Source organism: Cibotium barometz, chromosome 36 (assembly GCF_041138505.1).
Source record: "Cibotium barometz isolate CiBa-2024 chromosome 36, ASM4113850v1, whole genome shotgun sequence".
Taxonomy (NCBI): Eukaryota; Viridiplantae; Streptophyta; class Polypodiopsida; order Cyatheales; family Cibotiaceae; genus Cibotium; species Cibotium barometz.
Genome location: NC_141081.1, coordinates 18,026,335 through 18,170,513, shown reverse-complemented (window position 1 = coordinate 18,170,513; position 144,179 = coordinate 18,026,335). Strand labels below are relative to the sequence as shown.

General features: G+C 42.2%; 2 protein-coding genes across 6 annotated transcripts; both read left to right on the top strand.

Moving 5' to 3' along the window:
- Window positions 1-23,376: 23,376 nt before the first annotated feature.
- Window positions 23,377-24,322, top strand: LOC147617563 (photosystem I reaction center subunit II, chloroplastic-like). The gene has a single exon (XM_086775842.1). The coding sequence runs from the start codon at window positions 23,583-23,585 to the stop codon at window positions 24,180-24,182; it is 600 nt and encodes a 199-aa protein (XP_086631968.1). The 5' UTR covers window positions 23,377-23,582; the 3' UTR covers window positions 24,183-24,322.
- Window positions 24,323-53,289: 28,967 nt separating this feature from the next.
- On the top strand, window positions 53,290-127,943 carry LOC147617562 (uncharacterized). 5 transcript variants are annotated; one of them, XM_086775837.1, is made up of 20 exons: window positions 53,290-53,457; window positions 53,539-53,673; window positions 53,859-54,264; window positions 54,443-54,559; window positions 54,697-54,859; window positions 56,287-56,418; window positions 56,533-56,757; window positions 81,925-82,349; window positions 82,625-82,811; window positions 103,763-103,893; window positions 103,984-104,035; window positions 110,520-110,714; window positions 110,849-111,100; window positions 122,704-122,844; window positions 122,958-123,104; window positions 123,222-123,353; window positions 123,452-123,551; window positions 126,147-126,871; window positions 127,008-127,101; window positions 127,345-127,943. In XM_086775837.1, the coding sequence occupies exons 3-19, from the start codon at window positions 53,906-53,908 to the stop codon at window positions 127,080-127,082; spliced, it is 3,558 nt and encodes a 1,185-aa protein (XP_086631963.1). In that variant the 5' UTR covers window positions 53,290-53,457; window positions 53,539-53,673; window positions 53,859-53,905; the 3' UTR covers window positions 127,083-127,101; window positions 127,345-127,943. The 5 variants fall into 5 exon arrangements, with proteins under 5 accessions (XP_086631963.1, XP_086631964.1, XP_086631967.1 ...); XM_086775838.1 differs by lacking the exon at window positions 127,345-127,943 and adding an exon at window positions 127,194-127,300; XM_086775840.1 differs by having other exon boundaries at window positions 53,324-53,457; window positions 54,439-54,559.
- Window positions 127,944-144,179: the final 16,236 nt, after the last annotated feature.

The window sequence follows — 144,179 nt, the reverse complement described above, 5'->3', positions numbered from 1 at the left end:
AATAGCATCACGGCAACTCTTACCAACACTATTATGCTCATACACTGACACCATCTCATCCAACTCATCACAGCCACTTGGATGGACATACATGCCACCTATCTCTAAAGATTTAGCATTAACTGCAACAACACCCTCACTAACCTCTTCAAAGAAGGAAACATCAATTTCATCAAGGAATGTTCTAACAAAACATGGAGAAACATCACCTAACTCTGTTTGACCACACACATCATCCTGAACAGCCCACTGATTTCCCTATCACCTCTAGAACACACTCAAATATCTTCTCTACAATGCCACCATCTACCATATTTCTGTCAACTTTCTTAGACAGCATGTTAACATTCAGCTCTACAACCTCATGGATATTAGGACATAGGCCTTCTACTTCCGCTCTTCCAACAAACTTTGACCCAAGTCTACTTCATCATCTGATCCATCAGTAGGCTCTATAACACAAGCATCATCATTCTTACTCTCAATGTTTGATGACCAAAGCACCAACCTGACTCTCCTCCTCACATACTACTGTCACCATGTTTACATCACCAATCTGACCACCCTGGAGTTGCATTTGACTACAATCAACTCCAAGCATCTCCAACATAGCCATATTCATAATTCCCACCTATATTGAATCAACTCATGAACTTGGGCTAGTTACATAGCCTTCTTGATGGGACACTCTACCACCCACAGCGAGGTCCCTTTATAGTGATAGCACTTTAGTGGCATATGGGATCCTAAGGTGTTGATGTCACTCCCCTTATTTGATTGCACTACTATGGCTATATATGTAGGGTAGATACTATCTCTATCTTGAAAATAGTGACTTAGGATTTGACTTGGGGGACTTTGAGCCTCTAGTGGTTCTAGGTAGTTTAGCATCTCCCCCCATTTCCTCTTCCTTCCTCTCATGTATTTTTGTGAGGTTTAATTGGTTTATGGGGGATATCACTATAAGAATGGGTGGTTGTTGTGGCGATATTGAAGGTGGCATGGGTGATTTTGAACTCTTAGAACTCTCCTTTAAGGCACATAATGCCCCAAGTGAGATGCATTGGCAAGCATGGGTCTTTGCCAGCTTGCAAGTGGAGCCTAAAAAGATTGGTGTTAGTTAGGTGTTAACCCATTTCTAGGATTAACAAGAGCTACTACTGTTATCTTACATCAAGGAGTTACGGTAGACATACCAAAAGGTCATACATTTAAGATATGAAGCAACGGTGTCCAAATCTACAACTTGGACAGGCGACAATGGTCCGAGACAGAATACTTACAGACAAGAGCATGTGGTAGCAAGTTAGGATGAAGTCCCAAGTGATGTACTTCAAGGATATATTATGAGAGTAGTCATTGTAATAGCATTAGGCCTCTTATGAGCTTAAAGTGCCCGGTCGATCACAGTTTAAGTGAGTGTGAACACTTATGGCCATGTATATAAGTGAAAATCTCTCATAATAAAAAGAACTCTTCCCCTGCACAATTGAGTGTGGCTCTTGCTAATCTCTCTCTAATGCGTGCTGGTGAGTATATGTGAGTGAAGTAAGGTGAGAGGAGGGACGAGTGCACATAGTGCAACGCGGCGGGATGAACATACGCGGGAGGCTATGCTAGAATTACTACTCAAGGAGTGGTGGAGCTTGGAGACCTCAAGGGTCACGAGCTCGGCCATCGAAAAGATCCCCACAATAATTGTGGTTCCAGGTAATCTTCTTGTTGGATGTGTTTGGACAAGGGCTTGGGCGAGCCATAACATTTTTGGTGCCGCTGTTGGGAAACCATTCCTTGGCTTTTTTTGTCGTATTTCTCTAATCTACGCATTACCCATTGTCTTTAGTAATGGTTTACCATGAAAAAGATGTGGTTTTGATAGTGATTTGTGTGATATGTGGTGAGGAATAGCTCTCTTTTTTTGTTTTGTAAAGAATGTTTTTTTGCTTAATTTTTAGCCTAAATCATTGTTTTTGTTGTTGTTAATTTGGTTTTTAATATTCCTATGGGCTTACACATAGAGTGTATTAGGCTTTGTTTACTTCCATTGCTTTTAGTGATTTTTAGCTCTCCTTTTTAGTTTAACATAGAGTGAAATTTGTTAATTTTTGCTTAATTTTCGTGTTTTTTGCTATATTTGTTTACAAAAGTGTGTTAGCAATCAATTAGGGTAACTTAATCTCTTAAAAAATTTCTCAAAAATATTTAAAAACTCTTGGAATTGATTAATCTTCACTAACAAACTAGTTTTTCTCGTTTAGGAGTGATTAATCCATTCTAAGAGGTTAAAAAATAAATATGTTGTTTGGAGTCCATTTCAATCATGGAAGAGGTCAAAATTAGTACTTTTGAGTATTTTAAGAGTATCCAGATGCATCAAAATGCCTAATTGCATCAATTTCTTCATTAATTGGAGGAATTTTGCTCTCTTTTGCTTATTTTTTCATAAAGAGAAGAGACTAAAATTAAGAGTTTAATTAATCTCTAATTATGGATTAATTTACACATTAGTTGATGCACATAGCTTAGCAATTTCATGCCATATCCAATGATGTGCTCAATGGTGTGAATTAATTAGTGATTAGTGGTTAATTAGAGTCCTTCATTAGTCCAAAAGGAGAAAAGATTAGTGAAAGAGTTAATCTTTAATTACATTTTTAAATGCCCATATCTTCCCAATTTAAAATTCAAAAAATATTCCCTCCACATAAGAAAACTTGAATTTCCCTCTCAACTCCCAAAAAAAAAAATCTACCTCACACAAGCTACTTCATAGCATGAGATAGCCTCTACTTCACAACGTGAGATAGGTCCGTGAAGTAGCCCCCCCAAAAAAAACTACCTCACGCGAGCTACTTCACAGCGTAAGACGTAAGATAGCCTCTACTTCACAACGTGAGATAGGTCCGTGAAGTAGCCCCCCCAAAAAAAAACTACCTCACGCGAGCTACTTCACAGCGTAAGACGTAAGATAGCCTCTACTTCACAACGTGAGATAGGTCCATGAGATAGCATGAGATAGCCTCTACTTCACAACGTGAGATAGGTCCGTGAAGTAGCCCCCCCAAAAAAAACTACCTCACGCGAGCTACTTCACAGCGTAAGACGTAAGATAGCCTCTACTTCATGGTGTGAGATAGGTCCGTGAAGTTAAATTCTACGTCACACGAGCTACTTCACGGCATGAGATAGCCTCTACTTCATGGTGTGAGATAGGTCTGTGAAGTTTTTTTTAAAAACCTACTCACACGAGCTACTTCACAGCATGAGATAGGTCCGTGAAGTTTATTAAAAAAAAGAGTAAAAAATAGCCCTGTTTGGAGGCCCGAATCTCCTAAACCGTGAGGCCGATGAACACATTCTACTGCTCATCGAAAAGCCCTACTCGAGCTCTCCGAAATTGGTCTTGAGCGTTCAAGGGCAAAATCCATCATTTTGGCCTCCAAGCAACAGCTTCAAAATTCGACCCAAAAATCGAGGCAAAAACAGGTTTAAAAGCGGTCGCCCGAAATAGCCCGAAAAAGATCGCGTACCATATTCAGGCTACTTTTTGAGTGTCTAAACGAAAAAATCATGAAAAAGTAAAAAAAATAAAGTTATAATACTCCAAAAATACTACAACTCTCTCATACAGCTTTTTTCCACAAAAAAGAAAAAAAATTTGAAAAAAAAACTTCATCTTGAGACAATGATGGAAAATAGGTTTCGAGGCCTCCTCTTCCATCTGGGATGCTACTAGCATGCTTTTGTTTTCGAAAAAGTTCATCCTAAGGGCATTCATATGCGCTTTTTGAGACCTCGTCTTCCATCTGAGACACCAATGGCATGCACTTTTTTTTTGGAAAAATATCTCTAAGAGGTCGTTCACGTGCGTTTTGCGCCTAAGCAAATTAAGGCAAACGAACCCTCGTTTGACCTAGAGAAATGTGCGCCGCCTCTTGAGGCTATAACGGGCTGTAAGAAAACCTAAAAAGCAAAAAAAAAAACAATCAAGATTACCCAAGGCGATTTTCTTTAATGCAACCTGTCTCACAAAGTATAGCTCTTAACATCTTGAGTGAGCAAAATGGAAAATTGTCCACGGTACCCTTGAATGTGCTTACATGCTTGCAAGCCAAGGCACGAGAAATAGTAAAAAAGAATACAAAAGAACACACCTCAAAATGGGTAGAAGATCATGTTTTCAAACAAAAACCAAAAGAGGATGCAAAACCTTCTAAACCAAAAAAAAAAACAAGGGCCAACAAACTATCGAAACAAAGGTTGAAATAAAGGACAAAGAAAAGGAGCCTATGTAGGACCTACCCCAAAGGAGCCGAAAGCTACACATGATGCGAATGCATCCACCTCAAAGGCTACCCCTAAAACCACAAAACCCACATGTGCGACACATGATATAAAAGCCCGAAAGAAAGTTCGTTCTCATTACATTGGTAAACATAATGAAAACTTGACGATCCAAGGAAAGTCAGAAGATGAAACTAGTTCTAGTACATCACTTAGTGAGAGGAAAAAACAAGTTCTGACTCATCACTTAGTGTCCCTCATAGTCCAATCAAGAAACTAGAACCAGCCCATCCACCCCAAATTGAAAATCTTGATTACATGACATATAAGGAATGTAAAAAGCAAGATCGAGAGAGCATGCTTAGCATTGTTGAAAACAGGATCACCGGTTGTGATTGAACCCCATAATGTCAAACCTAAAAAAGTAACAAAAATATAAAAACCGGAGGAGTATCGCTTCCCCTCTCAAGAGGAAGATGTAATCTCTACATAAATGAACTCATCAAGCCAAGAAGAGTCATCAGAGGACAATTGCACAAATAATGCAATTGAACAAGCACATGAGGAATTCGATGAATCCCTTACAAAATTTAAGTAGTCTCTCAAATCCTCATTTGGAGGAGTGCTCTTCTGTCATGGTGGTGAAACTAGCATAGCTTCAGCCCTTGCACCTTTAAAGGCTAACCATGAGTTGTACCAAGATCTCAAGAGCTACATAGAACAAGACTACAAGGATTCGCAAGTTTCCAAAGAGACCTTAGTTAAAGTGGTCAGTGGACCCAAGGTACCATTGTGCACAATGGGCACTCTTGAAAGAACTGAGAGCCAAGAAGAGAATAAAAGTGAATGGGAATATGAAACCGAAACAGGAATAGAATATGAAACAAAAACTGAACTTCCATGGTTCCACTTGAGGATTCTATCATGGTATGGTTAGATTTCCCTATGGGAAATAAAGTTAAGTGCAAACGCGCATTGATTAGTCCTCGAGCAAGCCATAACCTCATGACAATAGACACTTGGGTATCGTTGGGCCAACCTAAAATCATCCCTAAAGGAATTTTTCTTGCGATAGATGCCAATGGAGAAACTTTTGAAGTTCCAAGTTGCTTTAGCTATGCTATCAAACAATCAGTCAAATTGTGAAATTTAAATTCCATGCAACCCTAGATTCCCTTGAATATGATGTTATCCTTGGTGAAACTTGGGTACATGACTCATGGTATTCAATTGACAAATCCATGCAAAGAGTCACCTTGAACACTCCCACAAGCATTGTGAAATTGCTCTTATTACAGGAGGAAGAGACCTTGGAGGAGATGGAACTCCCAACATATCTTACTCATAATATCCTACTAAGGGTTATAATTGGATTTCAACTTTACAATAAATTCAACACAATCCAAGCACAGATTTATCCTCGGAAAGCACAATCTCATGATCCTCAAGTTATGGGATTTATTAGGTCAACCAACACTAAAAGCTCATCCAAAGAAAATTCCATTCACAAAAGACATGAACATGCCATGTTCGGGGTACTTTGAACAAACAATCTATATAGAATCTAACCTCCTTACTTGCAAGTTTTTTCTAATTGAGTATGTGTTGGAAGTAGATTTGATCTTCAATGGGGCATGAATGGACTATTACTACCCAAGCACCACTGTGCTTTACTAGTGATAGGGTCATCACGATGGTCAACGACACAAAGTTAATGATACCATACTACAAGGAAGCAGCTCCAACACTGAAGGGTCTATATGATGCTGAGCGCAAAAAGCTACAAGCCTCTTACTTGAAAGCATCTCTAGTCAAAGACCTACCATCTATGTTAATGGCCAACTCCAACAAAGCATCTACCCCTTCAACTCCATCCTCACCAACAAAGTCCAATGCCAAAACCTCGCAATCAATAGCTATTCTTGAAGAAGTCTCCCAAGCGCAACCATCTACCTCTAAAAAGGAACTAAAAGAAAAAGCCTCAACCTCGACAACTCCTCATCGACCAACCTCACCAAAGGAGAAAGCTGCATGCTCAAAAGCCTCAACATCAGTAGGCCACCAATCCACAAAGAGACTCAACTCTCATCCATCAACAATGCCCATGAGTCTCAAACCTGCAACCTTAGTGCCAACCAATGTGAAGGAGGATAATAAATCTTCCACTTCATTCAAAAAGAAAACTCCACCACAAGAGCTAAAATCAAGGTATCTTAATGGTTTCAAAATGTGGGTGGAAAAGCAGCTACTTGTAGCTCAAGGCTACTACGAAGGTGCCAATCCAATTCGGGTGCCTTGACAATCAAAGCCTCTTCCTCAACACAAAACTCAAAGGACAACGAAGAATAAAAGTACTCTACAACGTCGTCCCAAATCCTACACAAGTTCCTCAAAGAAGTCTGGCCACTTAACAAGTGTGGATACCAAAAAGATTATTACAGGCTCAAGGGTACTACTAAGGTAATACCAAAGCCTGGATTCCCAAGTGCATCAAGAAGTCACCTAAGTCTACACAAAGAAAGAAACCTTAGCACCAAAAGCATCAGCCCAATTCATAATGTTCATCAAAGGGGTGCATGTGCACGTGCTTCAAGAACAAGGATATTATGCTGGAAATCCCATCACACATTTGCTCTAAGATTGAACAAAGTGAAGAGAGCCTCACCACCACTTCAATTCCAAGAACTTCACCTAAAGTTTGACAAGAATGGAGGCCCAAGCAACACCAATCAAGCCACTCAACCCCTCTCGTGCATACAACACATACACAAGAGCCTGCGTGTTTAGTTAACACCAATGGGCAACCAACCAGAAGCTGTACCTACTGCCTCGACAACACTTGAGCCACAAATTCAAGAATCAATCCCCATATCTACAACAACGGAGACTTATGAGCGCATCAAGGAAAAACTCACAATGCTCTTTTCACCCCTCTAGATGAGAAGCATGAGTGCAGAAGCTACGTGTGGCAGACATAAGAACCTATTCTCTCAAAAAGAAGAGTAGCCACAAGAACCTGTTGCTCACAAGGTAACAAAAAAAAAAAAGGAGTTTAAAAAAAAGATAAAGATAAAGATTAAAATACGAGTCACACAAATGGCCTACCTAAAAATGGTAGAATATCGCAAGAAACTCCCAACGATCTTCCATAGCCAATACATTTTTGTTAAGCTTATAGCTTACTATTCTTTTGGCTAGTTAATGTAGCAGCTACTCCATGAGTACATATCCATACTCATGCACTTGAGAACATTGGCACACCAAAGCCTCATCAATAACTTTCAAGGTACATCTTTGGATGGGGGGTGTCATGGTGGGTTTCAAAAGCCTGGTCAATGGTACAATCCATCGCTTGAAATTTTCCTTCGAATTTCAAACCTCTCCAAACAAAAACTAGAGTCTTCACCCACAACACATTGATCTCTATTCCTTAGTGAAGATGTCTTTGATAAACTCACATTTCATGCCTCGCCAATAAGTGGTTACTTCGACAAGCAGCAGCTCAATAGTCTATTTGACTCATTTCATATACTTCAAGTATATCTACTTCATAGAACACTTAAATATACATAAAAGCATAAAAAGCACATGGGATGAAGCATGCAAGAATAGGTCCTACACTCAACAACATTTGACAAGAATCCTGCCACAAAAAGGAACATCATCGAAGGCTAAATTCTTCAAGTGATGAATGTCACTTCAATGAATCAGATGAGGAACTGAGAATCACAATCTCAATCTGATGATTTTGTCTACATTCCTCTGGATCCTTTTCTCTTCTCCACCATTGTTAACATCTCTTAGTTTCCCAACTAATACAAATAACATGTAACTCTACTTATGATTGCCAAAAACAAAGTGAGAAAAAAATATACCCACAAAAAAATACTCACAAAAATCTAAAAATGCAATCACTAAATAAAAATCCACACCCCACTTAGGAATGCCCACTAATCACTAACCTTTTCATTTAATAACTAGCCTTTCTCATTCCTTTCGGAGGAACAAGGACCATTGAATGTCACTCAACATCAAAAGCCATCAACAAAGCTTGTTAATTCTCCCCACACAAAGGTCTTCAATGTGGCATATCCTCCTAGGGGTGATATGGCAGAGCATGTAAAAACACATAGATGGAAACCTAGATACCTATGGGAGAATACATTGAAACTCTGTAGAGGTACCTTTAATATAAAATTCAACTTCAAGATTATGGCCATAGTAATGGTGGTTGCTACGAATGGTGGCAAGGGGTGGGTGGTATAATGAGGTTCACATCTCCCAAGCCATGACATTATGGCTAGCCTCTGTGTTAGCCATGCAGCTAGGTGACCTAGAGTAACTCTAGCTTAAGTTGAGTAGGTTCTCCACCATTGGTTTTGTTTTGAATGTATTGAGCATAAAATAGGGATGTGATTTTAGCACTATGCAATTGTGTAAACCTTGTCCCAATCTTCTATGAAAGAGTTTCCATGGTTGCCCTAAAACACGAATCCAATCCTCAAAATTAGAAGGTAGCTTTGGGAGGGGCTTATATTCTTGGTCCTCATCTTCACCATCCAACATATTGTTATAATCCCTACATATATCAGTCCAAACAATTGTGTCACACTCATTGGCAAGAATGGGATGAGCCTATTATATATAAATGTGATTGGTTTTCCAATCATGAACCAACCTTGCGTCTCTCAAACAAGAATCATGGTGTATGATCCTCTTCTCTAAAAATTTAAAAATCCATTGCCATGATTATGGTGGAACCTTAGCCTATAGATCTTAATCTTTGTATCATGAAGGATACCTAAAGGTTTAGGTGTGTTTCCTTAGTAAGCTTGACAATGAGGCTTGTGCCTATAAGTGATGGGCTACACCAGGTCTCCCAACAATCCTTGGTGATTATGCTAACACCAAACACCACCATCCGAGATTGTAGAGACCCTTATGCCTTCATAAATGATAGGTAATGCAATGTTTATTTCATCGCTTTCAAAGTAATGTCCCAACTTGTTCATTTTATCCTAGGTATGGAAGAGGAGCTCTTAATGTGGCATGGCTCATCCTCGTTCTCTTTAATTTCAGGTGTGTGTGCTCTTAGGTTCCCAGTCATCCAGTCAGATAACTATCTCAAAGTTGAGAATTTCCTTGTAAAAAGAGAACTTATCTAGAGTCAAACTTTTGACAATAAGAAGGACGTGAGGCCATCCAATATTTGTGCTCATTTGTATTGTATTCACTCGAAGGTGTGCTTTGGACCTACTAATGTGTAGGGTATGTATAATGATCCTTCCCTAGTAGGCGGGTGCCTATGATGGGGTTGAAATGAAATTGTTACCTTACACATTAGAGAAATTATTGTGGTGACTTTCACCTCCCACCGAGTCCTCCATTCACCTCTCATTGAGTCCTCCATTCACCTCTCATTGAGTCCTCCTTCACTACGTTTAGTTATACAGAACCTAGTTGGATTGGTTCCAATGTTAGAGGCTCTAGAATTGGCTCCTCTTAAAAATGTTCATGCATTTGATTATACAGAACTTGGTTGGATTGGTTCCAAAGGTAAAGGCTCCAAAATTGGCTCCTCTTAAAAATGGTCATGCATTTAGATGGCCTTTGGCATGCTTTGAGGTTTACTCTGAGGTTCTATAATTTGACTCTAAAATAGGGTTGGGATATGAGGTTCTCTTACTAATTTTAAAATCAACTCTAAGCTAGGGTATAAGATATGAGGTTCCCTTACTGATTCTATGATTAATTTTGTAATATGATTCAGTCTTCATGTTCATCAACCTTCGACCTTTGGCACACTTTGAGGGTTGCTCTAAGGTTCTATGGTTCAACCTTCTTGTTCATCAACCTACAACCTTTAGCACACTTTGAGGTTCGCTATGAGGTTCTATGGTTGACTCTAAAATAGGATATAAGATATGAGTCTCCCTTATATTGGTTCTATGATTGACTCTTTAATAGGGTATAGGATATGCTTTGGTAAGATTAATGGCTCATATTTGACCACTTACATATACTAGCTTTAGTTTAGCCTTACAAGCCCTTGAGCTTGTTTCATTCACTCTTTCTCTAGCACGAGGTTGGGGTTCTCTTTTATTTTTTTTGGAAGGTTTACGTAGTAAACGGTTCCTCCTCTTTGGAGGAAAGATCTTGTTTGAGTGGGAGGTCACCTATTATCTCCAACAAGGGAGGCAGCTTCAGAGCTATCTCCAAACCACTTTCAATGATGATGATATCATTGCCCTTAACAACAGATCATGTGTTACATTTTTGTGTGCTCTTTGAGGTTATCTTCTTTTCGTTTAGGTCCTTTAGCCTTTTTTTAAGGGCTACTGTGGCCCATGGGGCTTGTGTCTCAGGCTCTTTGGCTATTGGATTTGAGGTTAAAGCTTGGGATTTCTACTTCTTTGCTACCTAGGATGCTTCCTTGACAAGACGTGTGATGCCATTTAAAGGGACTGTATGAATAAGTCCTCCTTATATTCTTAACAAGTTAAGTCTCACCAAAGTGGCTAATGTTCCTACCATTGGGGGTATCATCAATTGAAAGCATGTTTAAGTCCACACTTGTAACACGTGACTCCATATGGAATGAGATTGAGGTTCGACATTGGGGGTATCATCAATTGAAAGCATGTTTAAGTCCACACTTGTAACACGTGACTCCATATGGAATGAGATTGAGGTTCGACATTGGATTCGAGGATGAATTTGGGGTACTTGGTGACTCTAGAGATAAGGACACTCAACAATTACAATGGAAACATTAAAGATGTGGCCCATAAGATATGTTATTAAAGTCTCTTGCCCTTTGTTACACACTGAAGCTTCAAACAAGGAGGCATAGTCAATGGATGGGCATTGCTTTGGATATCCATATGAATCATACTTATAGGTCTCTTATTTTAAACACTCAGAGCCCACTTACAAAGTTACGAGTACTATTGTACCAGCATGGTTCGAGGAAGATCCAATTAGGATGGTAGTACCAGAGGTGGGTATGGCATTTATAAGATTTTTATAAATGGCCACTAGACTATGCACCAGTTGAGAGACATTTTGGCATGACAATAGGGCTAGTTGCTTTGGCACTAGTAGGAGCATAGGTTGTGGTGCCAAATTTCCCTAGTACTAAGAATGGATTGTATCATGGTTCCCATAAGCACAATACTATTGTTGTCTAGGCCTTAGTAGTAGCAAACACTCCATGCTTGTATGGTTTTGATTGGAAAATTACACATAGATTACACACACCAACCATATCTCTTCATGACAATAAATGTGGGTGTCCCTCTTGAGAAATTTGATGGAATCTACCCTGGGGGCTTGCCCTTAGGGTTAGCCCTGCCCCACTACTAGCCTAATGGTTGAGTAGATTTTCCACCAACTTGTCCATGCTCATGTTCTTGTGCCTAGGATTCTAATTGGTTTTGGTTGGGCACCCTTAGCCGTTGAGGCTTTGGATGATGCATCCTCTATCTCTTAGTTCATGTGGACAAGTTTTTCATCCTTAGCTTAAGAGGTGTATTACCTCATAGTAACACTCATCAATGATGTAGTGTCTAGACCTAAGAACATGAATCCTTTTTCTCTTGAAATCAATTTCATAAATGTGAGAAGTTGTCTAGTTTTTGGCATGGGCTACATGTCATGTGGAGATACTTGGTTCTAGCAAAGTAGCCCCACATTATTTTACCCTCCTCTTGCTTGAGGTTATGGATGTACTAGGGATCCATTTGGTTCCACTGAGTAAGAATCACACAATGAATGTGTGTCTTATGATATTGTATTTAGCCTTTTAGAGATTTAAACCACTATCCTTGTTTACCAAAGGCAAAGTCCAAATGAACAGGTCTTGGTGGGATCATCAATTCTTCCCATGGCCTTGCAAAATTGATCAAACTTTGCTAACTAATGAATGGGATCTCCAGTTCCATCAAATTTGGTTAGGATCTTTGAGATGTTGACTCGCTTTGTTTTGCCCAATTTTGAGCCTTTAGGTATTATGTTTATGGACAAACCCCCTTACCATTTCAAACACCATTCTTAAGAATGTATATTCACATGGGATCATGAAAGATAAGGGAGTGATTACCCTATGTTTTTAGGGTTAGGTATTTCTTATCCCATGGGGTTGGGTTTTGTAGTTTCTAATGGAACTCCTATGTTAGCCTAACTTTGAGGCTATAGGCTCACTTTATGAATGCCCTTGTGGATCCCTTTATTTTGAGGTGGTCTCGGACATTGGCTCTTTATCCTCCCCACCCACTATGTTACATGTTCCTCATCCAGGTGAAAAAGGACTCGAACTTGGACAACATGTCCAAAGCATAAGCCAAATCCCATCGCGTGATCTAATCACCTTTATACCCAAGAAGTATCACAACTCTTTGCCCAAATCTTTCATTGCAAACCACGAGCTATTTAGTTGGATTGGTGTCAATTAGTTCATGTAAGTCAAACTACCTACTATATGCACCTGTATATAGTAGGGTCCTCTAAGAGAGTCCTCTAAGGGATCACTTGTATTTGTAAACAACTGTAAGAATACACAACAGAGGAAGCTAGATCAACATAATACAAAGCACTGAATTGCATAAAGAATTGGAGTGTAAACAATATTATAGCTTGCAAGTCCGATTATCACACAACAACACTATCGCTCCCTTTTGAGAAACACCCATATCTCCTAAGATCCTCCTCAACTAGACCGCTTTATATGAAGCAAAACATGTTGCCTTTTGTACTCAGTCTCTATAGACGAAAGTGTCACTATAGGCTACTTCTTATTGATCCAAGTTGTAATTCCAGACCTAATAAGAAGATACTAAACTCAAAATTCATTTCCTACTATCACAATCTCCTACCCAATGAGTCACAAAATTGAGTCAATGAATTATCTGATTTGTAAGTGATGCTATACCCAACGGTATCTTCGATGTATTTCAACACCCACATTCCTAACTTCTAATGGTTATCTCAAGGCTGATTTGAGAACCTACTAAATGACATCCACTATAAAGCTCATGATAGGCCGTGTATTATGCATAGGAAGATCAAACTCCCCACCAAATTCTTGTACTTCTTCATATCCACCCACTGGGTGGAGAAGCATCTTCAATAGAAACCTTTGCATCAATGGATGTAACCCACTTGCACTTAGCCCATGCCAAATTCCTTTAGAATTTCTCTTGCATATTTTTACTGATGATGAGAAATAAAGATTCCATCTAACTGTTGCTAGACCTCTTTCCCCAAACAAAAATGCATAAGCCCAAGGTCTGTCATATCAAACTCTAAACTGAACATCTCCTTCTGTGTGTCTGTCGGATCTTCTCTTCATGTTTACCCATTATAATAATGAGGTCATCCACATATAGGACACTGATCATGTACCTTCCCTGCTTAGAGAAAATATATAAATTTGCATCTGATGAGCACTTGCAAGATTAATACTTACAAAGAAAGCATCTATCTAGCACTGTTGGTACCATGCTCGAGGGTCCTATTAGCCCATACAATGCCTTCTAGAATCTGTGCACTTTGTTTCTTAATCAGGTATCTCAAACCCGAGTGGTTGTGTCACATAAACCTCATCCTTGAGATGGCCATTCATAAATGTTGACTTCACATCCATTTGTAATACTGGCCACTTTCCATAAGTAAGTAAGTACCATGTGTGAGGGGCCTGTTTTAGCATGTATAATGCCTTTCGATACACTTTGTTTTCTAAATCGGTATCTCAAACCCGGGTGGCTGTGCCCCACATAAACCTCCTCCTTGAGATGGCCATTTAGAAATGCTAGCTTTACATCTATTTGCAATACTCTCCACTTTCCATGAGTGGCTAAGGCAAGTACCATATGAATAGTGGGGCAAATCTTGTTGTGGGGGGCTCCTAAAAGTTGAATCCTTCGACCCATGAAAAACCCTTCACCCGCAAGCCTTACATTGTATTTATCCAATGTATCATCAGACTTGTACTTGGCCTTCCAAACCCACTTGGTGACAATAACCTTTTGTTTTGTAGGACGATCCACAAGATCCTAAGTGTGGTTTCTCAAAATTGAGTTAAACTTTGACTCCATAGCCCGCCTCCATGATAATGTGAGCAGAGGCCCTCTTCTACTCCTCTATTCTCTTGAATATGTGAATAGCTGTTTTCGCTAGCTCTTTTGTGATTTCCAATAGAGCTTTTCCATCCAAGAGCTACTTCTCCCATTTAGGATGTGGCCCCTTATACGGTGTTGTAGGCCTCTCTTATTCATCATCTAAATAATCCACCTCTTGTGGAGTTAGTATTATCTCACTAGTTGCGTCTATTGAGCTACTGCTTCGTTGAAGGATAGTGTGGACGGTGCCCTCTCCCCCACTTAATGAGGTTGTTCCTTGAACACCACATCATGTGATTGGAAATTATCTTCTTTGCCTTGGGATCATATAATTGATAACCCTTTGACTCCATAATGTACCCTAAGAAGATAGAATTTCTACTCTTGGAATCCCACCATCACTCACAGCACATGTGGCAATAAATGAACAAGCTGCTAATCTCTTATACTTGTCTAACTTATAAACTCCATGGCTTAGAGTACCAATATTACATTGATGTCTCCATCACATTGATGTCTTTAATACTTGTCTAACTTGTAAAGCCATGGCTTAGAGTACCGATATCACATTGATGTCTCCATCACTCTGATTATGAGCTGTACACTTGTCATCAACAAATCTGATCACTAGGCTTACCCTAGCAATGGTAGAGACCAATATCAAGTTCCTTTTATACATGTAAGCTGATCCTTGTGAGGAACTCATCCATTAAATCTCCCTTATTCATATGCTCAAACTCTAACTGCTTCTGCAAGTAGGCCACTCATTCCTCATTGGTAAAGCATAGTAAGCACATCCTAAGCTTGCTTGATAATTTTACATGAGAGGATATGAGGAATAATTATCTTCTTCACATAGAGTGCCACTGATACATGTGCTTTTTCATCCATCCCATCCCACCTGGCTTTTTTCCCCGTTGGGAGGTGTCAAGGTAGATGATGCCATAGTTACATCAGAACTAGTGTCACTATCCAAAGTACCTATACTATCAAGTTCTAGCAAGATAAGGCGTTTCTCAATTCTAATGATGATATTTCAAAACCCTTTGGGTAACCAATACATGATGTATCATATATGACCAACATGTAGTCTCTCCCATCAAGTTTATCCTTAGCAAAAAGCATCCCAAATACATCATTGCCTACCATTTTAACCTACAAATAACTAATCTCTCTAACATAAAATGAAAATATCCCAACTACCTTATAGGTACTACTATTAAAGCCCACTAAATACGATTGAGATGGATACCAATAGATCATTGCTGATAACAAAGGAAACCTACAAAGTGTATAAAAAGGGTAGAGTGTAGAGTGTGGAATTGATACATAGTAAGAATGCAAAAAGCAATGATAATGTTGACGAGACTATTAAAGCTATTGATGATGAGCTTGAAGATGTAATGTGTGTCAAAGATGATGATGGTCATGTCTCTTGATGAGATTGAAGATGTGATGTCAAAGATGACTGGCCCTGCCTACACACTAAATACTCTTGCAATGTAGGAAACCCAAAATTGAATAAAGACAGTTCAAATTGATACTCCCGCCGCCGCAAGATGTATGTAGAAACCTTATAACATATGAACGAGCCTCAGAACGTCGGCCGAAATGCCTTGAAACACACAAAAATGACATTAGCATAGTTAGTATCACACTATTTCTTCTCCAAGAGGATAGCTTAATTTGAGATAATCAAAAGAGCAGCTCAAGGTGTGAAGATAACATGGGGGTGAGAGCTAAGAGAACCTGCTTTGATACCAATTCTTGGAGTGGAGAGATCAAGGTCGCAACACACACATAGATGTATAGCAAGCAAATAGAAATAGATAGAAGAAGCACAACACTCAAACTAGACTGATGAGAATGAGTGAAGTACAAGTGAAGTGACATGATAAGGTCACTTACACACACTCATAAGAGTGTGTACATACACTCGAGGGAAAAAACCTAAAGAGGCAAAAAGTGCCCCAACCCATCCATTATTAGCCTACATCCACATATCACTACGATATAGATGGCTATAATTACCAAGGACTATTTTAAGTGTAAAGATAAGCTCTTTATCATGATTTTTGGAACTCTCACCAAATGTGTGTCGTGAAATGAGAGGCTTTAAAATTTTCCAAACTAGCATGGTTGGATATGTCACTAGTGGTTAACAGGCTATATGGCATCCACTTTGGTTTACGAGAGTTATGGTATAGTTATAATGGTAGATCATATAGTTGGGTTCACACTTGTTTGTTTGAGTAGTAGAGTACTTTCCCTTAAAGTATGTATTATTATCTTTATGTTATGGTTATAGAGAAGCAAAGAAGAAAGGAGAAAATTCAATCGTCCATCTCTCTCGTGTGCTTTTCTACACTTGTATGTGTGTGAAGAAGTTTTGTTGGAAGGAGCTCAAGCTCACCCCCTTCCCCGCATTCTTGTGTGTGTGAAGAAGTTTTGTTGGAAGGAGCTCAAGCTCACCCCCTCCCCCGCATTCTTGTGTGTGTGAAGAAGTTTTCTTGCAAACAAGGAGCTCAAGCCATCTACTCTCTCTTGTGTGTATGTGTGAAGAAATTTTCTTGCAAAAGGAGCTCAAGCCATCTATGCTCTCTTTGTGTATGTGTGAAGAAATTTTCTTGCAAGGAGCTCAAGCCATCTACTCTCTCTTGTGTATGTGTGAAGAAATTTGCTTGCAAGGGAGCTCAAGCTCACCCTCTCCCCCGCACTCTTCTCATGGTATTAGAGTACTAAATTTTGTAATGAACTTAAGAGGTAAGCAAAGGAAGTGGTACACAGGTAAGGCTAACTCCATCTCTTTCCCGTTGATTCAAAAGCAAATCTCTATAGGTGGCTGCTAGTCAAAGAACATCGAGAATAGGCACAACAAGAGGGGTGTAAGTGTCAATAGTGATAATTTTTTATTGTAGAATGTTTCTGTGCATGTTTCGCATAGACTATTATGTTAGTGGGTTAATTTGAAGTGCCTACATAGATTTTAAAGTTTGCACATGTTTGGAAGATGTATACTGATGTGATTTATTCACATAAAGTGGCTATAATAACAAGTTTACAATACCACTGTATGTATCTGTGTCAGCATATAGATTATTGGAGATTACAAGATTATTGTGAGTGTAGAAGTTACTTCAAGTTCTATTTAGCCTACATAATACATAACTATGTCAAACAGGTTGCACCTTCATGTCAAACTTGGTCTCCCACTCTCATTTTTCCCACCCTGCCCTATCTAACATGCCTAAAATAGCTACCTCCCTCTCTCTTTTTTACCACCCTACCTCGTCTAATTTATCAAACTAGCCCAACCTCAATCTCTCTCTCTCTCTCTCTCTCTCTCTCTCTCTCTCTCTCTCTCTCTCTCTTACAAAGTGCTCACATTGATCTAATGAGATAAGGTGACATGTTTCATATGGATGCGTTTAGCTCGGCTAGGCTCCTAGATATCACACGTTGCAATGTGTTATTTCTTGCTAGAGATGTATATGCCTATGTATGTGATTTTTTTACATGACGTATAGTCACTCGAGATATCCTCCTTGTTTGGAGTGTCAATAGGGAGATACCCACTTGTTGGGCGACTTCAATGCACAAAGAGCCAAGATGGAGGTGCTTATGTATGATTTTTATGCTGACCTAGTTATGCCTAATTATGCTTGCATACGTAGAGACCCTATGGAGCTAGGGCTACAAAAATCATGATAGGACGTAGAGACATCACTAGCCATGGCAAGTTATGCTTGCAAATGTAGAGAACCTATGGAGCTAGTTCTGCCTAGTTATGCTTACAAACATAGAGACTAGGGCTATGACAATCATCACAAGACCCTAAAGAAGACATCATTAGCTATGGAAAGAGTTTCATGAAAATGGGAGGCATGTATGAGCTGCTAATCTAACAATAGGGTGCCCTTTGGTACAGCACGAACTACTTCTCATACAGGGCGGCTTTAGCACCATGGATTACTTGATGGGGTCTTTTGCTCTTATACGCCATATCAAGGACTTCACTATCCACCACCTCCCATTAAGGCAGATCATGCTTACCTAGACCTCACCATATCGTCCCCCCTTGACACACCCCATATCTCCCCACGTTCACCTTCACCCGCATTCACTTTCACCCCATGACCTTGACTCATCCTATTGTAATCACTTATACTACCATATCATCACTCTCAGCCATCATAGTACCTCTATTCTCTACATGAGTGTGCCCAAGCTAGCATCCCACAAACCCTTTACTCCATTACCATTATGTGTATCACAACCTTGATCAAAATGGGTGGTGTGATGATGAGTGTAGAGTCACACCTAGCTTCACTTCCTACATGAAAGCATGAAAGATTTCTACGCGTGAACTTCAAAATTTGTTTTTGAGTTTCATTACCACACTATAATAGTCAATCTAACTCGACAAGTAATAAGTAATAAATAATAAAGAAACATTGAGCTGCACCATCTTCTTGAAATATTTTTACTGTTATTTTAGCGACATTTTGTTGGCAGTGGTGTACATTACCATAGTTCACCTGCCAACGGACTTGTAGTGGTCTCATATGTAAACGGACTCATCGTGAGTCATCAATCTTTTATTTTTGTAATAATGGGTAGTACCTAGATGGTCGGAGATGGACAAAAAGGTAGTGTATATGATAGAAGCATAGAGAGAGAGAGAGAGAGAGAGAGAGAGAGAGAGAGAGAGAGAGAGAGAGAGAGAGAGAGAGAGAGAGAGAGAGAAAGAGAGAGGAAATTATACTAAGCAGTGTGGCATGTTGCTATGTTATTAATGAGTTAAGTCTTATAAGGAGGAGGTCTTGACTAATGGTGATAACTATCTACTAATATTGCCTTACTAATAGTAGGAAGTGGAAGCTAGACTATGTATCTTGGAGCTGACTGTTGTCTTTCACTTAATGGATCTAGCCTCTCTCTGCACATTGTGTGATGCTTCGAGTGTAACTATGCATATCATGTGTGATTTACTTTAGTGTTGTTGAGATTTCCAATTTGCATTGTTGTAAGCATGTAAGTGAATATCATAAATCATGCAACCAATTCTTTCTTGCATTATCATAAGCATGTAAGCATGTAAGTGAATATCATAAATCATGCAACCAATTCTTTCTTGCATTATTAAAAATGCTAGGCACTCCTTACTCTTGTACAGACCCATTATGTGGATAGTACCTCATCTACACTAATCTCCTATGCATCGCTTGCCTAGGGAAGCAAAGATAAGGGTTTTTTGGGACTTGGACCTTTTATGCTGTGTGTGTGTGTGTGTGTGTGGGGGGGGGGAGAGAGAGAGAGAGAGAGAGAGAGAGAGAGAGAGAGAGAGAGAGAGAGAGAGCGAGAGAGAGAGAGAGAGAGAGAGAGAGAGAGAGAGAGTTTAATATGCTTTGCCCACTTATGGTGCTGTGGGCACATATATACAACTTAGCTTAGGAGATCTGGCTAGGTGGTTCAGAACCACTTAAAAATGTCCAGACATAAACACTTTAGTGATCATTATGGGGAATGAGCATTGCGAACTTACACGGCTAGGAATTTAGGAAGCATTGGAGATTTAGAAGGGCTAGGAGACTAGAAGAGACCTAGATAGGAAGGTCAAAGATGAGAAAGAGTGATCTAGCCATGTCTTGGGAGGAAGGAGTGCGATTACTTCATCATGATAAGAGTTGTAGTTTAATGAGTAATCTCTAGCGAAGCTATGCACAACATGGAGGATGCATGGAAAATGGTACACTCATCTAGATCAATGTGTTACCAATGCATGTAGCCAAGACCATTCGAAAATGGCGGTGAGCTACATCACACAAATTAGCTCTAGAGAGAAGACTTGCAACAACAGTAGGAGTAGCAAAACAACAACACAACAACAAGCTATGATCGAAATAGAGCTCCACGATCAAGAGGAAGAAATTTAAAAAGATTAAGAATTTCAAGAAGGACAAGGTAATGGTAGAAATTGCTAGAGTTGCAAGATATAAGGAAAGAAGACTAAAGAGAAACCATACAATCTCAAACAGTAGTAATGTCACTGAAATAACCAAAGTTCAAAAGTGAAGAATGATGAAGATTCGGATGCCACACCGAAGCTCCAATAGCTCAAAAGATAGAACGCTTTTGCAACAACACTCAGTGGTGGTAAAGCAACAATGAATTGGTATGTATAATATGGTTTGGATAACTTCTAGAATACTTTCTTGAAGAGGTTCTAGAAGAATACTTTCTTGAAGGGGTTCTAGAAGGACAAGATAACCATAAAGAAGCTATAATGTCTAACCCAAAAGAAGAGGCCCAATTAAAGACTATGCAATTACGTTTAGAGCACTCCTAATGAGATCACATCAAGCCAATAGAACCACAATAGCTACTTTGAGCCAAAGGTTTGTTAGAGTATTACAGATAATGCTCTAGATAGTTGTGGCCTCGTCTAACTTGGAAACTCTCACATTTGAGCAAGTGGTCATAGGAGTTATGAGAGCAGAAAGAATCTTGAGAAAAAGAAAGAAAGAGCCTAAGAAGAAGAAGAAGAAGAAGTCCAAAAAAGGAAAAGAGAAGGAAGATAAGTCTTTGATATTTGACACTCCAACTCTAGTTTAGATGCCGATGAAGAGCAAAAGCCCTGCAAGAAGAAAGGTAAAAGTGTACCCCAAAATAATCATCCATATGGAAGAGGAGGTGGAAGGTTTGGTCAAAGAGGAACAGGATTGACCTCAAAAGATTTTTGTGGGTTGATGTGGCTACACCTTTGTATTGGTTGACTGTGAAAGACACAGTCAAGCAATACTAGTCAGAAGGGTATTAGGAAGTGTTCTAAAATCTAAAGAAAATGATGTCTTCCATATCTATACTTCAGCAGCCCCAACTTTGACTTAATATTCCATGTCTTTATGGATGCTTTAGATGTGGAAATAGAAAGTGCCCTAATGTAGGGGAGTTACAAGAAGAATGGTTTCGACTAGTATACTATGCAAGGAGAGGGCCATTACTCCACCACAGAAAAAGAATCATTAGGGAACGATCTACTCCATTAAAGAGTTCAGCGCCAAGGAAGTGTGGCATATAAGTAGTTGGCTATTAAGGGAGCTAGATAATTATCCCATCAGTGTACAGATAAAAATAGTGCAGGTGTGGAGTGGAGGCATGAAGCATGAAGAACAAGTACAGATGCCATTGCCACATCTCAGACCATCTACACCTATCTCAAACCCAACAATCCAAGTCACAACAGTAAGGTTTTCGAAAACAACTGACATGGACTAGGCCTAAGGGGCCATAAGCTACTTACAAAAGTGCATGACAGAGGGACCAAGAGAGATTAAAAGGCTACAAACAAACCTAAAAGAGAAGGAAATGGCATATGTCTAGTGCAACACAAAGCATTGCAGGATGTCTGAAATCCTTCCATGAAGAGGTGAAAAAGCTGAAGGGAGAAGTGACTCATCACAAGGAACTATGATTGTAGGCCTGCAAGAGGCAAACAAAGGGATGGAAAGAGAAGTGGAGGTGTTGAAAGGCATCGTGTCCAAGATTAGGAAGGACTAAAGATGAAACTTGCTTTGGACATAACCCCCTGAAAGCACAGAGGCCAAAATGAACTAGATACTGAAGGAGCTTCAAGAATTTATAAAAGCTGTGTAGCAAAGAGTAGATAGTGACAATGTGGAATTAGGGAAAGTCAAAGCATGACTGGAGGTACTAGATGTAGACGAGTACCCTTGATGTTAAAAAGATGAAGGAATGGGAGGAACATTCTATCGACGAGCTTAAGGGGGTGTGGGAGGAGTACCTACATAACTTGAAAGATGTCATGGAGGCTCTCACCTGCAGCCAAATAGTCCCCCAAGGAAAGAGGACCAAAATCCAAAAGGGGGGAAAGAACAAAAAGGGAGGATTACCAAAACACGATCGGAATTCGAAAAGGCAACTGGAGGGCAAGAAAGGAATGAGGTTGAACCGGAAGGTGGCAAGCGTTATCTAAGAAATGGAGAAACTCCAAACAAGAAATGTAGAACTGATGCATGAGCTAAAAGTTTGGAAAAAGAAGTTCACAAATTTGAAAATGGAAAAGAAGGCATTGATACTATAGGAACCACTAGTAGAGAGCAGAAAGGAAATAGTGTTATGAACCAGCACATCCATGGATAATATATCGAGCTTAGGGAGCTTGTGTTGTGGCTACCACCAAGCAGCTTAAAGAGAAAGTGAATGATGAATCTACACTCAAGGTGCAAGTGGAGGAGCTGAAAGGGCTACTTCAAGAGTTCAAAGAACAGTAGAAGTAGGATGGAAAAATGATACAAACACTAAAGAAGGAGCTACAAGCAAGCACTTAGGCTTATCTCCCACTGTGTGTAGATCGATGGTTAGGGGTTTAAAGTCCAATGCGGAGGTCATGGATTTAAGCCGCCCTACTCACTATAACCCAGTGTAACATGATGAATAAAGGGCTAAGCTCTTGCTCTCATTGGGTTAATGTACCCGAAAAAAATCTCTCTAGGAAAATTCCCCTACGGCAAGAGTAACAAGAGGCTGAAAATTTTGTACATTTATTTTGAACCCATGCCCATTCTTACAAAAATACATGCTAAAGACATTTAAGCATTACTAATTCTAAACTTAGTTACTCGACTTAATTATTATCATTCTTACTTTTAGAGATATATTTATTTAATATAATTGAGCGTCAACATTTTGGTTGAGTTATTGAATGAAGAAATAAGGAAAGGAACTCACATATAGGTGCAAACTTAGCACCACCTAACTACAAATGCTAAGGGGGGGGAGTAGCCCAGTGGTGGTAAAGCTTCGGCTTTGAAACATGGGCGTGCGGGTTCAATACTGGAGAGCCCCCACCCCTTCCCTAGACCATAAGATGTGGGGTTTAAATTTCATTCTCACAATAACCCCAAAAAACAAAACTACAAATGTCAAAACCTCACTTAGAAAATGAAGGAGCGCCCATCACTTGCCCGCCCGGAAGAGATGAGTGTGAAACACGATCGGTACGGGAGGCCGAACCATGAAATATCTTGTTGTGTGGTGTCTAGTTCATTGGGTGGATAGGAGAACCTTATCGCCTGTGCCCTCCGCGCGCTCGTCTCTTCTGAGCTGCAATATCAATTCTTGTCTAACTTACACACAGTTTTCCTAGTACCGACGAACATGGCTACCTCAACCACAGCTCTCTCTTCCTCTGCTGCGGCAGCAGCAGTCACTCCTTCGTCTCTGGCATGGCGTCAATGCTCCTCCCTGGGCCACATTGTGAAGCTGCCCACCCAGCTCTGCTCCAGATCTCGCCTCACAATGACAGCGGCCACCGAGGCCCCGGCGGGTTTCACACCTCCGCAGCTGAAGCCGGACACGCCGTCACCAATCTTCGGGGGCAGCACGGGCGGCCTGCTGCGCAAGGCGCAGGTGGAGGAGTTCTACGTGATCACGTGGGAGTCGTCCAAGGAGCAGATCTTCGAGCTGCCCACGGGCGGGGCGGCCATCATGCGGGCGGGGCCCAATCTGCTGAAGCTTGCGAGGAAGGAGCAGTGCCTGGCGCTGGGCACCAAGCTGAGGTCCAAGTTCAAGATCAACTACCAGTTCTACCGTGTGTTTCCCAATGGGGAGGTGCAGTACCTTCATCCCAAGGACGGTGTTTACCCGGAGAAGGTCAACGACGGTAGGAAAGGTGTCGGAGTGAACCTCCGTTCCATCGGAAAGAACGTTAACCCTATCGCCGTTAAGTTTACTGGCAAGTCTGCCTTTGAATTGTAAGAAGATGTTTAATTATTTGCCTTGAGCTGGTGAAGTTTTATTTATTACGTTTGTTTGATCGTCGTAAAGCATCATTTTTAACTAATGTCAATTTTTGCTCCAAGAGTTGGACAAAATAGTGAATGGTACTGTGAAAGCAACTATGTATTTGCTAATTTACCTTGTGAAAGGCATATAGTCCAGTACTCTTGAATCTAATAGTGTCGGCAACATTGAGGGTGTGAATGAATTGAAGGTAGTATCTACAGACATAGTGTTCACCTAATGTTCCTAGTCTACCTTGTTCTTCAGAGTCATATGGTCCAAGGTTATTTTGTGATGTAACAATTAGCTACTCTGGGAAAAATTAAGGTGAATTGGTAGAGGAATTAGTCCACCACTTTTTAAAGGATGCTCTAGAAATCTACGAGAGAGAATAGGGGAGAAGGTGAACAATCTTTGGGATCTTAGTGAAATCATTTTTGACTCTTAATGAAATGGATCTAGCCTATATAAAAGCCTCTCTTCAATGAATAAAAATATCAATTCATTCATCTTTAAAACTCGCGTATTTTCTAATAACATTTTTATCATGTGATTAGTCTTAATTTCTAGCCTATATATGAGCAGCCTATATATGAGCCTCTCTATTTTCAGTGTATTTTCTAATAATACCATTTCTATCATGTGATGAGTCTTAATTTCTAAAAAATTCGTGTATTTTCTAATACCATTTTTGTCATGTGATTAGTCTTAATTTTCATTGCTTAGCACTTTGCTTAATGCAAAGCAAGAAAAATTAATATGTATCATGTGATTAGTCTTTATTCTTCTTGCTTAGCACTTTGCGTAGTGCTAGTAATGTGTTGTCCAAGCTTTGATTGTCCATAGCATTAAGTTAATGTAGCTACACCATCAAATTGATCATTCTAACATAGCATTAGAGCTAGGTTGGTGTAATCCCTAACTTTCACATTAGCACTAATCATTAATAGTATACTAATTATTTAGTCTTTTTTTCCCTCTTTACCACCTTCATTGAATCAGCTCAAATACATAGCTTAGAGCTCTCTTATTGCACAATGAACCACAACCCAAAAAATTGGTAAAACTTAGCCATTCGACTAGGCAAAAAGGAACCAAAAGTTAGCAAGAAAAGACAAAGAAGTCAAAGCTAGGATGAAAACTTTAGCAAAGGGAGAAGAGGAAGGAAATTCAAGGCGTATCGAGCATTTTCATAATTAAAAACATAGGAGAGAGATTCACTTGAAGTGACAAGGCGAAGCGATCCAGGACATGCTAACACCAAGGTGGATCTAGTTGACCTGGGGATCAACCCAAATCGGTGTATTTAGGTAAAGACCTCTCACTAGATGAAGAGGAAGATCGCATTAAGATCTTTTTAAGGAATATCGAGATGTAAGGTCCCCGCCCCAGCTGGCTCAAGGGGATCCTTTTGATAGGCAGTTAAGTCCCCTTTGGCTTCGATTAACGACACCTCCATCTCTTGGAAATACGAGGATAGGAGCAAACGAAGGGACCTAACTCTATCTCGTAGGGGGGAAAATGTAATTATTCTAATAGGAATCTACCCTCCGACCAAACGGCACTCAATGTGCGTGATCGAGGATGGAACAAGTTTACACTTGGTTCATGGAAGCTAACGCCTTTTCCCTCTTTTCATTATGAGACACATCCACTAGCTCGTTCTTCTAAAATGGACTTGTTTCGGCATTATTCTATTATGGATTGTAAATAATAATTATGTTGGAAAGTTACTTGACTCATTGGGTCCACCCATCCATAGGATGATGCCATCGAGGCATCCATCCACCCATGCACGAGCCATGCATCCAATCATTTTTGCTATTTAATTAGGTCCTACCACACTGTATAACATATAAAACCATGTTCCTTAATTAGGGATCTTACACAATGTTCCTTAAAACAGCCTTTGAGAACAATATTTACATCAAACAGTTTCTATAACAAAATGTTCACAAAAGAGATCATGAAATCGGTTCAATAGTCAATTTCAAGCTTCCATATCCATGTCCATAGACATATCCAAACTAATACCAATCCACCGATGATCTAGAATTTAGCCTTCCAGCCTAAACCAGCTGGGTATACCTCACGGACCATACTCCCCTATCATCGACGAGTCGGCAAGGTCCAAGCTGGCCTATCACCCCCTTAGCTCCTGTTGCTTGTAACAAATCCTTGCGCTCCTCATGAGGTGGGCTAATTCATCGCACTAGCCTGGCCTCGCAGAACTAGGCAGCATCATAATCACATGTCCACCCTCAGCGGAGTGGAAATCCAATTCCCAGTGGCATACAAGAGGATTGCCTTGGGCCAACTCCCGGGCCTGCTACTACCTCCGCCTATGACTATGCAAGCCTAGAGCGGAGTTAGGGAAGTAGAGGAGAAGATGTACCTACAGATTAGCAATAAAACCAACAAACATATCCATAGCAATGAAACCAGCAAACATATCCATAAAAATCAAGAAAAAATCTTTTCGTTTCAATAATTCATTATACTATCTCTATAATACTTTTTATCTTAATTAAACTTTAACTATTAAATCAATTAAATAGATCACTACTAGCAATTAATCGAGAAGCCGGGGCCATACCTCAACCCCAAGATTGATATATAATTGAAAAACTAAAAAAATATATATGCCTTAGATAAATTATGTAAAAATTTATCGTTTATCATTGCCTTTGCTCATTAACAAGAGCTTCAAAACTTGAAATAGGAGAATGAAGAGTCTCCTAATACCTTCTTGTAGAAATGGAATTATCCCACCATCCTCGAGCTTAATGTCTTCTCACTCGTACTCTGACTCTTCTCTCTTTGAAGGACTATGGCAAAGTAGCCTTCTCTCTCATAGGGCTACAGCATACTATTCTTCCTTTAAAAGAAAACTATGGAGTTGTGGTCTCTTCCTCCGAAAGACCATAGCAATCTAGCCTTCTATTCTAAGATATTAGATAAGAATGAAGGGATATATACATCTCAAGGTATAGAATTACCTTGAGGCTACTTGCTGCTTACAGTTTTCATGTGTAGAGACCCCAACAGAATCAAAAAATTGTTTTGGTCATAACTCTCTGATAAAAACTCAGAATATGGTCATATAACCAGTCAAAAGAACTGGAAGGCATCTGGTCTACAAGCCATTGTAAGTAGAATATGCAAAAATGTCTGTATATAGCCGCAAAAGCACCATCTTTAGAAACGCATTGCTTTTCCATATTTTTAGTATGCATGGATTCTATATATGTAAAAGTACTCTAAATATGACCTCCTATCACCTAAATTCGAAATTCTTTTTTTGGAGACATTTATCTCTTAATAGATTTATTCTTATCTTCTTATTTCTTTTCAGATTTTTGGAACTAATATCTTTACTCTATCACTTTCTTAACGTTTCTAGCCATATAGTCTCTCTCAAAGTGCACTCTCTTTCTTCTTGAAACGTATATTAAAAGAAAATCATTACATGGCTTGGGAGAGATATCACATTCTCCCCCACTTAAAAGATTCAAGATGTCCTCATCTCGAGGTAATCTCTAAGTAAATCCTTCTCTCAAGTGGTGTCCCCACTGGGTAGAAATCTTCTTTTATCTAAATATTGTTCCTAAGAGTCTCTTATTTCATTTGTCTAGCTCATTTTGTTGAGCTCCCAAAATGTCTTCATTATTCTAAAATTAATTGGCCTTATTATCCTAAGGTCATGCATCCATATACACTCTCATATGATATGAACCCATTCTTTATTATCCCTAATTCTACCTTACGAATTCCTTATTCCATATCCCCATGTAATATAGTACTTCATGAATTGTCATGGAAAAATGTAAGGGGATCAATCCCTTATTCCATATCCCCATGTAATATAGTACTTCATGAATTGTCATGGAAAAATGTAAGGGGATCAATCCTTTATGGAACACATTTCAACTACACCTTTCAAGAAGGCTCAGTGTTATGAAGTGTATTCTCATAGTTTTTATTGTTTTTATTGGTTGGGCTCCATGAAGAACTTCTTTAATGCCATTATCTAAGATTTCTTGGCGAGAAACTTTCTCTTGCCTAAAAAATATTTAAGAAGTAGCTCAGACTCAAACTTTGTTTCTTAAGGAAAGGTCTTTACTTAGTTTGCCTATATAAACTTCATGATATTTCCTATATGATATAATAAGTACAACACTTAACATGGTTAACTACAGGGACACTCTCCATCCATTGATAAGTCTATTCATTTAAATCAACTCCTCCATAAAATCTGACCTCATATATTATAGGAAGAGTAATACTCTACTTAGATTGCTCTCTGTTGGAATTAGGGTTGCAGGAATGCATACACAACTTCAAGAAGATGAGGAAGCTTGAGCACAACACAGTAGTGTATTATGAGTGCCAAAAATGAAAGATAACAAGCCCTAGAAGATAATGGGCGTATATACAATGCACGGGGGAAAAAACCTCCTAGTGAGGGAAAAAGTGCCCCGGCGGTCCTAAGTGTGTTCACACACATCACTACTATAATATGGTAACAAATCCCCCCTGGAGTGATGCGGTGAACAAGAGCTAGCACTCATGTATAGGGAAGTGTCTAGCTATGTGGACGAATCCACAAAAGGGAGTAAGCCCAAAGCTTTGCGAAAAGCTTCGAACTTCTCACGAGGCAGAGCCTTTGTGAAAAGGTCTGCAAGGTTATCCTGTGTTGGCACATAAGCCAAACTGATCTCTCCTGCAGAGAGTCTCTCCCTGACATAATGGTAGTGCACCTCAATGTGCTTCGTACGAGCATGGAACACTGGGTTCCGCGCAACTGCCAATGCGCTCTGACTGTCAGTGAAGATGGTGGTGGCAGATGGCTGCCCAACACCCAAATCAGCCATAAGGCGTCTGAGCCACACACACTCAACCGTAGCTGTGAAAGCTGCCCTGTACTCAGCTTCACAACTAGAAGTGGCCACAGTAGGCTGCTTCTTGCTCAACCATGATATGCATGAGCTTCCAAGCATGAAGCAAAAACCACTCGTGGACACGCGTGTGTCATAACAACCAGCCCAGTCAGAATCTGAAAAAACATGTAAATCTGGCGGCAATGATCCCCCCTTGGGATAAAACAACCCAAGATGCCGAGTACCACTCAAATAGCGAAAGATACGCTTCACTGCCTGCCAATGCTTAATGCCTGGGCTATGCATAAATCTGCTCACCTGTGAGACTGCAAACTGAATGTCGGGCCTCGTAATGCATACATAAATGAGGCAACCAACAGCTGTCTGATAGAGTGTGACATCAAAGTGATCTCCAGCATCATGAAGACTCAACTTCAAACCTGTCTCCATTGGAGTAGCAATAGGCTTGCAGTCTTCAAGGCCAAATCTCCGCAACAATGTTTCAATATACTTTGTCTGACACAAAGCAATACCTCCATCACACTGCTTAAATTGTATCCCCAAATAATGATGCAAATGCCCCAAATCTGACATCTCAAAAGAGGCATTCAAATCATCCTTAAAATCAGCAATATGACTCTCATTTGGTCCTGTGAGAGCAGTATGTCATCGACATAGAGAGCAATGATTAGATGTACACCATCCACACGTTTAACATACAAAGTGCTTTCTGTTGGACTATTCTGAAACCCATGTGCAGTCAAATATGCATGTATTTTTTCATACCAAGCTCGTGGAGCTTGCTTTAAACCATATAAAGCCTTTTTTAACCTGCACACTTTGTTTTCCTGCCCTCTTTGAACAAAACCACGAGGCTGCGATACATACACCTCCTCATGCAAATCTCCATTTAAGAACGCAGTCTTTATGTCCAGCTGATGTACATTCCAACCATTATGAGCTGCTAATGCACAGATGCTACGAACAGTGGTCATACGACATGTGGGAGCAAAAGTCTCATCAAAATCAATGCCCTTCTCTTGAGCATAACCTTTTGCAACAAGCCTAGCCTTATGGCGATCCACTGTGCCATCAGGCTTACGCTTCAATTTGTATACCCACTTAGTGCCAATGGCCTTCTTGCCAGGGGGCAAGTCACATAAAGACCATGTACTATTCTTCATAATAGCATCGTATTCTGCTTGCATAGCAGCCATCCAATTTTCTGAACTTTGTGCCTCATCAAATGAAACAGGCTCACTTTCATCGCACATACTAGAAACAGCCAATGCATAACAATCTGACGCATAAGAGGCACCATGAGAGCCAGAACGAGTGCGACTAGACAAAGGGGGCATCCAACTTGCTGTCACGCAAAGTCTGCACCAGCCATCTAGGCATGTTCCTAGAGCCCTCAATCTCTTGTCTCTCATCCTCAAGTGCATCATGCACATCTGCATCAGATATAGGCTGATTTGTGCCATCATTTAAAACCTGCATAGGCTGAAAAACTGCCTCATGAGGTATTGCACTTGACTGTGCACCACTGAAAAGAGGCAACAATGTATCATAGACATCACGTGAGCTGATATCTGTCTCCTTAGTACATGAAACCAAGGGCTGAACTGCATCTTCCACAAATACAACATCACGGCTAACCAAAATGCGCTTTGTCTGTGGATGATACAAACGATAGCCTTTGCTCTCAGCACTATATCCAACAAAAATACATTTGACAGCTTTGTCATCCAATTTTCTGCGATGTTGCACAGGCACTAATGCATATGCCAGGCAACCAAAAACACGTAAATGGCCAACAGATGGCTTGCGGCTATGCCAAGCCTCATATGGAGTGACAACCTGTAATGCTTTGGTGGGACACCTGTTTAGTACATAAGTGGCACACATGACAGCCTCAAGCCAAAAACCATGTGGTAGACTTTGACTCTTAACCATACATCTTGCCATTTCCATGAGAGACCTGTTTTTTCTCTCAGCCACACCATTTTGCTGTGGTGTATACGGCACTGTACATTGGTGTTTTATCCCACGCTCAGCCAGAAATGCATTAAATTCTGAAGACATATACTCCCCCCCTCGATCTGAACGGAGGGTGCCCATCTTACTTTCTGACACATTTTCAGCCATAACCAAAAACTGTTTGAAGCACAAAAACACTTCGGACTTTGCCTTCAAAGGATATACCCATGCATGCCTGGTAAAATCATCAATGAAAGTCACGAAGTAAAGGTAGTTTCCAAATGATGGAGTTTGCATGGGACCACAAACATCACTGTGAACAAGCTGCAATCTGCGTTCAGCTCTCACTGATCCATCTTTGGGAAAGGAAGCACGCTGCATTTTACCCAATATGCAGCCCTCACAAACATGCTTGACAGGTGCCTCAAGCTTAGGCAAAGAAGACACCATTTCAGATTTCTGCAGGCGCAGCAAACTTGCAAAATTCAGATGACCAAAACGTGCATGCCACAGTTTTGCATTTGAAATAGCCTGCGTATCCATAATAGCACATGCTGAATCCTCTACACATTTGCCATCCATATTGAGCTTATACAGCCCTCGACATAGTGAACCAGATGCTACAATGATGTCACCACAAGAGAGATCATGAACAGTACATCTGTCATCCACAAATTTTACAACCAAACCTGTTTTGGCAAATGCGGAGACTGACAGCAAATTCTTTTTGATCCCTGGCACATATAATGCATCAAAAAGTGTAAAGGTGTTGCCATTTGCAACATTCAGCACAATCTGTCCAACTCCTTCAACGGGATAAGAGGAGTTATTGGCACAAGTGACAGTATTCCTTGTGGGAGCAGACTCAAGGAAAGTGAATAAACTGCGCTGCGAGGTGATATGCTTAGTGGCACCACTGTCAAAGTACCATACATCTGAATCTACTGCAGACATACATGTGTCATGCAAAGATGGGTCATAACTGCACTGCGCATTGAATGCCCATTCTGTATCTAGCACAACATTATCAGATTCATTGTTAGAAGGAGAGGCATCTGCAACAGCCATACCAGCCTCTTTCTTCTTAGCCTCTTTCTTCTTAGCCTCTTTCGCAGCCAGCTTAGGACACGCTTTGATGACATGATCATTTCCCTTACAGTACTTGCAAAATGTCTTCTGTTTGTCACCCTTCTTCTCATCTTTGTCTTCCTTCTTTGGTTGCGCAGCATTTGCAGATTTCTGCTTACTAGAAGAAAAGCCAGCTTTACCTTTCCCGCTTCTCTGACTAGCAACGAAAGCTTGATCTGCGACACGCATAATATTCCTGTTTTGCCTTGACTGGTCTTCTTGCAGCAAAACAGAAACTAACTCCTCAAATGATAAGGCATTGGGATTGCCTTTCATCATCAAGCGAAGAGTGGAAGCAAAACCCTGATAAGAATCTGGTAGACCATTCAAAACAGTCTGCACAAGTGAACTGTCTGACAGGATTTCATCTGCAGAAATGAGCTGCTCTTTGAAATCCTTGATCTTTGTCAAAAAGCTATCCATAGAATCACCTTCATTCATATGCTCACTCTCCAACTGTTTTCGGAGATAAGCAACACGAGCCTCATTTCTTGCCTGATACAATGTGGCAAGTACATCCCAAGCATCCTTAGAAGTCCTGCAGGAGCGAATATGTGGGATAATGGTACGTTTGACAGACAGCGCAATCAAGGCATGAGCCTGCGCATCTCTACCATCCCAACGAATCTGCTCTGCTGAAAGTGGTGGTTCTCGAACAGCTGCTACAGCACTTGTGCCTGCACCATCATCAATAGTACCTGTTTCTGATGTGTTTGCAGCATTCCCAGCCACAATAGGACGTGCATCAATACCCTGCACAATGTTCCATAACCCCTTTGCTACCAATACATGTCGCATCATATATGCCCACAATGGATAGTTGGTGCCATCCAACTTATCCTCAGCAGCCAACATGCGGAACACATCATTGTTGTCAGCCATGGCCAATGACTGTACTACTAGATGTAAATGCTGTCTGTAAGAGGTAAACCTGTATAAAATCGACCTGTGCTATGCAGCACAGCCCAAAACAGACGAATGGGCACCTGTCCTGCAGATTTTAATCTTGACAGAAAATCTGCACAGTAGGACGATTTTGCCTGCGCAGTACTTGGAATGCAAAAACGGAGGGCGAAATGACTTCAGATCAAAATTCCCACGGCATATACTAACCTGCAGACGCTCGTGAAACCTCGTCGCAATCGGAGGAGATGAAGCGGCAGGTGCCGGTGATGCTGCCCGGGGGAGGAGGAAGCCTGCTCTGATACCAATTGTTGGAATTAGGGTTGCAGGAATGCACACACAACTTCAAGAAGATGAGGAAGCTTGAGCACAACACAGTAGTGTATTATGAGTGCCAAAAATGAAAGATCACAAGCCCTAGAAGATAATGGGCGTATATACAATGCACGGGGGAAAAAAACCTCCTAGTGAGGGAAAAAGTGCCCCGGCGGTCCTAAGTGTGTTCACACACATCACTACTATAATATGGTAACAATATCTATCGACTTTATGGGCTGCCAGCCAATATAGTTAGTGATAGAGACCATAAGTTTAATACTCACTTCTAGTGAGCCAATATAGTCAGTGAATAGAGACCATAAGTTTAATAGTCACGTCTAGCGAGCCAATGTTCAAAAGGTTGGACACAATGCTCAGTATGAGCACAGCTGACCACCCCTAGAGTGGGTCATACAGAATGGATCAACCAAGTACCCGAGGATATGCTAAGGGTATATAAGAGTAAATAGCAAACGAATTGGGAAGATTACTTACCAATTTTAGAATTTGCCTACAATAATGTGAAGCATGTCGATCCAGGCTTTAGTCCTTTCATGCTCATGTATGGGTTTCAACCCCGATCTCCAGTAGCTGTGGGGTTAGCTTCTGAAAGAATTCAAAAGGTTAAAGATTTTTTGCAAGGTCATAACGATATGTTGAAGATCGCTAAGGAAAATGTTAAACGAGCCCAAGATTGTTACAAGCATTATGCGAATGAACGCAGAGTGGTCACATTTGAACAAGGTAACCAAGTATATCTCAATGTTCCCCCGATTTCAGAAACTTTAAAGACGGGAAAAGTGCCAAAGTTATCATTGAGGTATTGTGGATCTTTCACAATACTTAAACGTGTAGGTAAAGTTGCCTACAAGTTATCTCTACCAGAACATTCCAAGGTTCACCCAGTTTTTCATGTTAGTCGTCTACGGAAACGACTATGCGAAGATGCCAATGTGGATACATGTGTTCTTGTAGATTTAATTGAGCCTCCAGTGTTACCACACGAGTCAGAGCATATCTTGGATTATCAAGAGAAGCGAACTCGTCACATAATTAGACAACAATGTCTAGTTAAGTGGAAGGATAGACCAAAAGAAGGTTCAACTTGGGAGGACGTTAGTACTCTCAAGACCCGATATCTTACCTTTGTTTTCAAAGACAAAAACTCTTCCAAAAGGGGAGAGTAGTCTTAGGACACGGGTAGGGGTGAGTCGGGAGGTTCAAGGGAGTCCGGACATGTGTGGATGGCCAAGGCTATTTTAGCCGGCTAGGGTTCCTATATCCGGCGGTTGGGTGGAGAGTTGCCCCTATTCTCTTCTAGCAGGTTCATGGACTCGTAGGCTGATCTCACACATTGCTTCTCACCCCTTGATTGTGGCTTTGGAGGATGCTTGTGAAAGAGGGCTGGTGACTAGGCTGAAGCTGAGCAGTTGGTGAGATTCAATGTTTTGCTGATGATTCTCTTCTATTCTTGAAGGTTGATAATGATAATTTAAGAAACTCCTTGCAATTAGTTTAGTTATTTTGCTACTGCTTTTCTGGATCTAGATGCAACACACATAATTCCACGATTATTAGCTCAACTGAGGAGGATTACTTTGACATGGGGAGATGGGGATGTGAGGTTATAAAGAAGGGATAGGTCATTAGACATCTGGGGGTTCACTTTGGAGTTGTGGGTGACAAGCAACGATGTAACTAATTGGGAAATCGAAAGGTTTCTTGACAAGATAAAGAAATGGGAAGGGATCAGGGTACGGATGGTCATTGCTAACACATTCTTAAATGCATACATTAAGTTTCTTTGTCATATGATAAACTTCAAAAAGTGTTATTGGAAAAGGATCATGGCCCCAATCAGGAAATTTATATGGAAAAACTGTAGTGATGACAGGAAAGTCTCAACTTGGATTGCTTGGGAGAAAGTAACCTTGCTTAAAATGGTGGGAGGACTTGGGATTTTGCTCTTGCCTATTCATGCTAAATCAAGGGTAGCACTAATCTACCTAAATGTCTTCAGCAACAAGAAGTGATCCAGGCCAAAACGGTCAGAGAAGTGATTGAAGAGTCTAATATCCATATCAAAGGTAGGTGGCTTGGGCTAGATTAGAAAGATAAGCTGATGTCCTATGCCAAAACGGTTAGAGAAGTGATTGAAGAGTCTAATATCCATATCAAAGGTAGGTGGCTTGGGCTAGATTAGAAAAATAAGCTGATGTCCTATGCTCCTTTGAAAATTGTGAGTGTAAGCTCCCCCTTTTGCAAGTCTTTATGTTTGAATTGGAAGGAAGTCATGGCCTTGATGAAGTGGGATGGATGAACTAGGGCAACAGGGAATTCTTTCTTCAGCTTGGCATTTGGTGGACTCATAAAGTCCCTCCTCCCTTGGTTCAGCTTGTTGTAAAAATTGCTAGGAAATTGAACAACTGAAGGTTGAGAAGGCTGGGAGATTGCTGGGATTATTCTCAGATGGGGTGGAAAGAATTGGTGCAGATAAGGGAGGATTTTGGGATACACCAAAGGGATCTATAGGTGGTAAGTCATGCTCTAGAGGAAATTGAGATAAGGGAGGAGTTTGGGATACAACAAAGGGATCTATAGGTGGTAAGTCGTGCTCTAGAGGAAATTGAGAAGGGCTAGGTCTCTATTGCCTGCAATGAGGCTTGCTGGCTGAAAGATTGGTCTTGGTTTAATGGAGTTAAACTAGATAGGGTGACTACTAAGGCCTTGTATGAAAAGATAAGCAAGAGTGAGGTTAATGTGCCGTACTACAATGAAAATTGGAAAGTAAAATGCAACCTTGATACTTGGATGAAGAGATGAAAACTACTATGGGAGCTAGATGTTCATGTGAAGGCTCACACCTTTTTGTGGAGGGTCTGTATATGGGCCCTTCCCATTGGATACAAACTTTCATAGAGGAACTTCGCATCTAGTATTTGTCCTAGATATAGAACAACTATTAAAGATGGCAGTCATGCCTCTTACGGTTGCCCTGCTACTATTAGGGGGCTCTAGGGAAGGATTGATAAATGGGTATTATGTTGCATGGGGGTCAAGGGAACTTGGGGGGGCTAAGCGTTGGGGAGATTAACTGAAGAGATGAAGGACTAGTATTCAGTCTTAATAGATATTGATGTGTCTAGGAGATTTGGAACTCCAGGAGCTTGTTGATATTTCAAAAAGGGGCTAGTTAGGGGTTGGACGTGTCAGAGTTGATGTACAGATGTGTGCATCAATATTGGACTATATATTATGTAAATAAAATGAATGATAATTTTTGTGTTGAGTTAGCTCACGTCTTATAAGCTAGGATAGGCTGAGCTGGTTCCAGGATGCTGAGATTTTAGCACATACTAGGGTAACCTAACAAAGTTTGATATGTGGCAGGGTTAAACAGGGAAAGACCTAAAGACAAAGTATCCAAAATTTGGACCCAAAACTAGAAGATGGTATCAGGAGAAGCAGCCAATATATACATAAGGAGAAGCAGCTAATGTATACATTTCTAGCTTTAATTGAGAACCCTTTGGGCATGAGACCTAGATGTGAAAATTTGGACAAAGGAATACTATATAGAAGAGTAGACTCCCAAGGGTTGCACCATTGACTCTTTGTTTGTGGCATGTATACAATTGGGTTATCATCATATATCTTGGGAACATTCATCTTTTTTATAGGAGGAGGAGAGGTGGGACCAAATCTGTAATCTACTCAATATAGAGATTGGGAGTAGGATGGTTATGGCAATTATAAAAAGAGATTCTTTGTAAATGGTTTCTTTTATCTTATAAATATAATTATCTTTTGTTCCCAATTTTTTTTTTCTCATCTGTCTCTGTCACACACACATCTTTAATAAGGCTCTTCATCATGAGGGGTTTCCCCATCCTTGACTACCAACATCATTGTCCCCATCCACAAGGCAAGAGACCCCTTGGACCCTAATAACTACCGAATCATCATGATTGGCCATAGACTGCTGGCCAAGATTTATGAAGCACTCTTGGAGGCTCTTTTTTGCTTATGGTGGGCAAAGGGGCATTGACAAAGGGCCATAGGACATGCAAGATTCATGAGGAACTATTCAATCCTAGACCACATTTTTACATTACAAGCTACCAACAAGGAGGCAAGAGTGCAAAAGCAACATGTCTTTTTTTGCTTCATGGATTTCACAAAGGCCTTTGACACACTGGAAATCACAACAATTAGCTCGCTTATTCAAGCTCCGATCAAGATGATGTGGGGGTATTGGCACTCAAGTGACAGGTAGGATTTGGGCTACAAGTGGCATGTAAGCTTAGATTCGTAGCACTATTGGGGTCGAATAGGGTTGCCCACTCTCCCTCACACTTTTTTGGTTATACATCAATAAGATTACATGTTTTATTAATAGATTGGGGGTGTTAACCCTTGCCTAAGACCTCTATGGCGTCGATGCTGCCCACCATATCATTTTCACCTCCTTTGGGCCACAGGCATCGAAATGGTCAAAATTCACTTGAAAGCCATGTATTGTAAAATTTACGTGTGTGCGCTGCTTGTCTATTAAAAGTGCACCACAGGATCTTAGGTAGAGATTACTATTTGTGGAATAGGTATTTGCACAAGCTAGAGTGGCTGAATGAGCCCTAGAACCTAATTTTTGACTTTGGCCACCCAAGAGTGTAAACCCTAACAACCACACATAAGAGGCAAAATGTAACTCTCACCACTCATTCTTTTATGCTAGTTCAATAGAGTGCTCTTCTTCTCTATCTACTATCTTATGTTCTTGCTCGCTTGTTTGAGTTCTTTTGTGTGCTTGTATGTGAGAGAGTGAGTGTGGAAATTAAGTTATCAGGAGGGTCGAGCTTTCATTTAGAGGGCGGTGAGCGGGTGATGGCGGAGTGGAGCTTTCGAGTGCAACTGCACGATGCCGACATCTCCTCCTATGAGAGTCCCAGGCAACAAGCTTTCACAAGGTGAGTGACACACCCCGACTGTGCATTTGTGTGCTAGGCCATGATAAACTAGTTTCTTGGTTGAGCTGTTTATGCTCCCGAGTGTGGTTGGGCAAAGTCCCACAACTTTGGGTTGATTCCTGCATTCTTTATATGGCACCAAGGCTTTCCATAAGTGGCACCGCTACCGGGGAATAGCCCCATTGCATAGCATCGATGCATTTTAAGAGCTTTTGAATGGGTGAAGTGATCGTATTTTTGGTTTCTACAAGAAATGAGTACAACTTTGATTTTGCTTCATATTCTTGTATTTGATACGTTTTTTTGTTATCTTAGAAATTATGCGTTTAGTTTTTCATGTTGCTCTAAAACTCTATATCATTTGATTTGTATAATTCAAGTCTTTTATTCAATTTCAACATTTTTTATTTTTTGCATTTTTTAATTTCTCACATAAAAATTAGTAAATTAGGCTTTAAATTTAAGGAATTACGTGAAATAAACCTTAAAAGTGGTTTTGAGACATAGGGCTTACCTTAATTTGGACTCCTTACATAGAGAAATTGGGTTAAAAACAACGATTTGGGGTAGGATTTGCAAACCAGATTAATTTGCGTGTTTGCAGGTTTTCTACATTTTTGCATTAGTGCCAATTATGCAAACTAACCTAGTTTAATCCACCTCTGATTTTGGCCACAAGTTGGAAGTCTTTTGGTTGGCCACCGCCCCGTAGGCTTTAGGTCCCAAGTCAAAAAAGGAATCTTGGAAAACTCCAAAGACCGTGACCACCCCTTTTCGAGTGGTTGTGGTGAAACCGAAAACCATAAACCACAAAAGCAGAAAGTAAAAAGTTAAAAAAAACAAAAAGTAAAAAGTAAAAAGTAAAAAAGGAAAACGTAAGAAAGGAAAAAAGAAAAATGGAAAGGGTCAGGGAAAAGAAATTTTAATTTTTTTTCGAGAATTGCACACACAAATTTGTCTATTTGGTTTTTGGTTGTTGCGGTCATTTTGGCACACATTATACAAGACCAAAAAAATTTATAATTTTCCATAGTTAAGGGACCCACAACTATAGGAAACCCTCTTATCAGCCTAAAAAAAGTGTGTGCACACCTCTCCCTAAGCGTTTAGAACTATCTAAAACCCATTTTAGATGAGTTTCTCTAACACACATATAAAAAAACAAAAACTATTTGAAACATCCCCCTTGCCCTAAAACTGCCTACAATGATATGCATTTGCGATCTGAGTGTGTTTTAGAGACAAATTTAGAGAAAACCACATCGACCCAAGTAGGCTCTTATCAACCGACCTTTGTTTCGGGACCTCTTTAGGAACGAGATTGAGTGTGGTACATGGCCTGAGACTCTCAACAAGCAGCAACACTTTCTCTGATCTAGAATCGATGGAAGGGATATCGGACCATGGGGGAGAAATCCCTACTCCAACATTAAACGCTAAATCTGTCACTAGCTTGGTAGGCCGCATGTCTAATTACTTCAAGGGTTCAGGCTTAGACTGCAATCTATGCACCTAACCAAGCGGCATATCAATTTGGGGATGAGGGAGTGGAGGTTAGCTCTAAGGCCACAGCTAGTGTTACCTTACACACGAGCCCCAAGCATGTAGAAATCCATGTCCACATGGGAACGGCAACCTGATGCATATAGGCCAAAACCTTGCACAAATCTTACTATGCCAGATGGCAGGATAGAAGAGGAGGTGCAAGAAGTAGAAGCCCTCATCCAAGCTACTAGGGCAAAACAGGAAGAGACCTTACATCAAGCCCAATCGATTAGTAGCCCAAATCGTACCAATTGGGCAAGCCACCCAAGTTTTGCCAATTGCCCAGGTGACTGACAGCCTAGAGAGCAAGGTGGAATTGGGTGTAAGATTCTTACACACATTGCAAACTAAGAGCTGGGAATTCGATGCCACCCAGGAAACCTTAACAGATTTGGTTATGGGCCTTATTTATGTCGTTAGCTGGTAGGAAATCAAACAAGCCATTTCTACTTCCACATACGAGGAAGAGCGACTTCGAATGGTTGTGGAATGTATTCAGGCTATTGTAGATCAGGAGAGGCTTGACAGGAAATCACCATCCCCATGCGACTTCCTGTGACACAAGTTGGGACAAGCAATGCACGAGGCCCTGTGACATGGAGACACCATCATTAGCCCTACTGATCCCACAAATGTGGTGATGCTTGGCTACGATGGACCAAGCCCCGATTGGTGCTATTGTTCCTTAAGGTTACACGGGACTCCAAGAGTCTACTAGCATGGGCTTCACGTTCTGATACCGAAGAGAAGTACCCACTCAAGATGTTGTTAGCATAATTTGAGACTCTATGGTGTTGGGTACTACACCACTCATAAACGACACCACTTGTGACCAACCACGTAATATTGTCGATTAGTTTCATGTCCTCGATCATAACTATGGCAACCACGATTACAGTAGTCCCTACAACAATGGAACCAGAGCTGCTTAGGAACTTAGCATTCAGCCTTCTCCACAAAAAAGAGATTTGAAAGGTATAACAATTTCATCTAAGCCATAGCCTGCCATAGGTTGTAGACTCTGGTAATGCCCAACATATACAAAATGGAGTTTCCTCTACTAAAGGAGTATATGGAGTCCAAGTGGAGGTAATGGAATAGGGATCACATAGAATATGAGAGGGTGAGCTACCTTAGTCCTCTCAAGGAGAACTTCTTCACACTAAAATCACCATGGAAAACTAGCCACAATGTGGAGGCTCGTATGGTTCACTAAAAGCCCATAATATAGGAACGCATACCGCAAGGCACTGACCTAATAGTGTGAATAGACCCACAATACATGCCAATCAAAAGGATCTATTCTTAGAGGACATATTGTGAGTGGTAAGCAACCAATTCTTTAATATCAACTTTTTGAAGCTACCCTCTTCACCACTAGGTGAAGCCATCAACACAAGCAATGGATGCTCGAAGTCATGAGCACGTCCATGGGTAAACACAACGATTCTAAGGATCTACATATCCAAGTCACTTACAAAATATTCCACACATTGTCAATTTGCCTCAAAGGTTTCAATGAAGTAAAGAGCACCCAGGGATGCCACATATATCACAAAAGCGGAGTGTAGAAATTAGCCTTCTTTAACTTTGCCACTTTGAGGTAGATTTATGGCTATTATGAGCGAGTTCAATACCTCCCATTTCATCACCAAAAGGAATGCATTATGACATAGTTTTTTCAATGTGGTATGTCAAAGATTTTTCTATCAATCCTCTTCTTTGACATGATGTCATCAAAACTTCTTGCTCAAGCTGCTCCCTATGCAATAATGCTCCTGAGGTGAAAGCTCGCCTAGGCAAGGGGCGTTTATTGTTTTTTTAACACTCTTTGTAATCGACACCCTAGCTTACATATTTCACATTGTATATGGCCGAAGGCACACTATTTTAATGAAAGCCAACCATATGAGAACATGTTTTGGGCACCCCATAAGTGTGGGCAATTAGGCAAAGCCCACTTGTATATAATTGACTTATGGGAGTGAGAAAAGACACTTTTCATAATATAATCTATAATTGAGCTCAAAGCTTGGGAGCTTCTTCCTTCTTGTATGTCTTTTTTTTTTCCTAATTCTTGCATATTCCCATGTTTATGTTTGTCATTAATTATGGAGTCTTGTTAAGTTACTCGCTTGCATGTGTGAGTGCTCAAGTGTGTGTGTGTATGCTTGAGGTAAGCCTACTTGATTCTTACTTGTGAGATTAACTAGATGTGGAGTGTGACTGAGAGAGAGAGAGAGAGAGAGAGAGAGAGAGAGAGAGAGAGAGAGAGGAAGCTCACTAGCTTCTCCCTCATTTGTGAGATTAACTAGATGTGGAGTGTGACTGAGAGAGAGAGAGAGAGAGAGAGAGAGAGAGAGAGAGAGAGAGAGAGAGGAAGCTCACTAGCTTCTCCCTCATTTGAGTGATTAGATTATTGAGGTCCAAGAATTAGATTGGTAGAGCTTAAGGGCTTGACCACCCTTGAGGTTTCAATTCCCATGTTTAATGTGCTTTCACTACTCTAGATGGGTTGTACTCCTTGTTGGTGTAGACAAAGCTTGTTGGGAAGCTATAACTTCCCTTAACATATGGCCAACTGTGTGAGACATATGCATCATTACCTAATCACACTTCAAAGTTTGGGTCTTGATAGCAAATGACGTTTGAACATGCTTCTTCTGCATCTAGAGGATACACACCAGACATCAAACATGACTGTTTAAGTTGTGTTTACCTTAGGTCTTTGAGTTAGGCTTTTTAACACTTTGGGTAATAATGATATTTGTACATATATCCTATCTAAGCTAAAAGTCATGTCATTACTATGGTCATTTCTAAGCTTATACTTGACAAGGATATTCGGGTGTAAACAGGTTTTTTTAATAGCTATTGTTTATGGACTCTATGTTCTTTCTTGCTTGATAAGGTTTAATCATTTAGCTTAGTTCAATAGAATAGACTTCTCTCTTTCACATTAGTGTGATGGATTCCCTCTTGCATAGCAAAAGTGGCACCCATGTCACTAAAGGTTCATTAAGATCAATGCTAAAGATTTTCCCTTCTAGGTCTCATGTCTCATTGATAATTTCCCCTCTTTCTTTGGCAAGGGTGTCATAGTCTGATTTGATATTTTTTAATGTTGGTAGAGTCACACCTAAATTAAGAGCTACTATTTTTAATGTCTCTAGTTTTATACCTAAATTAAGAGCTAACATGTAAAGAAGTACCATAAAAGAATCTAGTTTCTTATCATAGTTGTGTTTACTAATGTTTCATGGTAATGTCAAAGATCAGAACACCTCAATTAAAATTCAAATTTTATTTCAGAGAGACGATGGGAATACTAAAAGTCCTTTTAAATTTATTCTAGAGATATTATTGGGAATATTAAGTCCTTTGCCAAAATTGCTACACTATGACAAATCTCTACCAAGGATGTCAAATCTCAATAATCTATGCAATCTATGATATTAGTATAAAATAAAACTTCTTGATCAACAATGATAGGATATAAGGTTAGCTTATTCTATTATCTCAAGCATGTTCTTGAGTGTAGGTTTTTTTAACTGTATACACAATAATAAATTAATTATCAAAATTACCAATAATAATCTAAAGTCAATGATCCTTTTGTGTGATCATAGATCTTCTCGATAATATATTCAAAGTATGAAAGTAAAGGAAAAGGGAAAAGGAAAAGCTTATCTAGCTCTTAATTTGCTTGGTGATTAGGAAAATTGTTTGACTTGAGTTTGATACCATATTCTTAGCATCCATTCATTGAAGCTCGTTGAGGCACCTTCATAATATAATCTCTCATTTCCCTTTGACTTGTAATCTCCATTTGTATGTTCAAAGCTCCTCATCATCATTGCCTTTCTTCTTCTCATACTAGAAAGTAGGTTGATTTTTTTTTCCCTTTTCCATGATAGTGACTCATGTTTAAGGAGCAACATTCCTTAGTTAAAAGAAGAGTTTTGTAGGCAGCAAACTTTCTATTATAGAGCATGTGAGGTTACAACATTGCCATTGACAATTTTAAATAAAATTAAGAGTTTAAATTTATGGTAATGTATTGGCCAAATAACATTAAACATAAAATGATTAAAATTATATTTAATTATAATTAAAACTATAAAAATGGTGTAATAAAATATTCAAGCATTAGTGGACTGTTTAGAAAGATTGATTTAGTTGCTCGACTTGTAGCTAGGCAAATTTGACATCAACTCAATCGAAAAGATATTAACATATTAATTACATCAAAAATTAAAATCCAACAATATTAATTTTGACGAATTTCAAGAGTTTCTAGTAGCCAAAATATAGAAAGGAACAATAATCTTTTCCGAGGTAGTTTGGATTTTGAATACTCCAAATGTGCATGAAATTCCCTGTTGGATATAGTAAAATCATCTTCAATATTTAAACCTTGTATAATTTCCTAATGTTCCATAAAATGACAAAATGGAATGTTTGGTCTATATACTTGATAATTGTTGGTAGTGGTAGGAACCATGATAAAAGATATTTAGTGGTCCCTCGACCATACCTTTGACCATTCATTGTCATACCATTGAAAATATAGAGTAACACTTGGTAGAGAAAAGCCTTTCATTTGGAGATGATTTCCAAGCATATACCTCTACCACCATAACTTGTAGAAGCTATGAGGTTTGAGTAATTTGATGTGGAATTATTCAAGTCATCACTCAATGTCCTTAAGACTGACATCAATAGGTGCCCTGGGTTGATACCCATACATAAGTATGCACGGACTAAAACCAGTAGTCGTATGTTTAAATCTGTTATAGGCAAATTATATCATTGGAAGATACTTTTCCTAATTTGATGATTTTCCAGAGACATATGCACGAAGCATATCCTCTCTACAATCTGATTCATACGTTATGTTTGCTCATCGGACTGCAGATAATTAGAGGAATTCATACTCAATGTAGTTTCCTCGTTGTTGTAAACCATTCGGAATAAAGTAGGAAAACATGGCATTATAACAGCAGGAACCAGGTATCCATCGGTGGCCCGATATACCCCACATCTGCTCATAGAATTATCGGCGTCCTGAGTTACCCATATCAACATAGAGAGTCATCGACGTCTCAATGAGTCACATATGTACATCCTTAAACCATCAGGTGGTCTGTATAAATCACCTAGAGTACGGAACTAGAGAAAGAAATGCCAACAAAGGAATAATCCAAATTTCTTTAATCCGAACACAACAAGATAAACTCGTTGAAAGAGATTTCAACAAGTGAAAATGCCAATGAGATTACACTCATCAATACATGCAGGCTATAGATAAAAGAAGTTTATCTAGAGAATGCCCACACTACAACTTCAAATGAATTCAAAAAATGAGATTGTCTTTGAATGTTGAGGTCAACATGCCAAGTGATGTTAGCAAAGCAACAATCCTGAGCCCAAATTATCCCATAAGATAATATATGTGAGGGATTACTAGCATTCCATACCACCATGATACCACCCATACATACCTTACCAATTTAAAATTCCCTAGTATGCCGTCTAGGAAATATGAATAAAATCCTGTATAAAAGGAATAAGATGGCCTTATCCCAGACTTTCACATACTAAAACCTTTGTCTATATACCTGAGACCACATCAAGGAATAACTCTTTCCGAGTACATTATTAGAAAAGAATTTTGAATTTTTGGCGCCTTTTTAATGATAACTACCCAATACACACAATAAAGCTAGGGTAGAAAAATAACTCACCTAAATACATAAGCAACTAAGTATCCGAGTTGGAATATGTACAAGAGTACAAGGAACATAATCCAAAATTACGTGCAAAAAATGGAGACAAATGCTACCTTCAAAGCACATGAAATTATCCCAAAAGATCAAAAGATCCTGATAAAACCATGGATAAAAGCATAGAAGCTCCTCAAATCCATGAAAACCATAGTTGATCATAAAAATCAATGCATGCCATCTAATGCTCATTAATCATGCCAAAAGAAGCATTTAAAATTGGTGGCCAACTCATTAATCCGGAGTATATGAACATGGTGTTGTTCAAGCAAAACTCCAAAGTAAGCAAGTGAAACATGTGTGTAACACTCATTAAAAACCCCCTAGATACAAGTGATCTAGGCAGAACCTAATGAGTCTATATAAAACTTGAAAAACATCCAATAAAATCCACCAAAACAAACCGATCAACTAACCCATGATAGAATTTGTCTTAGGCTTAGGAAATTAAGTATAGACCACACTTAAACAAGTGCAAAATAAATTATCATGTACAAGTGTCAAAGGTGAGACACACTTTGAATGCAAATTATAGCCATCAAAAGTATGGAACATGTCCAAAAAGAATGGCTAAACAATGGTAAAAAAATCATGAAAACATTGTTCAAAAATAATCTAAACAGAAATAACTACTAATACGAGGTATAATCGTATTAATAAAATGCGAATAACCCGCATCTATCTAATGTCAGCACGAGAAAATGTACTTTAACATTAAATAACCCTCGAAAATATTAAATTCTCGAGAAAAAGAATTATCATGATTTTTTCCACCAAACCTATCTTATGGCATTCCAAACCTATATTTTTCCAAAAAAAATTTACCAAATAATTTTACCAAAATACCATTGATATTTTAAAAATACCAATTTTTAAGTTTTTTAAAAATAATATGTAGAAATTTCCTAATTTTTTTGAGAATCCCATCGTTCACGAAATTTTCAATTCCACCCGACAATTCTTAAATCCAATGAAAATTTATAATTTTAATGGATTTTCTAAATTTCTCGATCAAAAAATATATATTTTAAAGGAATTTGAATGGTCACGGGCGCCCGAATGGACATGCCACATGCCAAACACCAACCCCACATTTTCCAGAAATTTAAAATAACCTTTGTTTAACTTTCCACTAATTTTCAAGAATTCTTTGAAAATTTTAATTTACCCCGAACGCATTAGAATTCGAACGATCAAGAAATTTTGGAATTCCAATGGTTTTCCCGGAATACAGAAAGCCAATAGTTTCAGAAAAATGAAAAGACAAAAAAAATCGGAATGTGAAAGGTCAAAAGTTTCCGGAATCCGAAAGGTCAAAAGATTTTCTGGAATTCGGAAAGCCAAAAGGTTTCCTGGGAGATGAAAAGCCAAAAGGTTTTAGGAGAAAAAATTTAAAAAATTTCGGAGATTTTTGTTTTCTGAAATTTCATATTTTCTCCCTTTTTCAGGCTTTTTTCCTAGCTTTTTTGAATAGATTTCAAAAGCTTTTTTTATTGGAATTAAAAAAAACTCCTTTTATAATATATTTTAAAGCTTAAAAAATAATAATAATAAAACTTTTTTCTTAAGCTTTGTAAGCTTTTTTTAAAAAAATTAAAGGGGGGGGCAAATTTTGCCTGACGTGCTACAGCGCAGCCCTGCCCTGCGCGTTTTCGAAAATCTGAGAGAGGAGGAGTCCTCTCTCCTCTCTCCTCTCCCCTCTCTCCTCTCCTTCTCCATTCCATCCCTCCTTCTCCACCCCCTCCTTCTCTGTTAACAGAGAGGAGGTTGATTAAAGATTTTAATTAGCTTTTAGTTAAGTCTTTTCTAATCATAATTATAAATTAATTATGATTTAACTTAATCAAACTGTGCGCCTAGCAAGAGGCATTCACAACGCGGGAGAGAGAAATAGAAAGAATCTCTGGATTTTGGGAAAGAGAAGAACTTTATGCACACGCGAGAGAACCCAATGCATCAATTGACTGCCCCACACTGCTTTTCAGCAAAAAATTGACAGAAAACCGAAGGCATACCCGCGAAAAACCCACAAAATGCATTAAAAATACATTTTTTCCATAAAAATGCTCTAAAAATTTCTTTAAAATTAGGAAAAATTCCTTAAAATTATAGAAATTCAGTGAATCTATTCTACCAAAAGTATCCACAATAAAATATGTGGTATTTTGGTAAAACTTTCCATTAATACTTATTTTAAACCATAAAAATAAGAAAAAATAGCATTAAACTCACGAAATTCCCCCATTGAATAGTAGTAACACGTGTTCCAACCACCATATCGACGATCCACGTGCAAATCATCATTACAAATCAACAAAATAACATTTTGATTCAATAAATATTAAAATTTACTTCAAAAAATGCTAAAAATTACAATAAGAAAGAAAAAATTACAATAATTAACTAGAGATTGCTCTGATACCACTGTTAAAATCCTAAGATCTCTCTAGATAATTGTTATACATAAACATGCATAAATCAGGCATAAACTCATCCACCCGACCACCCCCGAGCCCAAGGGATGCACACATGAATTATAGTGAAGTACATCATACCTTTACCTTGATGTCCCATACCATCAAGAGGTATAACTCCAATCCAGCAACATGTAGCTATAGTGTGAAATGGTAGGTGAGTAGTTATGATCCTCTACACAAGAGAACATAACATAGCCTAGCCTCAAGATAACATCAAGAGACCATAGCCTAAGCCCCCCTTGAGTGTGCCCCATGCCCCTATTATATAGGAGGGCCCTCAAGTGACTGTTGACTCTCCATTTCCCATGTGTGACCCTTGGATGCCTGACCCTAACCTTAACCCTTAAGGTTAGTCCTAACCTATGCTCCACTAGAGCTTGTTCCCATGCTCCCATGCTCACAAGCCTAATGTGGGTTAGCCTCCTAGTATATGCACACATAATGTGCATATAACAGTTTTGATGGGCTGGATGCACGCACGCTTTTAGACAGACCCTAAGTCAAAGATTATAAGAAAACTACTATTCAAGAAAATTGAAAATTGAAACCATAAACAGTAAACTGAAAACGTAAAAAGTAAAAAATTTAATATTTAAAAGGAAAAATGTATGGAGGCAATTAAAAAAAGTATAGAATTTTTTCGAAAAGTGCATGCACAAAATGTATGGAGGCAATTTAAAAAAATGTATGGAGGCAATTAAAAAAAGTATAGAATTTTTTCGAAAAGTGCATGCACAAACTTGCCTAATATATATTTTAGCCTATTTTTGTGATCGTGTTGACGCAACTTGTGTGACACTCCAAAAATTTACATTTTTACATAATTAATAAGGAGCTTCCTTAACTATGGAGCTAACGCCCGTAGCGCTTGACTGACCTGAAAAAAACACTATTTTTTGGGCTAAACGAGTTAAGAAACACTAGAAACGTGAAAAACTTTGGATAATCTAAAATTTTTTGAAAAAAAAATTAAAAAAATAAAATTTTAAAAAAAACTCAAATTTATCCGAGACTTTGTAGGACCTTCCAACACCCCATATTCACATGCACCTATGATCCGAGAGTATATTAAAGGCCTATTTAGACAATAGCACATCTATCAAGCTTGGCGCGTACCAGCCTACACTGGACTTAGGACCTTCAGTTGGAACCCAGTTTAACATTGTACAAGGACCTACACTAGGGGCCAGTGATACATCATCAAATTTCGAGCAATGGAAGGATCCCCAATTCCAAGGAGATTGCAGTATCACTCGACTACATGATGGACCAAGTCCTGAATCCTACTATTGTTCCTCTAGGTTACATAGGAATCTAAGAATCTACAAGCATAGACTTCACATTCTAAGACCGTAGTAGAGAGGTACCAACCTAAGATGCTGTTAGCACACTTACATACCCTATGGTTCTACACCACTCGTAACGGCACCACCTATGACAAACCATGCAAGATTTCCCATTAGTTTCATGCCCTCAATTACAACCAACACCTTGGCTAAAGCCATAGAAGGAGGAAGCTTCACCCAAGATCCTCAATTCCTTGCATCTTTCTCTACTTTGCCAATGCACCCTGAAGTAAGGGGGACATCCTCACAAATGACTAGACTAGTGGTGCCCTTGGCTCATATGCCATCAGTACCTATGGGAATTCCTGTACGGCCCCCACCTATCGGACTCATGTTACCTCTCTGGGATTCATGCCATGACACCTACGGCGGTGGGCATCACCTTTCATACCACATGTTACCCCTATTGTACCAATACCTCCAGTAGCAACCCTTCCAACTGATCCAGTAGCCTTTACGCAAGCATTGGGGAGAGCTATGGCTGAAAGTATAAGACCCCTCATGAGAGATAACGGATGGAGTAGCTCTAGAAAGGCTCCACAAATTGCAAAGCTTACACATAAGTTCAATGGAGAGGGTGATCCTAGAAAACACCTCGAGGTCTCTAATCAAGGCCTTAGGTGAGAGGAATGAGCTTGCAAAGACCAACGCATTTAGCCTTACACTAGATGGCAAGGCTGATGATTGGTATCGGACTCTGAAAATTGAAGAACATCTAAACTTTACTAGGCTTTGAGGGTTATTCCTAAAGTAGTTTGTGCATGAGGGAGCTTTGTGGAGTGTGGCTTCTCAGTTGCACAAAGCTGAGAGAGAAGAAGATGAGTAAGTGAGAGATTTTATTAGTCGTCTTAAGCATTTGAACTCTCATTGTGCTCTACATGAGCGCTTTTTCAATAATCAACTGCTCGATAAATTTATCCACAAGCTTAAACATGAACATATCTATAATGGTTTGGTCATTAGAAGTATCACCACCTGGGAGGACATCATGGTTAATACCATCCAACTTGAGGATAACTTCAAGAAAAAGGGAGTAAGAGTTTCAGATTCTAAGTTTGTTACATCAGCAGAGCAGCAGCCAGCAATTGTAGCACCACCATTGCAAAACCTATAGCTAAAGGTAATACTTTAGAGGAAATGACTTGGACTAACTTCTCAAAAGCTCTCCAAGAGGAAATGAAGGCTACAAAAGCCTTGGACAATGCGCACATGTATCCAAGGAGAGAGCTACATCAGTGTTCTATTTGCTGTTAGGGACATACCACTAGCGATGTACAATTTTAAGAGCTCATTACAATGGTACTGTAGCTTTTGTTTGTGGGCATTATGGTCACGAAGCCTGAGATTGCCAAACACACCTACAGGCTATTGCCAATACAACGAGACTACAACAACCAGTGTTGCCGACATCGCAACAACAAACGCTAGCCCTCGATCCTATAAACAAATCAAGAAATGGTTGAACATCCCACATAACAACTCCTATCAAAGGGCATGCACCATGAACCCAATGTGCCATTACCTCCACCAGTCTTGGGACCACAACCCCCTCCACCAAGGGTGAGACCTCTTAATCAAGTAAGCTTCAAGGAGCCTATCGATTACCAAGAATATGAGGTGGATGTCAAATCCACCCCCACCTCTTTGAGGACCCCACATAGCTTTATACTGACTATTATGTAGTGGATGGGAGACGAGGAGTCAAGCCAATTTATCAACTTACTATGATGGGAAGGGGCCGGAAGCATGTTCCACTAGGCATGTGGGAATGATATGTTATTATAGTTTTAATGGATACTTGTGGCACTTATTTGCCATACTTTGTGTATGGTCTATTTCTTCTTCTTTTTTTCTCACACACACACACACACACACACACACATATTAATAAGTTTATCAGTAGTTAAAATCATTAGCTTTAACATGTTATTTAGCATGTTTATGCATAAGGACTGTGTGAGGATTTTTACGTATTCAATGAATAGAAGCAAATGTCTTATTCCCCCAAATAAGTACTCTCCAAACTTTGATAAAGTGCACTTTTAATACCATCCTTGTTATTTTATGTTCATGACTAATCACTATATTAGTTTCTGTTACTATTATGTAGTCTTATCTTATTGCATAAGGGTGTCTATGTTTCTCCAAAGCAAAAGTGAGGATAAGTCATTGACCAAATAAGGTTTTAAAAACTAATTCTCTACTCCAAAATAATATAGCTTAGCTATATCAAGGTTAGCAAGATAAAATTTCAACAATCTTATAAGAAAATTGATACAAAATACTAATTAAAAAACTACAAGCACAACTGCCCAAGCATTCTAGTTTTTATGGTTTAGTTCTTGATTAGTGGACCTAAACTACAAGTTTCTTATAAGATATCAGCTTCTCATTTATAAAACTCAACCTAGATTGTTTATGATTAAGATCCATCTTCTTCTTATTTCCCTTTATGTTGGTTCCTAACTTGATCAAAGCATTGTGCAAGTTTACAATCCCTTATTAGCTCTTACATGATTCCCTTTATTTATTTTGTTTCCCTTTATGTTGGTTCTTGACCTGATCAAAGCATTGAGCAAGTTTACAATCCCTTATTAGCTCTTACATGATTCCCTTTATTTATTTTGTTTCCCTTTATGTTGGTTCTTGACCTGATCAAAGCATTGAGCAAGTTTACAATCCCTTATTACCTCTTACATGATCAAACCCTTTACTTAATTTATAAACAATATGATAAAGAGATTTATGTTTTAAGTCTTTTTAAACCGTGAATTCCTTGTATACAGAGCCTAATAAGTCATGTTGATAAGGCACCCTTTTCCATTTTTCATGTTCCTCTCCCCTAATAGTGGGTCTTAATTTTAAAATGCTTTTATTCTGCTCCCTTCTCCTTAAGGTGTCATCATGTGAGCCACACATGTTTTTTATACAATTGAAATCATAACCATGGCATTTAAAAATTTATCACTATACCATTTTCATGATTTGACTATTAAAAGTGTACTTTCTAAATTATTCATATTGTGTCATGACTCTCTTATATTTTATTACACACTTCCTTTCTCATTTTCAAACATTTGGCTATAGGAGTCTCCATTCTTATCATTATTAAAATAAATCTCTCATTATGTAATGGTTGGGATTTATTATTCATTATGTTCTTATGAAGCTGATGCTTAGCACTTAGATGAGTTCAAATTCTTGTCTGTCTAGTAATTGATGTGATTGAAAAGTGAGCTTAGTTGTGTCTACAATGGAGAAATTGAGGGGGTGCCGAGCGTCCTGCTAGGGAATAAGGCTATGCTATAAGCATGCACATATCTTGTTTTCTGGGGGGGCTAAATTTGAAAACCCCTAGACACTTATTGCTTGTAGCTTAATATTGTCTTTTCAAGTTCATGTCATGTAAATTTATTTCCTTTGAGCATCTCCTTTGAGAAATGATGATTTTAATGTGTTCTTAATGGAATTTATAGTGTATGTAAGGGAGAAATAACTCCTTTTGAGGATTGGTGCCATGCTATGGCCTTTTTTAGGTGGGTTTTTTTATATAAAGGGGGGTGGGTGGGGGGTTTTTAGGATTTAAAGTAGTCCTCAACTTCCCTTGCACACCTTTTGCATATTTTTCATGTTGAAACTACTCCATTCAATGGGAAAAAAAAGGGGAAAAAAAACCCTTTCTCACACAAAACTCCAAAGGCTACGTGTGTAATGAAGCTCAAGTAATAAACTCTTAACCTATGTAGTATGTGTGAAGCTTAAATAATAAAGCCAACCTGGTTTGTCACATGAAGAAGAGATTATACGTGGTGCCGTTATAAAAAGCACACAGAGAGCGGGGCCATGGTTCTCGCGGTGCATGCAACCTTGCACCAGTCATTAACTTGATCCTGCTCAAGCTGTTACCCTCTTCTGGGCCAGGTATGGAACGTAACTATTCATGATGGCATGGCGTAAAGATCCGTTTCGGTTTTTAAATATTTTTGCTTTTTCATTCGGTAGGGATGTCTTGACAACGATTCTGCCTCAGACCTAATCTGCAAACTTGAAACTCTCGAAGAGTTCATCAATGCAGTGGCGAAGCCCATGGAGAACTCATAGCTTGAATTGCCCTTCCCTCAATCATCTCGCTTGCAGGTAGGTCTCTTTGATCTAGAATCTAGACATTTCACTTGCAGGTAGGTCTCTTTGATCTAGAATCTAGACATTTCACATGTGTTACTTTTTTAATGTATTTTCTTGTTGGGCTGCTGTCTAATTGTATTTTGAGTCCCAACAAAGCTTCAAGTTCTATTCCCTGTTTGTGATGTTATTACCAACAGGCTGGACGTTGTCGCAACTTGGAAAAGCACCATCTTGTTCAACCAGCATGTCCAAACCCCACAGGAGCCTCACGCCTGTCGCTAACGGCAGCTCAGGGATGGCCAAAACGGTTGCATTCAAGGCAACACCGATCAAAGCTGTCGAGGATGGACCCACCGCTGGTAAAACAAACAGTCTCAATGCCAGTCAAAAAGGAACGACCTCAGGTCCTGTTACTGGATCGGCCACCCATCATAATTCAATTTTGAGAATAGGTCCACGATTAAGGGCCGAAGGGTTGATGGTGCCCCCAGCATCAGATGCAGCAACTTTGCGGCGCCAGGTTGCTGCATTACAGGTAGACCTTGAGGCACATATTGATGGAGAACAACGACTGCAAAACATAAATCAACAGCTTCGTGAAAGGTATGTTATCCTTAACGCGGCTAAGGTCTGTTTGAAAGTATACTGTTTAGATGCAGATATGCAGGGGATGCATTATGATCCTCTTTGGATCATTTCCATGCAATTAGTAATTGTTTTATATGATAATGTGTATTCTTTTACAAGTAACTATGCGTCGATCGTGCTAAATTGAAGGCAGACTGGAGCTGTATATGAAACAAAATCATGAAAATGTTGAAAGGGCAGAAAAGGAATTGAACGCACTGCATGAAGACATGGAACAAACCCTTGAGCTTCAACGCCGTTTGGCTCAGAGGTATTTCAATTTTGGAATCTTTGTGTGCAGCTGCATCAATCATGCTTAAGCAAACAGTGAAGATAGAAGTGGTTCCAAGAGTGCAAAAGGCCGACTGTACATGCTTATTGAGTACCAAAATTTTGTAATTCATGCAGGGCTACAGCTTTAGAGAAAGAAAAGAAGGATCTAGAGCAGGCACTGCAAAAGAGTGTGCAAGAGTTTGAGGCTGAGCGTTCTGCACTTCAGTGCAAAATCTCAACTTTATCTGATGATCTGAATGCTCGAGCTGATGCAGAAGCTCAGGCATTATCCCTTCAGGTGTGTGTGGCAGGCCAGCATCGAAGATCAATTCATCTCTTTCTTCTCTGCTCATAACTGGGTGTACACATTTACTTTTGTCAAACTTGACGAAGTTCTAACTTTCAATGAAGTAGATCATTGAGGATGCACACATGTGTTCATTACATATCCCACAGAACTTGTGTGCAGTCTGCTTTTATATGTTGCATCTCACTACATCCTCATTCTTTCTACTGCATCCAAAACATTATGCTCTGTATATACTATCAAGAAAGAGGTAACCTTGCGGTTGACTCATAACAGGATGGCTTCATCATTCTTTCCAGACTTTCAAGTGTTAATAGTATCTGCAGGAGAAAATATTAATCTCGCCTAAAACCAATGCCCATTGTAGTTCAGCCTGCAATACAAACCAACAAAGGGCACCTTAAAGCCCATGCAAGGTTTAAGTGAATATCTGCATGGAACTAGGGAAGAAGGTGTGCGGTTGTGTAGGTGAACTGGTAAACGACTCTTCAGGGGGGGACTCGGGTTTGATTCCCAGTTCCCGCACTCAGCCGAGGGACACCTATCTGCTTCGCGTGGGCCTGATTCTTCCTCTCTTCCTGCAGGTAGAGTATGGAGAGGTGCCTCTGGTTGTGGCTGAATAGCAGGACCTGAAAAAAAGAGAGGGAAGAAGGCTAGTGTAAACGCAGGTTGCCTCTTTAATTCTTCAACGCCTGTCCTCGATTTTCAGAATGAGTAGTGCCTGGCCTTCTGTGAGTAGAAGCAAGTGGCATGGCATGGTGGATGTGTCCAACCTAGCTGTTTAAAAAACCTATGCAATTTTGGTGATTATCACTCAAACTGAGGCATTGCAGCATTCGACTAGTGAGACATATTTTACCCCACAAAAATCAAACTTTACCATGAAGTGAGAAATAAGGAGAAGGTACAAGGAATTACAAAAGAAAACCTATTCAACATTTTGGTATATGGTCATATTTTTAAGTGGCATCTTTTGTGGTGGATGAGAGGAGAATTGTCCATCTTAGGAAGGTATTTCATGGGATTTTAGGAGAGAAGCGTCCAATTACTGACACTACTAGTGCCAGCCTGCCATGAAGGTATCACATGAAATTCTAGTCTTGGCATGGCAGCAAAAGCTTTCCTACTGAGTAGTGACAAGAAAATGGTGTGAAAGTTTGTAAGCACATGGAGGTGGGATCAAGTTTCCAGAGTTCTTTTTAGAAAAGGGCAGAGCAGGAATGTAAGGGATTAATGCACATTGCAAACTATAGCTCTGAATTCATCATTATGGGAGTTATAAGGAAAGTTTTACTATATGCAGTACAATTTCAAAAGTTTTGAGCACATTAAATTTAGTTTGGGAGAGACAACTTGTTATTTCTGAGTTGACTAAATTATAAAGCTAATTCATTCACATCTTACTAATTGGTTTTTAGGCAGAGCTGGAGAGGACATTGGAGGCCAAAGCTAGGCTGGAAGAGGAGATACAAAGCTTTTGTGCTGAGGCAGATTCCCTAAAAAGAAAAGCTGATGAATACAGCAAAGACCTTCAGGCTCTTATGTTGAAGGTTCTTTTTATAGTTTTTGTTGTCTTTAGGATTTTCTTTTTGATTAAATGTGCCAATTGTGACCATGCACTTTTTCTTAATTGTTGTGCTAACAAGAATTGTTGTTTGACATAGGAAAGACAAAGCCAGACGATAGAAAAACATTGTAGAAAGCCTTTGCTAAGGAGAATGTTCTATGCATTTAAGGAGGCCACTGATAGGCAACGCACAGCCAAATCCTATGAACAAGCTGCATTAGCATTCTCAAATGAGAATTGCTCTAGGCATGGACTCCATGCCATGCACCTAGCTGCATTGCGGTCTAGATGGATGCGACAAGCTCATGCACGGCAGTCTAAGGTACAAATCCATCTTGCATAACGAATTCTCGTATGTATTTTCTATGCTTCAAGCTCATGCACAGCAGTCTAAGGTACAAATCCATCTCGCATTTTGAAATTGAATATGCCTTTTTTCCCCCCCAACTGGCCTTAGGCCCAAGATCCTCCCATAGTTAGGCGCTTAGTAGGCGATGCCGAGGAAGCACCAAGGGGTTTTTGAACCCAAGACCTCTTGGTCCTAGGCAAACACCTTCACCACTTGAGCTATCACCTCATTGGCAAATTGAATATGCTTTTTCTATGCTTCAAGCTCTAAAAAATGCATCACTATGGTGAATATTCTGAAGATTGTGAGATGCCATGCCAATGAGTTCCATGGATATAAGGCAGTTGGCAAAGCTAGATTAGTGACTGGTCGTCCAAGTGTTACTTTTGAAATTGAGTGAATAATTTGAGTCTTTAATCAGATCCATTATCAAATGCATGAAACTTTTGTGTTGTCATAAGCGGACATGCAAATTGAATTGCAATAATATGTTTCGAAAAATTGCAAAATTATAGGGTTAGTTAATTTTACTTGGATTACCATATTTCTACCATTATTTTAGTGCTCGTGGCTCCCATCTCACCTCTCAGCTCCAAACATTGTGTTGACATGTGAACCTTCAGAACTTTAAATATTAAATTTTGAAAATGAGAAGTATTCTTAAGAAGTCAATGACACAGAAAGCAAGCAGTCAACGAAAAAATAGGGAAAACTTCATCACTTTTGGCACAACTAATTAGGATTGTTATAACCTATAGTACCAATAGCGCTTGCACAGAACATACAAGAGTAAGCAATCAACAAAAAAATAGGGAAGACCAAAAAACTTCATCACTTCTTGCACAACTAGTTAGGAATGTTATAGTACCAATAGCGCTTGCTTGGAGAGAGAGAGAGAGAGAGAGAGAGAGAGAGAGAGAGAGAGAGAGTTGTATTAATGTCTACAAAAGGCCAAAATGACCTATGAGACCATAAGGTTACATCATGCCCATGAAATACATCATTATGGGTACTAAAAATAAAAATCGAAGAAAGTAATAAGAGCTGAAATGTCAAATTTGATCCCAAAACAAAAAGTGTCTAGCTCTCATATCACCCTAAAATATCTTGCATAGGATGCTGCAACATGGCACCCAATGTAGTAAAGTTGGGCTGGCGGGAGAAAGTCCTATGGTGGTGGGAGATGATGGCTCTGATCGTCCTGTAGTGACGCGGGCGTGGGCGGGGACCACGAGGTCAAGGGCGCTAGGCTCTGCATAGCTCAATGGCTTTGTCTAGTGTCACTCCTCTCGGCCAAGTTCCTACATCAGCTTGAAGGTCGGGTGTAGTGGGTGAATCTGCCCTTGTCACTCTAGTCTAGAAGAAGTCGGTGAGAGCTCTTTGTACTGGCCCTGTGATTGACGGGTACCGTTGGTCTATGAGAGAGAGAGAGAGAGAGAGAGGCTTTTAACGTCTATGAAAGACCCAAAGGGTCTATAGACGAAAAAGGTGTACATATGATCCATGAGTAAATTACAGCTTAATGAATGAAAACAACGAGCTGCCAAAAGGAAAGATAGGGCCAAGGTTCTACATAGACCATGTGCGCACAATAGAGTAGGCAACAGAAGAACTTCATGGGTCCAAGTCCAAACTCATAATGTGTCGTCCTCTTCATGGACCCAGTACATGGTCTCAATATCCACTACCCATGGTGGAGCCTCTTTTGTGTCCTTGAAGCTGTCGGCTGGGGCAGAGCATGTGGGTCTCCTAGACTAGGGCGTCTAGCTCTCTCGAGGACCTTTGCTCTCACACAACATCAACATTACAATCCCAAACATCATTCATCTAGTGTGTTCATATTGTTTACTTTTTTGGCTCTTACGCAAGAAAAGAGGTGACAAGCCGTCAAAGAAGAGTGGAACTCTTCTTTTTAGGTACCTCAATATCCACTAGTATGCAGCTAGTTAAACCCTAAATCAGCTTTGCACAAATTATTTAGCAGACAAGCGAATTAAAAGGAAACACTAGTACCAATAGAGGGTCTTCTTCTCTATTTTCCACCCAGCGATAGCATGACCTTGTCTTCATGCATTACTTTTTCCTAGAAGTCGTAATTGGCATGTCTACAATTGTCACATGCACTCTGCATTGTAGTGCATGGTGCCAAATTGGCTCATCATCATATTTACTAGGAATTTTTTGGTAATTTTCCCATAATTTTCAGCATTTTATACATCTTTTATGCATTTATTGTGGACATGAGCAGTCGGCCAGCTCTGTAGCTAGCCGACTGGCTCCTTTGGTCCATATAAATAGATCAGCATCATATTCATTGATTCATTCATCATATTCAGCAGTAGAGCATTCAAGCGCTTGGCATCTTCAGCACAAGAAGCATAAGCGATTGCAGTTTCCAGCCATCAGCCCTCAGCGTTTTCCTCCTACAGCACTAGGTGCCTCAACGCATGAGCATTCAGCCCCCTGCATCAGCAAAACACATCAGTTTCAGCATTCAGCCAGTAGTCCACCTTGCATTTTCTGCATCCATACAGTTTTCAGCATTCATCTACTCATCATTTTGCTTCAGCCACTTGGTGAAGGTAAAACACAGCATTCATAATCATTTACAGCATTCATACTCAGTCTAGAACAGTCCCAAACAGCCCCTCTCTTAGCCTTAGCTTTGCATCCCCTTCTCATTCCATTGGGAAGAGTGCATAGGCTCGAGATTGGACATCATTCATAGTCACAAGGGACGGTGGACGGGGACGGGACGGGCGACGGGGACGGGAACGGGGGTAGGAACGGCACTTAAAAATTACTTTGTCAGTACCACCCACTCGCCTATACGTCTCTTTAAAGTTTGAAGTCTTAAAGTGGATTGCTAAACTCGTGAAACTCAGGATACAGAAGACGGTGTGAGCATTTGTGTTACAGGATCCTCCAATACGAATACTTTCGCTGCATGTTACATTGGTATCAGATTCAGCTTGTCCACACACATCGTATCCTAGCGTGAGGGCATCCTGTGATGGTCAGATTGCGTTCCGGCACGACCACCGACTTCAGCATCATGTCTACAGAGGAGAGTACCCATTAGCCGTGGAAGACGTCTCCCCCGAAGGAGACCCTGCTCTTCCGACTACAGCAGACACCATAGCTCTTCTTAGAGCTCAGAACCAGCTGCTCATGGAGCGTCTCCAACTCTTGGAGGCAACAGCAGCATGTCCTCCTCCGCCTCTAGCAGTCCCCCGACTACATCTCCCTCTTCTTTCAGATGGAACAACAAAGAAGAGAAGATGAGGCCATACGGAGAGAAGAAAAAGCAGAAGTAGAAGCAAGAAAACAACAAGAAAAAGTAGAAAGACGGGACTATAAGGAAGCCCAACGCAGGATCGACGAAGACTAGCGTCAGGCTAAACTTGCCGCTAGGGAGCACGAACGAGAGCTCCATCGAGAAACGTATGTTACTCGAGCACCAAAGGAAAAAGGAGGCCATTCATCTTAGATACCAGCACCTCTCTTCAGCTTCCCCCGCCTCAAGTGCCACCAGCCACCAACAGTCCGCAGCATCCACTACCGTCATTTGCAGTCAACCAAATTTCAGTAAGTATGATGATAAGTGTGATCATTTAGCAGTTAATTCATCAATTTACTGCTCATTTTCCATTAGCTAGGATCACAGATCCTCAGGATAGAGTCCACATAGCGGTTTCCCATCTCACAGGTGAGGCAGTCACTTGGTGGCAGCATTGGTCTAATCTTTATACCACAGACCAGACCACAGGTGTCATAGCTTTTAGCTAGGATACCTTTGTCCATGACCTGAAGACCAGATTCCTCCCGCCCTAGTACATGGCCGGTCTGGTAGATGAGTTTTATGGACTCAGACAGAACGGATCCCCAGTGCTTCAGTTTTCCGGCAAGGTTATTACTTTAGTACATCAGTTAGGGCTATCTGCGCAGGCCAAGATGGAGCAATTCATTCGTGGATTGGATCCTAATATTCGGTTCATAGTTTGTAACTTTGAACCCAGTACATATGACCGGGCTTTGACTCTCGCTTAGAATGAAGAAATGAAGATGAACGGAGGCAAGCCCAAGCAGTCATCCCAGTTCAGTACCAAACCCGAACAGCAGCAATCCGCTGCACAGCCAGGCAAAGGTAATGCATCTTCTAAAGATGCGAAGAAGGACGGCAGTAATAGCTCCAGTTCAGGGGGTAAGAAAGATAAAGAATATAAGCCTAAGAAAACCCCCCGATGAAAAGGCTGAAGCAGGCATTACTGGAGGTTATCTTCCTCCAAAGAAGCAAAAGAAGTATCAATCAGAAAATAGATGTTTTTTATGTCACATCATAGGGCATGGTAAGAAGGATTGCCACAAATGGCAAGCAGAACAAGCCGCCAAAGCCCCTATGCATCCTATGCCGTCTGTGGTCTTGGATGCTAAGCAGGAGGGTGAGAGGGATCCTACACAGAAAAGCCTCATCCGAGCTTATGGCTCTGCCAAGGGCCGACAGTTTGTAGTCCTTTTTGATATGGGCAGTTTTGAAGATGCCATCTCTTCCTAGCTGGCTAACAAAAGGAGCTGCACATTAGTCCCATATCATCTGGATGTGGACGGGTTCACACCTGGTCTCCGCACCCACATTTCTCAGAAGGCACAGCAATTTGCCTTTGACATTCGGAAGGCCTTATTTCAATGAGATTTCATTCTCTCGCCTCTTTTGGGGTGTGACATGATCTTAGGAATTTAGTGGTTCCGTCAGTATGAGCCTATTCTCGATTGGGGGCAGGACACTTTTACTATCTATAAAGGTTTTCCTGAGCCTGTCATGATTCGTGGGGATAGAAGCATTCTTGGTATCCCATTGATTTCGCATCTCCAGGCCCGACGAGCTATCCGCAAGGGAGCAGAAGGAGCACTACTATATGTTCGTGCTCAAATAGCCTCTACCTCATCGGTAGCATCCATCACATCTTCAGTCCCACAGTTAATAGACCTCCTATCCAGACTGCAGGAGGTCAGTGGATGATTCGGAATGGTTTGCTATTCCGTAATGACAAAATTTGTGTACCATAGATCCCGGACATTAGGTCCAAGATTCTTAAGGAGTGTCACGACGCCCCTTCTGCTGGACACCCTGAGATACACATGACATTATCTTTAGTGAAACACACTTTTTATTGGCCGAAGATGAAAGGGTATGTAGAAGATTATGTTCTCAAGTGTCAAATTTGTCAGGCAAATAAAGCTGAACGCTTTAGACAGGCTGGGTTGTTGCATCCTTTGCAAATCCCAGGTAATAAATGGGAAAGTATTTCCATGGATTTTATTACCGGATTGCCAAGAACACATCAAGGCCACGATTCTATTTGGGTTGTGGTAGACCGCTTGACAAAAATGGCTAGATTTTTACCGACCCGGAAGACTATTACAGCTACGCAATTAACTCGGCAGTTTATCGAGCAATTGTTTAGACTGTACGGGTTACCGCAGGACATAGTCAGTGATAGGGACTCTAAGTTTACGAGTGAATTTTGGAAACTTGTTTTTGAGAAGTTGGAAACAACTTTGAATTTGAGTTCCTCAAATCATCCTCAATCTGATGGCCAGACTGAAAGAGTGAATCAGATTTTGGAGGATATGCTTCGAGCATATGTATCCAAAAGACAGAATTCATGGGAGAATTATCTTCCTATGTTAGAATTTGCATATAACAGTACTAAGCATACGAGTACAGGGTTTAGTCCTTTCATGCTTATGTACGGTTTTCAACCTAGATCACCTGTTACAGTAGGATTCTCAGGACTTCAGCATGATGCAGCACGTAATTTTTTGCAAGATATGCAGGAAATGTTACAAGTTGCAAAGGAATCTATTAGAAGTGCTCAAGACCGAGACAGGTTTTATTCTAATAGACATCGTTCACCTAGAGAGTTCTCTGAAGGAACGATGGTGTGTTTGCGAGTTCCGAAAGATTCCGAGACTTTACGGACAGGTAGATCTCCGAAATTATCCCCTAGATACTGTGGACCATTTCGTGTTACACGACGGATTGGTTCAGTTGCATATGAATTGGATTTGCCTTCTCATGTGAAAGTTCATCCTGTATTTCATGTCAGTAGACTTAAGGAAGTACTGGGTGGAGCAGATCAGTTAGTTACTCCTCAAGAAATCATAGATGTCCAGGACATGACATTTGTTCCGCACGAACCTGAAAAGATTCTTGGCTTTCGTGAACGAAGATTGCGTCATACGCTTATCACGGAATACAAGATCAAGTGGAAGGATCGTGTTGAGGAGGACGCTACATGGGAGACATTGACTTCTCTTCAGAGAGATTACTCGGGTTTTTTAGTGAGCTCAGGAGTGAGCTCTTAGAGGAAGGGGAGTATGTCATGTGCACAATGTGTATCTACCGTGTGCTATACGCATGCAAGACTAGTTTCGAGGCTTGGGGAAGCTTGGAACTAGGCAGGCTGATTGACGAGCTGAGTTAGGGAAATACCAACGGGCGGGCACCCAAGTATGGACGGGCGGGCGGCCAAGTGTGGACGCCCGATGACCGGCCAAGAGCCTATAAAAGGGTGGCCAAGGTTAGTTATTGTATTATAGAGAGTCTCGCGAGTTTGTGAGAGCTCTATGGTCTTGGAGCCTGGATCTAGTGCAGACGTGCACCTGCTTTATGCAGCTGAGGCCGGCAGCAATCTCGAGGCCCGCGAGGGCAGCTTCGTGACGGTATGGGACGTCGCGAGGAGGAGATTGGTCGGTACGTCAACCTAGTTAGCTTAGCTCGTGGCTCGGTGGGGATAGCCAAGACTGTGGGCTTGCCCACGGCTGTCATGGTTGGGAGGTGAGTCAGGCCTGCATCCCCTTGCTTGTTTGTTTGTTCGTTTGTTTGCAGGATTTGAGTTTCGAACCAAGATCGATCACGAGGGGATCCGTGGGGGTTTGACACATCTGGAGGAGTTTCTTTGTCGTGAATACTACGAGACATCAGAGCATAAGTTACTTGTTCAGTTTCCTCTGACTGACGAACACAAGAACCACCAACATCAGTACTGGAAAGTTCCTGCCAATTGCTGCCATCAACTGGCAAGCTATCCTCCATCTGGTCCTGGAGAGCTTGCACCTGTAGCGTATCCACACTTAAGTGGCCATTACCAGACTGCCACTCATCACAAACCTGAGGACTTGGGAAATGAAATGAAATGAAATGTTATATTAACGTCTTCAAAAGGCCATAATGACCTATGAGACCAAAAGTTACATCATGGTGGATCTGATACAATGTCTGGATAAAAAAACCCAGAAAATGAAAAATAAAGATGATACTACTGGCACCTAGAAAATGAAACTGGAACTGGAAGGTACACTATGGAGGTACCTCCATCTCATAATATGTGCCGCATCGGACACTGGCGGATCTCCTCAATATCCTCTAGAGAGTGCTGAAAGCTTGTAAACTCCATTCTCCACTCCGCCTTCCCAAACCACCTGGTTTGTTGCCTTGTCCCGGAGAGCAACAAAATGCTCATCAAACTCCACCCGTACACCAGTCTTGCAAACCTGATGCACTGACAACATATGAAAACCAAGGGACGGAACATACAACACCTGGGAGGAATGCTTCCCCTCTCTGCCATCAGGAACTATCTCCAACTTGCCCTCATTGTGAACTCGGATAGTGGATGTATCCCCAATAAGAATGTGAACTCGGATAGTGGATGTATCCCCAATAAGAATGTGACCAGAATACCTGCAGAGATCCTGTAAATCTGAACGGGAAGGAGTCATGTGCCCGGAAGCACCACTGTCTAGAATCCACTCCCGAGTATCCGTAGCGGCAAGTCCTCCAACCTCCTCTCTGCCTGAAGAAAATGAAACATCGGTGTCCATCACCTCCAAGTGCACAAAAGCCGGAGTCTTCATGATTTTTGTTGAGGAATCTTCACCCTTCTCGGTCTTCCGCTTGGGACACTGCCTCCAATAGTGGCCTTTCTCGCCACAATCATTACAGGTCCTCTCTGTCTTTAGTTTCTTGCGGTCAGCGTCGGACTTCTTCTCAGAAGACTTCTTCGATGAAGCCTTCTCTTTGCCTGTGTTACGGCCTTTCGACCGTTGGCCAGTTAAGGCCTCCGAACCTCCGCCCGGTGGAGGGTTCGTGAATCGTTCCTCTTGGTCCAAGACCATGGGCACAAGCTCCTCCCAAGTAATGGTGTTGAGCCTACCACTGGTAATCAAAGGCGAGTAAAATGCTGAGTTCAGCCATAAACGATCAAGGTTTAAAGGTTGAATTTGAAGATGGGAAGTGTTTGGTAAAAGACCCATCAAAGGGTTATGAAATAGTCACTTCTGGAACACGATACAAAGGCTTGTATAAGCTGGACAGCTATGACAAGCGCACTTATGATGTAAATACAGTGGCTGCCCACACTCCTGCTATGCATGATGCAAAGCTATGGCATGCTTGTTTTGGGCATGTAAATTTTCAGAGTTTGATGCTTTTGCAGAAGCATCATATGGTTGATAATATGCCGCCTCTTGAGTCTCCACCAAGACATGTATGTGAGGGGTGTATTTTGGGAAACATGCAACGGAAACCATTCCCCAACCTGGAGCTGTTAGAGCTGAAAGTAAATTGCAGCTCATACATAGTGATGTATGTGGTCCAATGCGGACACCATCCATAGGGAGGCATCTTTACTTTGTCACATTCATTGATGACTACTCCAGGTTTGCTTGGGCTTACCCTTTGAAAGCGAAAGCAGATGTGTTTACATGCTTTCGACACTTTGTAGCAATGGCTGAAAATATGTGTGGATGTAAAGTCCAAACACTCCGCTCAGATAGAGGTGGAGAATACATGTCAAATGCATTCAAAGATTATATGCTTCAAAAGGGCATCAAACACCAATGTATTGTGCCTTATACACCGCAACAGAATGGTGTAGCTGAAACGAAAAATAGATCTCTCATGGAGATGACAAGATGCATTGTGAAAGCACAAAAGTTGCCTCACAAATTTTGGGTGGAAGCTATAATGTGTGCAGCTCATGTGTTGAACAGGTGTCCAACAAAAGCTTTGAAAACCATAACACCATTTGAGGCTTGGTATAGCTGAAAGCCAACACTGGATTATATGCGTACATTTGGGTGTTTGGCATATGCACATGTGCCAGAACAACTCCGAACAAAGCTAGATGACAAAGCAATTAAATGCATTTTTGTGGGCTACAGCAATGAAAGCAAAGGATACCGTCTTTATAATCCAACTACACGAAGGATTTTTGTCAGTAGAGATGTGGTATTTGCTGAAAATTCAGAACAGCCCATGTACAGCTTGTATAAAAGCAATGATACAGGCATACAGGACATGTTTGATGGACTTTTACCCATTGCAATTAGGGGGGATTCAGATCAGCCAGCCCCTACACAAGAAAATCCACATGTAGAACATGTGGAACAGCCAGCCATTCAGTCCCCTTCTGTGGAAGAAGTGGAGGATCTTGTCAGGGAAGAGCAAACAGCCATAGACACAGCCAAGTCAGTGCCAAGATGGTTGCTGAAAACTTTGCAAGAAAGCAAACTTGCAGCTCCACTCTCACAGGTAGAACAAGAGCTAGTTCCAGCCATGCTTTGAATGTACATCGTAGGTCTCTTTGATTCAGAAGAGCCTTCTTCTTATGAAGAAGCACATGAGAATGAGCATTGGTTGCAAGCTATGCAAGCTGAAATTTCTTCTATCATGAAGAATAATACATGGGATCTTGTGGAATTGCCTAAAGGCAAGCATGTAATTGGAACAAAGTGGGTGTACAAAGTCAAAAGAAAGTCTGATGGTACTATTGACAGGTACAAAGCAAGACTTGTGGCTAAAGGCTACTCCCAAAAAAAGGGAATAGATTATGAAGAGACTTTTGCTCCTACTTCGAGAATGACCACGATAAGATCTGTGATTGCATTGGCTACCCATAAAGGATGGAAAGTGCATCAATTGGATATCAAAACTACATTCTTAAATGGGGATTTACAGGAGGGAGTATATGTAAATCAGCCCATTGGTTTTGTAGTTCCTGGTGAGGAACATAAAGTATGCAGGTTGCACAAAGCATTGTATGGGTTAAAGCAAACTCCAAGAGCTTGGTATGATAAGATACATGCTCATCTAACCAGCCAAGGTTATGAGAATAGTCCAGCTGAAAGCACATTGTATGTGAAGAAAACCGATGCCGATATTCTCATAGTCATCTTGTATGTAGATGACATGCTCATTACAGGTACAAGCAAAGCACAAATTTCAGATTTCAAAGCTGATTTGAAAGCTGAATTTGATATGTCAGATTTGGGGCCTTTACACTACTATCTCAGCATATAGTTTATGCATACAGATGATGGCATTGTTATGCAACAAACTAAGTACATAAAAAGTTTGCTAAAAAGGTTTCACATGGATGAATGTAAGCCCATTTCTACTCCGGTAGAACCAGGTGTACGGCTTACTATGCATGATATTGGAGAGCCTTTTGAGACCGGCATTTACAGCCAGGCAGTGGGATGCCTCATTTACTTGTGTAACACGAGGCCAGACATATCTTTTGGAGTGTCTTTGTTGAGCAAATTCATGCACAGCCCAGGCACAAAGCATTGGCAAGCAGTCAAACGCATTTTTCGTTATCTTAAGGGTACCCTGGATCTTGGTTTGTTCTATCCAAGGGGGGGCAGCTTGCAGCTTTATGCATACAGTGATTCAGATTGGGCTGGTGATTATGATACCAGGCAATCCACCAGTGGGAATTGTTTTTTTCTTGGCAGCTCATGCATATCTTGGTTGAGTAAAAAGCAACCCACTGTTGCTACATCTACTTGTGAGGCTGAGTACAGGGTAGTCTTTACAGCTACATTAGATTGTGTATGGTTGAGGAGACTATTGGCTGATCTTTGTGAGTGTCAGCAGACACCCATCACCATTCTCACTGATAGCCAGAGTGCTATGGCCGTGGCACGAAATCCAGTATTTCATGCACGTACCAAGCACATAGAGATTCATTATCACTATGTCAGAGAGAGGCTACATGCAGGGGAGATCAGTTTATCTTATTGCCCTACACAGGATAATGTTGCAGATCTATTCACAAAGGCTTTACCTCGAGAAAAGTTTGAAGCTTTCTGCAAAGCTTTGGGCTTACTCTATACAGAGAGTGATCTGCTACCTTGTACAGGTTCACACGTCCACTACAGGGGGGATTTGTAGGCATATGCTCTCTTATGGTAGTGCTATGTGTGAACAGGGCTTAACCAAGGGTACTTTTTCCCATGTGGTTTTTCCCCTTGGACATCAAGTGTGAAAGGACACAATATATATTTTGTACTTCTATATTATATGGATGTGGCACACATGCAAGTGTTGACTTGCATTTTGTGGATACCACACTTTTGGCTCTCTCTCTCTCTCTCTCTCTCTCTCATTTCTGTGTGTGAGCTTCTCTACCCTGCACCTAACCCTAATGTGCAGGTTTGTGTGTGTGAGTGTGTGAGTCCAACACCCAACAAACATGTGAATAGACATCACACCTCATCTTTGGCCAATAAAAGGACCATTCTAATTTCTTGAGGATACTGTTGATGTCCCTATGTCCTCCAACTAAGGAGTCATGGGCATCATGGAGAAGAGCTGATCGCTTTTCCCGAATGACCCAGAGGCAGTTCTTGAAGAACAACCAACCGTTCTGTACTGAATAATGGCCAGGCTCAGAAGTGGGCCAAATTATACTGAGTACCAAACTCAAGGGAGTCGACATATTGGTCTTTCATGCTATCTAAGTCCTTCCCCGTGATTTCGAGAATGGTAGATTCCTGTACTGCCTAGATGTTGGCCTTTCGACTAAGAGCATCGGCTACTGGGTTATGCTTACCAGGGATATACTCAATCATTCCTCCAAACTGTTGGAAGTGTTGACTCCACCTGGCCTCTCGATCACTCCACTAGGCACTTGGCATGGTTTGAAGCCACTTAAGTGCTTGGTGGCCTGTTTTGACTGTGAAAACCTGTCCATAAAGAAAAGGCTTCCAATGTTTGAGCGTTGTGATCACACCCAAAAGCTCTTTGTCATATACCGAATAATTCTTTTCAGCGACATCCAACTTTCTACTGTAGTATGCCACGGTCTATTGTCCTGCTGGAGAACTGCACCTATGGCTACATTGCTTGCATCGGTAATGACCTTGAAAGGTTTATCCCAAGATGCTAACTTTAATACAGGCGCTTCTGAGGCGGCTTTCTGGAATGCACGGAATGCATCAAGCGCCTTGCCTGTAATTGAGACTTTTTGCTTGTGAGTCTTCACCCCCTTGAGCAAGTCGGTAAGAGGTGCTACAAGGTTGGAAAATTGATGGACATGGGTACTATAGGCCTGACAAAGACCTACGAAAGAATGGATTTCTTGGGCGGATGTCCCAATCTAAGATTTCCTGAACCTTTGATGGATCCAATCTAATCCCATCGGAACCGATCATATAGCCCAAGTATTGAACTTCGTTAACACCAAAGACAGACTTTTTGGCGTTTATGTAGAGCTCATTATCTCGCAAAAGTTGCAAGACTTTCTCCACATCTTTCTCATGCTGCTCCGCAGTGGCTGAGAAGACTAGTATGTCATCAAGGAATATGAAAAAACACTTCCTAATGTGGGCTACGAAAATCCTTGACATCATTTTATTGAAGGTTGCGGGACCATTTGTAAGCCCAAAAAGCATGACTACGAACTCGTAGTGAACCACGCTCTGCTCTTTTTGGAATGTCAGCTTAAAAAATGCGGACTTGATGGTAACCACTCGAGGTTGATCTTGTTAGAAGTCATCTCCTGTCTTTACTGAGACACCAGGGCCTTTGTTGTGGGTGTGCCCGCCCTTGTAGGTGTTGTTCTCATTTTTCCTCACTCCCCGTATTTGTCCCATTTTTCTATGGCTTGGGGTCAGTCCTGTGGTGGCAGGTGGACCTCTGATGCTGGCCGACTGCATCTGTTTATGCTCGAGGTGGCCGACTGTCTTGGACAGGTCGTGGACCTTTTTTAGTTGCTGCCTTGTCTTGTTTGCCTGGACAATGCCTGAGATTTCTGCTTGCATTGTCCTTGGGACCGGGGACTCTTGGGCTACCTGTGGACGTGTATGTGCACACGTGTTTGGGATCTACAGGTCTACATGTGTTTTGCAGGTGGTAAGTATCCCCAGCTTTATGAGTTCACATGCTAATAATTATTGGTGCAGGTTCACAATCACTTATAAGTGACCGGACAACTTATAAGTGAGTACACATTGAATTTAATACACGTGACGGCCAAAAGGCGGGCACTGGACAATATTTGGACCTCCTTCAAGTAGGTGCCCCCTTTCTGGACCAGAAAAGCACACGTGGGGGCTATTTTCAGCATGGAAGCCCTATTATGGGAGAAAACTCTAGTTCTAGGGTAGCACCTTTCGACTACTTCTACATGCTATTTACAGCCTTTTAAACGACAAAAACCTAACAGGTGCATGGGATGTGCTGCCCGACCTTTTTTGCATGTTCTCCACTTCTAGCCGGCTGATTTACAGCTTGAACAGAGGTGGACATACCATAAAAACAGAGCAAAAGAGTTGGTCGAGTGCATTTGGATAGTTTTCCTTCGGATCAGGGGCTTGTGGGCTTGTGTACTGTTGCTCTGGTCGATTTCTTTTGAGGCTACTGAGGGCTGGTTGACTGCTGAAAACAGCCTTTGAGGGCTGGTCAACTTGCTCTATGAGCTAGATAGGAAGAAGACGATGATGTTGAGTTGTCCCGGGCTGATGGTGGGAGTGCTATGGGCTGTCCATAGTTGTCTTGCATGTGCTTGATGCTGGGAATGCTCACTTGTGCTGAGAATTGTCAGCAAATTCAGTTTATGTTATGTTTTCTTTTTTTCATATTGTATTGGAAGAAACAGGTGCAGCCAGTGGTGAACCCTGGCCCCTAGTGTTGTGTACTGTGCAGATTTGTCATCTTGTTTTATCTGGCATGCTTGTGTATTTTCATATTTCATGATTGGTAAGATTTTCCGTGTATAGTTGCCCTTTTGTTTACATGGGCCAAGGCAACGTACTTGAAAGTAGACACATATGCCTTGAGACAGGCATCAATGCTGAAAGATCCCAGAACTCCATGGAAGAAGTATAGGATGTAGAGCATGTGGTGGTCCCTGGGCTTAGCGCTTGTAGTCGCTCGGGCTGCAGTGGCTGAGGGCTCAGCACTAGTGCCACCCATCTTTGGTGGTGGAAAGGGCGGCACAACCAGGGTACCGGCGCATAGAGAGGGGAAGGAAAAAAAAATGCTTAGAAGGTGGGTGCCAGAAAATGCAGGAGGGACGAGCTGAAGAAAAATGCAGAAGGTGGTTCACCCAGGCTCTGATATAGTGTAGGAAAGCATGGTGCCCAAGAGAGTGTGGAAGAGAAGCGGAAGGAGATGGAAGCTCAAGCCATGGAGAGAGAGAGAGAGAGAGAGAGAGAGAGAGAGAGAGAGAGAGAGAGAAGCTATATTAACGTCTACTAGAGGCCGAACTCGACCTATGAGACAAATCAATGTACAATTGTCAATGTCTTCTGGATGTCCAGAAAAAAAAGGACAATGAACATGAAATAAACTATGAAAGTACTGAGCTAGTGGGAGGGTGTGATGGATGGAGCACTACTGCTAGAGGCTCAGTATGCAACCTATATGCGTAGGGTATACAAGAATGCAATGCAGATCTGTCTAGCTCCAACCACTACCATAATGGGGGTGTAATATGTGATACATAGGCGATGGCGAGGCAAAAATACCTCGGAGCATGATCTCCGGGTGTGAGTGTAAGTGAGCTAGCCGCTCTTGGATATGGTGCTGATGTCGAGCCCGTATCTCTGTGATCTCCCTCTGATGTAGTTTGGGAGTCTGGTAGCCTGGTGCTCTCGGTCTTCGTCTGGCTCGGAGGTCCGCAGCGCGCTGAAGTGTAACCCCCTCCTGTGTCAGAATAGGCACTGGGATAGATCTCTGGAAGAAATTAGTGAGCTGGAGCTGTCGCCCACCTCTCCTTGTGGTATGAGTTTGTTAGCAGTCTCTCTGTGGCGCTTTGTTTCTAGCAAGAACTGGCCAAATCTGCCCTGGTCTGCGGACTCCATGATCTGGCAGAGTGAGGGATGTCCACTAAAGATGGTGGTGTCTCTCTCTCTAATGACACTCTATGCTCTGCATCTGCATACATAATGTTCCTCACTCTCAACCTCCTCCTGGCATAGTCTGCATATCCTCTCTGCTCTGGGGATCCGTGCTGCCCTACCTGCCTCAATCTCAAGCTGGTGTGATGACACTCTGAGCTGGCCAATCACCACTCGGGCACTGTGAGGCATGTACACATCCATGTATCCAGGTCTGGTGTAATCCAGGTCTCTTGAGTATATCGCTGCCATAAATCCTGCCGAAGGACTTTGTTCCTCTCACTGTGAGAGAGCTGGATGTGTGGTGCATGTATATCATACTGGAAAGGTGGTAGGTGATCTATGTCGAGACCATGCTGAGTGAGCCACTGTATCATCTGTGAATACCATGATCTCCTATCTCCACTCTCTACGAGCTGCCTAGACGCCTCAAAAGCTCTATGTGAGAGTTGATCTGATGGCATATCTTTGGTCCTCTGTATGAAGCAGATCGTCTGGAAGAGGGCCTCTACTAGCATAGGAGGTGCAGCAAACTCCGTCCAGACAATGTCATGTGGGATGGAGGGTTTGCTGCGGGTCATCCGTGAGAGCATGAGAATTTGAGGCCTCTCTATCTGAGACCATGTGAAGGTGGCGAGCCCAGGTGCCCATACTGCTGCAACATACATCAAAGCAGGGGTGACTAGTGTGTCAAAGAACCACCCCTTTGTGCGGGGCTCCTAGAAGTGTGCCCGGTGACACTGTCTCGCTAGCATGGCCAGAGCTGCATACCCTCGTGTGAGTCTATCCCTGGCTGCCTGTGCCATAGTAAATCTTCCTGGCGGAGTCGTAAATGTAATCCCCAGGTACACATATGAGTCTACCACCTCTACCTGTACCATAGTAAATCTTCTTGGCGGAGTCGTAAATGTAATCCCCAGGTACACATATGAGTCTACCACCTCTGCCTGTGCCATAGTAAATCTTCCTGGCGGAGTCGTAAATGTAATCCCCAGGTACACATATGAGTCTACCACCTCTACCTGTCCTCCTGCTAGTGTGAAGATGGCCTGTCGTCGAACTGGCCCTGAGGTGTGGAAAATCATGGCCTTGGTTTTCCCAAGGTTCACTGCATGGTTAGTTAGTACGAAAGGTACGATACGGTACGGTACGATAAAATATGGTACTAATTGGTACCTTAAAATTTTTTGAGGTACGGTACGATATTAGTACGTTTTTAAAAAAAAATACTTCCTAAACTTAAAAATTGTAGACAAGAAGTTACAAAATAGTAGAACCATGAACATAATGTCATCATGTCATTAGAGTACAAAATTGCTACAAAAGGATAGGCCAAAAACTCATGGCATGGGCGACCGCCAACATGCGTACATACATGATACTACATACTACAATACATCATCGATGGGCTAGAAGGAGATAGATGCCCAATGCCTAGAGAGCTATAACATATCAAAAGTCTACATCATCACCAACATCTGCATGATCATCAACATGATCACTACTAGAGTGTCCATCAAGAGAGTTCTCTGAAGAGGACTCTTCGAAGGTGGACGAGACACTTTGGGGATCATTCTCGCTAAGTAGGTTGCCATCATCATCAAACAAGGGCTCTCTAGGCAGTGGGGTATCATCATGAGGGGGCAATGGAATATCATCATGAAGGCGGGGATTGGAGCTCGAGGATCCCCGTCTCACATATGTGCGAAGGCCACCCTTTGCCGATACCGAAGGAGGAGGCCTATGAACTCCAACTGCTCGGCCCCGTCCATGCTGACTCCTAGTGCTGCGAGTATCTGCTGCCACAAGCTCACTATAGAGCTCCATGAAGATTGCCTCCTCCTCCTCATCACACAATATGATCGCTTGCCTAATATGGCAATGGCAAGTGCACACGCTCCTGACAAACAGCTCCCTATAGGCTGCAAAGGGCGATGAATGGCTCTCTAGAAGACTGAAATTGCTCCACGCAACAACAACAACAACAACAACAACAACAACAACAACAACACAACAACAACAACAACAAAAAATAAATAAAAATAAACAAAAAAAAATCGTACGAATCCGTACGGTACCGTACCGTACGGCAGGTACGTACGGTTTCAGTCGTACGACGTACGGAACTAACCCTGGTTCACTGTAAGCTCCCTCTGTGTGCAGAAGTCATCGAGTGCATGGAGATGGTGCTCCAGTCCCATCTGTGACTCAGAGACCAGAATAATATCATCTGCATGTAGCATAATGTGGACTGTGGTACCTGAGATGTCTACCCCGTCCCCACCACCGTGACCAATGAAGTCAGCCACCTCATCGATGTATAGCCCGAATAGTGTAGGAGACAGTGGGTATCCTTGCTTCACACCTATGGTGCTAGCAATAACATCAGATAGCCCCCCGGGGCATCGTATGCGCCCGAAGACCTGCTCATATAAAGCATAGATGCCCCAAACCATCTATGATGGGATCCCCAATGATTGTAGGCGCTGGAAGAGTCTCTCTCGTGGCACCGTGTCAAATGCTTTGCAGAAATCCACAAAGCAGCAGTATAATCTCTTCTCTCGCGCCCTAGCTTGGTCAATCAGACATCTCAGAGTGAATATATGGTCAATAGTGGAGAAAGCTCGTCGGAATCTAGCCTGCCCTGGTGCTCGCAGTCCCTCCTCCTCTGCATATGAGCTCAACTCTGCCTCGAGCACTGCGCCATAAAGTTTGGCCAATGTATGACCAATCATGATAGTCCTGTAGTTGCTGGGGTCTAGCATGTCTCCCGCTTTGTGGAGAGGCACGATGGTGTGCATAGTCCACTCAGCTGGTAGGCCCTCCACTAGTGCCCTATTGAAGAGGTGAGCAATAAAGGGTCCTAGTGTGTCAGCTACATAAATAAGATGCTCACTTTGTATACCTGTGTGGTCAGCCGATCTCCCATGCTGTAACCGGCAGATAGCTCTCTCTACCATGGAGGCGGTAAAGAAAGTAGAGGTGGTAGGGCGGGATTCCTGTGGCTGTGGTATGGGCGGTTGCTAAGGGATATGGTAGAGGCTCTTTGCATATGTGTGCCATGTGTGTGGATCCTCAATCGGGGTACGAGGGCGAGGCTCTCTCATCCTGCGCCATGTGGTGGCTGCATCTCTGCTCATGAGTAGGTGGTATATATCACAGTACTGTGCCTCCTCATATGCACGCCTCTTACGGCGTGTGAGGATCCTCATCTGTTGGCTCGCCTGTCTCTGTGTGATGGTCCCCAGTGCTCTCTAGCTCTCTACACTCATCATCATACCACCGATTCTGGGGCATGTTCCCAGATCTATCTGTATGTGCAATGTGTGTATGATGGGGGAAGCTGCGGGTGGCAGTGGTATGTAGTAGAGATGACAGCTGGGTGGTGAGTGTGTCTGGAGGTAATAGGAGATCCACCTGGAATAGCCCGTCATATACACGATGCTCATATATGTCTGCCAAGTCATGGGTAAAGTAGAAGGTTATGCGATGCCTATGTGGGCTGTGTGGGTGCTGGTGTGGAGCTCGCCAGTGAGACAGTAAGAGGTACATGTGATCCGCACCAATAGGACAGGGGGGGATGGTGAAAGATGTCACTGCCTGTGTGGTCTCCATGGACCCCATGATGTAGTCCACTGTGCTACCCTCCCCTGATCGTGGAAAGCATGTCAGTGCTCCTGAATCCTGCCACGGTCTCATCCCATTATAAATAACGAGATGGTGTCGCACTCCCAGCTCAAGTAAGTGATGACCATATCTGGTGTTATCCGGCCCCATGTCCTCTGACACCCTGCAGGCTCCCGTGTTCTCCACCTCTAGTGTGTGCATCACCTCGGGGTGCTCGAAATCATAAATGTCGCACTGTCGGCTCTGTGTCCGTGCATTGAAGTCCCCCATAAGGAGGACTTCCCCCCAGGTTGGAGTAGTGTATGATCTCATCTGAAAGGGCTGCATATGGTGACTCTCCCAATGGCCCTATGTCCTCCTCCTCGCCTCTACTCTCATCCTCTGCTGTCATGGCATATCTTGATCCTCTAGGAGAGAAGTAGCATAGAGCAATGTATAAGGCGCTCCTGTAGCCCTCGCTTGAAGAGTACCACTATACCTCCAGATCCTCTCGATGTGCTCTGCCGTGTGGTCCCCCTGTATGTAAACTCCCACTGATAGCCCTCTACTTTGGGTAGCCCCCTCTTTGGGTTCTGGTGCGTCTCTATAAGTAGTATGATGTCCCGTCCCTCCATGACCTCCTCCATCCTCCTAGGATGTGTCCAAAGTGCTCCATTGCAGTTCCAAAGTGCTATGTGTATCTGTGAATCTGGATCCTCCATAGCCGATGTCCCATAGGCCGCCTGGCGCTAATCGGTGGCCTTGCCATCGATGATGACACGGCCATCGTGATAGAATGCTCTCTTGCCCTCTTTCCGGGCCTGTAGGACTCTCGGCATGCATGTTTTCTTGTGTTCTATCTGCATCCTTGTAAGGTCGTCATCCAAATAGATGGGATCTCTCTGTAATCCTCGTAGAATCACCCTCTTTCTCATGAAGGTGACCCTCTCCGTCTCTCCTACAAACTCTAGGATGAGGGCTTGCTTGCATGTTGAGTCTTTCCCGGCTCTCCATGCTTTGGTGAAGGGGAGAGGGTCCTCTTCCCTATAGCCGAGCTTATGCATAGAAGCTGTCCATCTTTCTCGGGAGTGGAGTCGGGTGTCTCGGCTATACCTGTGACTCGAATGTTGAGGCGGCGGGCATGCCTCATCTTCTCCTCCTCAATGGTGGTGTGAATGATTTGGTGTTCTTCCCTTTGAGTCTCCTCCCTCACTTCTTTACGGATGTTCTTCTTCACCACCTCAACCCATCCTGACTGCTTGGCTTCGAGTTTTCCCTCCATGTCCTTTGTGATCTCCTTGGAGATCTCTTCTTTGATGGCCGTGAGAGTGTTGTCGTTGATCTCCCTTCTTCCTTCTCGGTATTCTTGATGGCTACCAGTTCCACTTTCAATGCACTCACCTCCTCCTTGAATGCTGTGTTCTCTTGTTCAAGGTCCATGACCCGTGCTTCGAGGGCCATGATGTGCCGGTGTAGTTTGTTCTCCACCTCATTGAGGTTGGAATTGGATGTCTTCTTGTTCTCCTTGATTAGTGCCTTCATTGCCGTCTCGAGGGCCTCCAGCTTCTCTTGGAGGCTCGGAGCCATTCCTCGAGCTTACTCTGCAGCACTTCCCACAGGCAGGGAGGAGAGAGAGAGAGAGAGTTATGTTGCTGCCTTGGGGGCCTGAGGAAAGGGAGGCAGAGGGCCTAGCGGAAATGCAGACGGGCCAGCGTAGCGAGCCAGCCCAGGCGGGAGAGAGGCGAAGAGAGAGAGAGGGGGTGGCGGAAGCGAAGAGAGAGAGAGAGGCGGGTGAAGGGCGGCGAGCAGGGGCGAACAGTGAAGCGATGGGCGAACAGTGAAGAGAGAGAGAGATGGCGAGGAGGGGCGAACAGTGAAGCGAAGAGAGAGAGAGAGAGGCGGGCGCCGGGCGAACAGTGAAGCGACGGGTGAACGGCGAACAGAGAGAGGGGGCGGCGGAAGCGAGGAGAGAGAGAGAGAGAGAGAGGGCGGCGAGCAAGGGCGGACAGTGAAGCGACGGGCGGAGAGAGAGAGAGAGAGAGAGAGAGAGAGAGAGAGAGAGAGAGAGAGAGAGAGAGAGAGAGAGAGAGAGAGAGAGAGAGAGAGAGAGAGAGAGAGAGAGAGAGAGAGAGAAATGAAATGAAATGAAATGAAATGATATATTAACGTCTTCAAAAGGCCAAAATGACCTATGAGACCAAGAAGGTTACAACAATTGGTGGATCTGATACAATGTCTGTGTAAGGAAAGCTAAAAACAACTAAACAATTAACTGAAACTGAAACAACTATGAGGAAAAGTACGGTACTAGGAGCTCCTAATGGATAACATCTGGGAAGAAAACTCCAGCAACAAAGGTAAGCATCATACACTTCGCTATCCAAAGATGTCTCTCATGGGTCGATGGCGGATATCCTCAATGTCCTCCATGGTGAGTACTCTGACTGGACATCTCCCATGCCGTGCTAGTATGGTCCTGATCCTCTGTTGTAGTCTCCGCCGGTGTCGAGATGGGCCTCTCATCTTGGGGCGCCTGGACCGCCCCAGCTCTATAGCCCGATCAATCAGTGTACCTCTGGTGCGGCTGTACTCTGGGGCTAGCTGCAATGCCTGCTGACCTGACTGCTCAATCTCTGGTCGAAAGAAGTCTGTAATCTGCCTCTGTAGGTGTCTCTCCCTCTCTGATCCCCTCCCTCTCAGGAGACCCTCTCTATGTCTACGCAGCTCTAGTAAGTACAATCCGAGGCATCTGTGATCCTGGTATCTCATGACTCTAGAAAGTGGTCCAAAGCCCTCTCTGAACAGGTAGTGAAAACGGCCTCGTATCTCATAATATACTGGACAGTGATATATGTAATGTAACTCTGTCTCTGGCTCCATCTGGCACAGCTGACAAATCCTGGCCTCAGCTGGTACTCCCCTGAATCTGCCAGTCTCAATCTCTAGCTGGTGTGAGGATGTGCGCATCTGACCAATAGCACACCGTACCCCATGAGAAAGATGAGTATGCATGTAGCTGGGTCTAATCACAAACCCATCCTCTGTGAGCTGGAGAAGATGATCTCTATAGAAAGCCATCTTCGTACCAAGCTCGTGTGTCGGTTGTATCCATGTCCTCCTAGTGTCCAGCTGAGTCAAGTCCTGCCTGATAAGTCTTGTAATCTCTGCCCGTGTGAGAGGGAGGGAGGGTGCATCCAGGGAGTACTGAAATGGAGGTAGCCTGTCCATACTAAAGCCATGCAGTTGGAACCAAGCTGTCATCTGTGCATACCAACATGATCCGTCTCCCTGTGATGCCAACTGTCGTGAAGACTCCAGGGCTAAGCGAGCATATCTGTCTCTAGGGAGAGCCCAAGTGCTATGTATAAAGGAGACTGATCGAGTGAGTGCCTCTACTACCAATGGGGGGGCAGCCATCTCTGCACGGATAATATCATGTGGTACGGAGGCCTTGGCCCTAATCATCCGGGAAATCATAGAAACCAAGGACCTCTCCATACGTCTCCATCCATCAGTGCTACCAGCTCGGCTGTGGTGATCCATTGAGGGTCCCCATATCTCCACTCCATATAGCATGGCTGAAGTGACCAAAGTGTCAAAGAGTCAGAGCTTTGTTCGAGGTTCCTGAAACTGAACCTGCGAACACATCCTCTCTAGTCTCCCCAATGCTGCATAAGCTCTGGTCAATCTGGTCTCCGCTGCTCTCCTCAAGGAAAATAGTGGGCCACTAAAAACCACACCAAGGTAAGTATATGCATCTGTATACTCCACTGTCTCCTGACCATATGTAAAGGTGGGCATTGACCTCCTAACCCACTGTGCTGTGGTGTTAAACACCATGACCTTGGTTTTACCAAGGTTAACAGACAATCCACTGTCCTCTGCAAACATGTGCAATGCATCCAAATGATGCTGCATCCCCTCTGGAGAATCTGAGATGAGCACAATATCATCAGCATACAATAACAACGGAATCCATGTCCCTGCTAGTTGTGCTCCTCTGTCACCCTCCCGCTCTACATAGTCCGAAACCTCATCCACATACATCCCAAATAAGGTGGGGGAAAGGGGGCAGCCCTGTTTCACCCCAATAGTGGAGTGAACCATCTTAGATATACCTTGGGTAGTACGTACCTGCCCCACAACTGTCCTGTATAAAGCCATGATTCCCCAAATCAGCTCTGTGGGCACTCCCATCTCCTGTAGTCTGCGCATCAGTCTGGCTCTCGGTACTGTGTCAAAAGCTTTGCGGAAATCCACAAAGCAACAATAAATCCTCCTGCCATATAATCTGCCCTCCTCAATAATAGCTCTGAGTGTCAAGATATGGTCAAGAGTGGAGAAACCTCTCCTGAACCCTGCCTGCCCTGATGCACGTATGCCCTCTCTCTCTGCCCATCTACTCAACTCCTGCTCAAGAATAGATGCATATAATCTAGCCAATGTGTGACCAATCATGATGGTACGATAATTCCCAGGAAGCATGGGATCCCCTGACTTGAAGATAGGCACAATCGTGGACATATTCCAAGTCTCAGGAAAACCCTCACACATGGCTCGGTTAAACATCATAGCAATAAGCTCTGCAAGCATATCTCTGGCATGAATAAAGTGCTCTGCTACCAAACCATCATGATCATATGCTCTCCCAGTCCTCATCCTGTCAATAGCTTTCCTTACCATCTCAGCAGTAAAGAAAGCACATGTCTCTGGGCATGGCTCCGATGGGTCTGGCAAGGGCGGCTGTCCTGGTGCTGTGTACAAGGATGCTGCATACTCACCCCAAATCTCTGTGGAGGTAATGGCTGGTGATGGTGAATGCTCATGGAATAGTCTCCATGCCTCGCCTGAGTCCTGACTCATAAATAACTGGTAGAAATCCCTCTCTAATTGAGCAAGATAAGCCCTCTTCTTCCGTCGCACTAGGTGCCGGAAGGTAATCCGTGACTGTCTGTGAGTGGTAACACCCATGAGCACCTCTCTCTGTAATCTGATCCTCATCTCTCTGCACTTCTCATCATACCAACTGTTCTGGGGCATGTTCCTAGATCGTCTCCGTGTAGGCTGACTATGGGGATATGCCTCTGATGCTGCAGCATGAAGCGTCTCTATCAATATCTGAGTGAGCTCGTCTAATGGCCGTCCCGACTCCTCGGCACATAGGCGTCTGTATATCTCATCCGTGTATACGGTGTCAGTCTCCCTCGTAAAGGTATAACGAGTGTGTGTGGAGACCTGTCCCAATGGAGCGGTGCTGAATTGAAATGTGAGAGTGAAGGACAAGATAGTATGATCCACTGCTATTCCAACCGGCCTAGTGCCTACCATAAAATCCTGAAAAGAGGGAATGAGACTGGGCTGAGCCATAACATAGTCCACTGTACTAGCACCATGCCGATGTGGAAAGCTAGTGAAACCGCCCGATGTCGGGAATCTCTGTAGGCCATTCAGGATGGCCAATCCATGTGCAGTCCCCATGTCTATCAAATACCGCCCATACGCTGTATGTTCCTCATCCTGTGAGAGTCTAGATAGGCCCATATCCCTAACATCAAGCTGCCTCAACATCTCCTCTGAGGTATCATAAAATACTGTCTGGTTATGGGTGGTCCTAGCATTGAAGTCCCCCAAGAGAATGATGTCACCATCCTTGGAGAACTCCCAAATGTCATCATCCAAAATAGAAAAGGGAGACTGCCCGCTAGGTGATGCATACACTTATGTACTAGGAGCAAAATAGCATATAGCAATGTAGAGATATCTGCCGGTCTCTGCCCTCAGTCTAACCCACATGTACCTAGCCTGCTCATCTCTGCGGACTATATGTATCAGTGGCTGTAGCTCCTCTCTAAACAATACTGCCACTCCTCCTGAGCCCCGTCCTCTATGCTCTGAACGAGTCTCCTGTCTACAAGCTGTCTCCCATCGGTATCCACTAACATGTGGCATGGACTGTCCAGGAGCCTGATGCATCTCACAGTAGAAGATGATGTCCCTCCCAGTGAAACTATCCTCAAAAGCCCCTACATCAAGGCGTAGAGATCCATTACAATTCCAAGTAGCAACTTTGAGTGTAGTCCCATAGGTCTCGCGTCGTCATGAAACTTTTCTAGTAGATTTTGAGTGAGGTTGAAGTGTGGTCTTGCGGTTTTCGAGATTTGAAATCAACATGGATATTTTACTCTGTGAGAGACTGGACTAACCAAGTTTATGGAACAGACTCGCATGAAAATTCTTTACTTAATCTCCACTTCATATTACCACTTGTTCATTTGAAAAAACTGAATGAAATGGCGAAGTGTTTGATATTGTTTAACCAAAACCATGTCTACAATGGTGTAGGCTTGTATACGAGAAGTTTGGCGAGCATGGTTGCTTGCAATCATTGCAGACAAGAAGTACCATGATGCCTTACAGCACAGGAAAGGATCATGTATGCGTAAAACGCTATCTAAGTGGAAAAACTTACTGGGAATGGGGAAACTAAGTGCCGATGACGAGAAGCAGCTCACTGAGCTAGCTAAGATGTTTTGGAGAAATTGTGTTTGCAGGAGGGTTTTTAAAAGTTGGCTGTGGTGGATAGATTTTTTGTCTAAGCCAAGGAAGACAAGATTATCAGATGTTCGAGATCGTATGAACAGACTTATTATGAGGCAAAGCATTGCTGCATGGAGATTCTTAATTCGCCTGTCTCGTGCAAGACAATTGAAATTAATGCAAGCTTGCTCCAAGGAAAAGCTTTGGCGTCAAAGGAGGATTTTTCACAGGTTAGGACAAAAACTAGCCTTCATTGCGACATCTTGTTCAAGATGATACATTCTTATCATGACATTTTATATATATTTAAAAGGACTCTTTAATTGGTACAAGCTTCGCACACATTAAACCGTCTACCTATATTTCCTGTAAGCTTCATCACATTTCAAAGTGTATGTGAGGAAAGGTCAGTTGTGTCAAGTGCTATCAGAAAACTGGATTTTGCCCTGATGTATACTCTACAAGAGTTTTTGACATTTGGTCAAATACTGGCGGGTTTATACAGGTGGCAAGAGGGCATACTTGTGCTGAGATATGAAAGACTCCTGATAGAGAAAGCCTTGCAATTCAGAAACTTCTGCAGTTACCGTGTTGCAGTAAAATGTTGGTGCAAATTCATACAATTGAGAAGACATAGAAAGACCTCACAAGCTTTGGCCTTTAGGCACTATATTTGGAGCCTTCAGTTGAAGGTAAGATAATTAAGATGATGTTTTTTTGTTCCATCTTCATTCTATTCTATCAGCAGTTTGATTTTTCATGAAAACTTTCCTCTTGAGCTCCGTTGCATCCTCCATCAGTTCCCACGAGAATAAAGTGAAGTATTCCTATGAGCATTCCATGCATACCAATAGCCTACAGTGAGCCTACAGTGAGCCTACAGTGAGACACTTGCATGAGAGAGCACTCCCAGCCAGTGAGATGACCAGAGCTAGATGCATAGACAGACACTCCTCCTGTGTCATGTGCACACATGGACATGGCAGCTTTCCAGGATAAAACCTGATAAACATTAGGGTTAGGGAATTAGCTAGGCTCAAGAGAATGCAGAAGAACCCTTGGAAGGACAAGATGGCTGTCGGCCTGTATCTGTTGCTGGCCGACAGATGACTCGCATCAGGTCGGGTGAGTCCTTTGCTGCTGGCCAACAGCAGGTTGGCCAGGTCCTATGCATGATGGGAGCCTTTAAAAGCCTAAGCAAGGCATGTTTGTTATTCATCACATCTCCCTCTTGGAAATAGGTCTAGAATAGAACCCTTGAGGTCTAGATTAGGATTTTGGGGTTGCTAAAGGCAGCCAACAACTTGTACCTTTTCGTACTCTATGAATTACTGAATATACAGCCATATCTCTCTCTCTCTCTCTCTCTCTCTCTCTCTCTCTCTCTCTCGTGCTTAGGCTGAAAGAAGACTCCCAGAGCTGTATACTTCTTTCTCCTAGAGCATTGGAGTGTGCCAAGCTTGAGAGTCAGACGATGAGGAAATGCAAGAAAACTAGATCATGGCACACATAAAGAGACCCCATACGGAATTACGAGTTTCCCCTTCAAATAGTTAGGTCCTGCTAGATGCCCTTGGACAACATGCATAGTGCATTAGAGGCCCATAGCTTCGCAAAAGAATATCACCCTGCAGGTGACGCTACACCCAAACATATATTCTTCCACAATAACAGGAGGGTCATTTTTGATCTTATGGAAATGCTTAAGTTTGAATTCCTCTTTCATCCATCATTGGAAGTAGTCTTGAGACAGCTGTGTAAACTTGTCAGGCTTTGACACATGGCACCTTTGGTGACCATCACCTACTCGGCATACTTGTTTCCATTTTCCATTTACTTTATGCCATATGCATCTTCCACATCAGTATGGAATCATATTGTATAAATATTTGTCTCATGGGCCACTTTGGCCCCATATTTACAAAAAGTAGATGGCTGTAGGTATGCTAAAGCACCTTAGCACTGACAAGGATGATAAACCATGGCCTCTCGAGTCTCCATAGACACATTACCATGATTTCAATACCAGGGGCTGTCACCAGCCTGGACATTTCCCAGTATGAAAGAGGTTTGGTGGACTCTAGGATGTCTAAATATTTGGAAAGTACAAGCTTTGGGAATGGGGGATTATCCTAGAATTCAAAGGACCACACTCCTAAAATTTAGGAGAGTTGCTATTTTTGGCCCAACTTCGATGGAAATTTTGTTCGCGTCATTACATCTGGAATTGAGCAGATACCAAGAGTTGGCAAAGTGCCTATGACAGAATGTCTGCTAGTTGGGATATTTTTAGAGGTAAAGATTATGGGAGAACCCATCTCTTAGATTGGGACATGTGGCAAGAAAGTGGATCAAAGTGAGACAAAGTGGCCTCACACTTGTCACTCCAGCTATTGTGGCTCTCCACTTGTGCATTTCTACAGCCTATGTTCCGGCTTGGTACCCTCGTGTTGGGTTGTGTTATGGCATTTGTATATGGATAATCCGGCATCTCCTGTGGGGAGAGTAAGGCCCTCAAAGCTTGTACATGATATTATTCTCCTTGGGTAATAAAATACTCCAAGGGAGGGGTCGGCCCATTCCGGCCTCTATGCGGTGTCACATGTGCAAGCTCCATTTTCAGCATTTGTGGATGTTTTGTCCAGCTTTATGTTTTATGCAAAGTGATGATGGATATGTGTTAAGACTGTGGCCATGTTTTAATGTTTTAATATGCATTGATGGTATCAACAAGTGTGCCAAAGGCCCTAGTCCCCTGGGCATCCTGGAGTTACAGGGGCAGACACAAGTTCTACGCAGCGAGAAACTGCAGTGTTTTTCAGACATGATTTCTGGTAGATTTTTGGTAGACATGCATCTATACAACATAGATACAGCCAGAGCTCCGTAGAGTGAGCTTATACTGAGATGAGCACTTGCTGCTTATGGTAGATGGGTTTATCCAGATGCCCAAATACTTGGAACTGACATCTCTTTTGCAATTAAAATCTCTGTAGTTCAAAATAGAGTGCCATCACACAGGCTCCACATACAAAATAGGAGAAAGCACGCACACATAAAAGAACCAAGAGTCATGTATGCTTTTTTGTTGATATGCATGAGGTTGAGATTGAGGATCATGCCATCCTTTGATGCCAAGCGTACTTTGAAATTAAAGATGCCTTTTGAGAGAGGGGTTTGGTCACTCTCGATGGGTCATAGAATATGTGAGGACCAAAAGATGTGTGGCATCATTTCTGGATTAGATACAAAGGCATACATATAGACTTATGGCAGCATAGGGAAGATGATGAAACTAGAGTGAGACATTGAACATTGACTAGCGTAAAGGTAGGGGGCCAGTTGTTGAGGAGTAGACATAGAGGCACTCAAAAAGAACACGACGCAGGAGACCTCCGCCACAGGGAGTCCAAGTCCTTGTCACAACCTTGAGAGCATTTTCTGCCTCTAAACACCGTTGGATGAAAGCCCATGTATCAAGTGTCTCCAAGACCACATCCAGTCAGAGCAGGTCGCAAGGGAAACAAAGGCGTAAAGGTAGGGGGCCAGTTGTCGAGGAGTAGACATAGAGGCACTCAAAAAGAGCAAGATGCGAGAGACCTCCGCCACAGGGAGTCCTAGTCCTTGTCACAACCTTGAGAGTGTTTGCTGCCTCTAAGCACCATTGGACCAAAGCCCACGTATCAAAGATCTCCAAGACCACATCCAGTCAGAGGAGATTGCAAGGGAAACAAAGGGCTTTAAGAAGTGTGAAGGGATCAACACAGCCCCTCAGAAGACAATATTCTAATGCCTCTTTGACAAAGAGCAAGCTCACTGCCCTACAAGAGGAGCGTTTGGAGAATATTAATCAAAGTCTAGCATTGTTGATGTGACATTCATATGCTCCTTCCACATCACATCTCTACTTCTTCTTCATCTTTTATTACAATAGCTCTAGGGGATGCTTTAGGGATGCAACATGCCAAAGCTTCCCTTTGTGGGTGCTTTGGCCTTGCCAAGAAGACCATGCAGTAATCACTTTATTGTACCAAATTCAGCAAGATTGAGGGCTTAAAATAGTCGAACAAATTGAAAGGTGCAAAGATATGGATCATAGAGGAATTAAACTCACTGCAACTCAAGCAGAAGATTGCAAAAATTAGCCAAAGTCAGAGTAGCTTGGAAAGAAAGCAAGTCATGTGAACAAAACAATCACGATGCTCTATGGACTTCAAGATAGCCCCCATGTATGCCGATATGGTTGAGGAAAGAATTTAAAAAAATTCTTCTTCTTATTATCCACCGACAGTTTATATGGTTCACTATTGATGAAACAGGAAATTTTCAAGGATTTAATATGCTTTTCTTCGAAATAACTCTCTGGAAGAAATACATGCTCAAAGCTGTCTCACAAAAGACTGTTGATATGGAATGCTGAATTGTTAGACAGAGAGTGGTTTGCCTTAACTACCATGAAGATCAAGAAGCATGCCAAGGTTGCACTCACACCTTCCATTCACCCACTAGACGGAAGGAATGACAGCCCAAGGTTGAACAAGGGTTTATGTAGCAGGCACAACAAAAGGTCACAGCATATGCTAAGTTTTGGCAAAATGTATACATGAAGTTGTAGGGGGCTTTATCCTAAGAAAATGCATGAACACTGCAAGAAGCTCTACCCTCTGTTGGGTAGAGAGGGGAGCAACAGCAATAGCAACACACACACAAGCAAGTACACAGTCGTGTTAGCTTGTGAGAGAAAAAGGCACGTAACTCAATGTTGGTTGTACCAAAATGAAAGCGCAATAACATGATAAAATAACACACACTAAGTGGCTTAGGGTGTGTTTCTGTGCACGGGGAAAAACCCCTCCTAAGGAGAGTAAAAAGTGCCCCGGCTATCCTACGGTGTTCACACATCCCATGAATAATCTCCACAACTCCTATAGCGTTGTCCATGAAGAAAACCATGGAAAAGCTCTTTCTCGCAAGAAAACTAATATAAAACCTATTTTAATGATTTTTGGGCGATAAAAACATCCAAAAAGCAGTTTTTAGGGTTTTTGGAGCAATTTTAGGGTTTTGAAATTTCTAGGGTTTCTGAAATTTCTGTCCATACAGATCCATACATGTTCGTACATGCATCCGTATTGCCCATGCATATGCCCATACAAGTCTAGGACTGACCGTACATCTGAAAAGCATGTTGGAGAAGGTGTTGATGGCGAAGAAGAAGCTCTTCATGATCATATGATGTCCACACACTCTCCACGATCTCCTTCAATCTTCAATGATCTTGTTCATGGTACTACAAGAGAAGTCCAATCCTTTTTATACTTGTAAGACATCCTGCTTTTTGCCAAAAAGGCTTCATGCTTTTGCTTTGCCTTTGTAAGCTTTGCTTTTCTCTTTTTACTTTTATTAATAAAATATTACTCAACTTTTGGTGCTTTGCTTTTCTGGCTTTAAGGCCTTGCTTTTTGGCCTTAGAGATGCTTTTTGAGAAAGCACCTTTTAGCTTTTTGGTCCAGCTTAGTCTGCTCTTTCCAATGGTGCCCTTGGCTTGCGGTCAACCCTGTTTGACTTTTTGCTTTTTCCTTGCTTTTTGACCAAGAATGGTGCTTTTTCTTAATCAGTACCTTATGGACCTTGTCTCGATGTCTTCTTCCACTTGTCTGGTGTCCGGGCATGGATTTCATCGTGTGAAATAGAGCTAGGAGGACCAAATAGTTACAATTCACACACCCCTGCTTGTGACATAGATGTCAACAAATCCCCCTGGAGTGATAGGTTGATCAATCTCCAAAAGGCAATAAGTCCAAAGCTTTGTGAAAAACTTCAAATAACACACACTAAGTGGCTTAGGGTGTATTTCTGTGCACGGGGAAAAAACCCCTCCTAAGGAGAGTAAAAAGTGCCCCGACTATCCTACGGTGTTCACACACCGCTGCTTGTGACATAGATGTCAACAAACTCCTCTGGAGTGATAGGTTGACCAGTCTCCAAAAGGCAATAAGTCCAAAGGTTTGTGAAAAACTTTAAACTTTTCACGAGCAAGAGCCTTCGTGAATAAATCTGCCATGTTATCATGTGTAGGCACATATACCAAGCTGACTTCTCTTGCTGATAATCTTTCCGTGTCTTAGTGATAATGCACCTCAATGTGCTTAGTTTGAGCATGGAACATTGGGTTTTTTGCAACTGCCAATGCGCTCTGACCTTAGTGAAAATGGTAAGGCGTCTAAGCCAGACACACTCAATTGTAGCTATAGAAGAAGTCATGTACTCAAGCTTCACAACTGGAAGTGGCCACTATTGGCTGCTTCTTGCTGAGCCCTTATATACATGAATCACCAAGACGAAAGCAAAAGCCGCTAGTGGACACTCGCATGTTGTAACATCCAACCCAATCTGAATTTGTAAAGGCATGCAATTGTGAATCACCCTCTGTGGGATGGAACATTCGGAGGTGCTGAGTGTCCTGTAAGTAGCGAAAAACCTGCATGACAGCCAGCCAGTGCTTGGAGCTTGGGCTATGCATAAACCTGCTCAATTAAGAGACCCCAAACAGAATGTTTGGCCTCGTGTTGCATAAATAAATCAAGCAACCAACAACTTGCTGATATAATGTATGATCATAAGGCTCTCGAGAATCTTGAATGCTAAACCTTGCACACGTCTCAATTGGTGTAGACACAAGTTTACAATCCTCAAGATTAAACCTTTTAAGTATTCTCTGTATGTAATTTGACTGCATCATGACTATGCCATCTGCACGGTGTAAAAACCGAATGCCCAAATAAAAATGCAATTGGCCCAGATTTGATATCTCAAATGATCAGCTTTGAAAGCTGAAATTTGTTCCTCCCTAGTCCTTTGCACATAGAGGGTACTCTCAATAGGATTGTTGCGGAAACCATGTGCAACCAAGTATGCATGTATCTTTTCATACCATGCCCTAGGAGCTTGCTCAAGGCCATATAAGGCTTTCTTGAGTTTGCATACTTTGCTTTCTTGCCCCTTTTGTACAAAATCATGAGGCTGAGATACTTATACCTCTCGTGCAAGTCACCATTCAAGAAAGCAGTTTTGATGTCCAACTGATGTACATGCCATCCATGATGTGCTGCCAATGCAATGATGGACCGAATGGTGGCCATACGAGATGTGCGTGCAAAAGTTATTGGCATATATGCGATGAGCAGTGCCACATGTGAACATGGGCTAACCAAGGGCAATTTTCTCCCTTTGGGTTTTCCCTCTTGGATATTAGGTGTGAAAGGACACCACTCATTTATGGTATTTTGATATTGTGCAGTCAACCCCCAAGCTCCACACACTTTTGTATCCTATCTTCTTTGAGCATCAATCACCATCTCTCCCACTCTTGAGTGTGCTTGCTGTAGTGTTTTCTGCGTGTCTCTGTTTCTGTGAAACCCTAACCTAATCGTGGTATCAGAGCGAGGTTCCCCTTATCCTCGTCTCTCTTTGCAGTTCTGTCCTCGAGGCGCGTAATTCCATCCGCGGGGGCTCTTCCGTCTGCATCACTTTGCTCTCCTGTGCCGCCATTGGCGCTCAGCCCTTCCGCCGCCTGCTTCGGCCTCCAAACGCGGCGGCGCTGATGGGGAGGGCTCCACCACTGCCCAGCCCACAGGCTGAGCTCACACCACAGTGGGCGGCGCTTGGCTGAGCTCCACCACACTTGTGGCTTACCTGTGGCTTACGTGGCACATGCCACTTTCCGTCGCCGTATCAGTTCCGTCCGGCGTCCTCACCGTCGATCGGCCGTCTTCGTACACTCAGACGTCGTCGTTGCCGGTGACCATCTTCGTGCACTCCGACACCATTGACACTGTGCTCGAGCCCACAGTTGCTGTTGCTGGCCCTGTCGCTTGAGTCTTCTGCGGCCCGCTTGAGACGCCGCTGCCTGAGCTCCTGCCTAAGACGCCCCGATTGTGTCTCCCGCACCGTCGCCTTTTCTCCTACATGCGCCCATGCCATCTGCAACTTCTACATGTGTCGCCTGCAGCAGCGGGAGCTGTATGCACATTCTCTTGCATTGTGGGCTAGAGTCTTTGCACACTTCAACGTGCCATCTACTGGCCAGAGGCCATCGCCAAAGTCTACGGTCTACACACAACTTCTTCAACAGGCGTCTCTGCAAAAATCAAGGTTCCACCAGGTACTGATTTTTTGGTTCAGTTCAAGGGGCTTTTGTACATTTCTTGCTTCATTGCAAAAATCAGGTGGTGCAGGCAGCAGTGCAGGGCAGCATTGGGGTGCAGGACATTGAGAAAATTTGGGGATTTTTCAAAATTTGAGCTTAATTGCACAACTGCAGTTACAAGACAGAGACTTTTGGGGCTTTTTTAAAATTAGTGCTTAATTGCACAATTAAAGCTCATTGGTACATAGATTTTTGGGGCTTATGTAAATTATGTGCAATTGACACTTAAATCAACCCATTGGTGCTAAGAAATTTGGGGATTTTCAGCATTGCTTATTTGCAGCCTTGTATTCGGGGCAAAACATTTGCATAGGACTTTGTGGTTGCCTGGCAATGCACTGCAGTGCGTTGGGATTTTGCTTGCAGGTGTTTTTTTTACAGCATATTTGGTTGCACGTGTTTGCATCTCTCTTGCAAGAAATTTCAGCACATGGATGGAATTACAACCGATATATTCGGGATTTTGTCCCAAGAGGACAAATTGGATGGCAGTAATTACTCCCTCTGGAGTTTCATGGCCTGAAATCTTCTTGTGGCCAAAGGATTATGAGGTTATGTGTGAGGTGAAGATATACGCCCTGTTGACATAGCACCTAACACGCCTGGTTGTGGTGCTCAACAAGCTGCAGTATCCACTCCTCCCTCACAGGAGCAGAAGAGATGGGATACGATGCCCAAGCGATGGCTTTGATTGCTTTGTTAATAAAGCTATCAATCATACCGCATATTCGGTCTTGCAGGACCTGACGGCGGCAAGCTTGGGATGTACTTGAAACCATGTATTAAGGCAAAGAATGAGGCCATGGTTGCATTTCTCAAGAAAGAGCTTGAGAACTTGGATATGAATGAAGGTGATAGTATGGCTGATCATCTTACGAAGATCCAGGATCTTCGGGAGCAGCTACTCAATATTGATGAGGTCATTTCCGAAAAGGAGTTGGTTTCCAGGACACTATCATCTTTGCCAGAAACCTACTTGAACTTCCACACATTGCTCACTCTATCTATGCAGGGAAACCCGGAACCAATCTTGTTTAAAGAGTTGGTTGGTTTGTTACTAGAGGAGGAGCATAATCGGAAGAACAAATCTTCCAGCATGCGTGGTGATGGGGCTTTTGTTGCCCAAGACAAGGCCAAGGGAAAAGCCAAACACAGTTTTCAGCCAAAGGCTGATTGGGGACAGCCTTCACAAAAGGCTAAAAATGATGCAGGCAAGTCCAAGAAAAAGGGGAAATGTCACTACTGCAAGAAGCCAGGTCATTACTTGAATGAGTGTCGAAAGAGGCTTGCAAAGAAGAAGAAAAAGGAAAGCGGCATGGTTGTAGATTCTTCTTCATCACCTGCAGGGAAAGATGATGCATCATTAAATCTCGTACAAGACTTTTCGGACTTTCCTTACTTGTAGTTATGATACATCATTGGAGCATATGTTTCTCAGTGTCAATGAAAGACATGACACACGGTCATTTGACAGTGGTGCTTCTAAACACATTACCTCACAGAGGGATTTGTATAAGAAGCTTATGGTTGTCCTTGAAGGCAAGCGGGTAACATGTGCAAACAATTCTTCTTATCCAGTTTAGGGTGTTGGTGAGGTGATCCTCACAATAGCATATGGTGCAGAATTATGTCTTCCATATGTATTGTATGTGCTAGGGATTAAGGAGAACTTGCTATCCGTGTGGTTACCACTCTTATTGCATGAGGCATAATTGTGGCATGTCAGGTTTGGGCATGTGAATTATGGCAGTTTGATGCTATTGCAAAGGCATAAAATGGTACAGGATATGCCTCATGTAGAGCTGCCACCAAAACATGTATGTGAAGGTTGCATATTGGGTAAGATGCATTCCCAAAAGATGGATCATCAAGGGCTGTCTGGAAATTATAGCTTGTGCACAGTGATTTGTGGTCCGATGCGGACACCAGCTTTTGGAAAGCATTATTACTTTGTAACATTTATCAATGACTACTCCAGATTTGCTTGGGTGTATCCCTTGAAGGCAAAATCTGATGTATTTGCATGTTTTCAGCATTTTGTGGCACAATTTGAAAATCAAACAGGTTGCAAAGTGTAGACCCTCCGTACAGATCGAGGGGGGGAGGGGGGGGGAATACATGTCCATTGCTTTTAAAGCTTTTATGGCAGAAAAAGGCATAAAGCATCAATGAATGATGCCATATTCTCCTCAGCAAAATGGTGTTGCTGAGAGAAAGAATAGGTCTTTGATGGAAATGGCTAGATGCATGGTTAAAGGCAAAGGCTTGCCTCACAAATTTTGGATGGAGGCAATAATGTGTGTTACACATGTTATGAATAGATGCCCTACCAAAGCATTGAAAACCATAACGCCATATGAGGCCTGGCACGAAAGGAAACCTAAAGTTGATCACTTCAGAGTTTTTGCATGTATAGCATATGCACATGTACCTCAGCAGTTGAGAGGTAAGCTTGGTGACAAAGCAACTAAATGCATATTTCTGGGTTATAGCAGTGGCAGTAAAGGCTACCGTCTCTTTAATCCTTCCTTACAAAGGATTTTGGACAGCAGAGATGTTGTATTTGCTGAAAATTTAGACCAGCCATTCATTGAATTTTTTGGACAGCGGGCCCACATAACATGTTTGAAGGACTTATCCCATTGGGAATTGATGGTTCAATAGATCAGCCATCAACTTTGCCTAATGGACAGCATATGGGTACTAAAAATCAGCCCATGAATAAGCTCATTACACCTCAAAATGTGGAGGAAGCAGTAGAGCAAGAGTGGACAACAACGGAAGAGGCTAGAGTTGTGCCTCGTTGGCTGCTCCGTACTTTACAGGAGAGCAAACTTTCAGCTCCACTTGGTAACAGAACTAGGATTGGTTCACGTAATGCAAGAGAATAAGCAGATGTTGCTTGCATGAGTACACTTTGTGATGCAGATGAACTAGATTCATTTGAAGAGGCTCATGAGGATGAGCATTGGATGCAAGCAATGCAAAATGAGATGGATTCTATCCATCAAAACAACACTTGGGATTTGGTAGACTTGCCTGCTGACAAGAAGCCCATTGGCACAAAGTGGGTTTACAAGTTGAAAAGAAAGTCTGATGGTACCATTGATAGGTACAAGGCGAGGCTAGTGGCCAAAGGATATGCCCAATAAAAGGGCATTGATTATGATGAGACTTTCGCACCTACTTCTCGTATGGCCACAGTTAGATGTGTTGTTACATTGGTTGCCGATCATGGATGGGAAGTGTATCAGTTGGACATAAAATCAGCTTTTCTCAATGGGGATTTACAAGTTGAAAAGAAAGTCTGATGGTACCATTGACATGTACAAGGCGAGGCTAGTGGCCAAAGGATATGCCCAACAAAAGGGCATTGATTATGATGAGACTTTCGCACCTACTTCTTGTATGGCCACAGTTAGGTGTGTTGTTGCATTGGCTACCCATCATGGATGGAAAGTGCATGAGTTGGACATAAAATCAGCTTTTCTCAATGGGAATTTGCAAGAAGAAGTGTATGTAAATCAGCCCATTGGTTTTGTGATGCATGGTCAGGAAAACCAAGTAGCTTTGAAAAGCACTTTATGGTCTCAAACAAGCTCCTCGAGCTTGGTATGAGAAGATACATACTTATTTGACTACGCAGGGATTTTGCAATAGTCCAACGGAGAGCACCCTCTATGTGAAAGAGGATCATGGCAATTTGATTATACTCATTCTTTATGTGGATGACATGTCGCTAACTGGGAATGATATGGATAAAATTTTAGCATTCAAAGGTGAATTGCAAACGTCATTTGAGATGACAGATTTGGGATTGTTGCATTATTATTTGGGCATACAATTTGTGCAGACCATGTTGGGATTTATGTACACCAATCAAAGTACATTCAAAAGCTACTGCACAAATTTGGGTTTCAAGATTGTAAGCCTATCTCTACTCCGATGGAGCCAGGGCTAAAATTGAGCATGTATGATGTTGGAGAGCCTTTTGATATGAGTATTTACAGCCAAGGAGTGGGCTACCTCATACTTATGCAACACATGCCCGAATATTCAGTTTGGGGTTTCCCAGTGTAGCAAATTTATGCACAGCCCAGGTACAAAGCATCGGCAAGCAGTGAAGCGGATCTTCCACTATCTTCAGGGCTCCCTGGATCTTGCGTTGGTATGTTCCGGGGGAGGCAGCTTGCAATTACATGCTTACAGTGATTCCGACTGAGCTGGTGACTATGATACACGGCAATCCACTAGTGGGAATTATTTCCTTTTGGAGCATTCATGCATATCATGGTTGAGCGAAAAGCAGCCCACTGTTGCGACATCTACTTGTGAGGCTGAGTACAGGCAGCCTTTACAGCCACAGTAGATTGTGTATGGCTGAGGAGATTGATGACTGATCTTCGTGAGTGTCAGTAGAGACCACCACCATACTCATTGACAGTCAGAGTGCTATAGCCATGGCATGAAACCCAGTGTTTCATGCACGTACTAAGCACATAGAGATTCATTGTCACTATGTCAGGGAGAGGATTCATGCAGGGGAGATCTCATTATCTTACTGCTCTATGAAGGACAACGTTGTAGATCTGTTCACGAAGGCGTTGCCTCGAGAGAAGTTTGAAGCTTTCCGCAAAGTTTTTTGTTTTTCGAGTCGGGGTCAGAAGTGAGCAAGCTGGTTACGAGACTCGAATAGAGAAACGCTTTCCACAAAGCTTTAGGCTTACTCTCCTACAGGGAGTGATCTGCTCTGCAGACCTTGTACAGGTTCACATTGTCACTACAGGGGAGATTTATTGGTATATATGCTATGAGTAGTGCCACCTGTGAACATGGGCTAACCAAGGGCACTTTTCTCCCTTTGGGTTTTTCCCCTTGGATATTAGGTGTGAAAGAACACCCCTCATTTATTGTATTTTGATATTGTGGAGTCAATCCCCAAGCTCCACACACTTATGTACCCTATCTTCTTTGAGCATCAATCACCATCTCTCCCACTCTTGAGGGTGCTTGCTGTTGTGTTTTCTGTGTCTCTGTTTTTATGAAACCCTAACCTAACAAAAGTCTCATCATAATTGATGCCCTTTTGCTGAGCATAACTTTTGGCAACAAGCCTTGCCTTGTAGCAATGTCTATGCTACCATTTGCTTTTCTCTTTAACTTGTACCAATGGCCTTTTTGTCATGAGGCAAATCTGCCAAATACCATGTCATTCTTGAGTATTGAGGCATACTCATTTTGCATAGCATGCATCCAATGATCATCTTCCTATGCCCCCCCTTTGGAGCATCCTCCAACTCCAAGGAAGAGAAGAGATGACATTGTGATGTGATGCGCTTGCTAGCACCACTGACAAAGTACCATAGATCAACATCTATAGCTGCCATGCATACATCATGCAAAGAGAGATTAAAGCTGCAATGTACGTGGAATGCCCATTCATCTTGAGCATAGTTAGTTGAATCCTTTTTGTCAGCACTTGGTGTTGATGCATCGGTCGCAGACATGCCAAAGTCTTTCTTCTCCTTCTCTTTTGCAAGCCTCTTCCTACATTCATTTATGTAGAGCCGTGGCTTCCGACAGTAATTACATTTACCCTTCTTTTGGGCTTCTCACAATCACCCTTGTCTACATCCTTGCCAGAAGAGGAAGGTGTCGTAGCCAATGGCAGTGGATGCCTTGCCTTTACGTGTGCCTTGAGTGGCAAAAGCGTGATCACCTACCCTCATTCTTGACCTATTCGTTCGGGATTGCTCCTCTTGCAGAAGCAAAGGTATTAGCTCATCAAAAGAAAAGGCATTTGCATTGCCTTTCATGAGTAGCCAAAGTGTAGTAGCAAGCGCCTTCTGAAGGATTAGCTTCACCCTGTTGTTACAGGAGGGTCTATGGAAGTACCTTTGTTGCAAGAACACAAATTGGATAGATCTCAGTGTGGCAAAACTAGTAAGATGCTTTCTGGCCACACCTTCTGGTCCTCGGCAGTTGGGACTAGAGGGGGTGTTTGCATTTCAGTGGCAGCATCTGTTATGCCCCATGTTATTGGGCACGGTGTTAACATCCTTGCTAGAGCGCAGTGGATCTTGATCATGCATGAGGGTCAGAAATTGGGAATCTTGAATATCTATGCACCTAACGTGAGAGGTGAAAGGGTGGCCTTTTGGGACACCATTACAAATGTCATTCCCGAGGTTGATCATTGGATAGTGGGAGGAGATTTTAATATGTTTGAGCAACCTTCTGACAAGAAGGGTGGACGCGAAGGGGGTTTACACCCTTTGGAGCGAACCTCATGGGAGAGGTTCACGCTTTCCTTTTTTAAGAGGGATTGCTGGACTGAGGATGACTTCCAGAGAAGGCCAAACTCCTTATCGTTTTCTTGGCATAACCGCAGGAGCGGGGATGACAGCATCTTTGCACGTCTGGATAGATTTTATGTGGATGATTGGTCCTTGGATAGAGGAGGCACCATTGCTATTATGCCTGGCACCACCAAATCCAATCATTGTCCCGTCGTTTTGTGTCTCAGGGAGCCTGGGGCTCACTCGGCCTCTCCCCGTGTCCGTATCCGTGACTCTCTTTATCTAGATGCTGACATCTCCCTTGAGATCAGAGAGAGATGGAGATCTTGTGACGGTCCTGATCCTCATCATAATATTGCGGTGGCTCTTGAGAGGACCAGCCATTATTATCATAGCACTGCCTTGTCCAAGAAGAAGGAGGCTCTGGACTAGGAGAGAGCTATTAGGCGTAGGATTGCTGCTCTTCAGAGGGAACATGAAAAGCATCCACATGCGTCTTGGATTACAGACCTCTTGACCACAGTTAGAGCAGAGTTGCAGTTGGCCATGGACAGGAGAGCTGAGTTCGCGTTTCATGCGAATGAGGCTTTTTGGACTTAGATGGGTGGAAGATGCAACAAAGAGTTTTTCTTAGCACAGAGGTCTTCCCATAGCAGGGATTCTGTGAGGTACTCGCAGGATTCACAGGGTGAGGTTCAGATTGAGCCTGATAAGGTGAGGGGTATTGCTTCAGATTCTTATCGGTCTTTGTTGACTCCAGAGGTGCCCTCTCCTTAGAGAGATGTGGCACGGCAGAAAGTTTGGGAGTGCATGCCCAGGCTCATTACAAATGCTATGTGTTCTTCCCTGGATGCCTGAAGGATGAATTCCTTCACGCACTGCATGCTCTTTCCAGCGGTTCACGCTCAGGGGATGATGGTCTTTCTCCCGCCTTCTTTTTTCTTTTTTGGGATCATATTGGAGATGCTATCACTGTTTCCCTTCAGGAAATGTTCTTGTTGGGTATGATGCCGCCATACCTCACGGAGGGGCTGATTCACCTTATCCCCAAGAGTGGGGACAAGACTGACATCAAGCAAAGGAGGCCCATCACCCTCCTTGGATCTGCATATAAAATCTTAGCTTAAGCCTTGAGTATAAGGTTGCAGCCGATTCTCCAAAGAACTATCCATGATACACAGAATGGGTTCCTCCAAGGAAGGACTATATTTGATAACATCTTTTCTTTCTGGGAAGCTTTCGAGTGGACAAAATCTAGTCAGTAGCCTCTTGCCATTCTTTTGCTTGATTTTGAAAAAGCTTATCACAGAGTGGATTGGGATTTTTTGAAGGGCACTATGGCACACATGGGGTTTTCCCAAAACTGGATCAGAGGGGTGTCTTGCCTATACAGGGAGGCTCATAGCACTGTTTTAGCTTGTGGGGGGCGCGGCAAGCGTTTTCAGATTTCCCATTCAGTGAGGCAGGGCTGTCCCCTCGCCCCTTTACTGTACCTCATTGTAGCTGAGGCTATGAGCAGGGTTTCTTCGGGCGCGGCGAGCGTTTCCAGATTTCCCATTTAGTGAGGCAGGGTTGTCCCCTCGCCCCTTTACTGTACCTCATTGTAGCTGAGGCTATGAGCAGGTTTCTTCGGGCTGCCCCTGGTGTTGTGGGTCTCAGGTTGCCTTTATGCACGGAGGAAGAGTTTTTGGACTTTGAGTTAGCAGATGATACGACGTTGTTCCTTGAGGCTTCACATGCTTGTTTATGTGCTTTCCGGACAGCCTTGGAGGCCTTTTGTTTGGCAAGAGGAGCTACTATCAATTGGCGTAAGTCAGTTGGTTTCTGGATCAGTGATTCTCCTCTTGCAGATTGGGGTACAGATGTTGGTTTTACTTGGATTGAGAGAGGATGCTCTACTAGATACCAGGTGTTGACATCTCCCCTGCACAATAGTTTGCTCCAGTGCTCTTAAGCATTAAAAGCAAACTTCATCATTGGAGTAGCAGGAAGCTCGACTTGGCCTCGAGAGCTTTGGTGGTTAACCAAGTTTTGCTAGCCACGGCTTGGTTTATCGCTTCATGCTGGATTTTTCATAAGGGCTGCATTGGCCAGCTTCGTCGCCTTATTCGGAACTTTCTTTGGTCAGGGCAAGATGGAAATGCACACACCAGGGCCAGAGTTGCTTGGGAAACCATTATCAGGTCTAAGCAGGAAGGGTTATTGAATATCATTGACCCTGAGGTGCAATGTAAGGCTTTGCTTTGTAAGCTTGTTGTTAGGGGCTTTCTTCCAGGCACTGAGCCGTGGAAGGACTTTCTCATGCAACAGATCATGAAGTGTGTCCCTGTTCGCGGAGGTGACTGGGCTCTCAGCTCACGCTTTATTTTTTCGGATGCAATTCACTGCTCCCCTTCATCCCCCCTGGTTAGGTCCCTCCTACGGGCCTGGGGCCTACTTGAGGAGTTTTTTGGTACACATCCCCCCGCGTTCAGTGGAGGAAGCTAACCGGCAGCCCATTCTGTGGAATGATTTGATCTTAGATGTGCATGGTAGACCTCTTGGGGTAGCTATGCATATTCTTTGGGCTGACTGGGAGACCCTATGTCCCACAGTGTTGGCTTGGAAGAGGTTTCAGAGCCTCACCGAGGTGCAAAGATTGGATTTCACGCAGCATTTGAGAGGCTCTAGCCAGAGGATTGCACAGATTGATGCAGCCATTCCCAACCACTGGATTACTGGATCTTTCTTGGATGGCCGTCATCATTATTGGTGTGGGGTTTTTTCTAGGACAGGTGTTCCTCTTCAGGTTATGGGTCTCCCCTTGCCTAGGGAGGATGATGTACCGGTCTTTTTTTCTATACAGGATGGATGGTAGCTGGAGAGATGTGACATGGAGGACCTATTGAGGGCCCCAAGATTTGTCCAGTTAGAGTTGTTGGCAGGTTAGGGAAGCACGCCTTTGTTGAAACCCAACCACCCCCCCCCAGGGATGATCACAGAGAGTGTTAGCCTTTGGTTGTATGGTGGCTGTCCTATCAGACATTTGCATTGGGACCCCGGTGAGTGGGAGTGAAAGGATGCTTGTAACCCTTTGAGAAAAGCATGCCTTTTTTCAGTTATACGGTGTAGAATGCCAAACATCTTATCTTGGGACACAATCAGAGTGTCCCTACTCTTAGACCCCATTGGGAATCTTACGGCATTTCGACTAACATTCAAAGGGTACTTTGGCGGAGATTGTGTCATTCTTATAGGATGCCACAGATTTCCTCCTTTATCTGGGTTTCGCTTCATGGTGGTCTGGCCACCAATTCGTGGAGGTCTGTTATTGGTGCTTGCCTAGCATGCCCTAGATGTGCAGGAGTTTCGGAGTCTATGGGAATTCAGGGAAGCACAGAGGGTTTGGTCTGCGATTGCCCACCTCTTTGGTAGGATTAAGAGGGATACTATCATTTCTTTTGGTTCTATCATTTGGTTGACACAGTGGGCCTCAGCTGAGGTCCGAGGGGACTGACAGGAGCTTGGCCATTATGGTTAGGCAAGAAGTTGCTCGGCAGTGTTGTCTTCAGGATTTGCCACTTACACACTTTGTCCCTCCAGCACAAAGGTTAGACAGCTCTTGGGAGATTATTGCTAGCATCTCAGCCTGGAATATCTGGAAGGCTAGATGCACTAAGGCCATTGAGGGTACTCCCGTTCTTGTTTCTCAGTGTCTCTGTAGGATTTGGAGTGATATTATTCACACCATTATGGCTACTTGGGCCAGAATCCAAGGATCTTCGAGGGCTGCGGAGAGGAAGCGCGGCCAGTTTATGAGAGAGTGGGACATTGGTATCTTTTTCACATCCTCTCATTCGGAACCCTATTGGCAGCACAGGGCTCCTGATGGATTGAGATCTCCACCTTGCTTGGTGTGAAATCTCCATTTTGTAAGTTTTTTCATACTTAATAGAAGTCTCCTTTTCAGAAAAAGAAGAAGATGGTAGTGACAAGAGAATCGTCCCGGATAAACTCATCAATGTTTGCAAGTTGTTCTCGAAGGTCTTTAACCTTCGTGAGATACTCATCCATAGAGTCACCCTCTTTCATATGCAAAAGATCCAACTACTTTTTTAGGTGGGCCACACGAGCCTCATTGTGCACTGATATAGTGTTGCAAGAGCATTCCATGCCAACTTACTAGTTACACATGAATGGATGTGTGATATGATACTTCTCTTCACGAAGATAGCAATGGGCTCAACCCACAAAAATGCATTTCACTACCTTATCATCAAACTTCGTGCGATGCTACTCAGGCACAAGAGCATAAGCCAAGTGTCCAAGTACATGCATATGAGCCACGGATGGCTTTCTATCATGCCAGGCATCATAAGGAGTGATGTTCTACAAAGCCTTGGTCGGACATATGTTAAGAACATAGGGTGCACACATGATAGCTTCCATCCAAAACTTGTGAGGCAAGTTTTGGGCATTGACCATACATCATGCCATCTCCATGAGAGACCTATTTTATCTCTCAGATACACCATTTTGCTGAGGTGTATAGGGCATGGTACACTAATGTTGAATGCCTCTTTCTAACAAATATGTATTGAACTTTTTGGACATGTACTCCCCCCTCTTGTTGTATGTAATGTTTGAATCTTACATCCATTTACATTTTCAGCCATGAGCTGAAACTGCTTAAAGCACATAAATACCTCTAACGAGACCATGACATAAAGTATGAGATGCAATAATAATATCCCCATCACTGCAATCATGTATAGTGCATCTGTCATCCATAAAGCGGATCACTTGGCCAGACCCAACAATGGCCAAAATGGACAAGGGGTTCTTCTTGATACCTGGTACATACAATACATGAGAGATAGTGATCGTCCCACCATTTGAAGCAGTGAGCACAATCTTCCCAACTGCATTGATAGCATAACTGGAGTTGTTTGCACATGTCTCTGTGCCCCCCTTTGGAGCATCCTCCAAGGAAGAGGAGAGATGACATTGTGATGTGATGTGCTTGCTAGCACCACTATCAAAGCACCATACATCAGCATCTATAGCTGCCATGCATACATCATGCAAAGAGGGATTATAGTTGCATTGTACCTAGAACGCCCATTCATCTTGAGCATAGTTAGCTGAATCCTTTTTGTTAGCACTTGGTATTGATGCATTGGTCACATACATGCCAAAGTCTTTCTTCTCCTCCTCTTTTGCAAGCATCTTCGTGCATTCATTTATGTAGTGTCGTGGCTTCCGACAGTAATTACATTTACCCTTCTTCTGGGCTTCTCACTGTCACCCTTGTCTACATTCTTGCCAGAAGAGGAAGGTGTCCCACCTTTAGCTTTGTAGCCACTGGCACTGGATGCCTTGCCTTTACGTTTGCCTTGAGCGGCAAAAGCTTGATCACCAACCCTCATTCCTGACCTATTCGTTTGGGATTGCTCCTCTTGCAAAAGCAAAGATACTAGCTCATCAAAAGAAAAAGGCATTTGCATTGCCTTTCATGAGTAGCCGAAGTGCGGTAGAAAAGCCTTGATAGGTGTCCGGCGATGCATTGAGGATGGCAATGATAAGAGAAACTTGAATAAGCTCATCAATGTTTGCAGCTGTTCTTGAAGGTCTTTAACTTTCGTGAGATACTCATCCATAGAGTCGCCCTCATTCATATGCAAAAGGTCCAGCTGCTTTTCAGGTAGGCCACACGAACCTCATTGCACACGTGATATAGTGTTGCAAGGGAATCCCATGCCAACTTAGTAGTGACACATGAATGGATGTGTGGTATGATACTCCTCTTCACGGATAGAGCAATGAGGGCATGTGTCTGTGCATCTTTAGAGTCCCATCGTCTCCAATCCTACAGTAGGAGGTGCCTGTGCCTGTATCACTACAGTGTGCCTGTGTCTGTATCACTACAGTAGGAGGTGCCTGTGCCTGTATGGTTGCAACTTCCCTAGTAGATGCTCCAGGAGCAAGCTGCTGTGGAGCAACCACTGGATGAGCATCATCGCCTATGACGATACCCCAAAGCCCTTTGGCTAGGAGTGGATGCCTCATCATATAAGATTTTCAGAAGTCAAATTTTTTTGACTTGTACTTTTCTATCCCTACACTCTGTCATTTCAATACACTTACAGGTCCTCGTAATCACTGGGTCATTGAGCATCTCAGAAGGCTGCCTTTCAATGGACATTGAGTGTTTGCATTGACATTTTGCTTGGGACAAATTGTTAGTTTGCTTTTCCTCGATTGTTTTGCCCACGATTTGCTGAAGAGAGCCTTGAATCCCAATAGCTTAGCCTCAGAATGTTGGGCAGAGAGGGGAGCAGCAGCAACACTCACACACACACAAAGAAGCAAGTACATAGTCGTGTTTGCTTGTGAGAGAAAAAGGCACGTAACTCAATAATGTTGGTTGTACCAAAATAAAAGTACAATACCATGATAAGGTAACACACACTAAGTGGCTTAGGGTGTGTTCCTGTGCACAGGGGAAAAAACCCCTCCTAATGAGAGTAAAAAGTGCCCCAGCTATCCTACGGTGTTCACACACCACTGCCTGTGACATAGATATCAACACCCTCAAGATGATGTAAGAAAGATGCTTATATTTGATCCTCTTAGAAATTTGTTACACCCTTTTTCTAGCATGAAGAGGACTTTGAAGAGCACATGTCAGATAGCTACTCTAGCCTTAAGGACTTCCCAGCACATGATTTGAGTAAGTTCAGCGGTGACCTTTAGAGAAATTCCATGACCATTTAAATAATGCCATGCTAGAGAGAGATGATGGCAGTATGCACAACAATAAATGCCAGCATAGCCTGTTCAAAGTTCCATTAGGGAGGTGCAAGTAGAGATAGCGCATGAACATATGTGGGAGGTTTCCATAACAGAATGAGCTCTTGAGTGGCACCATGCTTTAGTTTTATTGGCTACTCCCACCATAATCCTTTTTTAGTTCTCATGCAAGCAGGTTACATTATCATTTTCCTTGTGATCTTTTGTGAAGTAATGAGAGTTCTGCGTCCATGCTTACACTTTCTTTTCACAAAAGAATCATTATTGTTTCTATCAAAATCATGTACGATTTCCATTTTCATTTGAGAAAATTCAAGACTTTAAATACAAGAACATATTTCAGGTTCTTGCTGTATGGAGACACAATATAAGATTTCAGCAAGCAGAGATAAGAGCAGTACTAGAAGTTAACCAGGCTCTAATGAAGGCAGCCATAATACTTTGGCGAGAGTATCATGTTTTATGTGCAATAAAGTAAGGCACTGTCTCTTTGGGATAATATAATGTTAAGAAAAGAGGTCAAGTAACTACTTAACTTTGGAGTCTGGACTTTGACTTCTGCAGAGAACAGAAGGAAAGAAAAGCAGATGCTCACAAAGGGAGGAGAGCACAGAAGGTACTTATCAAAACAACTGATAACATCAGATCTCTAAAATGTTAATGTAGCAATAACTAGATGTGTGCAAGGTAGAGTTTTTTGTGTATTATGCCTTGATGCCATATGCAGTGTATCATGTATCTCAAATCATGTGTTTTCTGTCCTAGTCAAATATTTGATTTTCTTGTCTCACTTTTCTTAATTAAAGAAAAGGAGGAAAACACACATGGATGTTGGCATACTTCATCGCAACATTGAACAAACTAAAAGATCTCAGAACAGGCATACTTCATCTCAGCAAACTACTCGTTCCACATAATAGGTTGTTGGCCAGCCTCGTCCCCAAAGACCTAGGAAGCCTTTGTCGCAAAAAATATCTCATGCTTCTCCATGCTCTGACAATGGCTGCAATAAGAGGGGAAGATGGTGCCCTAATATCAGCCTCTGTGAACAAAAAATGTGTGTTGGGCATCCAGTCTCTCTCGACCCTGGGTGTACATCTGGAAATCTTAGACAAGAAAAAATCCTTCCAAGGCTTAGTGCCTGGTAGGAAACCTCTGACCACAAGTTTGCAAAGCAACGCCTTGCACTGAACATCCGGATCGATAATATTCAAGCCCCCCTCTGTTTTGGGCTGAATAACTGTGAGCCAAGCTACCCTGGCACATGAGTGTCTGAGGTGCCATCCAAGCCCGACCAGAGAAAATTGCGGATCAATCTCCGCAATTGGCCAATGCACGCACGAGAGAAGCACCAACAAGAGGCAATAAACCAAGCTGAGGCAAGCAAAACCTGATTAGCCACCAAAGCTCTGGAGGCTAAATCTAATCTCTTGGAGCTCCAATGGAGGAGCTTCTTCCGGATACTCATAAGTACTGGAGCAAACTGCTGAGCAGGAGAAATATCAATCCCAACTTGGCATCCCAAATATCTAGCAGTGCATCCTCTGCTGATCCTAGTAAAACCAAGCTCTGCACCCCAATCAACTCTCGGTGAATCACTAACCCAAAAACCAACAGATTTGTGCCAATTAATGAGTGCCCCTGCTGCCAAACAGAACTCCTCTAGTGCTACCCAGAAAGAACATAAGCATATATGTGAAACCTCCAAAAATAGGGCTGTGTCATCAGCTAACTCAGAGTCGACCAACTCCTCATGACTACCAAGAGGCAACCTCAATCCTGAAATACCAGCAGTGGAGCGGAGAAAGATGCTCATGGCCTCTGCAACTATGATATATAATAAAGGGGCTAATGGGCAACCCTGTCGTACTGAGCGAGAAATCTGAAACCGCTCTCCTCTCTCACCGCAAGCAAGAACTCTATTGTGGGCATCACGATACATGCATGAAACTCCCTTGATCCATCTCTGAGAGAAGCCCATATGACTAAGAGTACCCTCAAGGAAGTCCCAATCCACTCTATCATAGGCCTTCTCAAAATCCAAGAGCAGAATGTCGAAGGGCTGATTGCTCGCTTTAGCCCATTCAACGGCCTCCCAAAACGAGAAAATGTTATCAAGGATGCTCTTGCCGTGTAAGAATCCATTCTGGGTATCATGAATAACATCCTGCAAAATTGGCTGCAACTTGATGCTCATTGCCTTAGCAAGAATCTTATAGGTAGTCCCAAGTAAGGTGATAGGTCTCCACTGGCCAATCAATGTCTTATCGCCGCTCTTAGGAATAAGATAAATAAGCCCCTCAGTGAGAGAAGAAGGCATAGAACCTGTGTCCCACATCTTCTGCAAAGCCGATGTTATCTCAGCCCCAATCTCATCCCAAAAAGTAGTGAAAAAAACAGGGGAGAGGCCATCCTCCCCTCGACACTTACCATGAGGTAAGGCATGAAGAGCATGATTGAACTCCTGCATAGAAAAAGGGGCATCCAGAGCGGCACACATCTCCTTGGTGTTCAAATGTGGCAATGCATTCCAAACCTTCCTCTGTGCCCTATGTCTCATATCAGAATGCGGCTCAGCACTAAGAAGCTGGCAATAGAAATCGGTGGCAATCTGTCTAACCATAAGAGGATTTGAGTGAAGAGTGCCATGTGAATCCTGCAACTGCGTGACACTATCTCTGGCATGAGATGGGCCGTAAGAAGCAAAGAGGATGACATTTTGAGGAGTCCATCCACTCTTCTTTATTCATGGTCTAACAGGAGAAGAGATATAGGATGTATCTATGCACGGTTAGACAGATTTTATGTGGATGATTGGGTGCTTGACAGAGGTGGACATACTTTGATTGCTACAGGCACCTCCAAATCGGATCATTGCCCAGTGGTTTTATGTATTAGAGATCCGAATTGCCATGGATCAGCACCCCATGTACGCATCCCTGATCATTTGTTTTCAGATGTAGAACTATCGTGTCGTATTCTTGATATTTGGAGATCTCGTGACTTTTTACAGGCCTCTCAAAGCCTGGCCTCTGCTCTCTGTGATATTAGTGACTTTTATCACACATGTGCCCTGTGTAAGAGGCAAGAGGCCTTGGACTTAGAAAGGGCTATTAGAAGTAGATTGGATGCCTTGCAGAAAGAGCACGAGAAACATCCTCATGCTCAATGGGTTGCAGATTCTTTATGTACTGTTAGAGCAGAACTTCATCACTCTCTTGAGCAGCGCGCGGAGTACCGTTTCCATCCCCAAGAATCCTTTTGGACACAGATGGGTGGCAGATGTGCCAACAATCTCTACCATGAATGGAGAGTATAAACCTCTCCCAAGACGCTCTTTCAAGAGGATGCACCAAGCCCTCATGTCCACGTCTTTTATCTATTGGCATCTCAACCATGTTAAAATCCCCACCAATAATCCAATGGTCGGCAAGAGGCATCAATGTAGTGAGAGATTTCCAAAAGGCAATCCTCTCACCTCTATGGTTAGGAGCATAGAGGTTGAGAATACCAATGCGTGTAGTACCCTGCATAAGAAGGATCCACTGCACTTTCGTAGGCAAAATGACACCATGTCCAATGATGCAAGGCAAGATCAAAGTTGAAACAGAGATACAAACACCACCCTTGGTACCAACAGTGGTGACCAAAAGGTGTGTCCCGACAGAAGCTTGCCTGATCTCCCACACTGACTAGCATCCAATTTATGCTCTTGCAAGAGCAATATATCCATAGGTCCACCTATGACTACACAATGAAGCTGGGTTTTTTACAATTTGTTTCCGTCGACGTGGAAAAAAACCCCCAAGACCCTGAATGTTCCAAGAGACAATCCTCATAAAGAATTAGAGTAGGAACAACCAGATCTCGTGGTCGAGGAAGGATCCCCTTTAGAGGCGGAAGTACGTCTCGCATAGGTAAGGGAGGGAAAATCTGACCATGTAAACCTTGCCTCTCTCTCCCACTCCGGGGAAAAGCCAGGGCTAGTCCTTAGAACTGGAGAGGTACCATGACAATGCGAATGTGCAACATCATCCTCAAGGGTGCAATCATCCTATAACTGTAATGCAGCATCCTCCTATGAGGGATCCAGATCATGTGCCTGCAAGGCCTCATCCTCCAAAAAAGGATCAACATCCTGTGAGGGAAGAGCTGCATAGGGTGCTTCACAAGGGGTGTGGGTGAAGGGGCAGGTACGGGGGTCCGAGGGTGCTTGCCATCCCTAACCACAACCCAATGCTGTGTGGTCTGTTGTGGCAAAGGAGCAGCTGGAGTCTCGGCATTTGCAAAAGGCCTCTGATGGGCAGGACCACGCCGCCTCCTAGCATGGCCCCTCGATCTGGGACAATCTCTAGCAATGTGACCCCGTCGACGACAAATCCGACACTGGTCAGGTTTGCCTGCAATCTCCATCCTCTGGTGGAAATGAGATCCGTCAGGTCTCTGAAGCATAACATGATCATCAATAATCGATGGATCAGGATTCAGGAACAAGCACAAGGACCCGGGGTACACCATCAAGAGTGGCAGTAACGGCCGTGGAAGTTGAGGCAGGAGAGCTCGGGAGGATTGGTACCTCTAGAACCTGGCCAAAGGATGCCCCTATGGAAGCTAAAAGCTTCCAATAGGACCGAGGAAGAGCAGGGAACTGTAGTGAGACCGGGGTAAGGCGTTGATCCTCCACCACTGGATCAAAGCCCACCTGGTACTAAAAGAAGAAAATCTTCCTAGGACCAAGAGGAAAGGGGCTGCTAGCCAAAGCCTGAGAAGTAGCTTCTGAAGAATGAAAGTCCACCTAGAAGAAGCCTCGACCAAGTAAACGAGTATCCTGAAAGTGCACAATCAGCTTCGAAGGGAGAGCTGCTAGAAGCCATTCATGGGCCTGTGAACGAGAGGGGTGGGAACCATAAACTCTCGCAACAAGGGTAGTTTGGACCTCAAGGTCAATGTCGTGCTGAAGAGAGGTGAGCTCGTCTTGTGAAAAATTGATGATTCTCCCGGCTAGTGGGGGTGATGAGAGATTGGCTGCGGCAGAAAAAGCCATAAGACCAATCAAGAAAAGTGGGCGGCCGACTTGAATCCAGATAAAATAGCTGCTGGGAAAATGGGAGGAGAGGAAGGGGGACAAAGGCGGGGAGCAGCTGGGGAAGCAAGGGCAAAGGGGCAGGCAGGGGCAGTAGAGGGGCAGGTGGGGACTGAAGAAGGCAGGGGGCGGGCAGCAAAAGGGGGGCTGGCGGGGGCAGCAAAAGGGGGCAGGCAAAGGCAGGCGGGGGGCAGCAGAGGGGCTGACGGGGGCAGCTGAAGGGCAGGCGGGGCAGCAAAAGGGGGGCTGGCGGGGGCAGCAAAAGGGGCAGGCAAAGGCAGGCAGGGGGCAGCAGAGGGGCTAGCGGGGGCAGCTGAAGGGCAGGTGGGGACTGAAAGGCTAGCGAAGGGCAGAAGTTGGGCAGGCGAGGGGGGTTGCGAAGGCAGCAGTTGGGCAGGCGGGAGCAGCAAAGAAGCAGGCGGGGGCAGCAGAGGGCATGCGGGGGCAGCAGCACAGGTTCACGTCACTTCAGCAGCGCAGGTCTCCCGTCCCTGATGTGGTAGAGGATTCTTCATCTCTACACGAGCGGGAAATCCTCACTAACTATCATCACATGGAGAGCTATTGCCTAGGTGACAGTGACGGGTCCCGCCCTCCACTATGGTGGTAAGAGGGCAGGCGCTCTAACTTTCGCACCGCAGGATTGACACAGCTTCCACCCCGACCTGTCGTCTGAGGCGTGGTCTCAAGGCATGTGTCAAAGATGGCAGCATTGCCACATAGCATATTTGTCGGGCCCATTGCAGATCGAGGGCACTCGTCCCCTCCCTCCCCTCCCCTCCCCAAGTCCATCAGTGCTATATCATTCACACCCTCCATGGCCAGTGGGGGAAGTTCCAAGGAGGTCCATATCGGCAAGAGGTTTTCTTACACACATGGCACCAGGGACCTTTTCTTGCTGATCTGGATGGCATGATCAGTTGGCACTACAGACACCCCCACCCCGCCCCCGTGGGCGGTTGGTTGTATGAGGTAGTTCCCTCCGAGGGCGGTCAGCCATGGAGAGACTACCCTCCCCCAGATTTTCTCCACCACATTTTAGGGTTCTGAGCTTGTACATGTATGTAGCCTATGGCTGCTTTATCATAACAAATAGAAAGATCTTTTCTCCAAAAAAAAAAAAGTGGTCCCTGTAAAACTGGGTTTTGGTGCCAAGCTCGGAGGAAGTAGACACCCATGTCTGAGAGAGAGAGAGAGAAAGAAAGAAAGGTGTATTAATGTCTACTAGAGGCCGAACTTGACCTATGAGACAAATCAATGTACAACTGTCAATGTCTTCTGGTGGATGTCCAAGAAAAAAAAAAAAGGGACAAAATGAACATGAAATAAACTATGAAAGTACTGAGCTAGTGGGGGGGTGTGATGGATGGAGCACTACTGCTAGAGGCTCAGTATGCAACCTATATGCGCAGGGTATACAAGAATGCAATGCAGATCTGTCTAGATCCAACCAGTACCATAATGGGGGTGTAATATGTGATACATAGGCGATGGCGAGGCAAAAATACCTCGGAGCATGATCTCCGGGTGTGAGTGTAAGTGAGCTAGCTGCTCCTGGATATGGTGCTGATGTTGAGCCCGTATCTCTGTGATCTCCCTGAGAGAGAGAGAGAGAGAGAGAGAGAGAGAGAGAGAGAGAGAGAGAGAGAATTAGTTAAATTAACGGCTACAAAAAACCTGAAGAGTCTATCAGACCATGAGTGATACAATGATACCATGGGTGTACTGAACCATGGGAAAAGTAACTGAAAGAAAATAAAAAACAACTATCATTAGTACGTATATATACATGTGTATGAGGTAAACTAGCCATGATCAACTAATGGTAATGCCTGCCTCAGCCAATACGCGATATGATAGATACTTTGTGACTCAAGACAGTTTATTTCTGTTTTGACACACTAAGATTGATTTATGGTTGGAGACAAGGCTTTGAGCATTTTTTGGGTTGGAGGATGAAGAAAAGTGATAGTGTGGCAATTTTAATTTACCCCTAGTTAAACATTTGATGTTTCAGATTGCAAGAGCTGCACTTTTGTCATGGTGGGAGGACATGGCATGGAAAAGGCGAGCGTTGCAGCTAGAGCGTTTACTTGCTTCTCGTCGTCAGCATTCTCTCTTGGTCATTTCTTTGCATTGTTGGATGCATTCAACATTTGAGAACCTTTTGGTAACAAATGCTAAATTCCAAAATGACCTTCTTGAAGCCAAGGTAAAGTAGTATCTTCATTGCATCGTTTTCTTATAACATTGCTCTTTCTTTCTTAGAAAATATTGAAAATGACAACATGATAGCACTGCATAGATATGTTTATTGACATAAACTGAGATTTTAGCTTTGTCTAGGCACTGTTTGAGGAACAGAAACATCAAACTACTGCAGTAGACGTTGAAAACCTACAACTGATTGACCGATTGCACACAATGTCTTCTGAGATTGCTTACCTCAAGATGACTATGACTGAGAAAGAAAAGCAAGAGGACGAATTACATCGTGCTTTGGAGGATGGCGCTTTTATTGAAAGCTCAATGCGAGGTGAACTTGAGCAGCAGCACATTCGCATTGAAGAGCTTGAATTGAACATTCTAAGTCTACAGGTATAGTGTTGCCAACAAACACGTTTCATTCCCAAGCATGCCCATTTGAAATGTTCGAAATGTTTTTAGTGTTTTTTTATGATGTCAAAAAAAACTTCATGCCTGCGTGCTTATTGCTACAATGCATGTTTTTTACACTGAACAGGTCACAAGTTTATCCAAGCATATAAGTGTCAAATATGGCATTTGTAAGCCATGCACGCCCCCCCCCCCCCCCCCCCCCCCCCCCCCCCCTTCCTCCCCTCCTCTATGAAACGTTTTTGAAACCTCTCAGATTTTTCTGTAACACAAAATCATTTATGAACTTCACAAACAAAAATCAAACTTTTATTTACAACAAAAGGCTTGCATAGAGTTACGAATATAAGTAGGAAGGGAGTGACCTGAACGTCATTTAGGGGTTCAATCCCCACCAACGTAGCATCCTTTCAGTGGTCAAAAGTGACGAGAAGGTGAGATTCATGTGGGTTACTGATAGACTGATACACATTGCAGTTTCCAGTTATGCTCATAGGTTATTGCAAGTTGGGCTGTCACCCAATGCTCCCCTTTTTGCAGATTTAGTAGAGTTCTCCCAGCAAGGAGGCATTGTCCTCTAATGCCCAGACAGGCAGTTGACAGGTCCAGATGTATAACTTTGACACGGACCCGATCAGACTCCCAGCAAGGAGGCATTGTCCTCTAATGCCCAGACAGGCAGTTGACAGGTCCAGATGTATAACTTCGACACAGACCCGATCAAATTGAATGCATCGGGCATCCAAGGACACAGGTCACATAATTACATAGGGAAGATCCCTTTATGGAGCTGTTTGTTATGCACGGCTTGATTATCTACAATGGCATGTCTAAATGGCCATTATCTGAAGGGCTCACTTGTTTAACTTGATGGGGTTCCCTGTTTTTGCACATCACATCCACAACTTTACTACTACACCCCCATCTGTTGGAGCAGATGATACTTACCTTTCCTTCACCAGCTCCTCCCATCTCCATTTATACCATTGTCCAGTTCCACCACGACTTGGACTTGGTTTACATGGATCACCTATACGGTAACTTCACCAATCTTGACTTCTCAACTTCTTTATCCACACACACCTCTCGGCTCACTTTTATTATTCATGAATCTGCCCCTGCTAGCTTTCCACACACAACATGCTCCAACCTCCAAGCAGATCTCAGCGTGTGAGGTGGATTTATTTCAGCTTTTCATGATGAGATAGATAGCAAGGACACTTGAAGAGCTCTTAGCAAGAAGCAGCCACCAACTCCTATCACTAAACGCACAGTATGGGAAGCATGTGCTCACAACTTAATAATATCTTCTTTTTTTGTGAAACCATTGTCTAATTAATCATTCAAGGTATGGGACAAGCATAGCTGTCCATGAGGAAGGACAAGCTAGAAACACTGGAAAAACACATCCAATTGCCTAGTAGTGATCTCACCGAAGGCATCAGAGTCTTGGAGAGATTCATGCAAAGAGCGTCTAAAATAAGTATAGGTATCAACTGATCAGTCGGTAAAGACTTGCTGATTTCTATCATGCTAGAGTCCATAGGGCCCAGAGTCTTGTCCATGCAAGAAACTGTGAGTAGTCTGATAATTCATTGGAGTGTTTGCGAAAAGGCCAGAATTGCTTGGAAAAAGGATGCCGAGGAAAACGAGCCTTCAAATATCCAGAAAGCCTATCAAGAAGAGCATGAGAAGACAGACAATGCCAAAGCAAATGAGGTACCATTTCTCGTGCATGATAGCACCTATAACAGTGTGGTGAGGCAATGTGTCTCTTGGACAGTAGTATACACATAGGAAGCACCCCAACCAGGCATCTCCATAGGAAGACTTTTTGTTTCAAAGAGAGTCTATTTTTCCAACATGTTTTCCACCAACGCAATGGCTTAGATATCCACCAAAGTTGATTAGCATGCTCAGTAATCCACTGGGGAGGAAAAATTAGCCGATATGCTGTGGCTGCAATCAGTTGATCAAATGAGATAGGCTTATAACCAAGCATCTGTCTATCTAATTTCCAATCCATGAACCTGTTTTGTGCTTTAAGTGGCGGAATAGGTTGTATAGACTGCATTATCTACATAATCTCTTGCCATATTGGTCTGTGATGCATGTCCAAATCATATTGAGAATTTTCTTGAGGAAAGCTGAGAACGTGTCCATTCGCATCTATAACATCTTGTACATATTGAATACCTTTGGTGGATAGAAAATAAGCCTTTTGAGGTTCCAATAATGCTAGTGGTTCCTCAAAGACTTTGCTCCAGTGTATACTTTCCAAAGCCAGAGAGTTTCCAATGTTGGCATCAATGCAAGTGTGAGAGGATTTGTTTCCAATCTTGAATAAGCCTGTTGGAATACAGACAGCCAGGTGTTTTACCATGAAAAAGTCCAAGAACAATGTCCCAATGTCTAGGATCCAATTGCCAAATGCCAAGGTTTGCATATTTGCACATAAGGTGGCTAACATAATTGACCATGGCTGTTTTTGTCGTAGAAAATCACCAATCATAGTGGCTTTTCTAGCCAACACATGATAATGCATGTTGAGAGTATTCAAACCACCATGCATCTTAGGCGTACAAACAAGTTCATATTTCAATAGCCTGAGCGCCTTTTTATCAATTATGTCAATATCTTTTTTGGTCCAAACTAAAAGAGGCAAGAAGAATTGAACATAGGCCAGAAGAATGGATTGAACAATCGAGAGTCGAACATGTAGAGGCCATGTGGAAAGCTTCCAATAATCCAATTTGTGATTCAATTTCTATAAAACCTAGAATGTTTTATCCTTGAGGGAAACCAACCAACCTATAGGATAGCCCAAAAGTCTAATAATCTGATCTCGCGATAAGATTTATCCTTGCCACAATATCTCATGCCAAGAGTATGCATTCAGTGGAAGCAATTTAGATTTGGAAAGTTAACGTGTAATCCTGCAACCAAGCCAAAAAGAGACAATGCATCCATAAGTGCTTTCACATCAGTAGGGTTATTTTTAGGAAAAAAGGAATCGTCATCAGCATATGCTTGTATGAGAAACTATGAGCCACGACACATTGCTAGGCCATGGAGATTGCCATCTTTAATTCTTGTGATATACAAACTTATCACAAAAATGCTAGCAGTCAAGTCAATTGCATATCACATAAAGGATTGCATCCTGCACAGTATGGTTTTATATCACAAAGGCATATCAATGATAACATTGCAAATGCATATATTGGCATTGAATTTGCCAAATACACAAAATAGAACGTCATTATCATGCAGGTAGATATTGCTAAAGCCGTTGATACAATACATTGGGACTATATTGCACAAGTTATGAGCAAAATGCGAATTGGACCAAAGATGCGAAATGTTATTTGCTGGTTGTATGCTGAAGGATCGGTAAAATGCATATTGGGAGGAGATCTCTCTTCTCCTTGGAAACTAGGAAAATCAGTACGTTAGGACCGCCCACTTAGTTCAGTGTTATATGTAATTGTTACCCATCCTATGCTCTTGTATATGGACAAGCTCGTTGTAGATCCCAACTAAATAATATTCCTCACTAGATATCTGTGAAGGCTTCCCACCCTCTGTTGGGTTTTATGCTGTGTATGCACCCAGAGGAGTGCTAGTGATCATCAGTAGGTTACTGGGGCACTTTTTACTTCAGTTAGTAGAGGTTTTTTCCCCCAGTTTAGTTCATTTTCACTTATATGCAGTTTATAAGTGTTTTGGTCCACCCGGCACATTTATGGCCGGTCATGTGAACACTTATCCTTTAGGGGTCACTATCATGTGGCTTGTACTTCACAATTTTCTATTATTGAGAGATCTATAGCAGTCGTGTTCACTCCCTGCTTGTTTTCTATGCCTGTTTTCTTTCTGTAAACCCTAACCCTAACCCTGTTTAGTCTTCAATTGGTATCAGAGCCATTGAAGCTTTGCCCTTGTTCATTGCCCGTACACATCCAAGTTTTTTTTTGGTTGCTGCTGCCGTACAGCACCCGTACCTTCTGCCCGTACTTCTGAGCGCCGTACAGCTGTGCGCCTGCTGTCCGTACTCCCATTGTGCGCCGCCTTCAGCTTCAGCCGAGCGCACTAGCTGCTCGTACAACATTCGCACGTCGCCTTCAATAAAGTACAAAACAGGCGTCGCCTACATTTACACACGTGTACTAGCCATTGTGCGCCTACGCCTTCAGCGCCAATAGTACTACAAGTCGCCGCCTGCTGGTATTCGTCTACAAGTCGACACCTGCAGCCAGTCAAGCGCAGCCACCATCACTTGCTGCCCGTACACGTGCATCCGTACCAGGCGACTGAACCAGGCGACTGTACCTGACGTGTCTTCATAAACCTGCTCGCCCGACTGTACCTGACGTGTACCTGCTGTGTATCTGGTCGTCCTGCTCCGTACAGTCTCCTGTACACACCTGCGCAGACAGCCGTACAACTGTCAGTACAAGCGACCAGCAGCATCTGGTGTTCCGTACTTGTTCTGTACCAGTCAACAATACCTGCAGTGCATTCGACTCCATTTTCAGCTCCTGTTCCGTACTGTACCTGCTCGCCCAGTTTTAGCACTGCTTCCGTACAGTACCAGTCGACTGTACCTGCACAGTACAGTCAACAGTACTTGCTCTTTGGTGGACTGTACCTGCATGAGTACAACAATCAACTCATATTTCAGCTGGTAAGCATTACAGGCTTTGAGTTTTGGGCATTCTTATTTTTCTTTGTGAAAAATATACAGGCACAACAGGCAGATTTTCTAGCAAGAAAATATACAGATTTTTGCGAAGTTTGGGTGCAGCAAATTTGGGCATTTTTGGGGCATTTTGGTATTGTGTACGCCATTTGCTGCTCTACTCAGTCATTGGTGCATTAAGCTGCACATTCAGAGGATTGAGAGTGCAGGCAGATTTGGGTAAACTGTATTCAGTGGAGTACAGTTGTTATCAGGGTTTTTGCTATTGGGTTTTTTGGTAAACAGGTACAACATTGTGCGTAAAGCATAATGGCAAATCAACAGCAAAGTGATGTATTCACATATTTGTCTAAGGAAGACAAATTGGATGGCACGAACTACTCCTTGTGGAGTTTTATGCTGAAAAATGTGCTTGTGGCAAAAGGTCTTTGGGATTTTGTTAGTGGTGATGAACCACGTCCAGGTCCATTGGCTCCAGAGACTCCTCCCCAAGGGGGTGCTCGTGGACGAGGACAACAGGTACAGGCTCCAGGACAGCCATTGCCTGTTCAGAGAACAAATGCTCAAAAGACATGGGATGCCAGGGATGCACAAGCATTGTCACTCATTGCATTGTCAGTTCAAAGGTCCATTATACCTCATATTCGTTCAGCTGGCACTTCACAGAATGCATGGGTGACTTTGGAGCAAATGTATGCTGCTCGTAATGAGGCTAGGATCTCATTTTTGAAAAGAGAGCTGGAAAATCAGAAAATGAATGAAGGAGATGATATGTCTAGCCACTTGAACAAGCTGCAGGATTTGAGAGAGCAACTCATCAATGTGGATGAGATTATTCCTGAGACACAGCTTGTGTCCACCATCTTGCACTCTTTGCCAAGATCTTACTTGGCTTTCCATACCTCTTTGAACCTCAGCATGAGGAATGCTGTTGAACCCCTCAAGTATCAGGAACTTGTTGCTCTCTTACTACAAGAGGAGCAAATGAGGAAGAATATGAATATGAACACAAATGCTGAACAAGCATTTACTACAGGTCAAAAGGGGAAAGGGAAATCTCAGCCAAAGAGTGCAAATCAAAATTCAGGTGATGGTGGTTCTTCACAGGATACCAAGAAAAGTGATGGACAGCCCAAGAAGAAGGGCAAATGTCATTACTGTAAGAAGCCAGGTCACTACATCACGGAATGTAGGAAGAGGATTGCCAAAGAGAAGGCAAAGGAAGCTGGGATGTCTGTTAATGATGCTCCTAAAGCTCCTCCAGAGACTGCTTCTTTTGTTGAGGACAGGGATTACTGTTTCTATACATGCAGCTATGATGCCTCTTGGTCTTCACAGGCACTCAGTATGACAGAGCATGCATGTACTTGGTATTTTGATAGTGGTGCCTCAAAGCATATCACATCTCGCAGGGATTTGTTTAGTCATGTTGGCCCTGCCCCTGTTGGCAAAACTGTTCAGTGTGCCAACAATGCTTCATATCCAGTGTGTGGCATTGGGGAGATTCAGCTTACAGCCATTGATGGCTCCATTCTCCGCCTTACAGATGCCTTATATGTACCAGGGATAAAGAAGAATTTGTTGTCCATTTCTTCTTTAGCACATTGTGGAATGCAAGTCCACTTTGATGATGATAAATGCATGGTCAGAGACAAAGCAAATGCCTTGACCTTGATGCTTACTGGTACATTATGTCATGGACTTTATGAGTTGGATGCATTTCAGCCAGTGGATCAGTCTGCTTATCATGCATTCACTCTTACTCCAGCTATGGTTGATGCGGAGTTATGGCATGCTCGCATGGGGCATGTAAATTTTGGTAGTCTTATGCTTATGCAGCGACATAATATGTTTACAGATCTACCTCTCATGGAGAAGCCTCCAGATCACATTTGTGAAGGATGTATTTTGGGAAAAATGCACAGGTTTTCCTTCCCACGTGATCAGGCTCTAAGAGCAACTGCAAAGTTGCAACTTATACACAGTGATCTTTGTGGTCCCATGCAGACGAAGTCATTAGGTGGTTGCTTTTATTTTGCAACATTTATTGATGACTTCTCTCGTATATGCTGGGTCTATCCTTTGACACAGAAATCACAGGTATATGATGCATTTTTGGCCTTTGTAGCACTTGCTGAGACAGAGTCTGGATGCAAGGTGAAGACTCTCCGTTCTGACCGAGGGGGGGAATATATGTCACATGTGCTGAATTCTTTTCTTGGGAGTAGAGGTATAAAACATCAGTATACTACTCCTTACACTCCACAGCAAAATGGGGTTGCAGAAAGGAAAAATCGGTCACTCATGGAAATGGCCAGATGTATGCTAAAGGCAAAAAGACTACCACATATCTTTTGGGTGGAAGCAGTAATGTGTGCTTGTCATATTTTGAATCGATGTCCCACAAAGGCATTGGTTTCTATTACTCCTTTTGAGGCTTGGCATGGCCGCAAGCCTTCTGTATCGCATTTTCGTATCTTTGGGTGCCTTGCATATGCACACATACCCAAAGAGTTGAGGAGGAAGCTTGATGATAAAGCCACAAAATGCATTTTTGTTGGGTATAGCCGTGAGAGCAAGGGCTACAGGTTATATGACCCACTATCCAGGAAGATATTTATCAGCCGGGATGTGATTTTTGATGAAAAATCAGAATTATCCATGGCTGGTTATGAGGCAAATCAGGCTGAAAATGATGTATTTGAAGGTCTTCTACCCATGGAGTTTCATTCCACAGTTGGTGATCCAACTCATGAGGGTAATGGACAGCCAGCAAATGATGTAGGTGGTGCAGAAATTCAGCAGCCAAATGAGCCAGAAGCTGAACCAAATATGGGACAGCAGGCACCACAGGTCAGACATATACCTAGATGGTATTTGAGGACACTACAGGACAGCCATTTAGAGGGTCCTCTTGCTGGTCGTACTCGTAGGGAGACAAGGACCAATGAGCATGCACACATCATAGATTTGAATCTGGTTATGGCAGCCAGTTTACAGGATGATGATGAGCCTGATTCATTTGTGGATGCACGAGATAATGTGCATTGGAACAAAGCCATGCAGGATGAGATTAATTCTATTAAAAAGAATCAAACATGGGATTTGGTTGATCTGCCCAAAGGCAAGAAAGCCATTGGTACTAAATGGGTCTACAAGTTGAAAAGACATGCAGATGGATCCATTGACAGGTACAAAGCCCGTCTAGTTGCAAAGGGCTATGCACAGAAGAAGGGCATTGATTATGAGGAGACATTTGCTCCTACATCCCGTATGTCGACACTTAGGTGTGTCATTGCATTGGCTGCACATCGTGGTTGGGTTGTTCACCAGTTGGACATAAAGACTGCATTCCTACATGGGGACCTCGAGGAGGAAGTTTATGTATTTCAGCCCATGGGATTTGCAGAACATGGTCATGAGGGGAAAGTATGCAGGCTGAAAAAGGCCTTGTATGGTTTGAAACAAGCTCCACGAGCTTGGTATGCAAAAATAGATGCTTTTCTACTCACTCAGGGATTTGTGAACAGTCCATCAGAGACCACTTTGTATGTGAAGAAAGAAGAGACAGATCTGCTGGTCATCAGTCTTTATGTGGATGATCTCTTGCTCATGGGATCAAATGATGACAAAATTGCAGCATTTAAAGAGATACTGCAACAGACATTTGACATGTCTGACTTGGGCCTTGTACATTACTATTTGGGCATACAGTTTGTGCAGGATAACAGAGGCATTGGGTTGTTGCAATCACGTTATGTTGCTAAACTTCTGGAGAAGTTTAAATTTCAGAATTGCAAGCCTATTAGTACTCCTATGGAGCCTGGGATGAAACTGTCACTACAAGATGACAGTGTTTCCTTTGATGCCACTACATATGCTCAGGCTGTTGGGTGCCTCATATACTTGTGTAATACAAGGCCAGATATTCAGTATGCAGTCTCTCAGTTGAGCAGATTCATGCACAGCCCACGGTTGTCACATTGGCAAGCTGTGAAGCGTGTATTCCGTTATTTGCAGGGTACCTTGTCTCTTGGGTTGCTTTATCCTGAGGGGGGTGACATGCAGTTACATGCTTACAGTGATTCAGATTGGGCTGGTGATTTTGATACCAGACATTCCACTAGTGGGAATTGTTTCTTCCTTGGCGCTTCATGCATTTCTTGGCTAAGCAAGAAACAGACCACGGTGGCCACTTCATCTTGTGAGGCAGAGTACAGAGCAGCCTACACTACTACTGTTGAGTGTGTTTGGCTGCGTCGTCTTATGACTGATATGGATATTTCAGTGGAGGAGCCCACACCTATCTATACTGATAGTCAGAGTGCCATTGCTGTGGCCAGGAATCCTGTGTTTCATGCTCGCACGAAACACATTGAGATTCACTATCATTTTGTTCGGGAGAGACTCCAGGCAGGAGATATCAGTCTGATCTACTGTCCTACAGATCAGAATGTGGCAGACATCTTCACCAAGGCATTACCACGTCCGAAATTTGAAGCATTCCGCAATGCTTTGAATTTGTTTCCTTTTGGTGGATGATGTACAGTGATCACATATCACTCCAGGGGGGTTTGTTGGGTTTTATGCTGTGTATGCACCCAGAGGAGTGCTAGTGATCATCAGTAGGTTACTGGGGCACTTTTTACTTCAGTTAGTGGAGGTTTTTTCCCCCAGTTTAGTTCATTTTCACTTATATGCAGTTTATAAGTGTTTTGGTCCACCCGGCACATTTATGGCCGGTCATGTGAACACTTATCCTTTAGGGGTCACTATCATGTGGCTTGTACTTCACAATTTTCTATTATTGAGAGATCTACAGCAGTCGTGTTCACTCCCTGCTTGTTTTCTATGCCTGTTTTCTTTTTGTAAACCCTAACCCTAACCCTGTTTAGTCTTCACCCTCGTGGTCCATCAATAATATTATCCCGATCCATAAAGCAGGCGACCCTAATCCCAATAACTACAGGGCCATCATGATTAGCCATTCATTGGCCAAGATATATAGATCAGTTTTGGAGTCTTTAATCAACACATTGGCATAGAGAGAGAGGGTCAAAGGACCAGAGGGCATGCAAGTTTTCAAAGGGTTTACTTGACATCGGATCATGTTTTCACCCTCACAGCCATCATTCAGGAGGCCTTATAATGCAAATATTAAGTCGGTTGTTTCATGGATTTCCGTAAGACCTTTTGACTTAGTACTCAGGCAACAAACTACTCAAATTGGACCCAGTCTTTAGAGGTGAGCTGGTTCATGAATTTACCAAGGCAGTGTCTTGTGCATGTTGTGCACTTCTGGATTATATAGGCTTTGGGATATATGACTCCTCTCTCAATTGAAGTGATGTCACCATTTTTGGGGATTTATGAGCCTCTTACAGATTTAGAAGAAATATGGACTTTTTGGACAAGCTTTGGGAATGACACATTATTCAGTGTTAGTCTCGGGCACCTTGGACATCCTTGTGGGCGCTCAGCAACAGGAACAGGACCTAGTTTGACAGATTGAAACCGGCCTTCAGAAACTTGACGGGCGGTGAAACAAACACTCGCACACAAAACACTTCAACACCTTTGAGGACCTGGAAAAGGAAAACAAATAGGGGGAGCTATAGTGCTCCTGCAAATAGTACACGGACACCGATTGGCCCCAAATCGCAGTGGCTCTGCTTGCGGTATTTCTTTAATTGATCAAATTCGAGTACAAAGTACTTCTTGTAGAATCCTCCACCAACAGGATCCCTTGTAGATTCACCCAAGACTTCCAAATGAGAACTCTCGTTATCACAGCACATTACACCATAGAGAAGGCACACCTATACAACACCTCCCTGCTTCCAAAGGTCTTCTCCATCTCTACCATGGATCCCTCAAACCCTTTCCCAAACAGCAGTAGGGCTGTATCATACCACATGTCCTTCCCTATAGCCACAACTTGCATGTAACCTCGAGAAAACTACAACCTGTTCACATGAATCCAAAGACATGTTTTCCACATGAAACCAAGACTTGTATCCCATAAACCATAGGCTTGTTTCCTTTTGAAAGCCAATGTCCTGTTTCCATGAGAAACTCACAAATACACCATCCAAGCACGGTGCCAAAACCAGGGTTGTTTTCCATAGCACCAAGCGAGAGAAAAATAGAGAACCTGTAAGCGAATCCCTGAACACATATAAGTTCAAGACGAAGAGAAATCACACCATCTCTCCCATGAACATTGTCCCGTGCGTATGTAGCTTGTTCTCCTGTTTCAGAGTCTCTCGTACTTTCATGGCACACACAAGAGAAAACACGCCAGGCCCTTATGATGAGAGAGAAAGAAAGAAAGAAAGATTTTATTAACGTCTTCCAAAAGACCGAACTCGGCCTATGAGACAAATCGGAGTACCTGTATGGGGTATCCTCTGTAATCATCTCCAAGTCTCCACCCTGCACCCAACATCAAGCATATGGTCCTCCTCACACCCACGATTAACAAATCGGGTATAAATACCAGCCCACCAACTTGTACAAAAGCCCCCAACTCATGTCCACAACTGAACCTTGCATGAACATGGACATACAGCAACCAGCCAGCCTGCTTCTTGCCAAAAGCGGGAGAGAGAGAGACATTCAATAGGCGCCTGAGGTCACCATTTAACCATAGGGAAAAGTTACGGGGTTTTTGTATTCCTCTTTTCATGTCTACCATGTTGCAGTAGCTTTGGTCTTTTTGTATTCCTCTTAACAGGGCTTGTTACCTCTTAACAGCCTTCAGTTTGAAAAACAATCTCTAGCCCTGTCTTGATTGTGTGAATGTGATGGGCTGTCTAGTAACTTACAGGCAAAACCTCATAACAACAAGTATAACATAAATTTCTCTCAAATACTGTTGCAGAAAAGGCTACAATCAAAGAATGCTGAAGATACGGCTGAAGAGGTGCACCATACACTGGAGATTCAAAACATGGAACAAGCAGTGAACGATCTACAAATCCAACTTGCTGAGAAGACATCACAGCTTAAATCATACGAAAAGGTTATGATTTAGGCAAAACCCAGTGTGTTGACTTTTTGGCCTGGATATGACTTTGCACCATTTGTTGAAACTGAAAGCTCATTGGTACCTCACATGTAATGGAACCTATACAGGCTTTGAAAGAGACAGCAGAGAAGCTCGAAGGAGCTTCGGATGAATCTCAAGAGAAATTGAGCAGTGCATTCAAAATAGCCAGCTCATTAAGGAAGTTGCTGGAGGATCGTGAAAGTCAGTATGCTACACTAGAAGGAAACTGCAGGGTATGCGGCTGTGTTTAGTATTGATATGGGAACATGCAGGCATGGAACTTTGATGTGCTGCTTTAACTGAGATAGCAGATGCATTATTTAGTCAAATTTGTATTGTCTATTACACAGAGAAGAGAATTGGAATTGGAAGAACTGCAGAGAAAACTTGCTGTTGCAAACAATACATTTTCTGAAACTGTGGAGGCTCGTGACATACGCATTCAGGAGCTCGAGAGTATGCTTGCACAAAAACACAATGATGTATGGACCGGTCCTACTGCTCGTGGCCTCGCTTGCAATTACCTCGGAAAACATAAGGTGATCTAACACACATGCAACTGGGTTTTGGTGTCATGCAGATACATGACACACAACAAGAAATGCAAGATCTTCGATTAGCCCTTGATGCAAAAGACAATCTTGTGAGAAAACTAGAATATGAAATCAAACTGAAAACAGGCAAGTCAAGCTTGCTCTTTGTTTATAGAACTTCACTTCATTAGAAGCAAGTAAAACAATCAAAAAGTAATTTTACAATATAGTAAAACAAGCAAAAAATAATTTTATAATATCATGAATTTTCGGATTCCAATGTACCTATCTATCAACACGCATATTACAATACTTTTGTGTAGCATTGTCGTGTGTTTCACACACCCTTTCTCTAGCATGAAGAACAACAGAAAGTTCTCACAAGTACAATAGAATTTGGGTGTAACAGAAGCTCAATTATGCTCCGGAGTCACTTTTCTGCTGCCCTAATACCCTGTGGCGAGTATCAGTGCTAGTATGAAGAGCCTTTGTCAGGACATGTGCCTTTTGCTGCAACTGCATTATCTTCTCAAATGGATCCTAGGCTCCCTGGTTTCTCTAAAATTCTGAGCATAAATAGTGATGATCTGTGCCTGCCAAGACAATATGCTCCCTCTATGAATAATCGTCAGTATTTAACCTATCTCTCAGGGCCAAGAGTTCCTAGAGAGATGGGAAATGACTTAATCATGCCTCCAAGAGAAATGATCCTGTAACCAACAATGTGCACCTATGCAATGCTTGAGAAAGACCCCTCACTACAATGTCGTCTGGACTGCAATACCCTAGTGCATCCCTCTCTATCATCAAGAAGCTTTACAATTTTTAAGTCTGTGTTTGATTGACACAGCCAATCATTTTCCCTACAAGTATTGCTGAAAGCCATGCTTGTGGCCAAAAAATCACAATGATACCAATGGAAGAGGCCCTTGCTCCCTTAAATCCACTCCCAGCGGCCAGAAAGGGAGTAAATGGGGGCTAACCAAATCGCATCCATGGTCTCTGCTGGGGTGAGTCCCATGGTACATTTTTCCCTTCAAATATGCTCACAGTGAGGCTGCAAATCACCTCCCATCAACATGCAGACATTCTCAAGGTCTCGTTCTCAACAGGTTGCAGACGGTACTCAGACGAGCAGCTGGCTTTGTTGTGTGGACAAGCTTTGTAATAGGAGGGGGCTGCTAGGGTTATTACGGTGACCTTTTGCCTGGATCGCATTATGAAAGGCCAAGGGGTGGCTGTAACAAATAAGAATTTCAAGGTGCTGCTGAGGGAGCAAGGATAGGTCCTCCTTAGGAGTCGTCTGGTACTGTTACCAAGGATGAACATGGGGATGCAAAGAGTGAAGAATTGTGCAATACAGTAGCTCCACACTTATCAAGGAAATAGGCCATTTATGAGTGAAAGTCTCCTCAATCACATGCACATTGTGGGAGACTTGATCCTGCTGGAACTCCTCTGTCAACTAATTTCAGGTGCCAAAAGACTGCATGAACTCACATACAACAGAATGAAAGAACAAAAAAAGTGTTATATTAAGGTCCACAAAAGACCGAAGGGTGTATGAGTCAAAAAGTGCTAACAATGAATCCATGAAATAGCTGTGTCATGGAAAAAGGAAAAATAACTAGCTACATAGATAAAACCATCGTTAAAGAGACCATGTTACAGGGACCATCCCTGAAAGTTGAGACATGTTGTGTGGTAGGAAAAAAGCAAAAGGAATCAAACTGCAGCATTGAGAGAAAAACAACGCTTCTCATTTGTAACAAGAGTACATCTATATGTCAAGGCTTTATCAAGCCCCACGGTTAAGAAATCTCCACATCTCTGATATTTACCTCACATGCGCCCCCCCATAACTATGGGGCTTTATCAAGAGTACATCTATATGTCAAGGCTTTATCAAGCCCCACAATTATGAAATCTCCACATCTCTGATATTTACCTCACATGCATCCCCCAATTCCTCCTGTTTGTGCAGTGAAGCTCATGCCCAAAAGTACATTTGGAAGCCATAGCACAGCTCCTAATCAAGGAGCTACTACCTTCTTAAAGTTTGCTCTTTAACGTGCAATTTAGGTGCTATGGAGCCCCATAGAAGTGAAAAAAATACCATGTTAGTATCTTGCCTTCCACTATCGAATAAAGTATTGAGCTGTGCCCCTTCTGGGAAAGCTCCTGCTCCAGCTAGAACTGTATGTCCTCCTGCTTTCCTGTATCTAGCTTTCCTCACTCCTATTACGAGGGGTGTTGCATCACTTAGCATCTTCTTGGGCAGACTCTGGCCAGGTGTCCCTTATGTCTACATTTTCTGAAGAATGATCAGATAGTCACTGTGCCAAGCAACAAAAGACGCCGAAGAAAATCATGTGACCAAAGAACGAGAACCTTGATTGGAGGGAGGTTTCCTGGTTGATGAACATGGAACCATCAAAGATGTATCTAAAAACCTGCCATGTGAAGGAAAGGAGTGTAAGCTAGGCAAAGCAAAGTGATTGAAGGCAAGTGCATGATGAAAATTAAGAACATTTCATTTAGAAACTGTAGCCACAAAGCAATGCATTTGTTGCTACAGTTGTCTGTAAACTGAGATAAGAACCCATTAAACGTCAGGTTTACTTTTAGCTACTTTCTAAACCCTGTTTAAACCTGTCATTCTTGCTTGAAGAGTTCAAAAGATGTATAATGATTTATTTTAGATTTGAAATCTTGAAATTTTTATATGGCTTTACTTTTCAGATCAAGAGCTGCATAAATCAAAGAATTTTGTATCCAGTTTGAGTGCATGGCCTGTAGGGCAATGTGATTCCTCCTCTTCTGGACTACGAAGCCATGTCCACTCTATTCAGCTGAAAGAATCCATGAGGCATGTATATACACAGGCCAAAGCAGCACTGCAGCAACAGGGAGGAGTCACTAACGGAAGGACAAATTGTTTGAGACTGGCATCTGCAAATTTGGAGAACAAAGCTGCGGTTCATTGGGATTCAACTAGTGGAACTGATCAAGACATGAGTGAGATTTTAGGTGATCAGCAGCAGACAGGTGAAGAGGCAGAATCACCCAAGGCTTTCGCTGAAGAAATTGCTGATCAAGATCCATGTCCAGCTGCTGTATTGGAGAAGGCGGCAACTCTGCTGGCATCATACAAAGATATTGCTGGTGATAGTCCAAGTACATTCCTGCACACGGTCCCTGAACAAGAGGCTGGCCAACCTGCAGACTGGGAGACATCATTTGCCCTCTTCTCCACTGCTAGGCCTTCATCTTCAGTAGAGATCACAGAGCCCTTTGGTTTAAACATAGAAAGGAATGCTGATGGTGCTACTCTGGGAGGGTCAGGTAGTGAAGGATCTGTTACTACAGTTGTCAGTGAAGGATCCGGAACAGTCGATGGCCTTCACATACAGATACAAAGATTGCAAGCACGAATAAAGAGCCAGCTGCGAGATTCTCAATCTGAGGTACACTTACCTTGATTGGACTGAAAGTAGAGCCTCCATCTGGACTACTCTGTTTCAAGATATGCAACCCTTCAGGAGGCACTGCAGTAATGAAATTTTTTGCAAAACTCAATGCTTTGCTACTTGTGCTGTGTAGGAGAAATCAAGAGCAAGATCACAGCAGAGAGGTAGCCCAGTAACAAGCCAAGGACAGTCAAATGATAAGAAATGAGATGCCAGAATGTTGACAGGTATGAGTTTACTCATGTATCTCTTTTTGACAGAAGGCTTCTCTCTTTTCATCTAGATTGAATTTTGGATGTTTCAAAACCATATTTTACAGGCATCTCTCTGGCCATCGGATGGGGGAGATCCCCTGCCCTTCATGGTCTATTTTGAGTTCTTTACACAACTTGGAATTTCTTGTAAATAAACCCTGTGCGGGAATTGCATTTTTATACTCAGCCTTTTTCTTGGTTTTCTTCTAAATGCAGGAAAGATTTTCCCATTGGTGTTCAGTATGTCAAATTACATGCTCCAACTTTTCTCTACTAGAGGATTTGGTGATTTGATAAGGCAAAGAGTTTCGTCAAGAGTAGTCATCTTTGATTCTTTGAAGAGCTAGAGTTCTTATTGTGGCCCATTATATTTGTGTGAGGTTATTAAGAGGTTCAATATCAGACAAGCTTCTGTAGGGGTACTTCAATGCATGGAGGAGGAGGAAGTTTGTACACTAGCAATATTGGAGAACAGAAGGATCTCTAAAGCACTATTGGAGACTGAAGTATCTCAAAGGCACTTTCCTTGTAACATAACTTTAGCTTTGAAATTGTACGAAGGCAATGTACATGAACATGGAAATCTTCTATCTTCATACATTTAAGACCAAGGTCTATTGTCCTTAACATTTAACTCCCCTATTAGTTTGAAAAAAGAGGTCATATGACAGTTTTGTCACAATTTTCCAATGCTACATATAGGTACTACATGCTTGGGACATCCAGTCTCGGCTTGGAGTGCAATATTACTCTGTAAAAACAAATTAAGTTTACTGCCACAATTTAATGGGGAGGCAACTCTAAATTTGGTATTAGTTATTTACCATTTGGCCTTTGAATGGCCGCTTTATTTTAAAAGTGTGAACTTGCAAACATTTTCCACTTGTAATAATAGTGAAACAGAAAGTGAATCACTAACCTCGCACATTTTTAGCTAGGATTGCTACTTATAGAGCACCAAAATAAAGCACGTGCATGAAGACAAACAATCCATAGCAATTGATCGACCCAACCATAGGCTCCACACCTCTAGACCTACCTCAAGCATAGGAATGCTAGTCAACATAGTACACTGTTTATTGTATGCTTGGGTTGATAGCCTTACCTTGAGGCTTGAGCATAGGAAATTCAAATCATGTACTTTCTGGAACTTTATCAGTACATGACATGTAACACTTCCTCCCCCAAATAAATATTTACGTTCTTGAAAACAAAATTAGGGAATCTCTTCTTCAGATTTCTTACCTTCTTCCAAGTTGAGCTTTTTGTGACCTACCAAAAATTTCAAACACTCGATATGTTGGATAGGCCTCTTTTTATATAGATTTGCTTTTAGGTTCATGTGGAAAGCTAGGTGTTTCTATAAATTCAACAATGGTTTCATCTACAAGATTATCCTCATCACTCAGTTTTTTTTTTCTTAAGTGACTCACATGAAACTGCAAGTAAGTACTCTACATCCATCTAGTAGGTTCAACTAGTAAGCATCTTCTAAGTATTGGCAATGGTCTATAATACCTAGGAGATAACTTAGCACATCTTTAAGTCTGTAGAGTTTCAGAAAAATAAAGTGCCTTTAAATCAAGTTTGTCTCCTTTAGTAGATTCTTACCTTTTTCTTTGGTGAGAAATTACATAACTTCTTGCTCTATCTTGTGCTAACCATTGATTCATGTCCTCAAGAAAGTTTTTAGCTACCTGTACATTTTCCTTCTTCCATGCTACTGCCAATGGACCTCTAGGCTGCAATCCATACATCATCATAAATAGACTAAGCATGTGCTTGAATGTTTAGCATTGTTACAAGAAAATTTCAAAATGGGTAAACATTCTTTGCAATTGTTTTACTTTTTATTCTTGTATGCTTGAAGCATATGCGCAATAATCTAATTGACCCTCTCACCCTAATCTTCCATTTGAGGATGCTCAATCATCGTGTTCATACATAACCTCATATCTTTAAAGTGAAAAATGTGTGTGAATGTGTGTGTGTGTGTGTGTGTGTGTGTGAGAGAGAGAGAGAGAGAGAGAGAGAGAGAGAAATGAAATGAAATGAAATGTTATATTAACGTCTTCAAAAGGCCAAAGTGACCTATGAGACCAAAGTTACAACCATGTGACATCTGATACATTGTCTCGAGAAGAAAATAAAGAATTGAAGGTAAGTATCTAGCCCTACATTACATCAGTAGAGGGAGCATCTGGAAGCAGCAACTAGAGAGAGAAAGAGAGTTATATCAAATGTCTTCAAAAGACCATAAGGTCTATGAAACATAAGGGATTACAAAGATTATGTATAACAAAAAACTAGTAAACATACGAAAAAGATAAAATAATGTTGCCTAAGGGCATGTGTACATCATGTAGCTGGTGTGTCCATGCCATCCACATCTATATCTATGAGGTGAGACACATCCACTGCATTGGGAGGAAGAGGGGGGACAGTTCCAATATTGTTGAATAAGAGAGAGAGAGAGAGAGAGAGAGAGAGAGAGAGAGATACCCAAGGCAGGGTATCACACTCTCGGTATAATCTTAGACCTCGAGTTACAAAAGAAAATTTTCGTCTTCTATTTAATAAAAAAGGGACTATGGTCTCAGCGTGGGACAAGAAGTATCTGGATATCAAGTGGAGACAAGATATATCACCTAATGATGCCCGTACTTTAGGTGAGAAGGAATGGGTGGATGTTTTACTGCGAAGAGAAGGCATCGAGGATCCTATGCAATATTTTAAGGAAAGAGAGGCCGATGGTGGTACCTCTCATTGATTGGCTTTCTATTTTGATGGATTATGAAGATTGCTCTTTGGAATGTAAAAGGTGTGTGTTCACCGTCCAAGAATTATCGCATGTGGCATATTGTGTTTCAAGGTCAATGGGATATGTTTTGTGATGTGGAGCATAAACAACGTTCCATGATGGCTGGACAAGTGTATGATTACAAGGAATTTCATGTGTTTTATAGTGGGCACCCTACTACACAATCAGGGGTCATGATTGCAGTGAAATCTCAATTTAAGCCATCATTGGTTATGTAGGATGTCCGCGAGCGGTTCATTGTTATGAAAGTGGAGTTTGTGGATGAAACATTATGGCTTATGGGGCTGTATGCGCGTAATGGTATTGCACAGCGTCATTAGTTATGGGATGATTTATTGTGTTTGTGCAAGGTTACACCTAGCTTTGTGTTGGGCGATTTGAATGTATGTGAATTATCGGAGCATGCTTCTACACCTCACTCTATTATGGATGGGCCAGAGAGGCTCACCTGGAATGTGTTTGCCAAACAAGTTTTGAAACAAGATATGTTATCATGGCTACACCCGCATGAGAGAGAATTTACATATATCTCTCAACAGTACGTGGGTACAAGAGCTCGTTTGGACCAAATGTATATTTGCCACAGTATGATTTGTTTCTCTTGGAGATATTGTCCATGTAGGTGGAATATAATCATATTTTGTCATATCATTTCCATTTAGTATTGGAGATGCATGGCCAATCTGTGGATGCTTATAGGCCATTATTGGGAAAGGCTCTTGTACACATATTGTTTTCCATCAGTTTATGTTGCAAGTGTTACAAAACTTTCGAGGCCACGTAATCTCTGTTGGGGTGCCAGCATGGGATTCATAATGCATCATACTTTAGGGAGAAGTTGCGGAACCTAGAATCGTTGTTGGTTCATTTGAACTAGGTGGTTCAAGAGAACGGTTCTTGCACTGACATTGAAATAGCTATTGATTGGTTGTCCCATCAGGTTGCAGCATATGTGAGATATAAGCTTTATGGCTCGAATGGATGCCCTAATGGATTCTAATTGTCAGTCACATATGTTATTTGCTTGTTTGCAGCAAAAGCATGCACGTGAGAATATTATCAGATGTAAGATAGGCAAGGAGTATTGATTATTAATCCTACTTGTGTTCTAGATGTGTGTATGGACTTTTATTGCCATTTGTTGGGTCTGCAGCTAGAGAGTGTTTGTTTCACTTGGTTCGTCACCAGGTATCAAATGTTTTTGCAAATGAATTGGAAAGAGATATTTCTACGGATGAGGTGAAAGAGGTGTTGAAACATTTGCCTAAAGGGAAAAGTCCAGGATGGGATGGGCTCCCCAATGAGCTTTTCACGAAGTATGTTGATGAGTTGAAGGTCTCTCTTGCTTCTATTCTTCAGGATGTGTGGAATATAGGTATCATGCCTATGAGTTGGAAGATTGGGCTTATACGTATATTACCTAAAGGTGCATCCCCAGTTAATCTACATTAATGGAGACCAATCACATTGATGGGGGCCATGCATAAGATATTTGCAAAGGTTTTGGCCAACAGGTTGCAATGATTTCTTCCTGCTTTGATTCATCTAAGGTAATATGGATTTATTAAAGGTAAAAATATTTTGCATAATATACCAAATGTACAAATTGGAATTGATTATGCAAAGGGCTTCAAGGCCAGAGGTGGTTATGATTCAACTAGATATTGAAAAGGCCTATGGTCACATTAGTTGGTCTTTTCTTTCACAGCTTATGCAGGCTATGGGATTTGGCCCTCGCATGTCTTCTTTGATTTATACTATTAGCCAACATGCAGTGGCTAGGCTTATGATTAATGGTGGGGTGACTGAGCCCATTCATTTGATGAGATCGGTTAGGTAGGGATGCCCACTTAGCCCTCTCTTGTTTGCAATTGTTACACATCCAATCTTATCTTGACTGGATAAGCTAGTGGAGGACGGTGAAGTTGTAGGGCTTACTCTTCCAAGCGGAGAGCAGATGGTCGGCCAGGTATTGGGGCAGATGATTCTTTCATGTTCCTTAAGGCCCAAAGAGATAATGTTCAAAAGGTTATGGGTGTTTGGGATACTTTTGGTCTTGCTTCAGGGTTATACATTAATATGCAGAAATTTGCTCTGATAAGTTGTACTGAGAAGGATTTGCTTGGTTTGGGATCGAATGGGCAGGTCATACAAAGGGGATGCATCACACGCCATTTGGGTTATCCGATTGGAGTTGATGATGTTGATTCACAAGCTTTGTTGGCATGGATTTTTGCAAGGATAAATGATAAGTTTGTGTATTGGAAATCTCAGGGTTAGTCTATGCATGTTCAAAAATCTCAAGGTTGGCCTATGCATGTTCACCTCAAAGTGGCACAATCCAATGATTAGCAGGATATCTTTTTTCTTTCCTTTAATGCCATGGACGAGAAAAACTTTGCATTAGATACAATAGCCAAATAGATTTATGCTATGGAAAAGAGCAAGAAATAAGCCACATGGATTTCTTGGGAACATGTTACTACTCCGAAGAGGAGTGGAGGGGCAGCCCTATTAGATGTCAGATTACATATGGTCGTAGGAGATGGCCTTTATGTGTGTATCTCAAGAGCCATGGATGGTAATGGCTAAGGCCCTCATAGAGGAGGTTGCACTTGTGCATGGTAATACTAGGATTGATGGTACATGGTGGGATGTAGTGAATGGTTCCTAACAGGTTTGAGTATTGGCTTCACCTCTCCTTTCTCACTTGATGATCTCATGGAAGGAGGTGTTGGCACACACTAAATGGAAGCCTTCAGATCAACGGTTGCAGTTGAATTCTATGGCAAGTGAGGTGTTGGCTACTTCACAACTTCTGAAGTGGCCTGACAAACTTGTTGAGCGGCCAAAATTCAATAGAATGGCTCGATTGGGACCAGTGAGAATTATGGATACATTGTTGCCATGTAGAGGCTGCTTATTATGTTTTTGGGTTCCACGTGTATATGTACAGTTATGGGAGAAGGTAAGGCAAGTCTTACGCCGTTTGGTGATATTTCTCAGTTGGAGGATCAGCAACCTTGGTTAGATTGGGCATTTAGAAAGCCTCAAGACATTGCAATGCCAGCGTATATCAAATCAAGTGTACCTTGTGATGGTGGAAGATAAGCGATGGATCACTAAGAAGGCTAATAGGGTATGAAACATCAGGAAAAGTGGGGCCTGGTGGAAGGAAGTAATCTTACAGGGATGGTGATCTAAGATTCCATATCAAGGGAAGGTGTTGCTATGGTGCATGCTAGTTGGGGGCCTACCATTGGGGGACCAGTTGTGTTGCGAAAGCGGCGGATTGCTTCTGGTAATTGTGTGTTTTGTACTACATGCTTGGAAACATGCTCGCATCTTTTCATTTCGTGTCTAGTGGGGGCAAAGAAGTTGTAGGATTTCCTTTCTTGCATATGGATTCTATTGACAGAAGATAGGCCCATAAAGGTTAAAGACTAGATTTTTGGCAAGATTCCAAATGGGCCAGATAACCTAGAACATTCAGTTTTCTTTCATTTTTTCAGGTGGACAGGTTTATGGCATATCTGGTTGACTAGGAATGCCTTCATATTTGATGCAAAAGTGGGTATTATAGCTGACATAGGTCGTATAAAAGGGCTACTACTGTGGCAAGTATCTTCCTTGCGGTCAGCTCATTTGGTGGAGAATAACATGGCTATGTATTGGATGAGGGTACTCCAAGCTACACGTGTGTTTCGGAGTAATTAGTGACGGAAAGCTAGTACATCACATGGCAGCCATGTGGCCATTTTTAAAGTAATTTCTGTAATTTATCTTCTATTATGAGAGAGAGAGAGAGAGAGAGAGAGAGAGAGAGAGAGAGAGAGAGAGAGAGAGAGAGAGAGAAATATAACACATGTTTCTCTACATATTATAGTGTTATACACATCAATTTTGGTTTTTATATAACATTTATTAATATTTCACATCAATATAATATGTACCAATTTAAAATATGCATGTATATATACACATACTATCTTTCAAATTAATTAATCAGTTTAGATCTACTTTATAATTCTTTAAACATTAAGTACTTTGACAATGTACTTGACAATGCATATAAGAAATTTTATGGAAAATTTTTCATTTGTTAGGGTTCTAAGCTTAGAGGCACTTAAGCCAAAGAGACAATGCATATAATGAATAAAGAAATTCTATGAGAAAATTTTCATTTGTTAGGATTCTAAGCTTAGAGACACTTAAGCCAGAAAGTTATGTTGTAAGAAAGGGGATGCTTTGCACCATTTTTAAATTTTGCCATGATTTCTGAAGCATGGTCAAAGGTGTGACGCTTAAATTTTCTCTTCATTTAGCATTTACATCACTTACCAACAAGAATTACTCAAACAACAAGCATCATCATGACTAGGAACTTTTGTAAATCCATGAGGGGCTCTCAAATTAAAGGATAGGATGTCCATCTTACAAGCTTTATTGTTCTTGAAGCATATGTGGCTCATAATCGATGAGCCCCTTTAATTAAAGGAGATCTAGTTTCCAAGGTTATACTAACTCACTGAAGATGAGATCAAGTATCCAAGGTACTACTAGTAAGATTTGAGGTTCTAAATATGCAAAACATGTATCTTTAACATAATTGAACATTATTTTTATAGCGGTTGAAGCAAGAACCATTTTTTAACCTTGATCCTTACCCCCAAATTTTTGACCTAGAGAGAGAAATTTTCCTTGGGTAAAGGATGTCAAAATAAGGTGAAATAAGAATGGTTGTTAAAACCACTCTAGTTAACATGGCCTTGCCTCGTTCTTTTTATAAGCACTGTACCATCCTTTTGTAACATGAGCTTAATTTTTGTCATGTGGCAATGGAACATAAAAGTGGCCTTATGTTGAGCTTAATGGACAAATTTGGGATTCTAGGACTCATGTATACATCTTTTGGAAGCAAGACTACTTGCCCCAATGAATAATTTTAGCCTTGGTCAGTCAAGTGTGAACCTATATAGCTTCATAGCTTCATCTTTTGGAAGCAAGACTAGTGGGCCCAATGAATATTTTTAGCCTTGGTTTATCAAGTGTGCACCTATATAGTTTCATGTATATAAGAAATTTTGGCATTGAGCAATAGAACAAATTATTCCGTATTACAAGGCTTGTGAACTGTCTTCTCTCCCTATTAATCTCTTGGTTAGTCAAGTGTGAAACTATATAGCTTCATGTATATAAGAAATTTTGGCATTGAGCAATAGCACAAATTATACCTTATTACAAGGCTTGTGAACTCTCTTCTCTCCCTACTATTAATATCTTCCATGTCTAGGTTTGATTCAAGCTTTGTGTTGAGGGATACATGCTTGATTAGGAATGATTAGGGCTTCCTTCTTCCAAAGTTTTGTTCTTTGGCCTCTCGCGGGATCAAAACCGAGTGGACATAATCTACTTACTTTCATAAAGACAAATTTAGCTTTGTCTTTGCACCCCATTAGCCAAGAGTTTTCCAATGTGAGAGTAGAGAGAGATTGTAAACTTTCATCTAGCGCACTCACATGAGAAAGTTGCATCACGTGGCTCTTTGGCAAAGTCCCCATGATACATATATCTACTATTAAGAGACTAAGGTTATGTAGAAGGGTGAGAGAAGGGTGTGAGTGTGAATGGACTTGAGGTCCACTTGTTCACCTATTTAAAGGTGAGGCCATGAGGCATTTTGTATGAGAGCAAGGCCTAGTTGTATGTATAAGCAACTTAATAAGCAAGATATTATTCTTGTATTTTGTGAGTCTCTCCTCTCCACACACTTGATCTAGCATGAGCACCACGTTTTCTCAACATGGTATCTAGAGCCTAGGTGATTTGAACCACTTGTGGTGTAGAATAGGTCAAAAATATCCACTTTTTGCTTATCCTTCTTGTGTGGAGCTCAACCCTTTCATGGTGGAGGAGCTACAGCAGCTTGTAGAGGCAAAATCAAGTGGAGAAGTGAACATGGGAGATGGAGTACACACCCGGGCGTTGCATTTCGTACGGTAAATTTCTTGATTTCTGCTGGCGCTGCGACGGCATTGCCCACGAATGAGACGCCTGCTGTTTTCTGCTATGCAGGCTGGCCGTACAGCCATACGGTGCGTGTGAGCAACCATTAGCTATGAGCTTTGAGGGCTTTAGTAGGCCACTCAATGAAGAGTCTACAGCTCTAGTATGAGCTCCTTTCATCCACCAATGTGTTGGCTACAGAGAAAAAACCAGGCGCCATTTTTTCTTCTTTCTCAAGCTTTCCATTAAAGCTTGAGTTTTGGGTTTTCTTGCTCTAATCAACTACCCCCTTGCTTTAATCACTCAAATGGTGTTGTGAATGCTTGTAGCTGAGATTTCTCTTGGTTTTGAAGAGATTCCATCCACTTGAGATATCCATAAATCTCAATCCCGTCAAGCTTCAACATCAACATCAATTCTTAAGCTTTCAAAGTGGTTAAAGTGTGCTTTTAAGCACTAATTATGTTATTTAACACTAATTAAGCTATGAATCCAACAAAGGGAGGTTATTTTAAAGTGTTCTTAAACACTAATAGTGTTATTAAACACTAATGGTGAGTTAATCACCAAAATAAGTGTCATTTGACACTAAAAATATGATTTTTAGTACTAATTATGTTTTATACACACTAATGGTGATATTAATCATCAACCAAAGTGTTGCTTAACACTAAGGTGGTCATAACCATCAAAGGAGGAGGTCATCTACATTAAGGAGGCTCTTCTTCATCAACATGGAGACCGGGCACACACTATAAGTGCCACATTCAAGTCTTCATCGACAAACCGCTTCTTCCAAAGAAATGGTGCAACCATGAACCAATTGTCTTCATCTCATGAGCTAAAGAGGTTGAAGAATTCTGGTTTTTTCATCATCAAACTCAGATTTTTGAGTGTTCTTATAGTTGAACACGTACACTAAGTGTTCATCTTCAATGTTTATGTGTTTTACCCTTGAGTCTCTTATTTGTAAAAGACATAGGCAAGTCATAAGCCATATGTTCTCGTTTCCCAAGCCCAAGGCACTTCATTCCGCTGCATATTCTGCACTTTCATCATCTAAGATGAGTCGTAAGGTTAAGCATAGCATCCCTAAGTGCTTTACCTTATTGGTTGTCATGATTTTAAACATTTTTTGGCATTACTTTTGTAAGAGGCATTGGCAACATTATGAGCCATGTCCTCTCCTTCTTACTTTTGGCATTACTTTTGTAAGAGGCATTGGCAACATTATGAGCCATGTCCTCTCCTTCTTGAGCCAAAGATGTGATAAACCTTATTTGTTTGAGTATTTACCTCAACCATTTACTCATTAAGCTTATAACTTCAAACCCTAAAGGGTATCAGTTAACCAACATGCATAAAAGCTATTGTAGTTGTGGAGTAGACACTGCCCTTGACCAATGCATAAGGCAAGTGGTAAGACCCTCCCTTTCCCTTTCCCATTTAAATCTACCTCATTATCCATGGAGGAGATATGGTATTCAAGGGAGCATAAAGCATGTTGGAGGACCATCTAAAAGCAAACCACTTAAGCAATGGTGGCAGCTTGCTTATGATCATTGTGTGAGAATGGTCAAGGTGGAAAGCATATGGTGGAAGCAATGGCATGGATGTCACAAACATGTCATCTACAAGAAGTCAAGCAAACACAAAGAGTGTGGTGCACCATCATTGAGGTGTACATCTTCATCGACAACAAATAAAGACTTAGATGGCAACATTATATTAGCCTCTAAGGCTCTAGGAACACATTTGTAAATCCTAGATAACCACACCTATATTCCAAACCTTGTACGCCTAATGTTATAAAGGCACCTTATGTCCAATACCACCTATTCCATCCTTCCATAGTTGGTATTGAGGGGGGGTATTAAGAGACTAAGGTTATGTAGAAGGGTGTGAGTGTGAATGGACTTGAGGTCCACTTGTTCACCTATTTAAAGGTGAGGCCATGAGGCATTTTGTATGAGAGCAAGGCCTAGTTGTATGTATAAGCAACTTAATAAGCAAGATATTATTCTTGTATTTTGTGAGTCTCTCCTCTCCACACACTTGATCTAGCATGAGCACCACGTTTTCTCATCATCTACAAGGTAAAACACTTTACTAAACATACTTGGCACCGTTACACAGGAGAGTCATAAGGTTTACCCGCAAGTTTGTGTATATTTGTGTCTGGTAAGCTATTGGGCATACCCAATATTTCCCGATGTTAATAAGAGGGTCACACCTTTAAAAGGCTTGCAGTATTGGAGACTTGGATGTGTGTTTGTTTTTGTTTTCTTCTTATTTTCTTAGGAAAAGTTTCATTTCAGTTCACCATTGTTGAAGGAAGAAATTTCTTAGTTGCTTGATTTTTCTTACATTAAGCTTGAAGATGATTAGATTAGTGTGACTATGAGGGTTTAGTACTTAGAAAACGCTAGTTGATAGCTCCAAGTTACATATATCCACAAGGTAAGACACTTGACTAAACATACTTGACACCAGGAGAGCCATAAGGTTTAGCCCCAAGTTCGTGTCTATTCTAAGCTGTTGGGCATACCCAATATTTGTCGATGTCAATAAGAGGGTCACACGGTTTAAGGGACTTCGGTATTGGAGACTTGGTTATGTGTTTGTTTTTTTCTTCTTCTTATTTTCTTAGGAAAGGTTTCATTTTAGTTCACCATTTTTTAAGGAAGCAATTGCTTGGATGCTTGATTTTTCTTACATTAAGCTTAAAGATGACTAGATTAGTGTGACTATGAGTGTTTAGTACTTAGAAAACACTAGTTGCTAGCTCCAAGTAGCATATATCTATAAGTTAAGACACTTGACTAAACATACTTGGCACCATTACATGGGAGAGCCATAAGGTTTAGCCCCAAGTTCGTGTCTATTCTAAGCTATTGGGCATATCCAATATTTCCCGATGTCAATAAGAGGGTCACACCTTTTAAAGGCCTTCGGTATTGGAGACTTGGATGTGTGTTTGTTTTTGTTTTCTTCTTATTTTATTAGGAAAATTTTCATTTCACTTCACACCATTTTTGAAGGAAGAAATTTCTTGGATGCTTGATTTGTCTTACATTAAGCTTGAAGATAACTAGATTAGTGTGACTATGAGTGTTTAGTACTTAGAAAACACTACAAGGTAAGACACTTGACTAAACATACTTGTGGCACCATTACACGAGAGAGTCATAAGGTTTAACCCCAAGTTCATGTCTATTCTAAGTTGTTGGGCATACCCAATATTTCTCGATGTCAATAAGAGGGTCACACATTTCAAAGGCCTTTGGTATTGGAGACTTGGATGCATGTTTGTTTTTGTTTATTTTCTTAGGAAAAGTTTCAGTTCAGTTCACCAATTTTTTAAGGAAGAAACTTAATTTTTCTTATATTAAGCTTGAAGATGACTAGATTTAGTGTGACTATGAGTGTTTAGTACTAGTTTCTAGCTCCAAGTAACATATATCTACAAGCTAAGATGCTTGATTAAACATACTTGCCACCATTATACAAGAGGCAGTCATAAGGTTGAGGCCCAAGTTCGTGTCTATTCTAAGTTGTTGGGTAGGAATGAAGAAACTCACAAAAACACTGAAAATTTGAAGCGATCAAGCAACTTTCCTTTTAATTAACCTTTAAATTAGGATTAAGAAGCTAGATAAACCCTAGTAGTTTAAAAAGACGAGGTAAAATTCTAGAAACTAGACAAAGATATCAGTTTCAACTCTTTGGAAAAACTCACGTGAGAATCCAAAGCTAAGCGTTCAAACTGGTGTGAGCAAATTTTACTCATGTTGCGTACCCTCACACCTACTTTTGTCTCACTCACCATTACAAGTAAAATCACTAGGTTCAAACTTTGATATTGTTGCTCTTGGACACAATTGTACCTTCTCAATTTATGTACATTCAAATTGAGGAGGTAGTTTTCTATGGAGATTCTCTTAAGGAGTCCCTTGACGAAATGAGCCCCAACATGGGAAAACAACCCCAAACCTACCTACCAAAACTCACCCTACTTTTGAAAGAATCAAAGGATTATATCTAAGTAGGTCCTTTCAAATTCACTCCACCAAGATTCGCTCAAGCATAATCTTAGCCAGCTAATCAAACAAAAGCCTAATGATGCGGCTCAAACTATTAAGTGACCCTGAGTTGGGTGTGCTACCCAGAAACTTGGGATACTAAGCTCAACCAATGGTTAAGCTTGCCACGCCACTATAGGCCACAGACCCTTGTCAGGTGAGATCCATGGCCATTGTGCACTGAACATTGCGCGCACAAATCTTGACCATCCATCTTCAAAGTAAACTTGGCCCAGTAAACTCGACCCAATACACTTGGCCAAGTAAACTTGAATAAGTAAACTACAACGACACATCACGAAGTAATATAGTGTCTTGAATGCACATGATTCCATTACTTGAAGGTATAGTGTAGTGGTAAGATGTTCCCATTGGAGGTCCAAGGTCTTGAGTTTAAATTTTCTTTTGCACATATCTTGCTCCAAATTTTTCTAAGTCCCAAACTCAAATTCACCCTCATCCCATGATGTAGTATACTTGCCCGAGTTTACTTTATCCAGCAAGTTTACTTGGCCGAGTTTACTTTATCTGACTGCCCAAAGAAAGGCGTCGTAATTTAGATCAATGATATCCGTTGATATCACTTGACAAGGGTCTTGGTAGATAGTGTTGAGGCTAAGCAAGCGAGTGTAACATTTGCAAATCCCAAAGAAAGGCATCGTTATTTAGATCAATGATATCCGTTGATATCACTTGACAAAGACCCCGTGGTAGATAGTGTTGAGGCTAAGCAAGCGAGTGTAACATTTGCAAATCCCAAAAACTCATCACCAATCCCAAGGGAAATCAGCTCACAAACAACGAACGCACATAACACAAGTGGGTCAACGACCTCTCCAAGATCATCACTAGTAGGTGGACATCTATTTAACAAGGATCCAAGCACAAGCTCTACCCTAGCTCTACTAATTACCAAGGAGAAAAGCATAAGCTCTACTAATTACCAAGGAGCAAAGAATAAGCTCTACTCCAGCTCTACTATAAGAGAACAACCTATGTGGAGCAAGGGCAAGAACTAGCTTTAAGCATTACATCATAGTAAGGTAATCCTCATTTGCAAACCACATACAATCCCTTGAAGGCCTTATGTGTAGAGATTTCTGGCCTAGCAACAAGCTACAGGCGATTGCCAATGGACCCAATGTAACCAAACCCAATTGCTAATGGACCCAATGCAACCGAACCCAATAGGGCATGTAAATCCTAGCCAAGGAGGTGTAGGTTTCAATGTGCAACCTTGACCTCCCATTTATTAAAAAAATGTTTACTCAATGCTCCAACCTTATGTTGTCACTCTGGGGTGATCGATGTGCTCTATTTTGTAAGTCCCCCTATACGAGAAGTTGAGCACTCAAGCAGCACCAACATCTCCCAATTTAGACACTAGATCTAGCCATGGCCAAATGGTAATCATAATTCTTGGGTATTATACGGGGCCCATTTGAGGGCCCATAAGACAGTCTAAATATAGCCGTGGGAGCTGGCATAATCCCTATGTGGGATGATTATAATCTAATATAGTCCTTGTAGTATGATATAGTCAGTTAGTCGTTTTGGACCACGTCGTGGGTTGGCTTACTTTGGCGATATAAGTCTGCCAACCATTTGCACTACATATAGACTAATTTAGCACTTTGCTCAATCATCATTGAGTTCATTTTGTTCAAGAACTCTTGTAAGCCAAGACATCCTCCATCCAAAGTCTATCTAGATTGCTATCAAAGCTCCTTACCCGGATAGGAGCATATGGGTGACCCGATGGACAAACATTGATTTATAACCATGAGTTTGTAATCAAAGTTTACAAGGAGTAATATTGTTTACTCCACTTGTATCTGTAATTCAGTGCTTTGTATTGTGAAGATTCTACTTCCATTATTGTATTTTCTTACATGGTATGAGAACGGGGTTCATGCTCCCTGGTCACTTCCCTCTGTGCTGCTCAAGGTGCACACATCGAAACCCTTCTGTAATATGCCAACATGATGGGTTGTGTATATCGGACAACTGCTAAAGTTCTCTGGAACCTTTGAGGAAAAACTTCTAGTTTTGATTGGAGGGGGCTATTGGAGGTGCAAATCTCACATGGATAGTGGGGATTGTAAGATGGGAAAGGAATGGCAAGTAATCCCACATGTAAAGAAAGATGTGGCCAAAAAAAAGAGTTTCAAAAAACCAAACAACTCACTTTTAAAGAAAAAACCTCTTTTTTTCTAGCTTGAGCAGAATAGACATGTCTGAAATCAATTTAAAACCTTCTGCAAGAGCATTAGAGACCTTTGATGCAAACCTGATCAAAGTTAATTGTTGGATATAATAATACAGTTAATTGTAGCTCAAGAAACCACACTTCCTCAAACCCACCAAGCCTTCAAGCTCAACAAAATGACTAGCACTCAACAGAGTGCTCCCATGTTAAGAAGGTTAGACTCCTTTAGATCCACTTCAAGGAAGTAGCTTTAGGAAGAAATGAGACAACTAGACACAGAAGTGAGTGGAGAAACAGTGGAGCACATGGAAACAAGAGAGCCGCCATGGTCCTGATATTATTAGTTTCACCAAAATTGGCTCTATAAACATTGCCATGAAAAGGGCATTAAATCACCCTATTTTTTGGCAAAGCTCTAATGAAGGAGCAAAAGTAGACCAATAACCTCAAGGTTTGCTCCCTTAGGAAGTGGTCAAACTATGTCGATGGATGCCAAAATATATCAAACATTTTATGTCAATCATATGTTGGGCTTATCCCAAGCTAACCATGACCAAGCATCCCAACAACTATGATAACCAAGACATGTCTCTTTTGTTATACCATTAGGTACAAGTGGTCTATAACACACCCAACAGAGCAAGGATAAACAATGTAAGCAAGAGTCTCACCTTCTCAAGGAGACCACTATAGAATCTTCTTCACCACAGGAAACCAAGCTCTAGTTCTTCTCCATTCTTACTCCGTTTTAGATGAGGAAAAGGAAACATGGGGAAGAGTAAAGAGCAAATGTTTGGGACTACCTCAAACCCAAGGGATCCATAAGTGCACTCACATAATGTGTCCCCATCCGTGCAGCAACAAGTCCATAACCTCAAAAGCTAGGCTAGTGTAGGATAAGTGCTACTAGAAACCACACAATCCAACCTCATGAGACACGAAATCCCAAACCTTGAAATACAGGGTTTTGTGTGACTGCTTCCTTATGCTCCCACCGCCACATGAATATGCAAAAGACATGCTTAGGGTGACATTTGAAATGGGAAGGGGTAGTGCGATAAACATAACACCTAATAGGGGCTCAATGATGAGCAAAACAAACGCAATCACCATCTTAAGGATGATGACCAAATTTGATGGAACTGGACATCCCATCTAGAGAAGTTCTATCAAATTTGTGAGGCCATGGGAAGCATTGATGATCCCACAAAGATCCATTCTTTTGGACTTTGCCTTGAAGGCAAAGTAGGCTTGTAGTTTAGATCTCTAAACCCACTTGAAAAGGCCAACTACAAGGACTTGAGACACACATTCATTATGGGATTCTCACCTAGTGTGGGCACATTGCACATATCTATAGCCTCAAGCAAGAGGAGAGAGAGACAATGTAGAATTACATTACTAGACCTTATGAAAGACTACATAATTTATCAATTCATTGATTGATTTATGTGATCATTCTCAAGAGCAAAAGGCTTCTCTATAGGTCTAGATACTACATCTTTGTGATGAGTGTTGCTATGAGGCAATAGATGTAGTAGTAGATAATATTCAAGACAATGATATAGAAGTCATCCACTAGAATATGGGATGTGTCATACAAAGCCTCAAATAAGGGTACCCAACTAGCACTAGTAGCAAGAGTTATAGTCAAGGACATGAGTATAGGCAAGTTGGCAAAAAATCTACTCAGTTGTTTAGGCTAGCAATGGCAAGGCCAACCCCAACCAGTTCCTCAAGCAACACCCCCACACTTATTTCCACATAGAAATATGGTTTAGTGTTCAATTTATTGCCGAAAATATACAAGTATGGAGTGTTCATTATTGATGAGGCCTAGACATCATTACCAAGTGCCATGGAAGCCACGATACAACCTATTGTTTGGTACAAGGGAAACATGACTCGATGCTAAACAACCTTTAGCCTTATC

Bases quoted from the DNA above. Each gene is read 5' to 3' on its own strand.
- LOC147617563 (XM_086775842.1), top strand. From the start codon at position 23,583: ATGGCTACCTCAACCACAGCTCTCTCTTCCTCTGCTGCGGCAGCAGCA.
- LOC147617562 (XM_086775837.1), top strand. From the start codon at position 53,906: ATGTCCAAACCCCACAGGAGCCTCACGCCTGTCGCTAACGGCAGCTCA. The intron at 82,812-103,762 runs GTAAGATAATTA...AACATATTTCAG, and splicing joins TTTGGAGCCTTCAGTTGAAG to GTTCTTGCTGTATGGAGACA. The intron at 123,354-123,451 runs GTATGGACCGGT...GGTGTCATGCAG, and splicing joins TTGCACAAAAACACAATGAT to ATACATGACACACAACAAGA.